Consider the following 144,179-nt stretch of genomic DNA (forward strand, 5'->3'; position numbering starts at 1 on the left):
TTAAATTTGTTGCAACAGATGAGTCTAGGAAACTTATTTCATGGAGGACAAAAAGTACAAAAATTAATAATAAAGAGAAATTAATTATTAATGCAAATATTTATAAAATGAAATGGCCTTGATGTATAAAATGGAATATACTGATGTTAATTAATAATAAATATTATAATCTGCTTTATTTGCTTGTGTCTTATTTATTCTCCATTGTATTTGTAATTTTCTTCACTCTCACATCTGCGTATGTGGTTCTGTTTGTCTGTCTGTCTGGTTGTTTACAGTTTCTCAATTTTGTGTGATGGTAGATAACAAAAACAACTTGAGCTAAATTACATTTTGGTGAAATCTGGTGAAAGTCACACTGAATGTGAAAATCAGTAAAAACATTATATTACCCACAATTTTTTTTTGTTGATCGTCTTCAAACTTCACAATAATATACTCAGTGTTGGGAAAGTTAGTTTTAAAATGTATTCCACTACAGATTACAGAATACATGCCTCAAAATGTATTTTGTAACATGTTACGTTACTCAATGAGAGTAACGTATTCTGAATATTTTGGATTACTTAATATATTATCAGGCTTTTTACAACTACATGAATGTACTATTGCTGTGTGATTTATTACTATTACTGAAGGTTACTCGCCATACCAATAGCAACTAGATTTTAAAATCTGAATATAAAATGAGTGACAGTAGGGTGGACATTATATTCATCCATCTCTCTGTGCCGGGTTGTTGTGTCAGCATGGTATAAAATCTCAGCGATCACTCAGTAGCACTTACACCCACAACAATGAAACGCTTTGAAAGACATGATCACAGAACCTCCGTTGTACCCCGTCACCCCATCACAAACCGTTTCACTGATAACGCTGTATCCACTGCTCTTCGATTAGCCCTGGAAGATGCACAAGTCTGAAAGGTCTTTGTTGACTTTAGCTCAGCCTTCAACACGATAATCCCTCAGCATCTGATCACCAAACTAGGCCGAGTTGGACAGAATCACCCCCCTGGAAAAATGGACACTGGTCTTTCTGACGGATAGCCCTCAATTTGAGCAGAGAGGACATAAGAAATCAAGCACCATTTCATTATGTACAGGCTCTACAAAGGGGATTGTCACGAGTCCCCCCTGCTTTCACCATGATGACCCACCTCTGTGGTGAAAAGTTCAGTAATAACTACATCACAAATTACGTGGATGACACAACAGTGGAGCATCTCATCAAAGCCAGCAATAACAGAGACCACAGGAGGTGAGACTTTTTGCAGAATGGAGCCTGTTTTTTTTGTTTTTTTTAAGATCTGGTGTTCAAAAGCAGCCCATGCATAGCCCGATCTACATAAGTGACATTGCTGTGGAGATAGTCGAGCATGTGACCAACAATCTAACCAGGAGCCTGCACATATCCTCACCAGCGCCTGCATTTTCCCCAGAGGTTAAAAGTAACTCATCTTAACCCATCTGTCATCACCACTTTCTACTGAGGCACCACATAGAGCGTGCAGCACACTGTCTGTGTCTCTGTGGTATGAGAGTAACGGTGTCTCAGACAGAAAGGCAGATTGCTGAGAAGATTGTTGGGGACTTACTGCCACCTGTTGGGGGCTTAGTGCAACAACGCTGCCTGACAAGGCCAAAAAGGATCACGAGGGACATTGCTCATCCCCGTCACAGACTATTCTCCTGCCTTCAGGCAAAAAGTATCACAGCCTGGAAATCAGAGCAATAACAGCTTGACAGTTAAATTCAAATGCACATCATAAATGGATGGACAGTACAATAGCTGATCACACATAAGCCATACAGATTGTTATCGTGCATATATATATATTAGGGGTGCAACGATACTCGTATCAATATTGAACCGTTCGATACAGTGCTTTCGGTTCGGTACGCATATGTATCGAACAATACAACATTTTTTATTTATTTTATCAACTTTTCTTCTGACGATGCTGTCTGTGTTGAGCGCTCAGTGGATCTGCGCTCGACAGTGCAGCCTAGGCGGAGTAGTCGAACACAGATTCACTGAGCACAGGGCAAGCTAGCGAGACAGAAGTTAAGCTCTCCTTGCAACATGGCAAATTGAACCTCCCCCACCCTCATTCAGATCTGGCGTTTGGAACTATTTTGGTTTTCATGTGACGTATGACCCTGAAGGTAAGCACTCATGGACAAAAGTAAAACAGTATGTTGGATGTGCCAGCAATGCTCAATTACATGGGTGGGAACTAGTGCGTTAGCGCAGTTAGCTCGTTAACGTGTTGGCCGTCCAGCCCCACGCATGGGGCGATCCGCGGTAGCTTGTTAATGGAGATTTGCCGTGTTGTGGCGTTAACCTCATTTCAGATTAACGCTGACAGCACTAGTGGGAACACAACGAATATGACTGCACATTTACGCCGACATCATCCTAGTGCAAAGACAAGTGGAAGCAGACAAAAACAACAAGCACGCATGTTACAAACTTTACCCGAGTCATTTAGACAGCCGTTAGCACATGATTCTCCTTATGGGGACCTGATATGTTTAATATGCTGCTGAGAATATACCCCAGAAGAAGCGTATAGTATAGCTTTTATTTTGGAAAGAGCCATTTCTCTGTAATAAACTCTCTTTTCCAAAGATGAGTGATTCCTCAATCAGATACAGGGCTCGCAAAATCGCTAGCCCGACGTCCCGGGGCTAGCGATTTTTCCAGTCGGGCTGCCCTGCCCTGCCTGTCGGCCTATCGTAGGAAGGAAAAATATATGTCAATGCTTTTGCATTCTTTCGGAAATGTAGCTGGGTAATTATGTCATTGGCATCGGTGAGCCACTATCAATATGTGACATATTGAAATCGCGTTTGAATTTGCGCTTGTTTTTTGCTTTCACTTTGCAATCGCGTGAACTGTGTATAGAGAGCAACAGCACTGATTGGTGAGTGATGATAATTTGCGCACCAATTCCTCTGACATCGTCTTATCAATCGTTAGCTTACTATGCAAACATGACAAGTGAAATCTCCTGCAGCTTAAACATGTGAGAGGTTGATTGCGCAGAGAATCGCTGAGCGTTATGTGAGTGCGTGTGTAAAAGCAGCAGGATATATATTTTAGTTCTGCTGAGCCAAATAAGACAGGTCAGGGTGAAGAAGTGACAGCCAAAGAAAAGCTTTCCACAAAACGGAAAAGTTATGACAAATCAGACTATAAGGCAAAAAGAAAGTGCAGCTTTATGGTTTCATGGACAAAAGAATTTCTGTGGCTGCAATATGACGAGCTAAATAACCAGGTCTACACATAAGTGGTCTGCAGGTGCGCATTCGCTGTCAAAATAAAAAACGCGCACAAGATAAGAAGTTGCAACACGTGTTTGCGTACATAAGATTTTCTGGAGGAGGACAGACATTTGTTTAGAACTCTTAAAGATGTCGAAGAAGCTCCTTTAAGCAATTACTGTGATGTTCCTCCACCTCCAAAGAAATGTCAGAAGGAGTTAGAACCACAAAAGAAGCGCGTATTCTCGGAAAAGTGGTTACAGGAGGTGAGCTGGCTTGAAACAAATGATGAACGCACAGAGAGGTGGTGCAAAATGTGCCGTGAAAATGACAAATTAATAAAAAGGCATGAACATTTTTTTTGTATCGAAAAAATATCGAACCGTGACACCAAAGTATCGAACCGAACCGAACCGTGAATTGTGTGTATCGTTGCACCCCTGTGTATATACACACACATTTTTTTTTTAAATTTAATGTTCTTATTCAGTGCTATACCATCTTTTTTTATTACTTTATTTCATTATTCATTGTTTAACAGAAAGTTATACTATAGTCTTTTAATGTGGTTCTATTTTGATAGTGATATTTTTAATGTTTTTGTGTGCTCATAATGACAATAAAGGAATCCAGACCTTTGTCAGCATTGGATTTATAGCCACACCAGTAACTAGAAGGAACAGTACGTAATAGTGGAAGAGGATGCTCTGGAAACTTTTATGAAATGAAGTGATGTTCTCACTGTTTCTCAAGTGTAGGTCACTCTGAGGTAAACTATATCGCCAAAAGTATTCACTGAACCATCCAAATCACTCAGTTCAGGTGTTCACATCACTTCTATGTTTAAAATCAAGCACCTACACATGCCTAGGCATAGCACAAAGTGGCAGGGCATGATGCTCACAGAGGTCGCCAACTTTCTGCAGAGTCAATCACTAAAGACCTTCAAGCTTCACGTGGCCTTCAGATTTGCTCAAGAATAGAGAGCTTCTTGGAATAGGTTTCCATGGAAACAGCTGCATCCAAGCCTTGCATCATCAATCGTGATGCAAAGCGTCGGATGCAGAGGTGTAAAGCACTGCACAACTGGACTGTAGCACAATGGAGATGTATTCTCTGGAGTGATCAATCACATTTCCCCATCCATAAAGACATGGATCAGTGAGTTTGGTGTGGAAGACAAGCCTGCGCAGAGTCCTCACCTTAACTTGAAAGAACACCTTTGAGATGAATTAGAGTGGAAACTGTAAGCCATGCTTTCTCATCCGACATCAGTCTGTGACCTCACAAATGTGCTTCTAGAGGAAAATTTCCCCCCGACACTCCTAAATCTTGCGGAAAGTCTTCCCAAAAGAGTTGAAGCTGTACTAACTGCAAAGGGAGGGCCGACATCATATCAAACCCTATGGATTAAAAAAGGGATGTCACTCAAGTTCAAATGTCTGTAAAGGCGGACAAGTGAATGCTTCTGGCAATAGAATGTATTAAATGTATTAGTAAAACCAAGGAGCTGGTGGTAGACCTCCGCAGGGACAAACATCCTCCACTGCATCCACTAAACATTCAAGGCATGGACATTGAGGCTGTGGACAGCTACAATAAACTGGACTGGACTCATAATTCAAATGCCCTCTACAAGAAAGGGCAGAGCAGGCTGTACCTGATGCGTAGACTCAGCTCTTTTGGAGTGAAGGGCCCACTCCTGAAGACTTTCTATGACTCTGTGGTGGCCTCAGCCATCTTTTACTGTGTGGTCTGCTGGGGCGGCAGCATCTCTGCTCAAGACAGGAAGAGACTGAACAGGCTTATCCGGAGGGCCAACTCTGTTCTAGGATGCCCTCTGGACTCAGTGGAGGTGGTGAGTGACATCACCACCCCATGCAGGAGACTGCACTGAACAGCTGAACAGCACTGAACAGCTCCTTCAGTGGCTGCGGCACCCACGATGTGGGACGGAGAGGTCTTTCCTCCCCACTGCTGTCAGACTCTACAACAAAGACTTCGCAGCTGATCAAACATACACATCCACACGTGTGCAATTACATTAAGTGCAATTCTCTTTTTCTGACAGCATTGTATTTTATTCTGTTGTATATAGTATTTTATTCTATTCTATTGTGTACAGTATCTTATTCTTATTATCTTATCCTATTCCGGTGTTTTTTCCTGATTTCTGCTACTGTGACCTTGCACTGTTCACTTTCTGCTGTAACAAAACAAATTTCTCAAGTGTGGGACTAAGTTAATGTATCTTACCTTATCTTATTATGATTTTGGATTTTGACTGCCAAGAAACAAACAAAAAGTTTCAAAGTAAGAGGGCTTGCTGGCTTTTCTTGCACCACAGTTAAAGTGGAGGGAGGACAAAAACAGCAATACTGTTGTTAATGTGATTTACTTCAACTACTTCAAACAACATTAACTTTGTTCCTGTCATACTGGAGCTTGAAACCCATTTGATACTAAAATCAAAGCTGTACCAGCCAATATCAAGCCTGCACCCATGACTTCAGTGTTACCAGCACTTTAACAACCATCACTATCCAACCTACAGGTGGCTAGATCTACATCTCTATCCACATTTGTTATATTATTGTACTAGTGAATGGATGTCTGATATTCACTCAGGTGGGACTACTTTTGATTTTAGAACATGACACATGGGAGAAATGTGACCTAGATCAAATTGTTTATTTATTTTTGGTAGAATAAGTAGGCCTGATAGATTTCAGATTTGTAGTCTAATCATATCTATGGTTGTAAGGTGTAAATTAGATACAGAATTGTGCACTGGAAACATGGTACCACAGGTATTTGTGCAAACGACATGGAATTCCTATAACAGAGGAGGAGGTAACACACATTTCTTGAATTCTCTCTGAACGTCTGGGCAGAACGTTCTGCCTAGACATGGGGATTCCCATTGTCATTGGGGATTGACCTTGGACCTCGGCATTATCAGCACCACACTCTAACCATCTGAGGTAGCAGGCCAACTGGATCAGGACTTAAACACTTACAAGAAAAACCCCCAAACATTTTTGTGTACTACATTCAGTTTTACTTACCTTGTCTCCTCAACCTGATTTAGTTTAAGTGTGTTTTGTTCCTCAGCTGTGTCTTCAGCCATCAGTGTCTGTGTAGTTAAAGCCTCAGTTTGCCTTAACTCTCTGTTGTGTTGTGCTCCTGATTCTGTTTTCCACTGTTGTTTCCCTGTTTGGATTAATGGGCTTTGTTTTATGGCTGCACTTGGCCTTTTCTGATGCCCCTGAGTAAATGTTTATTTTCTGTTTAATAGCTCTAACACACCAGTCTGGATTTGGGTCCTCATTCACACATCATATGACCTCAATATAAAACCCCTAAGTGAAAACAGCCCTAATGTGGTGTTCATTTGAATGAAAGAGTGGGTTTGTAAGCATTTAGTTTTGCTATAAGAATCCCTTAAAAAATGATACATATATGTTTAGACAGCAGACAATATAACAGCCAAACACACATATAGTTCCTATATACCGTAGTCTCATAGCCCAGTTACACATTAAGTAAATAGGCAAACTTTAACATTATAATGCGCATGAAAGCAGACTTTAAGTGGTCTGATAGAAACATGTATGTGTAAATCACATCTTTTAGCACCAATCCTAGCAGATTCTCATGCATGGAGAGTGAGACAAACAAACTGTTAACAGATAGGCAGTGGCTAATGAAGCTGTCCATCTAAGAATAGGGGCTTACAGTTGTAGTACTGGCATGTATGCCACAACTCCGGGAGTGGTGTGCTAATGACCAGTTGTGGATCTTGGCACCTCTCAAAGGGCCCAACATTGTACTAAACTGGCCATTTGGTACTGGATGTTTATAAACTGTAGTTAAAAGAAGAGGGGATGTTAAAAAGTAGGAAAGTTTGTTGATGAGTTACTGCCATCAAATTCAGAATGACCTTTTTTCATTAAATGCTACGTTTTCTCAGTTTAAACATTTGATATGTTTTCTATTTTCTATTTTAAATTAAAAAAAGATTTATGGGATTTTGAAATCATTGCATTCTGTTCTTTTTACTTCTATTAAACCTTTCAGGAATTGGGATGGGAGTTATCATCAAAACGGACTAAAAGTGTCATCATTTTTTTTATTAAAAAATGCCTTTTGACTGATGAACTGCACTATATGATGATGCTATCGCTCATCTGTATGCGTTATTAAATTGCTGAAGTAGAGTGAAGTAGAGCTTTTTCTACTTACCACTGCAAAATCCCTTCCCAGTCTGATAACGTTGGCCAGTGGTGCTTAAAGCAGACATGATCCCTCCAGTGCATCTCTCAGTGTGAGGTTTTATGAGATGATTAATGACTGAGAGAAAAAAGAAATTCTACAACAAAAAGTACGGGGTAGTTTGATCTGATTAGGCTTCCAACAATGATTTTATTAAAACCATCTAAAAATTAAAAATGACTCTTCAGTGAACTGCTGACAACTTAGATCTGAATGATAACATAAGCATAAAATGGCAATCCTCAAATACTTCAGAACTGCACTTACAGTGTTGTAGCTGATTAAATGTACCTGGCTTCACTCCACCACTGGGAGAGATTCCACTGTCTGAACACGCTTGTGATGCCTCAGCATCCAGCAGGTGGAGCTGCAGAATGTGTCTTAGTGACAATACCTGGCACTTTAAAACATTGTTACCACAGTATCAGCCGATGAATCAAGTTGTATGTGTAGAACATTGTTCAAGTGCAGTTTACAAGAACAGGTATGTAAAATGGTGTGCTCCCTTATTCACACAGGATCACCAGGTGGCTCCACATGTTTGATCTGGACAGTTCTTATGCCAGATGTCCTTCCTGACACAACCCTGAAGGCATTTGTGTCTTTTTTCCCTTGTTAGATGAAGGTGAAAAATAGTACTACATGCAGCCACCCAAGAGAAAAATTATGAAAATTGCTCAAAGTTGTGATTATAATTATTAGTTAAATTTAATGACATGACAACTAACATTGAAATGTAGACAAAACAGAAAAACATGAATGAGTTTAAGTAATATTAATGATAAAATAGAAAATAAGACTTTCTAGTAATAAACCAGCATAAACTCATTGAATACAAACCTGCTCTATGGATTACATTTACAAGCAGTATTAGTATTAGCTTATACTTAATTTGCAAACAAAACAAATGATAAAAACCATCTAATCCATCCCAATATTGCCTTGTGTATTTAGTCCCAGCCATAGAGCTTGGAAAGCTGGTGAGAAAACAGCTAACAGAGCGTTTTACTCATGATTATACAGGAGAAAGGTCAAGAGTCAGATGTAGCCTGATGGGAAAATTAAGGGACTGAATATAAAAAAATACAAAACATATGAGGACTCATAGGAGCTGCCACATTATGGAGCGTAAAAAATTAAACAAAAAAAAAAAAAATTTAATCAGTAAATCAGTGTGTAAATAAATCAATAAACAAAGATCATCACTGCTGGGGTTCTTAATAGAGATGCGAAGCAAAAATCAGGTTAAGCGATGGTTGACAGAATAAGAAATAAGAAATAAGAAAGGGCTTTTCCTGCTTTGTATCCTTTTTGTCCCCCTGAGGGCTCAAAAATGTATTCATAAGAAAATAAAACATTGCGTGGGTTTATAATGTGGCAAGCCAAAAAGGTGTTTTAGGGTATGCTAAATAGTAATTGAGAATATAATTTTATTTATTTATTTTTTAACATGGAACAATTTCTCTCAGTAGGTTTGCTAAAACAAAGATTAGTCAAGCTAACAATATATAATTTAAGTATAAAAATATACATAAATTGTTTTCATGAGCTGCTGTTTTTCTCTTTCTTTTTCATTTTTAATCCTCGTGACTTGAAGGAAATTCTCTGAGAAAATTATTGACACATCAACAACACTGAGTGGGTTTAGGTGAGATAAGTTCAGGCAAGACTGTTACATCTGTAACCATGTTGATAAATGCAAAAAGTAAAAGGTAGTATACTCGTAGATATGTTGATAATGTAATTATGTCTCCCAACACTGAACAAATGCACATCTCTTTGTGCTAGACTTTAACACATCAGGTGACAATTTTAGGTTAATGCATTGGGTGTTTCTTGTATTATGCAATATGTAAATTGCATATATATATATATATATATATATATATATATATATATATATATACAGTGGGGCAAAAAAGTATTTAGTCAGCCACCGATTGTGCAAGTTCCCCCACTTAAAATGATGACAGAGGTCAGTAATTTGCACCAGAGGTACACTTCAACTGTGAGAGACAGAATGTGAAAAAAAAATCCATGAATTCACATGGTAGGATTTGTAAAGAATTTATTCGTAAATCAGGGTGGAAAATAAGTATTTGGTCACCTCAAACAAGGAAAATCCCTGGCTCTCACAGACCTGTAACGTCTTCTGTAAGAAGCTTTTCTGTCCCCCACTTGTTACCTGTATGAATGGCACCTGTTTGACCTCATCATCTGTATAAAAGACACCTGTCCACACCCTCAACCAGTCAGACTCCAAACTCCGCCATGGCCAAGACCAAAGAGCTTTCGAAGGACACCAGGAAAAGAATTGTAGACCTGCACCAGACTGGGAAGAGTGAATCTACAATAGGCAAGCAGCTTGGTGTGAAAAAATCAACTGTGGGAGCAATCATCAGAAAATGGAAGACATACAAGACCACTGATAATCTCCCTCGATCTGGGGCTCCACGCAAGATCTCATCCCGTGGGGTCAAAATGATCATGAGAACGGTGAGCAAAGATCCCAGAACCACACGGGGGGACCTGGTGAATGACCTGCAGAGAGCTGGGACCAAAGTAACAAAGGTCACCATCAGTAACACACTACAACGGCAGGGAATCAAATCCTGCAGTGCCAGACGTGTTCCGCTGCTGAAGCCAGTGCATGTCCAGGCCCGTCTGAAGTTTGCCAGAGAGCACATGGATGATACAGCAGAGGATTGGGAGAATGTCATGTGGTCAGATGAAACCAAAGTAGAACTTTTTGGTATAAACTCAACTCGTCGTGTTTGGAGGAAGAAGAATACTGAGTTGCATCCCAAGAACACCATACCTACTGTGAAGCATGGGGGTGGAAACATCATGCTATGGGGCTGTTTTTCTGCCAAGGGGACAGGACGACTGATCCGTGTTAAGGACAGAATGAATGGGGCCAAGTATCGTGAGATTTTGAGCCAAAACCTCCTTCCATCAGTGAGAACTTTGAAGATGAAACGAGGCTGGGTCTTCCAACATGACAATGATCCAAAACACACCGCCCGGGCAACAAAGGAGTGGCTCCGTAAGAAGCATTTGAAAGTCCTGGAGTGGCCTAGCCAGTCTCCAGACCTCAACCCCATAGAAAATCTGTGGCGGGAGTTGAAAGTCCGTGTTGCTCGGTGACAGCCCCAAAACATCACTGCTCTTGAGAAGATCTGCATGGAGGAATGGGCCAAAATACCAGCTACTGTGTGTGCAAACCTGGTAAAGACCTATAGTAAACGTTTGACCTCTGTTATTGCCAACAAAAGTTATGTTACAAAGTATTGAGTTGTATTTTTGTTATTGACCAAATACTTATTTTCCACCCTGATTTACGAATAAATTCTTTACAAATCCTACCATGTGAATTCATGGATTTTTTTTTCACATTCTGTCTCTCACAGTTGAAGTGTACCTCTGGTGCAAATTACTGACCTCTGTCATCATTTTAAGTGGGGGAACTTGCACAATCGGTGGCTGACTAAATACTTTTTTGCCCCACTGTATATATATATATATCCAGTACCATATATAAAAATCTTGAAGTTTCTGTGACTGTAGGCAAACTGAAAGACTTTAGGGGTCTGTCAGCACAGCAGCAGCTCCTTGAAGTCAAACTTGAAAAAGGGATAAAGTCAGAGGGATCTGAAGCATATCTGGCTCTTTTTAAGCTCAGTCACCATTAGCTGAGCTACACATATGGCAGACAAGTTCTTGTCACTGTGGAGGTGAAAGTAGATCAAAGTATTATGCTATTATTGAAGAAATACCTATAATGACAAGAGTCACCTGTGTACTTTACTTTGAGTGTATTTGAGAAAGAAAAAGAAAGGGCCATTTTCTGTGAATTAACAAAAATAAAACGTTTTACAATTACAATTTTACAATTACATGATCGCAGTGACCTACCAGAACTTTCTATTTAACTTCAAACATTTATTTCTTACAATTCAGTTCAAAGAGTTCTGCTGATAGATTTCTTTCATTTACTAAAGCTACATTTGTTTATCAAGTAGAAAACATGAGACATACTGTTGAATTTGTACTTTTTTTCTTCTTATATTGAGACATTTGAGGAATTAAATGTGTAGTTAAACTTCTTTACACTGACAGAAAGGGGAGTGTCATTCGTCTGGCACTCTTAAGATCAAAGAGGTGCTGTATGTGTCTTATGGAGTCCAGAGTTTTGTAAATGCAGTGTATTTAGAAAAGAAAAATAATCTTGTCCTCAGTTTGCCAACAGTTTGTTGCAGCTAGAGGCATTATGGTAAATTGGAAGGATTCCAAGTGTGGAGGGCCTTGAGTGCCAAAATAAAGAAATTAAAAACATCATTAAATAATTAATTAAATGTGTTAATAAAATAAAATGGAAAATCATTCATTATTCAAAATATAAATAATTATTATGTATTTAGTAGGGCTGGGTATCGTCACTGATTTCTAGAATCAATTCGATTCTGATTCACAAGGTCCCGAATCGATTCGATGCACGATTCGATTTGAATATGGGAAATTCTGACAGTCAGAAATATTATAATTCAGATCAGTAAATTTACATATTTTTGTATCTATAAAAAGGAAGCTGACACACGCAAGACTTTATCACAGGCGTGAGTGTCACAGCAGATGCCTTTGTGTCAAAGTAGCTGAAGATAAAACACAGAAAAACATGAAGGTTTTCCTGGCCTGGGATTTTATAAAAATATTCTGCAGTACATCAAAAACGAAAGAAAACCATTAATGAACATTAATGAAAATTAATGAACGTTACCTCTGACGTTACAGCGGTTTTATTAGAGACACGGCTAAGCGTTTTGCATTTTGCATAATTTTAAAAAGTTTAAATTTGTTCAGTATTGAATGGCAGAAATTACTTTTTCTTTTCAGAAGTATGTACACGGAAAAAAAACAGCGGCCGACAGCGCTGTAACCAACGGTAGACTTGTGCGTAACAAGCAAGCGAATAATGCAGAAAACAGTACAGAGAGAGAGAGGGAGAGAGAGAAAGAGAGAGAGAGAGAGCTGTGCATGAAGTGTGATTTTATGGTGGTGGAAGCAAAACAGTAAAAGTCAGAGGGAATTCATGACGATGTTTATGTGAAGTTTGGATCTTCTTTTGCTGCTGGTTCAGTCAATATTGTTTGGAGAGAGATCAAACTAACAGCTTTAGAATCAGCGCAAAAAAGGCGTAAACACAAAGCGCGGACCCGCCGACAGATCAGAATCAGCGAGCTGTCGGCTTTCAGCCCTGACCATGTCTGTGCCGTCAGGTGAGAAAGGCGACATCTCACTGACTCTGATCTGCGGGTCCCGCTCTGTGTTTACATCTTTGTGCAGAATCCGTGTACCTGCTCTCATTTACTGTCTTAGCTGTTTGGTGGTTGTTGAAATTTTGTGATCTTTCACCTGAGATTCTGGCATTTCGGGCAAAATAAATTTATATTAAAAAATCGATTCAGGATTTGAATGAATTGATTTCACGTTATCCAAGCCAGAATCGATTTTAATCGATAAATCGATTATAAAAACCCACCCCTAGTATTTAGTTCATTTATTTTGGCACTTGGTGCCCCCCCCATACAAACATAAGTGCCAACCTTTGGGCTGAAAAACAAACCCAGAATCTGAAGGTCCTTTTATGGTTTTTATGGCTTTTATGGCTTGAGGTGAATCATGGCCTATAGACCATGTTAACATACCTAACTATTAGGCTAGTTGTGGTTGGTAAGTTATGGTCAATTAACAGGTGACCTTCCAGCTTCACTCAGCTCGATACCAGTTCAAGTCACCTCTCCACATTCTCTCTCTAGATTGGCGACAGTAAACAGAGATCAAACTGACATGGAGGTACCACAGACAAAACAGAAAAATACTGAGATACACCAGTTATTGCTTTCATATTGGTTATTTGAGCTATTTGGAATCGCAGAAGCAAACGGCTGAGCTCATAATCAACTGGACATATGGAGACTTAAGTTTGCAATGATAATTGTTGAGCAAATTCTAGTTTGTGGTTAAATGTAGCTTTTTCATTGAATAATAGCATTATAATCAGGAAGGTATTAGGAAGTTATTCCCTTCCTGAATAATGCTCATTTATAAATGTGATTCTTTATGTGATAGTAAGATTCTATGTTTTACTATAAAAGTAAATTCTGAATGTACTATTTTTGTTTGTAAAGAAAATGTGAGCATCTTTTCTTATGTTGTATTATTACTTTACCTGACCTTTTTGTTTGATTACAATCATGTAGCTTATCAAGTCTCTCGGTGACTGTTTCCACAGCAACAGCACAGTATTTGAAGGAGTTTTTCAGAAGAAGCCATTTATTTTCTCCTTCTTCTTGGTTTTATGGACTCCTGAGTACTCTGTAATAATGACCACTGATTGAAAAGGAGGAATAAAAGGAGCCAGTCCAGACAGAACCACTGTAGTGTCTTGTACTGCGGTGGCCTTGGAGTCCTCCTCTGACACATTTGAAGCAGATGGATGGCAAATCAGACACTCTTCTTTATATAACGACTTTTTGACTTTGGTTCATGTTGACATGACAACATCATGCAGTTGCTGTAGATTTGTTGGCTGATGAGAATCTCCTGTTTCACCACATCCCAAAGCTGGTTTATTGGACTGAGATCTGGTGACTGTGTTTGTCATTTACAGTGAACTCATCTTCATGTTCAAGAAACCAGTTTGAGATGATCTCAGCTTTGTGACATAGTGTGTTAGTCTGCTGGAACACTGTGGTCATAAAGGATGGACATGGTCAGCAAAAATACTTAACTAGGCTGTGGTATTTAAATGATGCTTATTTAGTAATAAAGGGCCCAAAGTGTGCCAAGAATATATCCCCCACACCGTTACACCGTTGGCAGCTTGAACTGTTGATACAAGCAGAATAAATCTGTTTACAGCACATTCTGACTCCACCATCTGAATGTTGAAGCAGAAATTGAGACTCAGGCGACGTTTTTCAAATCTTCTCTAAGTCCCTTAGTTTCCTGTTTAGCCTACAGGAGTGTGGTCTTCTGTGGCATTTGAGATGCTCTTCTGCATACCTTAGTTGTAACGAGCTGCTTATTTGAGTTACTGTTGCATACAGTACCTATTACCTTAAAGAAGTCAGCCCATTCGCCTCTGACCTCTGTCATCAATAAAGCAATTTCTCCCACAAACTTGCTGCTCAATGGTTATTTTCAGGCCATTCTCTGTGGTCTGAAACCCTAGAGATGGCTGTTTATAAAATACAACCATGCCACATTCAAAGTCGCTTAATTGAACTTTCTTCTTCGTTCTGATGCTCAGATTGAGCTTCAGCAGGTCATCTTGACCACATCTACATGCCTAAATGTATTGAGTTGCTGCCATGTGATTGGCTGATTACATATTTGGGTTAAGAGGAGTTAAACAGACGTACCTACAGTGGTACTGAATATGATGCACCTTGCTCACTGCCACACTAACTTAGCTATCCAGGCTGTCATTCAAATGTGTCTGTAAAAACTGGTCAAGCACTGCTTTGAATTTAAAGCCCAAATTCTTATTGAAATATTGATCAGTGAATGGAAGTTTACCAAAATAAAAGAGAGATGGAGCGAGTGAAAAACAAGCTGCAACAACTTAGAACTATTTTTATAAAAGCTCTACAAAACCTACAGCTGCTCACTATGCTTCAGTTAAACAAACATAGTAAATATTCCTCCCAGTTAGATTGTATCGTTATATCACCGCCCTACAGTTCTATGAATCACTCCTGTCTTTATTCTTAGACTTTCTTTTTATAGCAATTCCAACGCTCACACACACACACACACACACACACACACACACACACACACACACACTCAGAGATGCACACACTTTGCTTGATAACATTATCTAAAGGGCTAGGAGTGTGAGTGCTTTGCGCATGCATGTGTGTGTGTGTGTGTGTGTGTGTGTGTGTGTGTGTGTGAGAGAGAATAGGTTATACATTGCAGGCTAGGAAATGTGACCTATCTGTGGTGGTGCAGCTGTCGTTCCCGACCTGCAGGAGTTGGGGGTGAAGCAGTGACAAGGGAGAGAAGGAGACAGATAACACGAACCGACTTGAGAACATTAAAGCCTAAAAAGGATGTAGATTTTAAAAAGCACTTACATTTTTTTTTAATGGTAAAAACACAAGACCGGAAGGCCTGAGTCGTTTGACATTTAGGAAAAAAGGGATCTGTCTCTGTCTCACCCTTCACCAGGGTTCAAGCTGTTGAAAGGGACCATGGCCGTGGCTGCTAATGCTACATGATCTAGGGTGGCCTTACACCTACAGCCCGTGCTCGCTGAGGACACTGAGAGACACGGGCTTTAGCAAATGATTTGAGATGAAACATTTTGCTCCATGGATCTTGTTACCTTAACATGGACTTTGCGGGGATGTCCAAAGGGATTCTTGTCGGCTTTGATGGCAAGAGAGAGGTAAGGTGCATTACTTTCTATTATATAGCCTATTTTAGGCGACTCCTTGGATCAGCATATAAAACATCATACATTAACACATGAAAGAAATACGCCAGCTATTCTTTAATTTTGCTTCTCCACTTGCTGTCATCTGGATTGATCACTACACTTTTTCCTACACCTGCTTATGAAATTCTGCCCTTTAAATGGCAATAAATGTTATTTTATTGTCATAATTGAATAATTGAACGAATTTTTCCCTCATTTGATTAGTATCATTATCATTTAGAAAAAAATTGCTAACATTAACTGCAGGTGGGTGAAGGAAACCAAATCACGACCTTTGGCGTCACAGTCCTTTGACAACTTGTACCACTCTGCAAGCTACAGGTTGTTGTTTAGTCTAAGATGCACTAGTGGCATCCAAAGGGTTTTAAAATTGGTTCTCCCTCCTGGCTACCACAGCTTGACTTCTCTGTGGTTCATCAGTTTTGTGGCACGGGTGCCAAAATGAGAGGACATACAATAATGACATACACATACAGTGACTGCTGAAAGTGTCCCTGCAGTGATTTCTAAGGCAGAATCCTCACTTTTTTTTGGACCTGAAGATCATGAGCATCCAGTATTGATTTTCAGCCTTTGTACAAAGAGATTTTTCCAGCTCTTCTGAATCTTTTGATGATGTTATGTTCTGCAGATGATGAAATATTCACAATCTTTACAGTTTTACCCTGAGAAACATTATTCAGAAATTGTTTCACAATTTGTAGATGGAGTTTTTTTGCCGATGGGTGAACGACTGCCCGTCTTTACTTAACTTACTTACATTAAACTTATTCATGTTACAAACATGTTACTATGGTAATGTGCCTCCAGCAGCTGCTTGTTAGTTCCACTTATTTTTCCAGGCTTTTGTGTTGCTGCTGTCAGCTTCAAAATAAGCTAATATTTTGTATGAAATACTAAAATGTCCCAGTTTAAACATTTCATATGTTTTCTGTTCTCCACCGTGAATAAAATATGTTTTTTTGAGATTTGCAAATCATTGCACTCTGTTTTTATTTACATTTTTCACATCATCCAATTTTTGGGGGGAATTGGGGTTATAAGGAAAGGTCACATTTTGGGTTAAAACACATTAACAAGCTCAGTTTTCCCACTAAAGCCTGTAGTAAACCTGGGCTTCTCACAATTTCATAGGCTCTGCTGCAAAAATATTCAGGTTTGCACTGAAGACCAGCATGCTTTTTTGTCACTTATAATGACTTTACTTTCACTTGGTATATAGAGACATTACAAAGGGTACAATCAGCCTCTTTTAAGCCATTTTAATAACCAGTTTCAAAATAATACATTTTGAAAAAATATCTCTTTTTTGTTTGTTTATTTGGGTTTTTTTGGCATGTTGGGATCAGTAGATAACTTTGATGTCAGTGTGGTAAATATACTCTGGGTTTTTTTTCAGTTCCTGGTGCAACATCCCAGCTCAAACCCCCTCTGCACTCCCAGTGAGCCCAGAGACATCTAAACTAATGGAGTCTTTCAGAGGAGCCATTCAATAAATGCAGTTCATCTTGATAACCCAGTCAATTGCCAGATAAGAAGTACAGTTAATTAAAAAGTCTTTAAGAAGTCAAGATGGCAGAAAGCCACGGTTCAAGTTCCAGTTCCAGTTCCAGTTCGAACATCCCTTCCAAGAGGGCCAAAATCAGCATTGACCACGTTCCAGAAAATGGGGCTAATATCCGAGAACCAGCAGCACCGGTTTTTGTGCGTAAGCTCCGTAAAGCAGCAGTGGGAACAGGTTGTGATATCCGACTGAGGGTGTCAGTGCTGGGGCGTCCAACACCTTTGCTGGCCTGGTACCGCAACGATGAGCTCTTATCTCCATCGGAAGCCCAGGACTCGGGCGGTCTCTGGATACGAGACTGTCGCACAAGTGATGCTGGCTTGTACACCTGCGTGGCAACCAATGAGCTGGGAGAGGCAAGGTGCAGTGCTGTCTTGGCCGTCATGGACCTCGGCGAAGGTAATCACAAGGAGCTTAAACACATTGTTCCTGTCAAAAGAAGCCATCATGATGAGGGATTTTAAAGCTTTAATGATATATAACTGATTCAGTAAGACCAACCGGTGATTTGCACAAATACTACACCAATAATCTTGTTAATCTTTATTGTCTTGAAACCTTATCCTACTTATTAAAAGCGCATTTAGACAAAAAAACTGTCGACCCAAGTTCCAAGAGCTGAGATTGGGTTTTAAGTTTCATATAGTCAGCCCATCGTCTATGTCTGCAGAGCCTCACTGGGAAACACTTAAAATTAGCTTGTTGCATTCTCTCTGCTGCACAGCTGAACATTACAGAAGATATATGCTATACAGTTCTTAACAAATTTATTAGGGCGCCTGGCATGAAAGCATGAAAACACAAATATTTTAGGAATCTGTCAAAAGCCTGTTGAAAACGAAATATTCTTATTTTTTAGGGACGTTGTATATTATTCTTGTATTTTGCACCTGTAACTAAAATCAGAAAACCTCCTGGTAGACTGGGGAACGTATCCTTCAAGACTTTAAGTAGACTGTCTACATGAACTGTCAGCCACTTATTGGTTGTATCACTAGTTTGACAACTTGCTATTTTGGCATATATATATACAACCTGCGCAATGATGATAATAATACAACAAAATTCAAGTAGATGTCAGCTTTACACTTTCAGTCTCTGGTAGTAGACAAGCTCTTGGTGTTATGCTGATTTTATAATGCTGTGCAAATAAGCACAATGATATTAAAGTCACTGCGTGGATTGTTCTGCAGATAAATAAGTGTGTGACGTGGTTTTTGCTTCAATACTGTAAATTCTCACTTTTAGTAGAAATGTATTTCGACTGAAAATAAAGACCTCATAGCTTGTTTACAAGATTTTTAAAATCTTGGTGTCAGTCATTCTGTATGGATTTTTGAATCTGCAGAAATGCTTGGGAAGGTAAATATTTCCAAGCCAATGCTTAACAGCTGATTGAACAGAAGACCGAGGCCGTGACGGCGCTGTAAAAAGTCATTTAGCGGTAAAGATACTGCTGCTTTTGCAGCTCTGTATCACTTCCAAAATTAGAACACTTGGCTGAGACAGTTTTGCTCAGGATGACTGGTCTTGTCAGCATAAATTCACACAGCAAGGCATGCGAGGCATAAGTTATGTATCTGGGAAAAAAAGAAAAAGAAAAGATCAGTCCCATCTGTCACATCTTCAACATCAGTTTTTCCAACACCCACATGCTGACATCTTGTCAGTGCAGTGTAATGCAGCTACTTTAAGTGCAGGCTATGAAGGGAAGTAGTCAGAATGAAAAAGGTAGCAGATACTGCTGCATGAAAGCACATACGATTTAGTATCTTTGTCAATGACATTTCACAATCATGGACTAACAGTCTGCTAAATGTTTTTGTTTCTGTCTATCAGTGTTGGTCAAGTTACTTGAAAAAAGTAATTAGTTACCAATTACTGATTACTTCTCCAGAAAAGTAATCCCATTATTTTACTGATTACTTATTTTCAAAAGTAATTAGTTACTTAGTTAATTAGTTACTTTTTAAAAACATTATACACAACCTAAATACAGTGTTGGGACTAACGCGTTATTAAGTAACGCGTTACTTAATAACTTACTTACTACGTTATTATTGTGGTAACGAGCACGGTAACTAGTTATTATGCCAAAATCGGGAACGCGTTAGTCGTTACTGGGATTTAGATAGATTGCGCCAGAAAGAAACCAGCCTATTTCGCGTTAAACAACAGCAGCACGTTTAAGCGTGATCAGCTGTTGTTAGAATTTATTTAATATTAATTTCTAGTATCAGCGGATGTTTGCTGGAGCCACAGCTGTAAAAGCTGCTGGTCATGATGTTGGTTTGGTTATCTGGTGAGAGGGAAACATGAAGATGAAACCAGGAGATGTCCTTACTGAATCATCAGAGCTGAACAGGTGATGGAGAAACAGGTTTACCTTTTAGGTGACATGAATGAGTTGAAGGGAAGTTATGAACTGTTTCTGAGAGACAAATAACACCAGGATCCTTTTTCTATGTAGCTGACAGCTGGTAACTGTGCAGGTGCGGATCTAGCAAAGTTTAGCCAGGGGGGCAGGTAGGGCATTAACAAGGAGAGGGGGGCACAAAGAAATACTTTTCTTTCCTATTCTCATTTAAAATGTCTAGCTTTTAAAAAATAATTATCTGAATCTTACAACGAACGATTGATAGATTGATACATATATACCATCAGAACAGTGTACATCACTGTCACAACAGCGTTTGTTTTCATTCAAAGGCTTTATGATTTTTCCTATAATGGTGGGCCAGTCTCTAGTCATAATGCCCGGGCCGATTTTTTGTCCCAGTCCAGCCCTGTATGCAGCTCATCTGCAGTCTGGTGTTACCTACATCTTCCTATTCAGAAGGCAGAATTTCTGAGTTCTGAGTACAATCAAAGCACCACGACTGCAGTTTTTGTGTTGGATGTAAAAGGCGCACATGACGCTGTGACGTAGGCTAGAATCATGGCAGCAGTCAACAACGGTCCAGGCGTGGGATTTCTCTCGTGGAAATATGCACATTATCTTTTCCTTTCTATTGGTAGGTGGCACAGTGCACTGTGGCAAGTAAGCAAGCTAGAAGACTGGCAAAGTTGTGGAAGCAACACATTAACAAGAGAATTCTGAGTAAAACCAAAGTTACTTTCCCTAGTAACTAGTTACTTTGAAAGTAACGAGTAACTTGAAGTAACTGAGTTACTTTTGATAGAAGTAACTAGTAATGTAACTAAGTTACTATTTTAAAGTAACTTACCCAACACTGCCTAAATACGTAGCAATAGAAGCAATAGAACTTTCAGCCCAGTTCTATTTTTTATGCATAATCCATCATAAACAATTGAATCAAATGGAAAGCCTCTTTTAAAAAAATGTTTTATTAGTTTTAATCTTTTAATTTTATGCACATTGCATTAAGCAAAAATTATATATGCAACTGTCTTTGAGATGAAGAAATTGTTTAACATTTAAACCTATTTTCTGCATATTCCAGCATATAAAATAAAATAATGATTTGTGTTTACACTCACTCTTTCAAATAGATGCAAGTAAAACACAACAAAAAATAAATAAAATCAAAGATCCAGCAGCACTGAGTCCTGTCGCAGCGGTCATGTCAGCGGGGGGATCTGTGAATTTCACATTCCTGTGGCAGCTTGCTGGGTGCTTGCTTGGATTTGAAACGCTGAGGAAAGAAGTTTTCTTCCCCCGCAGAGTGAACAGCGGACGCTAATGTTTTTGTCACTTTTTACGGAAAGTTAAAGTAATGTCAGTACTTCCAAGCTTTAAACGCTGCATGGTCGTACTCTCTCCCGCACTCCATATTATCCATTGTTGATCTACACACGTCTGTTGCTGCGACGGACATCGCACGCGCTTACGTCAGTGTCATGAGACACTATCAAAAACAGAATCAATAGTAATTTGCAATAGTAATCCCTTACATTACTTGTTACTTGAAAAAAGTAGTCAGAAATACAATAACGCTGCCCATCTCGGCTCCACGGTGCTGTTACCTACTGGAGAAGGAACATACTACCAGATTGTACATTTAAAAAAAGGATTATTCATAATTTAGAGTAAAATACAACAAAAATATGTAAAATCAAAGGTTTATTTATTCAAATATTCAATCATTAAAGAAAACATGCTTGGCATAAAGTGAATGCATATCATGAAATTTACCATTTTATATTGTACTTACATAAAAATTTTTTACATGAAAATCTTACATATTATCAAATTACATCGTTTTCTGTGGGGTTATTAAAGTATTCGGATTCTGACCACTTAAAACCAACATTTTGGGCACAAATGTCACATTAAACTTCACATGAATCCAAGTCTTTCAGCGCCTATAGTAGATAGTCAGAGCACTGGACCTAATTTTCCAAACTTATCTCTGTGATGTTTAGTAGGTTTGAACACTCACAGCCAGTTTGCATCATCACTTTGAGTGCTTTGTGTGGCTTGCAGTGCGATCATTGTATTGCTGGGAACATTTCGTCACAGTCTCGGTGCCCTGTCCTGTCTACAAATTTGACTGCTGAGCTCACATGTCAGCAACTCTCACACTATGAGCTGGCACGTACGGTCCAGCTGGTGTACTGTATCACTCAGCTCCTCTGCACTCTCTGTCTCACTCTTCTGGTTTTGATCTATCACGGCTACCTACCTCTTTATTTATTTCTCCTCTAATATCTTTATCTTATTCTCCCTCTGCTCATTTTGGACTGATTGAAAATGATCCTCAACATTAAGTTTCTCAGTTTGTTTGCTTTAGTTTTTCCTCCTTATGCACAGAGCAATACACTTGACACCTTAAATCAGACTTAAATCACTAAAATAAAGAACTAAGTTGGATGTGACTGTCATGGGACACAACAGTCACGTGGACCTCTCTTGCTTTTTCCTATTTTCTGAAACATACTTCATATACACTGCTGGCATGTTCAGATTATTAAACATGGCCAAATATTCAAATAATAAGCTCATGTGCAAATAATTGCTATGAGCCAAAAGCTCAGGCTGCTCTAAATATTCAGTTTCAGGCTTCTTTTTTTAAACTCTGGTGTAGTGGTTAAAACATTTGCTTGGCAAATGAAAGGTTGCTGGATCAATTCCAGCCAGAGATGGGGTTACATCAGGAAGGGCGTAAAACTCAACCTGCCAAATCGAACCTGTGTAGCTACATGTGGCGACCTCTTGTGGCAAGGGAATCGCTGAAGGTAGCTTTCTGTCTATGTGATAACAAAGACAGCATAAATTCGATTTAGAGGACATAATGATATACTTGAACATGTCATACAGGGGCCTAAATTGGACAAAAGAGGCTTTGTTTCTCTTTTTTTCTTGCTGCTTACGTGAAAACCAGCCATTCACTGTTGCCTCTCTATTTTTATCCATCCTGTAGGTTTTATTTTCTTATCTTCCTGACCACTGCCTCCCTCTTACATCTCCCCTCTTCTCACTCTCCTTGTGGTTATTTATGGCCCGGTATGTGCCGTGCCGGCCAGAGGGCTCGTGCTCTAGTGATGTGTGGATGCCGTCGGCCCCCTTCTCTGATTGCACCAGCAGACATCACAGATAATTATAGCTTCGCCACGGTCAAGACGCAGCACTGTCACACTCAATCACGCTCAGCTTGATGAATAAAGAGAAAAGGAGGGTGTGCTGGGATTGGAGAGGCTTAGTGTATACTTGTCCATGTGGGAACAGTCACTGCGTGTTCTGGCTGCTTTTGAGCATCACTCAGTGAGTCAGACACTCAGGTCTGTCACTTTAAGATATCATCCTGAGTGATCGGACCAACCAGAAACCAGAGCGGTCCAGTGTCACGAGCCCACACTGCTTTATTAACGTCACCTTATGTCGTACGGCATTAATGTGCCATCACACATCATAAGGCTGGATTGATGAAGCAGTTTGATGAAACAGCAGGAAATGGCAAATTGACCATCATTTGGTTTTTTTTATTAAGCTACTTTTACAGTAAATTATTGTAAACACTGTGATACAGCGGTGTGAATGAACATGTCAGACACGACTTGCAGTTACTGATAAGGTAACATTTGAAAAGTTCTTTAGAAAAAGGCACCCAAGCTTAGGTAAGGACATAAAGGACATCCAAAGACATCTAAGGGTTCATAACACAAAACACAGCTACAGCTTTGCTTTAATCTTTGTTTTTTTCCTGCTCTGGCTGCAATATTATTCTCAGACATTCAGTTTACATTTAAGGTGGAACTTGGTAAATCCTGTTGACAATGACTTCCAAGTTTTATTTGCAAAGCTGCCAAATACAAGCCAAAGATGGGAAAAGCAGGAAGTTAAATAATTTCTGCATTGAGGGTAATATTTGCTTTGTTTTTACACAGGTGATGTCTGTTTTATATATATTCTTACTCTTTCAAGAGCTTCATAATTTAATATGTCTCACAGGGAGTTTAAAAAGTTGAGGTATTTGAAAGACGTAATCAATAAATTTATCCACAGAATATTACTGACATCCAGCGACGATGGACGAAAGACTTGCTAACAACACAAAGTGGGTAAATCCCGAGATAGATTTTTTTCTCCACTTTGAGACAAACAGTTGAAGTCATTATCAATAGGGCTGCCACGATTAGTCGGCTAGTCACGATTACGTTGACTATCAAAATCATCAACGACCAATTTAATAGTCGACGCGTCGTTTGAAGCTTTGTAAGATCCCAAAAGACGCAGGAATAAGTAGTAGGATTTAAGAGTGTAATAACAGACTGAAACAGAAGATGGCAGCACTGCATGTACAAGGATGCCAGCTGCCATTAAACCCTGAAGAAGAAGAAGTAGCTCTGTCCCAGAATTTATAGCACGGCCCTGCTTAGTTTCCAACAATGGCGGCAGCTAGTTAGTTAGTAATATTACTCTTATTATTCTTTCTGGGTCACAAAATAAACATTTAACATATTTTCAGGCGAGAATGTAACTATGTAAATCTCAAATATCTGCTCAGTTTATCAAGACACCACATATTTTCAAAAGTGCTCCGACGTTTTCGGAGACGTCTGTTACCCACCAGCTCGATAGCTAGCCGGGGGCAAGGCTAACTAGAGCCGGTGAGAACACTGGACTCCCGGCACATCGTTTTCAAACCCACCGCCGTCTTTCGCTACTCAGGTTAAACATGATATATAAGTCACTTAGATAACTTAAAATGTTATTGTTTGACTCTTTTCAGTGTTTTATTTGTTCCTGAGTAAATCGGTTTGGCTGAGATTAAAGTTATAGTTTTTACACAGCTGAATAAACGTCAAACAAACAACTGATTATCAGAAGTGTGAGATGCTCGAGAATTTACTCCGGTGTCCTGTTATATTTTAGATAGCAAGGAGCAGACGGCTGAGTTTATTAAACTTCACCGAAACAACCTGCAGATTTCATTAAAATTTAATAAACTATCATCTTGTCTTTATTTTTAGTTAGCACATACCTTACACACTTAAAGCTGTAAGCTAATGATAGTTATATAAGAGCAGATGCTGCTGGTGCAATAAGCTGTACGGTTTACGTCCAATGGATGATGATCTGATTAGTTGACTAATCGCAAAAATAATCGGTGACTAGTCGACTATCAAAATAATCGTTTGTGGCAGTCCTAATTATCAATGATGGCTAATGCTACTGTTGGCTGACATACGACCAGCTAGGAATACATTACAAGATTAACTAAAACCTGGAATGTCCTCTAGCAGTGTACACTAACATAAAGAAAAAATGTGTATATTTATATGTATGTGTAAAATAAGTAAATCAGAGGAGCCCAAGATGCCATAGATGATGACCGAACAACAAAGACATGTTGTCTATACAGCCAACCAGGTGAAAAATCATCGGCTCAGTCACACCCCGGTGATTTAAACAATTTCCTTCTGGATGCAGATGATCAGTTAAAATGTTTGAAAGATGTACAAAGTGGAGCTCCAACCAATATAAAAGCCAGTCACGGTGGTATGGAAGGTATAGTCATAGAAGGTTCAGTCCTGCTGTACAAGACTAACAATAACACCGTGATCAGGTTTGTTATTCTTATTCAGGAAACAGCAATGGCACTGAATTCCACAGTCACTCATATACTTGTGTTAATCTTTCCATCCAGCCACAGAGTTCAGTTTAAACTTCATCTTTAAGTGGGACAAGGCTACAGTGTTATAAAAACCTCTAGCATCAAGGTTCATGAGCACATAGCTGTCTGAAATAGGGCCGCCACTCTTCGGCAATCCTTCCCGTAACTGTCTCATTGTCCCATAATGCATGAGGTGTTATACCATATCATTAATGGTGCATTACAACATATCTGCCATGCACTAGAGTTTCAAAACTACCCGTGGTCCAAACAGAGCGACCCACAGAGGACAGGAAAGGTCGTTCTGTGTTGCCGTGTGTTTAATCTCCTGCTATAACCAAGGGTGGGCGAGCGCTGTTAAAGGGGGTGCAGAGGGAAAGTACAACTGTAGGGGGTGAACTATGCAGGACTTGAAATAGACCACTGAAGTTGGCAGTCAACGTTAGGACTTCAGGGGGTACAGGGACAGGGGTATGGGCTGAACATGACAAAGTTTGGAGGTTTAGCAGCTATCTTAAGGTGGTGCATCGTTGCAGGACCACTTCCACATTTCATGCTAGAGAAGAAGCCATTTTGAGGCATCTTTATAAGAAAAAGACGTTTCTGAGAAATGAAGGCCATTTGGAAAAATTTAGGAAGTTCCTATGTTCTCAGCAAGGTTTTAATAGAAAATAGCTTGTGCTGGAAGAAATTATTTTGGGCAGCAGTAGCCATCTGGTTGGGTTTTTAAAGGATTTTACAAGAGAAAAACACGAGCCATGTCCAGGAAGGAGCTACTCGATGCACGAAAAGCTTTGAGGAGCTTTAGGGAAGGTGTGAGTGGGCCGAGAAGCAAGAAACAAAGAGGTGAGTGGGAGATGGCATCAACACAAACGATGTACTACGACCAAAAAAATCTTATTTTTGTGGTGCTGAAGTAAGAGAATGATCATATTATTGCAGGGAGTTATAGTGTGCATACTCAACTAAGTGGAACAGCTGTAATGGAAATGAAAACAAGGCAATACACTTGAGGCCGCTATTGTTCCTGCTTAATTGGATTCAGTGTGTCTCTGTTGTGTCCTCATGGATAATGGTTTGTACTGCAGGCTTTACTTCAAGGTACACCAATCCTGTTTTGTGAAATTATTAATATAGCAGTTGCCTATAAACTGATTTTCTTTGACTTTTAACTGGTTTAGATTTGATGTCAAAAAAGCACAAATTAAAATTGGACACACAGAATGATCACCAGCTAAATCTGAGCATTTCATGTTGGTTTTAAAGGTTTCTGTGCATATACAGTCTTATACAGGATTAACATGAACATGGAAATACCTAAAATGTATGTTTTAAGTCAGCACTTATGGAAATCTTACCTATGTGCTTTTAGTTGTTGTTGATGTTAAGTTTGTGGGCAAACATTAAACCTAATGTCTCCTAACTCAATGCCTCGGTAGCCATATACAGCATGGCATTCGACCCGGACCTCTTGTATGGATTAAACTGCCATACTGGAGCAGAAATAATCTGTCGCTCCTTGATGATTTCACATTCTCTAAACATTTTGTTCAAGTGGATTAAGGATGTGGGACAATTAATTAGGTTCTCTGGTCTCGCGAGGCAGCTGAGGCAATATGTGAGGGTAAAGCTTGCGCTGTTTAGCCTCTGGTCTGGCGAATGCTGTGTTCCAGGCTGCTGGTACTCAGTCATTCACAGTAACCCTCAGGGATTTGGTCAGGATTAGGTGGTAGGATCAGGTTCCACTGTGACTGTCAACGCTGGCCACTGTCATTTGGGATTTCCAAAGTACCTCACAAACCGAACTGAATCATCATGCTGTAGCTCCTGAAGGTTTTTTGTTTGTTTATCTGGCAGCATATAAAGATCTCTTGTGAGAATTCTTCATCATTTTGCAGGCTTCACACATTACTTTCAACATTTACTGTGAGACTTTAAGACTGGTCTGGTGGCAGTTTCATATATCAAATCTTTAAAAAAACAACAACTAGCAAATGTCAACAATCTTGGGCTCGGTGAATAAGACGCCCTTTGGAGAATTTTGAAATGCAATAAGTCTCTTCTTCATATATCATCTGTCCATAGCAAGATTAACCCCCACCCTCAAAAACAAAAAAACAAAAAAACAAAACAGAACTCACATTTTTACTTTAGACTCGTAAAAACCTCTAAATTAAACAATAAATACCTGCCTTGTAACACCGAGCCTGCAAACACGGGTGTTACTGAACCTCGACCAATATAGATGCAACATAAATAAAGCATAACAAATTCTATTTCTGCTGCGGCGGTACCACGCAACCTCTTTGGTGCTATGCTTGGCAACCTTTAAAAAATGATGTAGTTTGCATTTTGTAATAGTATCCAACATTGGAAACTCCAGGATAGAAAGGATGAGTATTAGCACTGTTTGTAACAAGTTTGAGTCAGCATATGGAATAGAAAAATGACCTTGTTTTTTGTTTTCTTTTTTACACATATTTAATGATTGAACAATGGCGTACACTCAAAATTTCATGAGCTTTTTTCTTTTTGCTGATATCAGAAGAGATCAGCAAGTGGTTAATTGTTTGAAAAGCTTGAGAAAAAAAACACTATTTTTGTTGTCTGTTGTCCATTGTTTTTTTCAATCTTACACCATTTTTTAAAGAAAAGTAGATGAACATCTTATGGGATTAGGATAGCTAGACAAAATTTAAAAGTGGGCATGTTATTCTTAACCTTATTGTATCAAGTCCTATGAAAATTAACGTGTCTGCAAGACCCCACAATCCAGTGGCTTGTAGAACCACTTTTAATGGCAATAAGTTGAAGTAATTGTGTACTGTATGACTTTATCAGTCTCTTGCATTTTAATTTGCAGGCATTCATTTATCCATCGCTGTTTTAACGTCTCATCACAGCATTTCAATCAGGTTGAGGTCTGGACTTTGACTTGGCCATCGCAACACCTTAATTTTTCTTTTTTTTTTTTACTAATTCTATTGCAGATTTGATGCTGTGCTTGGGATCATTGTCCTGCTTCATGACCCAATTTCAGCCAAAATTAAGCTGTAGGACAGATGTCCTCACATTTGACTCTAGAATACTTTGTTATACAGAGGAGTGCGTGGTCGGCTCAGTGACTGCAAGGTTCTCAAGTCTTGTGGCTGCAAAACAAGCCCAAATCATCACCCCTCCACCACCATGCTTCATAGTTGGTATGAGGTATTTGTGCTGATCTGCTGGGTTTGGTTTTGTGCATTATGACGATTATAACATCTCTACTTAGGTCTTGTCTGTTCAAAGGACATCGTTCCATAAGTCTGGTGGTTTGTTCCGATGCAACTTTGCAAATTGAGGCTGTACTTAGATGTTATTTGAAGGGAGAAAAGGTTTTCTCCTAGTAAACCTTCCAGACACGACATACCTGTTCAGTGTTTTTCTAATTGTGTTGTCATGAACGTTAACATTTAACATGATAACTGGGGCCTGTACAGTGTGAGACTGGCGCTGTTGCATTTTTTTCTGCAGATTACACTGTTTTACCTGAGGGTGAATTTGTTAGGACATCGAATGAGGTAAAGATTTTGGCATTGTATTAACACACACCTGAAAGCCTAGCAAACTCCCAAAACCTCTCACTTCACACAGTTTGGTAATCAGCTAATCAAGTGCATTTACTTAAATTACCATCTTAATTCCTATGGAGCATTAAGCGTGTACTTAATTATCCACAGGATTGCGTAGAGCTCTGTGAAAACGTTTTTTCCCCCCCACATTCCCATATACAGTTTAAATACAGGATGCTCATACTGAACATGGATGAAGTTTTTAAAAACGAGGTCAGTTACCTTTGCTTTGTGAGGGCCAACCAATCAGGAGCAAGGCTTCTTAAAGGGAGGGGGAAGGCAAGATTCCAAGAAATAAGAAGTCTTTTTCGACTGTGAATTTGAAAAAGATTAAGCTGGAAAAGGCAGAGATTGGTTTATCAATACAATAAATAATCAACAGATCTTTTGCTGTTGGGTCAGCTGAATTTGCTTAACAAACCTGGTTAAAAATGAAGATGCGGTCTGCTGAGGAAAACAGAAATGGTGTGATCACAGTGTAGTCTAACAGCAGCAGAATCTGTTTTCAGTTGCAGGGAGATTATGCCAGCCTTGCTGCTGATAAAGCTGTATGCCTGGAAGGCATCCATCAAGTCTTCTCCACAGAATGCAGCCTCTGTCACAAAATCAATGGGTTTCCGTGAAGTCTGCTTTCTCTCTTGTTGCTTTAAGCTAATTAAACTGTACCATGCTCCAAATTGCACCTGTCCAAAGTCTTTTTAATGCTCATTCATGGTTTGCTATCTCTCCGTGCATGTTGACATTGCAAGAAAACAAATTTTGCACTGAGTTTATTCAGCTGGGACATTTAAATCTGATTTTCAGGAGAAAATATGAGCCCATTTGGTTTTCACAGATGTGTCTGAAACATATCAGAGGTCACTAATAAGGATTCTGTCTATGTATGCTGAAGGTCTGAGCAGTGCATCGAACAGTGATGTTGCCCGAAGCTTCAAAGAAACCAGATAGAAGTAAGATAGATAGCATGCACCAATCATATCTAATTATCCGTTCTTAATGGCTGACAGTGTATGATATCCCAGCCAGAGATTGGTTGCAGCTGCCTCGTTGTGGCTTTTAGTGAGTATAAAAAAAACACCTCATGAGTTTCTTCCTAGCAGCTCTGCCACCGTATCTGGATTTTCATTGGATGATGGTCATGGAAACTTGTGTTTTGATGGGCTTATTGATCTGGGGGGCGTTTGAACTGTTACTTGGGGGTGTATCCCATATCACGCATAAAGCATTGGTATCGATTGCTTCGCTTTCTCTGTTGGACTGAATGCCTCTGGCCACTGGTGATGGATGGAGGAGGAAGCGAGGCGAGCGAGGGTGAATAGAGGGAGGTTTGTTAAAATAACAATGGGAAACTGCAATCCGTTGCATCTGGGCTTGCGTTTTAGTGAAAACCTAGTTTGGGATGTTTTGAGGAGAAGAATATATCTTTCACAGCTGGGTGACAGTCATCGGATAAATGCATCGAGAGGGAAAACGCTAATAACTAGAATTAAAACCCACGTTCAGAGAGCGGCTCAGCTGGAGTCAATCTCACATATTGATTGTGTGTTTGCACGGCCACAAAGAGTAACATACCTAACTTAACAACGCTTAAAAAACATGTTATTTGGCAAAGCACGTCAGCAGGGATAGAAAAGGTGTGCTGATATGTGGATGCTGACTATGGGTGGTTAGAGGGGAAAAAAAGATCTGTGTCTGCCTGTTATTATTTTTAGATCCATGTGATGGAGGAGGGAGTACAGAAACTTCTGAAAGAACTATTAATTTAATCCAGAGAAAGAGGTTTAATGGAGGAGGCGGTTGGACGGTGGGTGCAATAGTCTTGTGACCTTTTCTTAAAAAAAAAAAAAAAGACATCCTGGAGGGGAGTGTTTCATAATATTCTCTTTGTCTGATTTGCAGAAGCCTCTAAGTAGAAAAAGCATTTCATCAATAGTCATTTAGAGTGGTAATAACAAGAGAAATGTTGAAGAAAGAGTACATATTTCAGCTTTAATACATTTAACTGTTCCAAATTTTAAAAGACAATTTGTCACTAAGCAACAGAGTGGTGTGGTGGTTAGCATTGTCACCTCAAAGTAAAACAGGCCAGGGCCTTTCTGTGTGTTTGGTGATTGTAATTTGGCCATAGCAGTAGTAGAGGCCCTAGTTGGATAAGCGAATGGACTAGTACTTACATAACACTTTTGTGTGACTACTTGCCTCATTCATCCAATCACACACACTCACAAAGATACTTTGACACGCAGACTGGAGTAGCTGGGGATTGAACCACTGATTTTACAATGAGTAAGATAAGATAAGATGACCTTTATTAGTCCCACAGGTGGGAAATTTGTTTCGTTACAGCAAAAGTGCAAAGTTATGTAGTGGAAATTAGAAAACACTGGAATGCAATAAAATAAAATGAAATAAAATAAAATACTATATACAATATAATAAAATAGAATAATATATACAATAGAATAAAAGTAGTGCAGCCCCCTACCTCCTGAGCCACGGCTGCTTCAAAGGGGGTTAAAAAAATAGAAGAATCAGTGACTGAAATCTGAAAGATGTCAGCTGTCTTAATGTGAAATGTAAAGTCCTTGGAGAAAATTACCAACAGTTCCACAGTGTTTTGTATATTTATATGTTTTACAGCTTGCAACTCTAATGTCTCATCTCACCACTCTCAACAACTTAATTTCCAGGTGCACAAAGTTGGCTTTTTAACAGAAAAATCTATAATGGACTGACATGATGGCAGACAGATAAAGTTTGTGACCCTAACTCTAGTGGAAAATGCAGAGCACTTAGGAATGAAGCAACAGAAACACATAGACTTCATTTAGGAGGTGATAAAGACCAGTGAACCTAAAAGGAAACCAACAATGTTTTAAATCTCTCTACGACGATATCTGCAAACAACTCTGTCACAAGCGAGCTCCAGCGTAGGATCAAACTCAAAACATATTAAGAAAGATATGCAAATACACACAATAAACATGACTAGTGGCCTGCCAAGAAAAACATCCACATTCCTTATGTTGCTTGAACAATTGAACAATACATGTGAGTTCGGTCATATGCAAAGTGAAAATGTTGTTTTTCCCCAAACCCTCAATAAATCAAAAAGCAACCATTTGGGAGAGCATGGATGGTAACTGTAATGGTGAGTCAGAGACTCTGCACTTGTAGTAAAATGCTGAGATGTGTGGCAAACTAAATAAGTATGTGGCTAAACTGAGGAGATGACGTGCATGTAAAGTAGACCCCCATAATTAAGGTAGACAAGCAGCTTCCACAAGTTTTTTTTCTTGGAGTTAAAAAGTAAAGAAAGATTTAGTCTGAATGTAAAAACCTTGTTACTATCAATGGACTTACAAGTGAGTGTAAAAATCTCCTATTAAACCCTGAAAACTCTGTGGGTGAGCCATGGACAAGACTTGTGGATGTGGAAGTTGTTTGGATTCCATTTGTAGGCTGTTTATAAGGGAATGGGATTTTGTTTCCACGGAGGTAATAATCACAGTAAAGAGTAAAGTGGCACTTGCTATGCAGTAATTTTTGTTTGATTTTTAAATTCAGTTTTTAAAAAGAACATGGAACATGTAAAGTCATGGTACAATAACCCCACAATACTGAAAAAAGAATAGGAATGAGAATAAGAATAAGAACAAGAATGGGGACAAGAACAAAAATAGCAATAAAAATAAGAAAAAGAATAAGAATGGGAATTAGCATACGAATAAGAATAGGAATGAGAATAAGAATGAGAATGGGAACAAAATAATAACTGGAATAAAAAATCAGAACAAGAATAATAATAATAGGATTACAAATAAGAACAAGAATCAGAATGCAAGCTAGCATAAGAACAAGAATGGGAACAAAATTTTAAAAATATGAACAACAATAAGAATAAGAACAGGAATAAGAATAAATATATGTATCAGCAATTAACAATTTTATTTTGTTGCACATTTAATTAGAGTATATATCTCTGGATTTTGGACAACAACCACATCACTATGGGAACTTGCAATCAACGCTCTACAGTGTTTTTTTTTTTAATTTTTAAATTTTGGTTGTTTATTTGACTAAATTATTTATTCAATAATGGGGACACTTTTATCAGACTCAAACTATGGCCGCTGTTTGTTGTGTATTGACCTCTAATGCATTTAGGGTAGTGCATTTGCTCTTCTACTCCTTATTACCCTCAGATGCTTGAGGTCTAGACGCTATCACTGGTTAAAGGTAACCGACATGAAATAGAGATAAATATTTGATGGCTTGTGGGTTTTTCTGAGAGGCTGCGACCTTCCTTGCAGAGGATAACAAAAAGGAGAATAAACTGGGAGATGCTGTAAGGATGGTGGTAAAGATTTGGTTTTCCTCATGAATCTTTTCCCTCATCTGTCCCTCATTCTTCCACCCCCACCCCCGGTTTTCTCTTTATCGTTTTCCCCTCTCGTTCATCTCTAACTGACTCATTTGCGTCAGCCTTGCTCTTTCTCATCTCCAAGTCCTCCGACTCAGAGAAAAGTCAACACGCTTTGCCAAAGCTTCTCATTTTTCCACCACCTCCTCCTGTTATTCTCCACTCTCATCACTGCAATCAAGCCCAGCGCACCCCTTATGCTCAGACTTACAACCCCCACCTCCCCTTGTTCTGAGTGTGCTTTCTCTCTTTCTCTCTCTCTCGATTGAGGGGCAGAGAGTGGGGGGAGTTTGGATAAACCAGCTGAGAATTGCCCCCTCTAAAGGCAGCCTCTACGTCAGACAGGGACGCTGTTCACATCAGCGGATACACACTCAGACACAAAGACACCTGGCTCTGGCTTATTGCATCCTCCAGCTTTCTCTCTCGCTGCCTTTCTCCCCGTCTTGTTGCCAGACTGGAGAGTAAACACGCCCACGCACAAAAAGGCAGCTGAATCCCGCTCTGAATCCTGATTTTTATGTTGTTGTTGATGCCACACCCTGGGCTTTTTTCGGGTGACCGGGATGTTTTCGTGAGCTCATGCCACAGGTAATCTTGAACACTTGAAGATGAAGAAAATCTGGTCCAAGAAGAGATTTCAGGTGAGTTTGCTTCTTTACGGAAGAATGTCCACAGTGGTGCTTTTATGAAGCACTAGTCATGATGCTTTTCTTTTAGATTTGTAGGTTTTTAAACATATTAGGATGACATGCCACACCCTTTACCTGATACGGATGCACATTTGTTGATTTGCCAAAGGCAAACGACTTTAAAATACACATCACGAATTAGGATTAAGATGTTTTTAAGTTAATACAATGAGATCAACTTCAATACTGTAGGGAAAATGCTACAGGAACTAAATTATTAAATGTAATACTTGCTGTTTTCTGCATTTGTGTTTGATATCTGTTGAAAAATTAGGGATGAATCCCGACAATCGAACAGAGAAAGTCAGCCCGGGGAAAATGTAATTTACCTTCCTGAATACATTCAAAATGATTTCTGAAGACGCTCATCCTGAAAATCTAAAAAGGCAACATCCATTTTCACACCCTCAAGTCCAAATGCACTCCCTCTGTTACAGTGTGCACATTGTTTGTCATGAAATATTAATGTTGCTCGGGTGATCGAGACAGATTTGTTATACAATAAGAAATTCGTATGACAGGTTTCACAAATTCGGGGCAGATGAAAAGTGTGTCAGTAGGCTACACTCCATGGAGACATGAGAATCAGGGCAGCTACTCACAGTGGCTACAAAGTGAGCGATGCACAATACGAAGCTGATTTCTGACGGTCCCTTTGCCTCTTTTGAATCCTACATCCACATCAAAAACTCTTGAGACCTGTTCTTTCGCTTGCCACCAGCAGATTTGTCGGAATAATGCTGGAAGGATTTAGATTATACCCACAGAATATGTTTTTGAAGTCTTTGCCAAATCCAAATTTTCCAAAGGACGCCGTTTGTGGCTGGGTTTTGCTGATATGAACGCCTTGGGGGCATAACAATGGAGATCATGACAACGATGGAAGCTTCTAGGGCAATCTGTCAAACAGCGGTTACCACCAGGCAACTGTTAATCAATTTGCCTGACACAAAAACATCAACCAATAGGAAGTGAGCGGGGAATGTGGCGGGCAGGGGTGGGGGGTGGGGGAAAAGTGTGAAATGAGTCACTTCACTTTGCACTTTTCCTATTTCTGCTTTCAAGCCGCTGCAGAGCCGTGAGTCATTCTGAGGAGTGCTCCTCTGTGATGATTGACAGACTGTCCAGGAAGCAGATTCACCAGCTGCTTTAACAGCACTGACACTCAAAATCTGTCACATTCTCATTTTAAGAAGATCTCTTGATTTTACAGTTGTACCTGGATGATGATTATCAGTTTATCAATTTGAAATTTTCACATTTCCTTGTGATAGTGACCTGTTAAGAAGTGACCTTTAAGAAGTTGTAAAGCATGTAGCAAGTCAGATGTAAAGCTTACCTAGCCACTGAAGTGATGATGTAATGAAGAGAGGAAGAATAAAACAAATAAAATGAGCATAATGATCTACCAGGCCTAGTTTGTGTAGAAAATATTTATTTTCAACCATATGCAGATTTTTCCTTTTTTTGACTTTATTCTGTACCTCTATACAGAATTTCAACTTTGAGCTTCATTCCCTTTTTTAATGGCTTTCAATCACCTCTCACCATCTTTATCAGCATATCTGGACAACTGAACTTGAAGAGAACAAGAGGCTAGCAAAACTGACTGACTTATGGCCCCATTCAATAAAAATGTCTGAAATTAATAGTTGAACGTAGTCTTTAAGAAATGTTTTGTTTATTGAGGACCTAAAAATACTATTTGTTATTCACCATTTGCTTGACTTAAGAGATCGCTATGTCTGCCTACTGTAGATCACAATTTTCTCTTAGTCAGGAATTGCCATGTTGTTTACAAGTTGTTTAGCAACAGCTTCTCCTTAAACATGAGTGCAAGACTGGAGAGGGTTGACTATCATTTCAGCTACATAGAAGGCCCTGTGAAATCACTGTATCTAGGCAGGATTCTCACTTACAAGCGTTGATTCTAATAGATTGGGAGTGGGCCATTGTTTTTCCCAGTGGGCCATAAGAAACTGGGACTTTTGTGGAGGGCTGTGCCAATAAACTGAACTCAATTCTGCTCAATAACAATTTTATCTCCCTATAAGCTTTTGGTGTGGCCCTCCACAACAGTCCCAGTTTCTTATGTTTGCCCCCGGAAAGATTAATTGCCCACCCCTACTGCAGGTGACGTTCATGTCCTTTGAGACAATACACATCCCACACATCACTTAATTAATCTAGACTTTGCACAGACATTATTTCAGTAGTGAAGAATCAACTTCACTGCTCAAGAAATGTACCTATAATTTATAATGACAGTTTCTTACAGCGCAGTTATCCCACTGTATTTTTTATAAACTGTGTTTTTCTTCATATTTACAGGCAATGTCATAATGAAGCAAGGGCAAAGAGATCATGTTAAGGAATGCCACAATATCAGATTTTCACCCCACAATTATCATGTCCAAAACATACAGGCACTACATTTACTCTTCTTGGGTGCGAGAGGCTTCAAGTGTTTTTTTCCAGCATAATAGTAGCCACAAAGTGTAGCAACTAGCTAGCTAGTTAGCTACTACCCTAGCTATTGCAGTAGTCAGCTAGCTAGCATGATGTAATTTTCTTTTTTGCTTCCTTTTATAGCAATTAAGGTGCCATACGTCTATAAGTCAGTGATATCACTACTTCATTTTTCAAACATCAAGGTTATCGTAAGTGCTGGTATATTGTGATATTGTCAGCTAGAATATTTTCCACAGCAGATATTTTGGCTCGCCACTGTAGGAAAAGAGTAATGAATAACCTTAGTTCCTGGAACCTGAAGTCCATTAATTTTCAATTAGTCCATGTCAGTCGGGAAGCATGAAAAACACCCGGAAGCCAAGGGGATGCTCAGAAGGATGTGTGTAAATAAAAGGCAGATGTAATTACCGCTATTAGTTACACTTGTGGCAAAAGGTCTGCTGTGGAAAATGCTTATTTATACTACATGCCCCATTTTTGAATGTCTGTGATGAAATTACAATTGGAAAGTGCTAAATACAACTGGAAACATCCACCATGACTAAACTCACTTAATTTGACCACAAAGCTTTCAAAGTATTTTTGTGTCCAGATGATTCCCCAACAAGGACCTGAGAGGAAGATCAATATGCTAAACAAATTAAGTATCCGTAGGGCTTTTTGACTTTTTAGCGAAGTGTAATAGCAGTGAAGTATGAACGCAAATTGGCTTGACAGTACCGGAGATGCACGATAGACACAGGTGAAAACTGTGATCCAATGCCTGAAGTGCATGGTTTTATTAAGGATGAGCGGTTTCATTAAGGACCAAAGTATTTTTCCGTAAATGGGAATCTATGCAATTTGTTTTTCTGTGTTAAATAGAGTGTTTGGCTGCCTTGACTGTTGAATAATGCATTTTACTCTTGTATCTTATTTCAGAGAACTGGGCATTCCACACGGACATTTGGCAGATTTACCCATGGTGTGTTGTCAGTATGAGCTTTACACCAGTTCTATTCTACCGTAGTCTCTTCCGTTATTATATTTAATTCATTTATTTATTATTTTGGTTTTAAAAAATGTAAATTTGAACCATTTTTCTCTTTTTTTGCCTGATCCCATTTCTTTTGTCACCATTTTAGCTTTCAATGGCATGCGCTTCAGTTGGAACAACTCTTTTATACATAAAAGCTGTTTTTTACATATGGTTTTAAAAACACCTGTATTGCTTCTGTGTATGTTCTACTGCTCGACTCCAGCAAGAAAGTGGGGCTCATTCTTGTACATCCACCCCCACAAAGCAATATTGCTGCAGCATAAAAATCCTTGAAAACTGTGTAAATTTGACGGCTTGAGGTATAATATTTGGCAATATTTGTGTAATGTAAGCTGTTCCAGTCACATTACTATTCAGGCTATACACTTCAAAAATATATTTCCTTGTAATTACATCACTGAGTTGATTTAACTCGCCTGGCGTGCGAGCTATTTAACTTCATTTGATACAGCTGGGTGGATCTACATACCCACACCTGTAAAAAAACCCACACATACACACGCTAGCAGTGCAATAGGTTAATTGTGCTTCTTCATGTTACACTGGCTTTCTTATTGTTAGGCAGAGCTTCTGGAATTATCTAATAAGGATGTGACTTGATGTGAGGCGCAATGAGGTGCAACCTATTTTGTGGTTGTCGTCCTCCTCCTTCGCAGGCTCTCTAACCAGTAAACATATCTGTCAGCCACCCAGCAGTTTGGCTGGTGATTTTAGACTCTAATGGGTACGAAGAGGATTGGTCGTGTGGGTGAGAGAGATGCTGGTTTCCATAGTAACGGTGCTCTCCCGTCTGCCCTCTCTTGCTGCCACTATGGAAGCGAAGTTTTCCGCTCCTGCCGAAAGCAAAGCTATGGTAAACCCGCCTGTCATCCTCTCTCCTTTGTTTTTATTTATTTGATCTGTTTCTGTCGCTGACCTCATCTGATGTAATGTGATCTCAGCAACGGAGATGTGGTTTCAGGCTCCTTACTTTGACCCTGAGTGTCTGTGTGTGTGTGTCTGTTTGCCTCTGTGCTGCATCTTTTGTCTTCAACATTTAGGCCGAGCTTTGTCAATCAGCGATCTGCACTCTGTTTGCATCGTGTTTATCGTCGTCACACCCTGTTGTTTTTGTGTCCTTTCCATTTTTGAATGTTCCCCATAAAACCGAGAACCAAGTCAGATGTTTATCCCACGTCTTCTTTTTGTAAATTATGCACTCAGAGTTCAGCTTTCACTTTATTATTTTTTTGCAAACCATATTTATTTACTGATTGTAGTTGTCCTCTTTTGTGAAAACAGTCAAAATGCATGAGTTCAAGTCAAATAACAGCGTTGAGTAAAATTTAAGATTTTGCTCTTCTTCCTTATATATAGATTCCTCTTGAGCTTCAAGCTGACTCAAAGCTGAGTGAAGAGCATCTTTACATACCCCTCCCCTGCATGCATTTTTATAAGCCACAGCTGGCTTCATGTCACGCTCCAGTTTCAACCCATTTATTTCACTCTGGGGGGGCGAGGAAGGGGAGGGGGGGCTCTCCGCAGCTCTTTTCAGTGACCCATCAAAACGTCTGCTGCTAAGCAAATGTGAAAAGTCATTTTCTACCTGCGCTCTCTTGTTGTTTCCAGCCTCCTCTTCCCGCCCTCCACCTCAGCTCCTCTTTGCTGGATTTCCACCTTCTCCCGTCTCATCTCAAAGTGTTTTCCTTCTCTCTGTTTCAGACTCTGAGACCACAGAGGATGAGACCACAGAACCTCAGATGGAAACCAAAGAAGGGCCCGGGAGGCACCATGACAAGGCTGGCCGGAAAGGACCTTCAGGTATTTTATTTAAACTCCTTTTTTTTTTTTTCATTTTTTAAAGCTTATGTAAGTTTGTGGTTTCAAGGCTTCGTTTTTCTTTTTTGAACTCATATTTTCTAGCTGCAAGCTTGCACTACTTAAAGAAAATATTCTGCAGCTCTTTGTCCAAAATGATATTTAGCCCGATTTACAGCTCCACCACCAACATCTTTGCCAAAAACACACTTGTATAAAATTATGATAGACAGATTTAATGGAGGCTGTTATCATGCCGGCCCAAGACGTGCGCTGGATGAAATCCGATATGGCAGAAGGCATTAATCCCTCATGGTGTGATGCAACAGTGTGACACACTGCCCTAGTTTCAAGCAGGGAACCTGTCTCAGGTCTGGAGCTCTCTGTGTGGCTCCACAGAGGAACGTGCTGTCCAACAAAAATGGGACTATTTCTGCTGGATAAATGAGGCTGAAACGAATGCATCGAGTACACATGCTGTGCCAATTAAAATGTAAATGTACATCGTTAAGTTTAAATAGAGGTGCGTTAATGAACAGAGATCAGGTGGAACGGTCCAGTGGGTTGGTGAATGTTATGGTATACTCACCTAAAAATGAGGTGCTGCATGAGATTTCTTTCTTTCACAGTTTACCGTGCTGGTGTAGAGCTTCAACAGCTCAAATAATCAGTGAATTTACTGGCTGGTTAATCATCTTCCAGCTTCTCCAGTGGGAGGATTTGCTTTGCTTTTCTCTCCAAATTGAGGATTTTTGCAGTTTGGACTGCTGTTTGCACAGGAAAAGACACGGGAAGCCATTTCTTGGATAACACAGATTTGGGAAATCATAAATTATTGATAGTCTAAGACCTACTATTGTTTATATTTTTCAAATGAATGTATCATATCTATTATAATGCCACCCAGAAGTTTGTGGTTTGTGAGCTCTCCCTTCTAGTATTATGGCCATTACTGTTTTGGTCTTTTGGAGGAGAAATGAACACATTTGGACAAGAACCAAAAGCTGCACAAGTGCATGACACAGATACAGATACATGGTATTTAGATCAGATATTACACAAACACACTAAGACTACTGCACAGACTTCTTAGAGGAGCTGTTAGTGGACATAACTTTACAGCAAGTCAAAGCATAACCTTAAACTTTGATAAAATTTAAATGGTGGAGTTATCCAAAGATGTGTGGCCGTTATAGAAGGGGAAATTAGTCATAGATACTGAAGCTGGCATTTTAACATGCAGGGGGAGCCAGCCTCAAGTGGCTTTTTGAGTAGCTGTGCACTGTGCAAAAGATTTGAGGCAACCCACACTGATGGTACTTTCCTGTGCTCATAATTCCATCGACTTTGACAAAACCTCCAACACCACTGGCTTAACGAAACCCCCAATAATGACAGAGCGTCCACCGTGCTTTACACATGGCTGCAGACACCTACGCATTCAACGATTTGGACCAAAAACTTCAGATTTAGATTTGTCACTCCTGTTGCCAATGTACACTCTGGTTCTTCCCTTGAGCTAGGTACCATTTTGTGCTTTAATAATTCATGGGTCAAGTGTGCCAACAAACAAAAAGCATTAATCTGAAAATGGTCAGGTACAAGGACTGGACTGAAAATGAGTGAAAAAGCAGATTAAAACTTTGAAAGACCTTCAGAAAGCCTGGAGAACTATTGCTCGAAACCGCTAAAAAAAAAAAAGGCAAGAAAGTCTGGCTCCTTGGAAGCAAAATATAAAGAAACGAGTTGTGGCTCAAGACTTTTGCACAGCAATCCATATTGGCTTCATTCTTCATCCACAGAAGTGTCTTTTCGTCATCTTTAATTCAAACTCTCAGGATCTCAATAATTTGACTTTAATATAAGTTTGACTTTAACAGAGGTCTCCGTTCCCAAGTTCTGTATCTCACGGTCGTGGGTTTGGGATTCTTTTTGGATTTCAGAAGAATGTTATTTAGTCCAAGAGCTTCTTGGTTTTGTTATTTATGCTTTCTATGCTTGTCTCCTGTGTAAAGTCAACCTTTTCTCCATGTTTGTTTACATTTTGTGTTTGTGTCAGATTTGAATGTTTGACTCTTGGTGTGTCAGCGTTCACTAGTTCCTGTTTTATTTTGATAGTTTCTTATTTTATGTGCTTTGTATTGAGTTTTGCTTTCCTGCTCTCATTATTCCGGATTTGTTGGTATTTCCTTGTGTCTCGTCTTATCCATGTCCTTTCTCAATGCTGTGTGCTCCCTTATTCTGTGTTTTCCCTTTGACTCAAGCCCTTCCTTGTTTTTGTTTTTAGAAAAGGCTTCAGCAATAAAGCTGCTCTTTAATTTTGAGTCTTGTCTCCCAAGTCCTACATTCTAGTTCAAATGTTAAACTCCTCAAAGCCCCCAGCATTTGATTTCCTCTTTTCTGTAATAACAGCCCAATTTAAAGCTACTGTAAAGAAAATCTTCCAAGATTTTACAGTTTGGAAATCGCTCTTATTCAACTAAAGCAATGAACTAAGATATATATTTCATCCCTGCTGAAGATTTTTTTTGTTGCTAAAATAAAATTGCATATTGACTAATAGGTACTGTGTGAGGCAGTTTACTTGATCTAAAGCAAATCAGATTAAGCCTAAAGAGCATTAAATTTGATACAGGAGGAAAAAGAAATTCAAATCCTCTGGATCTTAATGCAAATGTCTAAAATTTAAAGGGGGGGAAAAAGCATTTTGTCTAGCGGCAAGGTTACGCTTGAACCTGTTAGTGTTGCGTTGACGAGAACAATTCCTGAAAGAGTCTTTACTAATTTGCTAAAGTGGTGCTGGTGCATTGGAGTCGTAGAACCTTTACGTCCTCGCCATCCACTCCTAACCAAGCAACATGATGTCTGAATATAGACCTGAAATATTGACACCCTTCTCCTCTACCACAAAGAAATGTTACAGTATATTCTTTCCTCGCTCATACTCGGTGTTTGCACTTTCTAAGCTTTTGTGTTGGTGGGCTGACTACGCCCTCATCACGTCCCTCCAGAGACAAGCCACAGAAAAATAGAAAGAGAATATCAAATGAGGGAGGGATGAGGTGATACATCATTTGTTTTCTTCATGGAACAGAGTGGTTGCCTCTGCTGAATACTAAATAATGACTACAATACCTTGTAATACACAAACAAGACACATTTTCTCCTTAGGCAATGTATTCCAGAAAATATTTCCGGCCCTAAAGCCAGACACGGATGAGATATGTTTCAAAGCACGGCGTGTTCAAATAAAAATGAAAGCTGCTGCCCGGCCTCAGAGAGAAGTGAAAATTTTGAAGCTGTATATATCAAGGGCTAAAAGTGTGGCTGCTGTGAGAAGATTTCTCATTTTGTTCCATCAGTTTTTTTGAGAAACTGATATTGCACAGCTTCTGATGGTGACGCTGAGTCAGTATCATTCAATCAGTCAAGCGCTAAGATGGTTTTTTTTTTTTATCCCCGACCGTATCGTTGCTTCAAGGTTTCCTTCGTTAACAGAAGATGCTGACCGCTCTTTTTTTATGCTGCTAAAGCATTCTTGTCTCCGTTGCTCATCGCTGGGCGAAGGATCACTTTAAGTGGTACACGTTTCAAACGTGGCCCCTTCACTTTCCGTTTCATTTCCTGTTTTCAAGCAATCAATAGGCTGTTTATCCATCATGCTTAACAACGCTGTCTTCATTAGACGTCATTTCCCCCCCACCACGGGTTTTTTGCTTGCTTCTTACTCCATTAACTTCCAGTTAAGACATTAAAAAATATTTTAGATATAGGAATGCTTTATTAGAGAGTAAAGCAAAATCAGAGTCTTGGTGATACATCTTTTCTTATTAGATTTCTGCTAAAATGTTTTTAAGAGGAGCACGGTATTAGGAAATTACCATGCTTCCATTAAAATGGTTTAATTCACACGGCCCTCAAACTGTCTCTTCAATCTGATGAAGTTTGACTTGCAGGAACTTCTATAACTTCTATAACACCAAAACCAAAAAAATAAGTATATACCTGTGTATATACCATACAATAAAAACAGTCATGCAATATGCAATATGATATGAAATGACGTGATATGATGATCCAATGATGGTTGGTATGATATGAAATGATAATACAATACAAAGTGGTACAAACAATGTGAAATGATACAATACAACATGAAATAAACAGATCCAGACAATACAATTTAGTACAATATGACATTTTATGTTATGATATGATACAATAGACACAATATAAAAAGATACGTGTCATACAATAGACACAGTACAATATAATATAATACAATGTGATATCCAGCCTATTCATTTATGTCCACTGTAATGAACATTTGTTTTTGCTCTCTATCATCATCACATCATATTTATATCAAGTCCTGATGTGCTCAACAGAGGAAATCATGGCCTTTCCAATGGTATCTCATGTGTTTGGCCTCTTTTCGCTCTGAAGAGGAAGAAATATTAAATATTTTCTTCATCCCATATTTGGAAAATGCCTTTAGCCTAGTAACTATTTACTTACTGCAAACAAATGGCTGCTTATTTAGCCATGCCTGTATATAATATTCTGTTATACAAGAAAGCTATATTGTTATTGTTAAAAACAAGTAACCACAGTCTCACCAATGAATTAGAAGGCTCCACAGTTCAAGATCATTTTCAACACAGACACAGTTTAGTCTCTCTATTGATCGCCCACAACAACCAATATATTGTTGTTGTTGTTTTTTTAATGCTAAAAGTCAGATATAAAATTATACAATTGTAATTTTTAAATTCAAACAGTCTCTCTCCCTTTCTCTCTTTCTCTGCACAGGTGAGGGAGGAAGGGTGATGGACTACAATCCCGATGCTTCAGATCGCAGGGCCACCCTCCCCGGCACCTATGACCCTGTAGTGGAGCGAGAGCTCCGCACTCTGGGTTCCCGACCTCCAGGGCCCCATTTGGATCCCACAAACCCAGCAAGGCAAGGCCTCGGTGGGGGTCCTACCGAGGGGGCCCCCCCTGTCCGTCACCTGGGTGTGGAACCACTCATCCGAGCGTCTCACGCTAACCTTGCCCGGCCCATTCAGGGGTCAGAGGAAAGTGTTTCCGTAGGCAGCGACTACTATGGGAGCATGTTCAGCCTGTACAGAGGGAGAACATTTTCTATGCCGTTATAGCACATGGCTTTTTAATTCCCAGGATTTCCCCCAAAAAGCAAAAAGACTGTCCAGAAACCCAAATTGCAATGAAAACTGACTCATACGGCAAGACATTATATCCTCCATAGACCCAACTCGCAAAAACTTTATTCCATTTGCTATACAATTTGTTATTCATTTTTTACTCTTCTTTATATATTCCCATTTTTCCATATAGTGTACTTTTTTATTTTGATGTCACACTTTCCTTCGACTCTGCGTGCCATCAGTGTGGATTGATTTGAATCTAACAATGATTACAAGCCAACAAAATAACAATGTTAATATTAATATTTCATATAGCCATTAGACAGGATGCACTTGTACAATCTTCTAATATAATATATTATTCAGCACTTCTGAAAACTGTGATTTTTACCCACTGCATGTTTTCTACAGCCGCCCCTCACTTTTGGATTAACACCATATGTTTATAGGTTTGCAGTGGCATGCATGGGTTGCTTTGATCCGAGCTGATATTAGCATGAGTGTTCTCACCGAGTAATTATCATGTGATTCACAGGTTATTTTTAGGCATGGTGTTATTGTGTTAGAAGTTTAAGCAGGGGTGCTTTTTTTGATTTTCGTAGGAGTTTATGTTCTTATTTTGTAATATTGTTGGTGTAACATGCCAACAACAGCGGTTATTGCAGTTTTAGGGTTAAGGTCTTAAGAAGTCTTAATCTCAAAATTTCATTACATTTGTTTCTCTGCCATTTGATTTCACACTGTCTGATGTGTTGCTCATTACCTGATACAACACAGAAAGCACATGGAAAACACAAAGAACTCAAACATGATGAGACAAAATGACACAAACGGACATTTATCTGCATCTTATTACTCCTCCAAAGTCTTCGCCACTGCACCAGAGCTCTAACTTCACCCCTCCATTATTTCCCCTCAATCCTTACCCCTCTAGGCTTCAAACTGCTGATGAATCACAGGGCCTGTCCTCCTATGTCCCCCTGTCTTCCCCCCAGCCACCTCTTACCACGCACAAAAACAGCATCAGCACACAAAAACAAGACTCGGGCAAAGTCAAACCTTCAGATCCTCAAACTTCTAATACGGGCCAGTCATCTGGCACCAACAGTGCAGTTATGACGCCCAAACTGGCTCGTGCAGGACCCAAGATCTTTGACAAGGTCCTTGCCTTTGAGGAGCGATGGGCGAGTGTGGATCTGCCACGAGGGGCAGCTTCCTTTGACTCAGATGAGAGTGGAAAGAAGACAGGAGGCCCGAGCAAAGATGAGAGTCGAATACTGCAGGGCGCAGCCCAGAAGAGAGCGGTATTCAAGCAGAGGGCCTCTTCATTAGAGGACAAGACAAACTACTCCCAGAGGATCCAGAATTACCAGAGCAAGTTCACAGAAGAGCTCCAGCGGATCAAGAAGCTTGTGGGGAAACCAAGCTTGAAGAAGGCATATTCCACTGAGCAGCTGTCACAGAAAGACAGGCTGCACACGGGGAAAGTAGAACCCATTCCTGCCCAAGTGGTTAAAAAGTTAGAGGCGAGGGAGCGAGCCCTGGAGGAAGGAAAAGTTGGGGAGAGGGAGGGGGGCAGCATATGGAAGAATTCTCCGCAGGCCCAAGGCAAAGACCCGGGGAATCAGAGCAGCAGCCCCGAAAAGGAAAAGATGACACAGTCAGATTTGCACGGGAAACCAGTAGATAGCGCAAGGAAAATCTCTGTTACCACGGCAACGCCACCAGTTCACCAGTTACCAGGACAACCATCGCCAATAGCTACAAAGACGAGCCTAATCAGGTTTGAAGAAGATTATCTTTACTTATGAAATTTTCTCTTAAAAAAAGATTCCAATATGATCACATTTGTGTATTTTTCTTTGAGGGATTTGAAATTTCTTTTAAAAAACAACAACTAAGCACTTAATGGAAATTAAGAGTTTTAGACATGTAATATATTTTTTTTCCCTCACTTGTTATATTACATAACAGCTTTCTCATCTTTTGCGTGCAGGGAAACCCTACAAAGCTCTCTGGCAGCTGACAAAGACACACTTGTTAACACATCCCACAAATCTTCATCCTCCTCCAGAGTTGATTCAAAGAGAGACACCAACATGAACAACAAGGCGGACCACCGATCACCAGGCCCAACAGGGAAGAGAGCATCCCCAGTAACTGTAAGGGAACCAGGACCCCAGTTCCCACCCAAGCCTCCTCGGCTCACCCCATCACCCAATCCTTCCATCAGCCCGCTCCTAAAACGAAGGAAGGCGGAGGTGGGGCGGACATCTCCGGCCATGAAAGTGAACATCCCCACCATCCTGGTGGAGGATGAACCCATGGAGACAGAAAGTGTTCCACACAGGAGCAACGAGGGAAGCAAGAGGGAGGGCAGAGTACACAAGAGCAAAAAAGGCCGTTCTGCTCAACGGAAGTCTGCAGACGAAGGTAGGTGAGCTTTACGAGTGTTCTAGATAAACGTGTTTGTAAAATATCCAAGCAGCATCCATCACAGATGAGAGTCTAGAACTGGATGAACACTTTAATGATTTTGGGAGCCATTAGGTTCCTGCCTGTGGCTTGACTGACCCAACTGTTGTCCAGTTTGTTTCTTTACACAAATAACAAAACAAATACAACCACCTTTTGTTGTCCCTTTAGAAGTCTTTGAGGCTTTATCTATGGATTTCTGCTCAACTACCAAGTCTACCAAGTTGCCAGGCTTACAGTACTATTTTCATAAATGTTCCCATTTGGCAGGTCAAATAAAATAAAATATCTAGACAAAGTGGTAGAAGGGAGCATAATGACAACCATAACCCTAACAAAAGAGCACTAGGAAGCTGGTGGATCTTAAGAGATTAAATAACTCCCTTAGCCCTAAGCTAAAAAGTTTTGCTATCATATCTGATTAAAGGTTTTTGTTCTGTTTCCCCTTTGACCACCACTGAGTGAGATTATTAAAAAAACAAAAAAAACAATTTAAACTGTAAAAAGATTTCACCGACTTTTGTCGACTACCAGGGGTCAGAGAACTAGACTTTTTTGGGTTGTGACTTCACTCTTAAAGAACGTAAAGTAATACTGGGTGTTTGTTTGCTTCCCATTTTAACAACTTTTGCTTTTTTGTGCCTCATTTGTGACTTTAAGATCTGAAACACAAAAAGATCTTATTGGAGATTTATTACCTTTGCTAGGCTGTAAGTCCCCGAATAAGAAAAACATGCACATAGAAATAAAAAATACAGATTACAAACTAACAAGGAATGATCAAAAAGGTTGAACTTATATATATTATGTTGTCCACCATGGAAAATTAATCAAACCCAGAATTGCTGCCGGGCCCAGACTCACTAATGAAACTCTTTTCATCATGGGGATCCGTAAAAGGAAACTAGCCCAATGGCTTAATTTGGAGTCTGACCCAGTTTTCTAAAGCAGGTAATAGAGCACCGGCAGCTGCACAGAAAACACTCTGACCGTCCCTCTAATTCACAGGCGGTTCTTCCGATGACTCTTACCTGTCTGCTGATGATGAGCCAGCTGAGGCCCCGAGGTTTGAGAAGCCTCTTGAGGACACCACCGCACCCAGTGCCTCTGAGGTCACACTGCAATGCATCATCACTGGCAGCCCAACCCCTACTGGTACAGCTGAAGACAAGTCACCATTTTAACATCCCCATTTTCTATAATTTTCTTTTTTTGAATTTAGTAAGGAGACTGTTTTCTGTTAAGTGCTGTATAAAGCGATTTCTTGCACACATAATCTTATGAAATCTGGTCAATTTTAAGTGAAACTCTCATAAACCAAATCAATGAGCCTTTTCATTTCACATGTTTGCAAGCTGACTTCTTCCATATCAGTTTTTCAGTGTTTGTGTTTTCTCTCTCTTTCACCTTTTCAGTGACATGGAGGAAGAATAATATGGAGATCCGGTGTGACGCGCTCCATGTGGTTAAAGCTGAGGGCGAGAAGCATAGTCTGGTGATAAAGGAGATGAGGCTGAGCAATGCGGGGTCATATTGCGTCACGGCTGTCAACGCAGCGGGCAGAGCGTCATGCAGTGCGACGCTCTACATTCAGTCAGGTGAGGCTGGGCCAGAGCCTGCTTTCAAGCCCTGTGCGATACTTTAAATATTGGTATCAATTCGATTACCAAGTAAATATACAGCCTGTATTGCCAGTTCCAATACAGATACCGATAATTTTAACCTATAAATGCAGCTTTTATGGGGGTGAGCAGTGTGTCATGATTTATGAGATGAGTCATCTTCCAAAAATATTACATTTATTTAACACTTTTCAGTAGATGCTGAACTTAGAAGGACAGAAACAAAGTATCCATCCTATCGCACTAGTATCTATCCAGTACCAATACCAGCGTATCGATGGTTGCATGTATCCGCCCGCCTCTACTGCTTTCTTGTTTTGCAGTTAGACATGGTGACACATTTTACCAGCACAAATTTTAAATGAGGAGAGCGACACCGGGGGGAACATAAAAACGATGCTGTTCTCAAACATGTTGACTCACACTTTAATCCGCTGCCAGCCCTCCTCCGCCTGACATTCTGTCTTAATGACTACAAAGGCCCGCTGGAGCTCAGCATCCCGACCGGGGCTTCTTGCAGCGATAGTTGCCATGGCAACCCATTAATTCTTGAAGGCACCGAGCTCCCCCTCGGCATGAATTCAAAACGCAGACCTGCCCCCGTCACACAAAGGTCTCCTGAGCCTCAAAGGCAGCCGTGGCATTCAAAATCAGGCAAAAAAAGGGAAAAAAAAGCGCCTGCAGTGGACGGGTGTTTATACTACACTGTGCATGAGAGAAGCTCCCAGCAGTGCCGGTTCGGCCTCATGCAAATGCAACTTTCCCCTCTTCACAGTTTTGTCAACAAATGCGAGCGCTCACCCTGGTGCTTTTCCGACAGCAGCACGCGGGCCTCTGTTGCCATATTAGGCCAGCGGAGTCTAACTTTGCAGGAGTATTTTTAGAAGGCCTCTTGTTCTCTCGGGTAATTGCCGTCTGTTTTATGTCCCCGCTCGAGATTACAGCTGTAATCGTGGAGTTTTTCATCACTTCAGATTTCACGCTACAGGGCTTGGGGATGGAGCTGCCAGAAAGTGGCGGGAGATTATGTGAGTCATTTTAGCCGAGAAGTGTGTAGATTGTTGCCACGACAAGCCAAAATAGTGGGTGAGATTGATTTACTGGCTTCAAAGAAATATGCGCGAGCATAACACAGGCCTATTGTCATTTTTGCATTAAAAAAAATCAAAGAAGTTGAAGAGCCACAGCTTTGTGACTCAGTGGAGTCTTTAAAAAATGACCTAAGCTTTAATGAACTTTTAAAATATTCACCTTTTTCATCAGCCCAGGATGTCAGGACTGTAAGAGAATAAAGGCGTAACAGTGATGGGAAGCAGGACAGGGTGGAGGAAAGTTGGTCAGCTCACACTGTTTGGGAGTTGTGTAAGAGTTGGCAGGTTTACATAAATACTCTGGGGAGTTATCCCCTGGTGCACAGACGCCGCTCAGAGATGTGACTCTAGGTAGGTTATTTTGTTGTTTTTATCCCCCCCCCTCACCCCTTTTTTTAATGCTATAAGCGCAACAGAATATCCACCTACGTCGCTTAATAATTTGGCATAAACAGTGTTTTTTTATCGTGTTTCATTGCTATTAGTCAGCTTTTCCATATATGGCTTTCGGTGCATTTCTTTCCATCTGTACATGCGACCAAGCCTGCCTTTCACTTGCAGATGATGACCTACTTTCCCTTTATTTTGCACAGTTGAATGTCATGCAAAATACCTATCAGTCCACTGTTCTGCCATCTGAAAGGGGGGGACATGTCTTTATTCTACTTGGGTAATTGATTTTATTCATTTTCACTCGCAACGTTATCTAGTCATACCAGATATGTGAGGTCTTGGGCTTTGCAGAGATTGTGAAACGCTGACACGAAAACGAAGGCAACAAAAGAAGAAAGAGAGACAGAAAGAGAGAGGCAGCTCTTTATATTTCTGTGAGTTGAGTCTGACTGCAGTCCAGACTGCCAAGGGTCCAGACACAGTGTCTGATCTAGAACTCGTGGGAATGAGTGAATGATTGGGTCAGGGATTAAGGGATTAATTCGTTATCTGTTCGCTTATGGTCACTTCAGATGGTCCCTGTGCTCAGTGTGTGCAGGTGCATGTGGCCCACTTGTGTCTAACCCACTGCTTTGTGTTGCCAAGTGCTCATTTTGGCAAAGATCAACACCAGCAAAGCAAAAAAAAGACCATAAACATAACGAGCTACGCTGGTGCCATGTTAACCATATTTCAAAAGGCTTTGCACTCAATTACTTAAATTAAGACGTGTGTAAATCAGAATTGACTTTTTTGTGAACTCAAATAAAAATGCATTAGACACGGCGGTAGTATGCTTGTAATTCTATTATATTTGTGTCCGATATCTTGTTCTTCCAGAGCCGACCCACACGCAATGTGGGAAATCTGCTGTATCTCTGGAAATCAGCAGTCCAATCCAGTCAGATGAGGAGTACCTGAGTCCTCAGGAGGAGGTGATGGAGGTCGGAGGCTCACTTCCTCACCATTTAAAAGAGCGTCCCTCATTTCAGGTAAAAGTATAAAAGCTCCTTATGATTTTTCTTTAAATAACAAGCGCAGCGTCATAGTCGATGTCTCTGATATCCCCATTTCGGTGTCTTTCCCGAATCATCATAATTAATGTTGGTCCAGGTTCGACACTGCAAGTGACCAATCACATTGTTGTGATGTATTGCCAAAAGTATTCGCTTGCATATGAATCTGAATGACATCCTGTTCTTAATCCTTAGGGTTTATTTTGATAATTTGATAAACTCTTTGCAGCTCTAACAGCTTCAATTCTTCTGGGAAGGTTTTCCACAACCTTTAGGAGTGTTTATGGGAATTCTTCCAGAAGCACATTTGTGAGGTCAGACACTGATGTTGGACCAGAAGGCCTGGCTCGCAGTCTCCACTTTAATTAATCTCAAAGGTGCTCTATCAGGTTGATGTCAGGAGTCTGTGAAGGCCAGTCAGGTTCTTCTACACCAAACTCGCTTATTGGCGTCTTTATGGACCTTGCTTTGTGCAGGAAGGAAGGATCCAGCTGCAAACTGTTCCCACAAAGTTAGGAGGATAAAATTGTCAAAAATGTCTCGTTATGTTGAACAATTAAGAGTTCCTTTCACGGGAACTAACCCTGCTGGCCCAACTCCTGAAAAACAATCCCAAACCCTAATCCCGCCTCCAACAAACTTTTCACTTGGCACAGTGCCATCAGACAAGTACTGTTCCTATGGCAACCCCCAAATTCAGAGCCATCAATTGGATTTTACTGCATTTAACTTAAAAAAAAGAAAGAAAAAGAAGAAACAATTGTCTGTTGTCATTAATGGCTACTCTCTTCCGTGTGAGGTGTTGCTGCACACTCTGTCTTGTTTTCCAGGTACGCAGGTATTGGGGCCACAGGCAGGTCCCAAAACAATCGGACATAAATATGAGTTACTGCACATGGAAATATGAATCTTCTTTTGATTGTTCTCCGACCTTAAGATCACACTGTCCTGCAATATTCATTTTCCTAGTAGCAAAATGGCAATCTCCATGGACATATCCTTTTGCATTTCATACCATGACTCCACTTGCTTCATTGCAGCATTACTTGATAGCTGCAATCATTCTGGGCACGGTCAGATTTTACTTCCAATCTGATAAAACTGGAGCAAAGCTTAGAGATTAACCTTAAAAGCCTTTATATGTAATCATGTTTACATTCTTTAATAGGTGGCACCATGTGACCAGGCAGTAACCGAGGGTCAAGATGTTGTCATGTCAGTGAAAGCCAGAGGCCAGCCCAAACCCATGGTTTACTGGTAAGACATCTTTTTTTCCCTCAAGGTTTTATTGCAGCTAGACATCTCAGGAGAAACCTGAAGCTTTTATTACAATCAAGGTCACTAACTGTCTCACACAAACACCCCTCCATTACGCGCCTGAGCATAAATGATTCTGACAGCCGCTTTATACTGACCCAGGCTGAAGGACAGAGTCTCGGTGAAGACAGCAGGGCGCTTCACTGTGCAAGAGATGGAAGATGGCACCAGTGAAATGAGGATTGGCTCGGCTCAGAGGTCAGATGCAGGGCTGTATGCTTGCAGGATCATCAACGAGTATGGAAGCAAACAGGCAGAGTGCAGACTGGAGGTCAGAGGTAGGTGATGAGAAACTGAACTGAATGTTTAGTCATGCCCTATCTTATAGTTCTTCCTTATATATGCTCTATTTGTGCTGTTTTCTTTTTCTTTTAATCAACCGCTGCAGCACAAACGGCGTTGACGATCACCAGGGAGGTAAAAGACGCAGCAGTGAGGGCTGGAGAATCAGCCGTGTTTGAGTGTCACATCACGGGACCTCCAGATGTGGACGTGGACTGGCTGTCCAGGGGGAAGCTGATCCAGCCTGCACTGCTCAACTGTAAGATGCACTTTGACGGAAAGAGGTAGGTCCACCTCATGTTGCTGTCACTGCAGCACATTTTATTATCTGACAGATTTTTGGTGTCATTAAAAGAAAATTAATTCATTTATTTTTCTTTATGCTATAGGTGCCGTCTCATGCTAAATTCAGTACATGAAGACGACAGTGGGACATATACTTGCAAGCTGAGCACTGCCAAAGGTGAATCATAAGCAGTGTTGTCCCTGTTGCTGAACAGAAGATGAGGTGTGATCAAAAATTTTCAGTCTGACTAAAAACCTGTGCAAATTTCCCCTTCAAAGCCATCTTCTGATGCCGCTGCTCTTTTTAAATCACCTGTACAAATCTGGGATTTTAACCTCAATGATTGTTTTCCCCAGATATTTTTAGACAGGCACAGTACAGAGTTCTTCTGTCACACTGGCCTCGTTTCGCAAATGTGGCTTGTGCCTTCTTCCTCTTCCCTAAAACGATATAATTCGGGGGTGTCAAACATAAAGCCCCAGGACTACAACTGGGCCTACAAAGACTCATGGGACATCTTACATTTTAGCTTACATTTTGGAATTTTAACTGTATTTTCATAAATTGTACTTTTTTTTCTCCTGATAAAGCCCACTCATAATACAGGAATAAAGTAATAGATAAATCATCACATCATAGATCATCACCCACTACAGAATTTTTTAACAATTTATGCACAGGGGTTTTAAATAGGTGCACCTACGGTTTCAATTTGAAAATCCGAAATCCGGAATATTCTCGAGTTACTGCATTCACAACATTTTCAGAAAACTCTCAAGTTCTAAGCTCAGAAAACTCTGAACCGCTGGTATGAATTTAAAAATTCTAGGTGACTTCCTTCCTGAGTTATCTCATTTACAAACTTAGGCGTCCATGCAGCCCGTCTACTTATCCGACTGGCCGATGGGGTGACGATAATATGTAAGGCATCAGCCTTTTGCGGTTGAGGGGTAAAGACTAAGACATACTGTTGACATTGCACTTATACTTCTTGTACTAAGATATTTCAGAGATTAAATGTGCAGTTAAATATCTTTACAGTGACAGAAAGGGAAGATGTGTGTGGCCCATAATCTATGGCCTGATCTAACTGGTTGGCTCCTTTTCTTCCCAATGAGTCTAACCTGAAGGTGGAAACATGGCAAATTTAAATCACATAAGGTTTTTTTTTATGATCACACCTTTAATTTATGCTGGGTTTTCCATTTCGTGTTTTTGTCTCCACTAGAGGGGTTTTGGTTCGTTGCTCTCCAACTTCTTTAGATGTGATTGAACATATTTCAGTGATACACTTACTAACAGGGCGCATGTGCATCTACAGAGGAGCTGACCTCGAGTGCAAAACTGATCGTCACGCCGTCCAAGGAGCCTCTGTTCACACGAAAGTTGGACATCCTGGAGGTCATCGAAGGACGCACGGCACGGTTTGACTGTAAGGTGAGCGGATCGCCTGCTCCAAGAGTCACATGGATGCATTTTGGTAAGAATCTCAAAGCGGCGGTGCGGTGTTCCTACATTTTGTTGTTTTTTTAGGCTTGTCCAAAGAAATGTTTTTTTTAATTTGTCTTTTATAACGTTCTTTCAGAGTCACAAGTGGAGGAGAGTGATAACATTCACATCCTTCAAGAGGGGGGTCGTCACTTGCTTGTCATCACCCACGTTGGCAGTGACACAGAAGGATTTTACACAGCAGTTGCTCAAAACATTCACGGAAAGTCTGAATGCACTGCTGAGCTGTACGTGCAAGAACCCCGAGCTGCCATCTCCTCTCACATGTAAGAGAAGCAGTTTGTTTCTATTTGCATCTCATCCCTAATTGTGTAATTGTTCATTCTTTGAAGGCTTTGAGAAGAAAACAAACTATTTTTAAAAAAAGATCAAAGGTTCCAGGTTTTGCTTTCTAGGGCAAAGAAAAATAGCTCAGATGGAGCGAATGCGTGTGATAAAATCAAGTCGACCTGTTCTTTTCTTCCTCCAGGTCCAAGTTGGAGAAGATGCCATCCATCCCAGAGGAACCTGAAGTGTTCGACAACGAGGTGGAGAAGAGGACCATGCCGGACTTTGTGCAGCCTCTGGCTGATGTGGAAGTGATTGAAGGGAAGGAGGCGGTGCTGAAATGCAAGGTGGCGGGCCTGCCATACCCAACTATTGCCTGGTATCACAACAGCAGGCGCATTGAGAACAGCGAGGAGCGCAAAATGACTCAGTGTAAGCAGATAAACACACAAAAATAAGCTGTTCAAAGTGGGGGAAAGATGGCGAATAAGAAACCTGTGTGTCTGTTCTCCAGACAGGGATGTCCACAGTCTGATCATTCGGAGCGCTTGTCATGCTCACGGAGGTGTTTACAAGGCTGTCATCTCCAACAAAGTGGGCAAAGCAGCCTGCTATGCTCATCTGTATGTTACAGGTAATCATAGATACACACTGTTTAATGGTGTACATTATGGATACACAATTTCCCTAATATTATTGTGAAATATATAAATATATATGTATGTTTTTGGAAACAGATATTGTTCCTGATCCTCCTGATGGGCCCCCGGTGATTGAGGCCATTACAGGAAAAACTATAACCCTCAGCTGGAAGACACCAAAGAGACTCGACCCTTCACTTGGTAGGTTCATAACACACCTGCAGGCTGGTGCAACACAGGTGTGTTGGAAAAATCATGTTTAAAGAGCTCGAACAAAGAAAGTGCTTAGGTCTCCCACTGACTTATATAAAACATTTGGAGATGATCCAATTGAAGCTAAAATTTTGTCCTAATTCGTGTGACTCTAACCTTTGACCTATGACCTTAAGGTACATTTCGAAATCCATATGATTGAAGCAGAACTGGTTCAAAGCCTTGGCTTCTAGAAGCTTTAAAAGATTTTAAAATATAGTCATGCAGTGTGTCATTTTGCACGATTGTATGGCATCACTGTGACGCTGTAGCGTGTCAAATTGGAAAAAATGAAAAGTGTGTTGTACAGCTCTCTCCATGCATTTTCACGTGAAATATTACTTGATATGGTGTCCTGAAAAGGTCAGTTTTGACCTTGGGCGCTAACAATCAAGGTCTAGGTCAAATATGTAGCCAGCCTTGGTTCCAGTGTGACCTCAGGCCTAGTATATTATTGTGAAGTTTGAAGATGATGCATAAAAAACTGTGGGTTTTTACTAATTTTAAAATCGACCTTAATCTCGACCCAATTTTCCCCAAAATGAAATCAGCTTGAGCTGTTATTGATATCTCCCATCACACACAATTTAAAAACGATGTCTTGAAAACTGTGGATGATAGACTGCTAACAAACAAACAAACTGAACTGATTACATACTCTCTCCCGTCGAGGGGAGAAAAAATACAGCATTTTTAGCACCTTAATCGTGTCTTTGCCACCAAGTAATTAAGGAGCATGTGTGTTTACAGATGCTGGCTCCTTGGTGTATGTGGTCCAGCAGCAGCCTCTGGGCTCCATCCAGTGGTCTGTTGTGGCATCAAACCTGAGGGAGACAAACTACACCGTCACCTCGCTGTCAAAGGGAGTCCGCTATGCTTTCAGAGTCCTAGCATCCACTGGGAAGATGCTTAGCAAGCCATCGCCTGCCACTGATCTAGTCCAGCTGCTGGACAGAGGTATCAAGTGTGTTTAAGAGGCTTATGCTACCACTAATCTGATAATCAACCTTAAAGGACATCATATCTACTTTTAGGACCAGTTTTGCTTTGTTTTCTTGTAACATACCTTTGACTTCTCTAGGACCGTACTTGAGGAAAGCGCCGATAATTATGGACAAGCCAGAAGTTGTGTACGTGGTTGAGAACCAGTCTGCCAACATCACCATCACGCTGAACCATGTGCATGCAGCTGTCACCTGGAAAAAGTTAGTTTATTAACCTTCCAGTGATGTCCTTGTGATGTCATTAAAATTTTTCATCTGATTTCTTCATAGCATTCATCAGGGTCTGTTTCATAAACTGGATCATATTAACCCCAAGCTTCTTGGGGTTTATTTGGCAGCCCTTATACTAAAGACTAAAACTTAAATATACAGTTCAAAAGCTTTCATGATGGCTTTAGGGGACTATTAGTGTACTTAATGCTGATCGAGACATACAGCTTGTCAGAGTAAGCCTTTCTTAGTTAAGAAAGACTATGTCGACACACATTCTGCATGTTTTACAAGTCTGGGTGCTAAACTGGCCAGCCTGCAGTCCAGACTCATCACCCACTGCCAACATTTGTAGCACAGAAAATTAAATAATGCAAAGCCCACAACGCTGTGCAACAATCAAAACAAAAAAATTGGCTTTCAAAACTACAACAGTTGGTCTCCTCTTACTGGGTTAAAGAAGACTCAGTGCAGCACACTGGTAAATATGGCCTTCTCCCAACTTTTCTGAAACCCGCTTACCTCAGGAGGGGCGTGGTGCTGGTCAGTAAGCCGGGGATGTGCGAGATGAGCATGCCGGACGATGATCAACACACCCTGAAGCTGCAGAGGGTCAGGAGCACGGACATCGGTCAGCTGGTGGTCACGGCCAGCAACCAGTTTGGCAGCGACCTGTGCACACTTCAGCTGGCCATGGCAGGTCAGTCCAGACAGGCGCACCACGTGACAAATTTAGCATTTTAGTGAGAATCCAAACAACTTTCTACTTATGTCAGCAAGACAAAGTGTGTCTTTAATATTTGATCTGTTGCTTAAAAACATCAGCTTTTATATTCATTTAGTGCCCAAAGGAAGATTGAACAACAGCGAGACCTGTTTGTCACGGCCTTTTAAGTTCCCCCAAAAAAACCATACTCCAAAAAAAAGCCATGGGGGGCAACAGGGGGTTTGTTTCAGAAAGCACCTCCGACTTTTCCAAAAGTACAATTAATTACAGATTTAAATAGCAAAACTAGCTTAAGCATATTTTTACTGTTTTAAAGAAAAAACAATAATGGATACAAATTATGATTCATAAGAATTCAACAAAAATGGCCACAACACCATAAAATGTACTCTGTATGTGCGGTCCATAGTGCTTCTCCAGCTTAGAGATGAGCTTCTTCTTTCCTCCTAATTTTCCTGCAGTGCCTCCCAAATTTGAGACCATAATGGAGGACGTAGATGTGCAAGTCGGGGAAACATGTCATCTGGCTGTTGTGGTCGAAGGAAAGCCAGATCCGGATATTCTGTGGTTTAAGGTAGTACATCCAACATTAGACTATAACTCAACTCAACTCAACTGAATACTCGGATGATTTTTTTTAGGTGAATGCTAATAGCTGATTGATCTGCTGCAGGATGATGCGCTCCTCTCGGAGAGCAGCCACTTCACATTTGTTTACGACGACCCAGAGTATTCACTTGTCGTCCTGAACGCTCAGCCCGATCACTCCGGCGTGTACACCTGCACTGCCAAGAACCTGGCCGGGTCCAACTCCTGCAAGGCCGAGCTCACAGTTCATACAGGTCTGCAGTCCAGCGATATTCTTACAGTGGTTGAAAAGATTAGGAATGTGTAAAGTTGATAAGTTTCATATTCAAAAGTATTGTGCTAACAGATTTTTCCCCCATTTGCTGATGATATTTACTGCTTAGAATCGCTAATAAAGGCTAGCTGTTGTTGAAAATTGCTCTTCTGAATCCGCACCATATTGGCGGGACCACAAGGTGTTTTGAAATTACAATGTGAAGCCATCTGTCTCTGAGCTGGCACATAAATACACCCACATATCAGTGTGTGCACCCCCCCACACACACACTCACACACACATCCATACACACAAAGCCAATAAAGATGCCTATGTTGATGCTTTTCTCCAGAGCGAAAAGAAGCAGAAGAGCCAATGGAGGATGAGGGAACCATTCTGAGGAAGATGAGGCGTTTGACAGATTACTATGACATCCACAAAGAGATAGGGAGGTGAGTGTGCGCACTCTTCCTGCCTCACATCCCGACGAGGACGAGGACACTGACGTTAATAGTTACTTGAGCGCTCAGGGTCGGCCTGGAGGGCGGGAGGTAGGGGTAGGAGCTGGTGCGGAGGGGTTGTGTGTCTGTGTGTGATGGGAGGGTGGCGGTGGGGTTAGTTGCACCTGCTTAACAACAGCAGACAGAAACGACAGATGAGTCACCAGCCACGAGAGTGGAGTGAACGCATTAGCCAATGACAGATGATTTGTTTTGGTCTAGAGACAGGCATTTACTGTGAATTGCACAGCCACTGGGATGGTAAAACAGGCAGATGAAGAAATCTGTTTTCCACCCAGTGAACAGCACGAGTACCCCAGTAATGGAGTTCAGATTATGAGTCCTCCCAAATATCACAGAAGAGTGCCTAAGGAGAATGAAAGTTAATTATACAAGGACTATTGCCCCTCCATGTCTTTCCATTGTTCTCACAAAGAAGAATTTATTAATAAAGTGGAGGGAAAGGAAGTTAGTCATTAAAGGGATTAAAGGGACCTATTATCAAGGCATATATATATATATATATATATATATATATATATATATATGGACAGAGAGACAGAGAGAGAGAGTCCTGTGAAAATCAGTTATATAGTACAATTACAAAAAGACTGACCACAACGTGGGTTGTTGGAATGGCCTGCATGGGTGAAAAGGTTCTCTCTGAAAAGAACGTGGTAGCAAAGCTTAGGTTTGCAAAGTTGCATCTGAACAAACCACCAGATTTCTGGAACAATGTGCTTTGGATAGATGGGACTAAAGTGGAAATATTTGGTCACAATGCACTGAATTTTGGAGAAAACCAAATGCAGCATAGCACCTCATACCAACTGTCAGCACATTGGTGGAGGGGTGATGATTTGGGCTTGTTTTGCAGCCACAGGACTTGGACACCTTGCAGTCATTGAGCCGACCATGAACTCCTCTTTATGCCTAGAGTCTAGAGATGTGAGGACATCAATCCAAACCTCAAACTCAGCAGCAAATCTATAACAGCAAGTCTGCCAAACAGAAGGAAGAAGTCCAGCCCTCAGGCTTAAAACAACACCTCAATGAACTGAAGCAATACTGGCAGGCATACTCGCATCTATCTATAGATGTCGCTCCATGACCCAGACGTATCGGTAATAAGTGTGGTTACATGTGTAAACTGATAATGGTCTAAAACGAATTTCCACCATACTCAGCCCAACTTTACTAACGTATTGCACCAGAACAAACTGGGTTTGTGTAAGAAATGTACAATTGGTATTTACAAAGAGAGCGCAATGACAGGATCGCATGGTAGAGGTGGCAACTGGGAAGTTTTGCAACTGACCCATAGTTCACTAGCACATAGTACAGGGAGGAGAATATTTAAGTGTACAAAGTGACCAAAGGATTGTGCTCAGTGCAATTTTGCCCTGCTTAGTAAATCTGGCCCTTAATTACTGTCATAATAATAATAATAATAATAATAATAATATTTATATTTATATTTATAACTTGTAATTTCTTAAAATCAGTCTTGAAAACAAATGGATAAAAAAACCCAACACGGCTGGCATGTACAAAACCATTAATGTCATCACTTTGTGTTTGTGGGTGCAGGGGGGCCTACTCCTATGTGAAGAGAGTAACTCGCAAGAACGGAAAGACCGAGTTTGCTGCCAAATTCATTTCTGCTCGTGGAAAGAGGAAAGCCTTGGCTCTCAGAGAGATGGAGCTTCTGTCTGAGCTGGATAACGAGAGGATTCTCTACTTCCATGACGCCTTTGAGAAGAAGAACGTGGTGGTGCTTATCACAGATTTGTATCCTTTCACTAGAACATACAGTGAAATCTGTAATCTACGGTTTACAGAAAAATGTTTTTTCCTCCTGCATCTCCGATTCACATTTTATCTTCTACATTGTCGAACAAAAGTGCACTTAAATGCATCTCAAGTACAAGATGCACAGCATTAATCCTAACGTCCCCCTGTACCCCCTGGAGGCATGAATGAAGCAGCCGAGCTTTTTCTCTCTGACTCATCGCTGCTGAGAGGAATTAGCAAGAGATAGAGTGTGGGGGAGTTTTGCTCATTTATAATTCATTTCTCATGCACCTACCAGTCGGACTATGCAATCAAGTAGCTGCTGCAGCAGCAGCTTTGTTTTTCTTTTTTCTTAACTCTTGTACAAAGATGTCACGAGGAGTTGCTGGAAAGAATGGCCAAGAAAACAACAGTCATGGAACTGCAGGTTTGTGTCTTTCTGCTGACTGCACTGCGCTTTCATTATGTAACGCGCCTTTTAGGATTCACTCCTGTTGTGTTTCATGCTACAGATCCGCAGCAGTGTTCAGCAGGTTTTGGAGGGTCTTCGCTATCTCCACCAAAAAAATATAGCTCACCTCGACATAAAGGTATGTCGCTATATAAATCCAATCCATTATTATTATTATTATTATTATTATTATTATTATCTGTCCCACCACAAGCACTGTATCAGATTTGATTGACCTTTTATGAATTCCTAATGTTGTTGTTTTTGTACACATCCCCTCTAGCCAGAAAATATTTTGATGGCAAGTCCAGGGAGTGATCAGATCCGCATTTGCGACTTCGGGAATGCCATTAAATTGGAGACTTCAGAGGAGCACTACTGCAAATACGGCACGCCAGAATATGTCGCTCCAGAGATTGTTAACCAAACTCCAGTTTCCACAGCAACAGACATATGGTCAGCCACCTGTTCTCTGGCATGGAGAAGTGACTAGGCACAGCAGGCACTATATACACTCACAGTTATCTGCAAGTCCATCAAATTTCTGTGTTTATCTGTGCTTTTATGTTGCTCTTCAAATTCCAAGTCACGTATCTGTCCTGCTCTCCCACAGGCCTGTTGGTGTCATCACTTACCTCTGGTACGCTTTCTTCTTCTTCACAGCATGTGTGTATTTAAACCCAATCAGTCAATCTGACATCTTGCTAAATAAAACACCTGTTCTTTTTTTGCTTTAGCCTGACCGGCGTGTCACCTTTTGCGGGCGAGAATGACAAAGCCACTGCTTTAAACATCAGGAACTACAATGTGGCGTTTGAGGAGAGCATGTTTTCTGACCTCTGCAAAGAAGCAAAAGGATTTGTCATCAAGCTTTTGGTGGTGGACAGACTGTAAGCATTTTGATGCCTCTTAGTTTTGTACCATAAAAATACTGCATATGAACCAACTGTGCTACAGTTCACAGATTAAACATGTCTGAACTGTAACTGTGTCCCAAACCTAGGAGGGCAAGTGCCATCGAGTGCCTTCGTCATCCTTGGTTCAAGGTAAGCTATCACTGGAACATCTACCATCCTGCTGACTGTGTCACTGATTCATGAGATGTAGTTATGTCTCTGTTAATGGTGCCCCCACCTATTGTTTTGTCTTGCAGTCACCAACAAACAAAAGCATCAGCACAGCTATGCTAAAACAAGTTTTGGCTCGAAGGCGATGGCAGGTAACAGACGACAAAACGTTCATTTAGCATTTGGAAATCAGGGTGAAATGCATAAAGACACCACGGGCTGATTCCTGCTGAGGGATTGAGGCTTGTTTTTGAATAGATTTATCATGTTTCTCCAAACATGATGCTTTATGGACAAACATCTCCACTTTGGTCTTGTCTGTCCAAATGACATTGTTCCAGAAGTCTTGGGGTTTGTTCAGATGCAGCTTTACAAACCTAAACCATGCTGTCATGTTCTTTTGAGAGACAAGAGGTTTTCTCCTAGCAGCCCTTCCAAAAAGGCGATACTTGTTCATTTTTTTCTAATTGTACTCTCATGAACTTTGACATTTAACATGCAACCTGAGGCTTTTAGATTCTTCGGTCGCTCTTCGGTTTACAGTTAAATAAGTGGTTAAAATGATTTGCACTCTGCTTTTATTCACACTTTATACAGAGTTTTGGAAACAGGGGCGTACTTGGATTAGAGACTAATCCCACAAAATCCTCTGCTAACTATTTCAGCGTTCCCTCATCAGTTATAAATCCAAAATGGTGATGCGGTCCATCCCTGAGCTCCTAGATGACTCAAGCAGCCATGTCTCCATTGCTGTGGCCCGGCATTTAAAAGAAGGCTCCCCGCTACCCTCCTCTTCGTCTGATTCAGATGCAGATGTGGATGAGCTTCCCTTTATTCCTATGCCACTGTCCATGGTTTTCTCGGGTTCCAGGGTCTCCCTCAATGAGATCCCGGGGGATGTAGATGTTACGGGACAGCACGGTTTCATTGCAGATGGGACAAGGAAAAAGGAAAGCATAGGTGCAAATAATAGAGGAGGGACTACTAAATGCATAAAAGATGAAGACATAACCCCAAATGAGGCGCAAACAGAAAATATAAAACGAGCTCTCTTGAAAAAAGGATCAAGTGTGGAGTCAGACGAATGCCAGACAAAAGCCAGGCGGTCTACAATGAGGAGGGGGAGTTCTGCCGATTCAGCGCTGCTTCTCCACATTGACCCAGAAGAAGAAAGTGCAGAAAAGGAATTAGAAGAAAGAAACAAGAGTTTGAAAAAGGCTGTTTCCATGGAACTACCCAATCGCAGTCCAAGCCCTGGGGCTACAAATTTAAGCCAGGAGGATTACGCCCTAAAACTGGAACTGATGAGACAACGGCTGCTCAGAGGAGGAAACGTGGACAAAAATATGAGTGGCCTTCGAGGGCCCCTTTTTGAAACACTCGGCATTGAAGATGAGAGGCAAACAGGATCCCTTGATCGGAATTTGAGGAGATCAAGAACTGGGCCGTCAACCCTCGTCAGAGCAGCTTCCTCTGAGAGTCCAGGAGAAGACACGCCAAAGACCAAAGTTTTTCGCAAAAGTACCTCTTTCACTCAGGGGGATTCTGAGCCCATGCCCCTGCACCGAAGGTTTGGAGCCCCCTTAGAGATACCATCTGTGGGTAGTTCTAGCATAGTAGGGAAGAAGCTCCAGGAGGCAACTTCGATGTCTGCACTAACAGAAGACACAAAAGCAGAGTCTGCCTCAACCACAGCACAGGGAAGACCAGACCAGTCCCAAATAGAAGGGGCAGACAAAGAAGAATGTGATTTTGCATATCCTTCTGTTATTACTCCTATAATAATAATAGAGGAGGAGGAGGATGAAGAGGAGAGGAAAGAAAACCAGGCATTACATATCAGCAAGCAGAAAGTGAAAGACAAGGAAATGTCACAGAGTAGTGCAGAAGCATCATTTGCAGGGCAGTCTCAAACATCTGACAAACCCCAATCCAAGGATCCTTCTACTATAGCCAAAACAAAGTCTGCAGATGCATCTTCATCCCCGGAACATCCAGCAGTATTTGCCAAAGTAGCAACACCTGAGCGATCTCCAGGTTCTGTCTCTTCTTCATCAAACCCAGACCTTCCTTCCATCCCTCGCCAGCTTATTCTCAGAACAGACATCAAAGACATTGACTCAGAGGAGCTCTTTGAAGCGAGGTTTAAAAAGCGAGAATCATCTTTGACCCGTGGCCTCAAAAAACTCACCAGAAACAAATCGGAGGAGAAATCGCCTGTATTAAGTAGAAAAGCAAATGAGGGGGCTGAAGAGATTTATAGGCCTGCACCAAGAGGGGCGCCTCTAGAAATGGTATCGTCAGGACTTAAGGAGAAATCGAAATCTGTTCAAGATTTAAGAAGAGATGACCAAGAAACAGGCCTTGGTTTAATTGGAAGGTTTTCCTTGCGGGCCAAGAGGTCACCATCCACTGAGAAGAAGGTTCAGAAATCACAAGAAGATAAGCAACCCAATGTGCAGGAAACGGCTAAAAACAAGAGAGTGTCTTGGGCTGTTGGTCGCAGTAAGTCTTTGGATACAAAGGAACTGAATGGTGGAGGGACACAGAAGAATGTGGATGACAGGGAGCGAGGAAAAGCTGAGGAGTCGTCTGTATCTGCCATGAGGCGTAAGTTTGAGTCCAAAGTGGCAGGAATCTCTGCCAAACTAAGGACTCAGTCAGAGGAGAGGAACAATAAAGACACAGAGAAGGAGCTGGCTCAAGGGGATTTAAACAAGGTCACAGACTCTCCTGTCCTGGCAATGAAACAGAGGTTTGAGAACAAAGTGGCAGGAATATCTGCAAAAATACGCAGTCAGTCTGAAGAGAGAAAAGGAGATTCAGAGGGAAAGCGCACACCCCTGTTTACCCGCCACCGTCACTCTCAGTCTGAGGGCCGCGGACTCAAAGGAATGGGTATCCCTGAGAATCAGCTAGCAAAACAAACTGGCGCATCAGGGTCTAAGGAATCAGTTGAATCCACTTCTAGTATCCATTCTGAGAGTGAGAGAAGGTCACGGTGGGACAGGTGGGGTTTGACAAGGGGCAAGAAAGACAAAACGCCGTCCCAATCTGATTTGCCCTCAAGCGTCCCCATAGAAGAGACAAAAAGCCAACAGTTTGTCCGCTCTGCTTCAGATTTTGCTCCAGTGTTTCACATCAAATTGAAAGACCACGTCCTGCTGGAGGGGGAACCTGTCACTCTTAGCTGCCTTCCAGCTGGTAGCCCACAACCACAAATTACATGGATGAAAGGTAGCTTTATCAATTATCAAAATAATGTAAATAGTGCAGATAATTCGTTAATGCTTTTGTGTATTCTAGATCGGAAACCACTGGAGGTGGATGACAGAGTCAACCTAATCTCCCACCCAGATGGAAGACAGCTTGTAATGATCAGAAAGACCACCTATAAGGACGCCGGGGTTTACGAATGTGTAGCATCCAACCCCATAGCTACTATTACTACCTCCTGTGCTCTTTCCATAGCTTGTAAGTCGCTTGTCTGTTCCATAACTATTTAAGTTTTAGTTAAATTTTTGTTTTATAGAATGGAAAAAATACCTATATATTTCTACACCCTCTCCTGCAATTGTCATGAGTGGGGACGTTAGCAATAAAGACTAAAAATGTTTTTTGTACCAGTCTGTTAAATATATTGATTAGAAGTTGCAGAAGTTGTAAAGGTGAACATTTTTAGATGGTAGTGTATGGGGATCTTACTTTTGGAGCAGTGTCTCAAGTGGTCATTTGAGGAACTGCAGTTTTCCAGTACACCATTTCCAGCCCCATACATTGAAGCAGCAACAGAACATGAACTTAGCACTCTTCACAGAGGAAGAGCTGCTCATTTTCCTGTCAGACATACAGTAATTTTCATAATGTGATGCATTTTACATTATTGAATTTTAATTGCACTGAGAATGGTATGAATAATAACACTAAAATGAACATCATTGCCAATGGATTCATTTTACAGTAGATTAACTTAATGGATTTTTGGGATTTTCTCATAATTATCACCTATTAAAAGTAAATGATACCGTATTCCCTGCAGTTTTGTACATGATGATCAAAACCAACTGGGGCAGGGCATACTCTAAACTTCAATCATGCCTTTGCACAAAGAGGCTATATTAAGAGCAGCAGTCTGCTTACAAATGCAACAGAAAAAATGAGACTTTTGGGGCTTTGGTGGAATATTTCTTAGATGTCAGGTGAAGTCGATTGCTTTTGAATGTTTTCCTACAGATTTGGCCGTGTAGTATTACTTGAGACAGCTTATCTCCCTTCCATTGTCTTGCTAGTGGGCCATCGTAAAAGGAAATGTTTTGTGGAAATAGAGCACTAAATTATCCTGTCATGTTTGGTTTCATTTAATTGCAACTCAATTAAATGAAACCAAACAATTGAACTGTTTTATATTTTCATATAAGTCAGTGATCAGATCTGTTACATAAATCTAATATAAACTAAACAACAACCATGATGAAGATTAAACATGGCAGAGGAAATCTGCAGTTTATAGAAAAAGAAAGTAACAATAATCGAACATGAAAACATTTTAGCATTGAATATCAAACACAAAAGGCAGTAAAGTGCAATGAAAAAAAACATCCACCCGTGAGCGATGATTAATAATCGAATAGCAATAATACCAAGAATTAGCACTGTTAGCACCAGGTAGCGCCTTTTACCAAGGTTTGAACACAGCTGAAAATTGCTCACATATATTTATTCAGACAAATAAGACTAATCTCACAAACCTGTAAAATCACAAACAACTAAAAGAGCCTACTGGGATCAGACCTGTGAAATCATGTGTCTTGCTATATGGAATTAAAATGATCAGTAGTAGCTATGGTAGTTAAAAATATTTTTCCCACATACAGCAAGTGATGATAGTCCTATAGTTTGGCCACCAAAAAGGCTTCTGTAGAGACAATGTGACATACTCCAAAATCCAAGTCCACTGGAAGTCATGCAATATGCAATATGCATTTAGCTAAAACCATCAATTTTTCAATATCACGTTAGGATTTTAGCACTCTATGTATATTTAGCTATTAAAAGCTAATGGTAGCTATTTATTTGCAAGCTACTATAGTTAGGCAACAAAACGATAACAGTTTAGGTACTAAAATGATATATCTATAGAAATATGGTAGTTTAAAACTGATATTTGGTAAGTAAGTAAGAATATTTACTGTAAAGGCCCCAGAATATTATTCTTGCTTATGCTTCCCATGTAGCTTCAACATTGCCCACTTTGAGTGCTTGAAAGGCTCATTTCTTTAGTTCAGTTCATCTCAGTTCATTAGTCTGTTGGTGCTGCCTGCTGATATACGATTTGTAAGACTGATACCGATATTTGGTGATTTAAAAATCCAGTATATTGGTCACTATTTTTTTCTTCTTCTTTTAAACACAAATAGATTTCCTGCGATTTCTTATGTGTAGGTATTTGTGAATCCTTACTAAGATAATTGGCAGTCCTTACAGTGTATACTTACATTACTTCTTGTTTTCCTCTTTCCTTAAATTCCAACTCTTTTTTATCTTCATCCAATGAAGGTGTCCCCAAACGACCAGGGACCCCTGAAGTTCCTCAGACTTATAACAACACAGCCCTGGTGCTGTGGAAGCCATCTGAGACAAAATCTCCATGCAGCTACATTCTGGAAAGAAAAACAGAGGGTGAGTTATTATTCTATAAGTTTTTCTCCTTAGAAATACTTCTGATTAGAGGAGATCATTGTTCACTTTGTTCACATTGTTTGTTTAAAAAAAAAATTCCCTTTGTGTACTGTGTCATTATGGCCTTTCACATCAGGATAAAATAATTTAACTAAAGTTTTAAGTTCCTAAGAGGTAACTTTTGTAAGGTTTTTAACCCAGTGAGGAGAATTCTCCAGAGATGATAGTTTGCAAATCTACAGACACCATTTAGATGGAGAAAGTGACTCAGTCCATGAGGGATTAGTGAGTGTACCAGAGCTGCTGTCAGAATTTTTTTTTTATTATGGCCAATGAATCATCATTTGGCAGATGAAGAAGGGAGTAGATTCTGAATTTATAACTGATCATTGATCAAAAAAGAAAGTAATCTTTGGCAGGCAGAATTAATGTACGTTCTCACAAAACACTGTGCCACTACCTAATTTACATTTTAATTCAGGTCTGATTCGCCGTGCTTTTACAGAAAATGAGATGTAATGACAGATTATTTTTCTGGGCGATCGTGGCTCAAGAGTTGGGAGTTCGCCTTGTAATCGGAAGATTGCCGGTTCGAGCCTCGGCCTGGACAGTCTCGGTCGTTGTGTCCTTGGGCAAGACACTTCACCCGTTGCCTACTGGTGGTGGTCAGAGGGCCCGGTGGCGCCAGTGTCTGGCAGTCTCGCCTCTGTCAATGCGCCCCAGGATGGCTGTGGCTACAATGTAGCTTGCCATCACCAGTGTATGAATGGGTAGATGACTGGTTGTGTAAAGCGCTTTGGGGTCCTTAGGGATGAGTAAAGCGCTATACAAAATACAGGCCATTTACCATTTTACCATTTCAGGAGGCAAACTGAACACAGGCTTCTTATTCACAAAATCACTACTTTATGTGTTGATCAATGCTGCCATCTGTTGTTATATTAATTAAACTACTTCTTTTTTCTTTGGTTGTTTTTCTGTTCAAAGAGGACAAAATAGAAAAATGTTGCATTAATGTATTCACCTTTGTTTTCTAATAATAAACCAAGCATTTTTATACCTAGAATCATTCGTACAATATGTAAAATTAAATAAATACCAATCAAAATTCAGTATTTAGTTTCATATCACCTTATAGCAACTTCTTATACTCTTTATTTCCTTTCCGTCCTGCAGGTGATTCGAACTGGTTAACTGTAGCCACCGGAATTGCCGACTGCTACTACAATGTCACAGACCTGCCACCAGGTGGCACCTTCAAGTTCCGCGTGGCCTGTGTGAACAAGGCCGGACAGGGGCCGTACAGCAACTGTTGTAGCCCAGTTAGCATGGCGCCCACAGGTATAATACTGCCAGCCAAAGAGTGAACATACATGGACAAAAAGCTGCACAGAGCCAGAAAAACAAAACTGTTCTAAAAGCATCACACCAAAGCACAAGCCTATGGATTAAATCCCATCGTGTGTCACAATATTAGCAAGCCCAAGTGAACTGCATTCCCTCCAATAGCCAGCAAAGGGAAACTCCTTCTCTTTTTAGTGACCATATTAATGAGCATACTTTATGTATGACTCTTTGTTAATGGGTTAATGGACTTAATTGCCACGTAGCTGTCCCTGAGTCTGTTTGTGCTGGAAGTTTCTACCTCTTAAAAGGGAGTTTTTCCTTTCCACCATCACCAAGTACTTGCTCAAAGGTACACGGCAAATCCAGCATGTCCAAATTAACGCTGTCAGATTTGATTTCAACACTATTAAAGTGTCTATATGGGTCCACACCAGAGAGTGTTAATTTAACTCTTTTTGGAGAGTTGGTACGTTAGCTCTTATTTAGTGTTAAACACCAAATCTGTCTGGAGTTGATAATTTAACACTTACTAATGCTAACTAGGTGTTAAGAGTTTATATATTAACTCTCAAAGAGTATTTTAGTTTAACTACGTAAGAGTTATCTTCTAATTAATTCTAAAAAGCGGGAATTATACTCTTCTGAACTTCTAGAAATTTATTTTGGAAATAAACATTTACTAAAAAGACGCAATGGTTTTTTAAAAACATTTATTCTGAACTGTGCACCACAATTTCAAAACATTTTCTGAAAGATGTAACAGTGTACATGTTCTCACTTTCATTAGAATTTTGTTTATCAAAAGGTCTGACATAGGTGAGCTGGTAAATGCAAATAACAGCATTCTCATCACTTATTTCTTCAATAAAATATGCATGTCCTTCATTCATCACTTTGTGGAACTTCAACACACTTCTGCTCTCCCCCATATTCCATCTTCACAAGCATATCCTATGTGGAGATTGAATAAAAATTAGCTGACACTAATTAATGGCACAAATCAATTGCAGCACGGTAAAAAAAAGGAATCCTTTTTGAGCCATTACTTGTGTAAGGTATTTTCCCAAAAGACAAGGACACAGGCAACAGGTAATACTGAACTAAATGTAAAACCTCAACCTTTTTCATTTTTACCTAAACCGTGTGCACAAAACTCTGGAGGGATCTAAATGCTAACGTAGAACCCAGTCAGGACGTCTGCTACTGCTGTTTGCTAGTTGTTGTTTTTTTAAGGGAGATCATTTTCAGGCTTGAAGTAGCACCATTATACCAACATTTCACATTCTAGACATTGTTTTAGGTGTATTTGACCAAAAATTTGACTGAAAATTCACATGCAAGCTTTTTTTCAAGGCTGTGGTATTTGCCCGCAAACAATACCTTTCAGCTAGCTAAAACAGAATATTATGCTATCACCGAGCAACATGGCTAATGCCTTTCACACAGCTTTGTCTCAACGCCAAAGAGCCACAGAAGTAAAAGCTAATAATAATAATTGAAACAACCTTTGAAGAAATGACTTACCAAGCATGGCAAACAACTCAAATATGTAGAGCAAAATGTTCTGAAACGGCTTCACTTCAGCTTCAATTGGAGCCGTGCTGGGGGCGGACAGTGTTGCCAACTCCTCAGTAAGGAAAATCGCTATTGGTTGTCCTAAAAGTCGCTAGAAGTCGCTAAATGACGTCATCACCTAATTTGCATAATTGGTCATGCTAATGTAATTGTAACCTACGCTGCTGAAGAGAGAAATAACATCGTGGACGAGACATAAAGTGAGCAAAAAACGTCCTAAATGCATTTAGAATTTATTTAGAACTACAAATTAAATTTCTTTTAGCAATTATTGTTTTTTGTAATGTCTTTCACGTCTTTTTTTAGCGACTTTTTTTAGAAAAAAAGTCGCTAGGGGGTCTGAAAACTCGCTAAATATAGCGACAAAGTCGCTAAGTTGGCAACACTGGGGGCGGAGTCTGTGAATTTACTCTATTGGTGTCATAGCCCCTGTAGGAGTTCAGAGTTAAGAGGTCAAGAGTTAATGTTTCCATTGTGATACCTACAGATTTGACATAGAAACACTCATTTTTAACACTCGATTTTAACTACTATCATTTTACACCTCAGAGTTACATTAAAAGAATGTGACTCTACTTAGAGTAAAATTAACTCTACTTTTGCAAGAAGACTACTAACACCAAAACATTTAACACTTTTGAATTTGCTGTGTAGTTGTCTGATTTTGGGGGTTCTTCTGGGGTGTCTTTATCTTGATTTTAGACCTGGTAAGTCTGTCATTGACAAGATGCTACCCTAGGATCAGTATCCGATGCTTTTCAGTCAGATCCAGTCTTTTCTATAATATCTGGTTTAAAACTAAGCAAGACTTTGAGAGTCAAAATGCTAACTTGTGGCAGCTCCTTCCATTTTTTATATACAGTCTATAACAAAATCATGAAAATCCTGTATTTTCATTAACTGGTAGTGCCACAGCATAGTATGAAATGCATCCAGACCACATACATTGTCTCAAACCAAACACAAACAAATGTAAGAAAGCTACGCAACAAACAACATGTTTAAAAAATGTAGTTTGGTAAAAGCTGCTAATATACTGAGTAAATAATTCATGTATTTAATCTGTCACTCTATTTTCACAGTTGGAGGAGCTTCACCTACCGTTGCTGTTGTAAAGACAGCCCCAACCCCACCTACGCCTGTGATTACCTCCTCAGTGACATTCCCTTCACACAAACCAGTCCAAAATAGCGTTCCCAGATCAACGGTCTCCACCATCACCTCCACTTCCTCTACTCCAAAACATGAAGCCCTCACTGATGCATCCTCTCTTCAATCTGCTTCTCCATCATCTAAAATTGTGGTGACGCCTACCCCTCTAACCTCCTTGCCTTCCGGCCCTTCAACAAACCCTTTGTTGCCATCTGCAGGTGCAACAGTGGATGACACACAAAAAATAAGCCCCACTCTCCCTTCATCAGCCACCTCCAAAGCAACCTCTCCCTTTGTCCTCCCCAAACCTCAGAGTCCAGTAAATGTGGTGACTCCTATGACACAGACTGCAGCTGTATTACCCCCACCTTCTCTTGTAAACCCACCTTCAACCCCCACAAAACCAACCGTGTCCTCAGTACCCACATATGTCCCCACGATCACTGCTACTGCTCGTGTGGCCCCGACTCCGGTGTCCTTTACACCACAAGTACTACAGACCTCCAGCTTGAGTCCCATCGGTGATGGAGCCAGTACCCCCGCCAGAGGCACCCCATCGGGACGCGCTACACCCTCTACTGCTCTACGACAGGGAGTTCCACAGAAACCGTACACTTTCCTAGATGAGAAAGCGAGGTGAGATATATATATTGTCCTTTTGGGGAAAAAAGACAAATCTTGCAAAAAAACATCAGAGTTAGAATAACAAGAAATTCAGAAGCTGGTGAATCAAAGAGATGTTGAGTCTGCTGTTGAATTTATATTTGTTTGACGTTACTCTGAAAGTTATAACTTGAGAAAAAATCTATGCACATGGTCAAGCTTTTATTTGCGTTGTGCAAAGTAATCAGGACTTATCATTGGCAGGGGTCGGTTTGGAGTCGTCCGAGAGTGCAGAGAGAATGCGACGGGTAAAATCTACATGGCAAAGATCATTCCCTACATTCAAGAGAACAAGCAGGAGATCCTGAAGGAGTATGAAATCCTGAAATCTCTTCACAATGAAAAAGTCATGGGTCTCCACGAAGCCTACATCACACCACGCTACCTGGTGCTGGTGGCAGAGTACTGCACTGGCAAAGAGCTGCTATACAGCCTTATAGACAGGTAGGATGGTGGATATGTTGACTCACACTGACGCACAAACTCAGACAAACCTGCATAGCAGGAGTCTGGAAAGAAGATTCTTACTTGGAGTCATTAAGGTTGAAAAGGAGGTTGTTATTTGATTCTGCTTTAAGTTGTATTTTACAACAAGGCTGTATTCGGGAGCAGCAGAGATAAGCTAGGAGTGGAGTGGGTTGCAAAGTGGCTTGAAGATATAAAATAAATATGCCCTAAATGAGATTGATTGCATAAAAGCATATCAGCTGAGCTCTCAGGTGATGTAGGCTGGCAATGAATCAGTCTTTCATCAATCTCTCAACACTTTAAATTTAAATTAGCATTAATTTATTCAGGATATGCTGCTTGAACTCTCCCTGTCTGTGTCCTATAATCGCATGTGAACCTCCTCTTTCACTGACAAAAAGGTTTCGTTACTCTGAAGACGATGTGGTGGGATACCTGGTCCAGATTGTCCAGGGGGTCGAGTACCTCCACAACCGCCGCATCCTCCATCTGGACCTCAAGCCTGACAACATCATGGTGACCAACCTCAACGCCATCAAGATTGTGGACTTGGGGAGCGCGCAGACCTTCAACCCCCTCAGCCTCAAGCAGCAGGAATCAGGACCAGGAACGCTGGAGTACATGGGTAAGGATTAAGAGATGCAGGCTCTACATACTTAATATTTTCGATGGAAGGATTTTCTATTAAATCTGAAAAAAAATCTTTTCTAAATTTTCATCCTCTGATAAATTTGATCCAAGCTCCTGAGATGGTGAAAGGCGAAGTGGTTGGTCCTCCTGCAGATATTTGGACTGTTGGCATTGTCACCTACATTATGTAAGTTTTGTGTTTACTTCGTGCCACTAATGACCTTTACCCTTAACGCCAGAGTGAATAGGATGACTTGTATTTAAATTCAGTCAAACCAATACGGTGGCACGGTGGTTAGCACTGTTGCCGCACAGCAAGAAGGTCCTGAGTTCAATTCCAACATCAGGCCGGGGTCTTTCTGTGTGGAGTTTGCATGTTCTCCCCGTGTTTGCGTGGGTTCCCTCCGGGCACCCCGGCTTCCTCCCACCGTCCAAAGACATGCAGCTTGTGGGGATAGGTTAATTGGAAAATCCAAATTGTCACTAGCTGTGAATGTGCGAATGAATGTGAGTGCGAATGGTTGTCTGTCCCTGTGTGTTGGCCCTGCGACAGACTGGCGACCTGTCCAGGGTGTACCCCGCCTCTCGCCCTATGACAGCTGGGATAGGCTCCAGCGCCCCCCGCGACCCTGAAAAGGATAAGCGGAAGCGAATGGATGGACCAATACGATGTTTTGTATATTTACATTTTGGAATAAGCAACCTGACTGTTTATTTTTTCCATGTCTCTTCAACCAGGCTTAGTGGTCACCTCCCCTTTGAAGATAAGGACCCTCAGCATGTTGAATCCAAAATCCTGATGGCCAAGTTTGACCCAACGAAACTGTACCCAAATGTGTCTCAAAGTGCCTCTGCATTTCTCAAGAAGATGTTGAGCAGTTACCCATGGTGATTATCATTTAAAAAAAGTTGATTCTAAGTTTTTTTTTAAACAAGAACAATATCAAATGCTACCTAATATGTTTTTTAGGGCCCGCCCGACTACAAAAGATTGCTTCACACTTGCCTGGCTGCAGGACTCCTACCTGATGAAGCTCAGGAGACAGACTCTCACCTTCACCTCCAGCCGACTTAAAGAGTTCCTGGTGGAACAACAAAGCCGTCGCACAGAGGAAGCCACCAAGCACAAAGTGCTGTTGCGGACCTACCAGAGCTCCCCTCAGTCCCGGGCATCTGGGACTTCTCCGCATGTTCCCAGCCCAAAGTGAGGTGACAGTAAAGAAGCCACACTGAAATAAAAAATCGGAGCTCGTTGCATCTTAATACGTCCTCCGTGAACCACCGCTGTAACCGAAGCAGACAGCCTCAATTCAACAACAGCGGGATTCTTACGTCAAAGAAAATCCCAGTGAAGGAGAAGCCGACCGCTGTGATGTGAATCCACGACGTGCAAACTGCTAATTCACAAGAAGGACACGAGATTTCTTTTCTTTGATTGCACAGTTTCTCAGTCACATTGTGGTTTCCGAAATTGCACATCAATATTCAGTTTAGCCTCGGTCTCCACTCTGCACGATCAGTCTGGAACATGTGTACCATGAATACTTTTACCTTGTTTATGCCACTAAGTTTAGTAGTAGTAAACAACTCATGTGAATGTACCATGATTTAAGCTGCTATCTTATGTATTTTTTGCATTTAGCCACACATTTTAAAACCCAACCAAAAAGATGTTTGGGGTTTGCTTTTCTTTTCTTTTCTTTTTCTTTTTTGTCATTTGGAAATTGTTTACTTTTTTCCATGTTAATTTATTTGCATGTGCGTATGTGTGAGTGTGTGCGCGCCTGTGTGAGTGTGTGCATGACCATTTTTGACTCACTTTTTTTGAAACTAGCATCATGGCGACAAAAAAAAGGAAAAAAGAAAAACTAAAAATAAGGGGTGTCTTTGTGGTTTGTGTCATACAGTAAACATGAATTGATTTAGGGTGAGTTAGGAATATCTAGTAAAATTTCTTGTTCTGTGGTTAAAACTTAACTTTTAACTGTAATACAGCGATGGAAAAGGTCCTTAATGTAGATAACATTTTATTCTGAGAAGTCACACACTGGTAAATTACTGTGGTGTCAGTATTACCCAACGGCTGATCAGGTTACCTCATTCCTAATCAGCCTGTCACCAGTGCCTAAATCAGGTTGACATCCAAAATGTTTAACTTGTATATGTGTCTCCACTGGTTTTAATCCACATTTGATCAAAGTAAATATTTGATCACAATATCTGGACTTTATAGCCAAACGCACATGCACAGAGATTCTTACATGCCGAGGTTTATACATGCATACATACACACAGTACATGCCGTCCTTGTAATAATAGACCGTCTTGTGTATTGCTCTATCACAGTGTTCCTTTTTTGTATGAATTTGGATGGTTGAAGATTTGTAAATGTACCAATTTGCGGTGTTTATATGTGGAAAAAGTTGAAAATGTTTTTATGAGATGGTATGTAATAAACTATTGATACAATCGGGAATATCAACTTTTTTCTTGTATGTGTAGGATGCTGTTTTCGGTTCACACTTACACTTTGTTTTTGTTTCTTTTTGTTTGTTTTTTTTTTAAATTTATACAGATAATGGGCATGTAAAACTATGCAAACGATTCACTTCTTGTTGATGATCCCCTGGGGAGTGCAGTTGAGCACAACAAATATGACTGAAGCCATGAGTTCAAACTTTTAAGTGTTCATTTCCTTAACTTGTTTTCCTGCAATTGAAAGAACAATGCCAGTTTTACATGGGTGGCAAGAAACAAGGAAGTCTTAGTGGCTATTTTATTATGCCATCATTGGAAAAAAAGACAACATATGCATTCCTAAAATGATTTTTTTTTTTATGCTAACAGAAAAGTATCACTCTGCAGAGCTACGTCGTTTTTATGTTATTTTTTAAATACAATAGGAATATTTCACTGCAAGATTAAAAATGCACAAAATATGTATTGAAATACAAACATAACAATTTAAACTAATTTAAAGTTTAAAGTGTTTATGTGGGTCTTGAAATACAATGGGTTTTTGACATCCCTTGCCCAAGTATATGGCGTTATTTTTGTGCTACTATTCTGAGCGCACGTAAAAAAAAGTGTTGCATTTTGAGGAGAAATTTATTTTGAGCAAAGAAAAGCTGAATTTGAGTGAACAGAATTCATTGCTGCGTGCAGAAAATGTATTTCAGTGTTTGCTATTATTCACACACACGCACAATAGCAGCCCCTCTCGCTCAGTTTTTGCATTTGCACTTGCTCGCAATGTGTTGCTCGCGCTCTCAACATTTCTGCCGGTGCGTGCTCAACTCTTTCTCTACACCGTTATATTTGTGCCACAAAACCAGCCAATCACAGACTTGGATGCAAAAAACATCTGATTGGCTGTTTTGGTCTCCAATCAGCTCGAAATGACGAAATGCAATATCCCAGAATCCATTTCGTCCAAAACTCAAACGAGGCAGTTGCGGAGAAACACGGTGTGGAGGAGTTTGAAATATTACTCTGTCTGGGTCACAAAATAAACTTTTAAGATATTTTCATGCCAGAATGTTTCTGTGTAAACTTCAAATATCTGCTCGATTTATCAAGACATCACATATTTGCACAAGTGCTCTAATGTTTTCGGAGATGCCTGTTACCCACCAGCTGACCGCATAGCTGGACTGGCCAGTGGGCATACCGGGCATTTGCCCGGTGGGCCGATGGTGATTTTTCATGTTTATGTTTGTTTGTTTTTGTAATGGTATAAACAATGAAAGGTGGTGGATTAGCCAATTGGTCATGATCAACTCTCGGCTGGAACAATTACAATACATCCGTATTGAGGGGAAAAGGAACGCGATTCGTCCCGAACTTCAGCAACGATGAAAAAAAAAACACAAAGCTGAAGTTATTCTGTCTTTACGTTGCACAGCTGCCTCTTCTCCCCTCATTCTCCCTCCCTCTCTCTCCTGTTGCTACTTCAATCATGAAACTGATCAATGATCAGCTGATCGTCTCTCTTGTTTGTTTATCGCCCACTTTATGCCAGAAAGAGGAAACCAGCGGATGCGCTAAACAACAGCAGCTTGATCAGCTGTTTTTTAATATTACTTTCTAGTATCAGCTGATGTTTGCTGGAGCCACAGCTGTAAATGCTGCTCATGATATCGGTTTTGATAGGTGGTGAGAGGAAAACATTAAGGTGATACAAATCATACATATATACCAACAAGACAGTGTACGTCACTGTCACAACAGTGTTTGTTTTAGTTCAAAGGCTTTATGGTTTTCCTATAATACCTTGAAGTGTAGTCGGTGATTTTTTTGTCAGTTCAGCCTTATATATTATGTTTAACCCGAGTGCCCACCCGGTCAGCTGGTGGGTAACAGGCATCTCCGAAAACATTAGAGCACTTGTGCAAATATGTGATGTCTTGATAAATCGAGCAGATATTTGAAGTTTACACAGAAACATTCTGGCATGAAAATATCTTAAAAGTTTATTTTGTGACCCAGACAGAGTAATATTTCAAACTCCTCCACACCGTGTTTCTCCGCAACTGCCTCGTTTGAGTTTTGGACGAAATGGATTCTGGGATATTGCATTTCGTCATTTCGAGCTGATTGGAGACCAAAACAGCCAATCGGATTTTTTTTGCATCCAAGTCTGTGATTGGCTGGTTTTGTGGCACAAATATAACGGTGTAGAGAAAGAGTTGAGTGCGCACCGGCAGAAATGTTGAGAGCACAAGCAACACATTGCGAGCAAGTGCAAATGCAAAAACTGAGCGAGAGGGGCTGCTATTGTGCGTGTGTGAATAATAGCAAACACTGAAATACGTTTTCTGCACGCAGCAATGAATTCTGTTCACTCAAATTCAGTTTTTCTTCGCTCAAAATAAATTTCTCCTCAAAATACAACACTTGCACCTGCAAACTTTTTTTTACGTGCGCTCAGAATAGTGGCACAAAAATAACGCCATACAAGTATGTGTTTTAAAGGTAGAGTGTGTAAAATCTCACCACTAGATGTCAGTAGACTGCAGTCAACTGAATTCTGTTGTCTTTCCACTACCAATTCACGTACATAATCCAAGCTGTGGTGGTCACTGTAGGACAAACATGTTTTAGTCAGCCGAGAGAGATCAGACAACGTTAAATCCAGACGGTACCCCAGAACAGCCATGGGTGGCTGGTGTGTTTCTACTGTTTGTGTAAAAAAAAATTGTACACACTATATTTTAACATTGAATAACATCAACATTTAGTAATAAAGATAATAAAAAATATACGCCAATTAAATATTTTGCAGTATGTTATGTTTTATCTCCAAGTCACCTCAGAAACCCTAACTCGGGGGTGTCCAACTCCCCGCTCATCTAGCAAAGTGACTAATGCCAAAGTCACCCTAGAGTTTCTTGCTGTCAGCCGGTTGTTTAGCATAGTTTAGCATAGCTATTAAGCGCAGTTGCCCTACAATCAGTTGATTTCAGTTTGTGTGTGAGAAGGGGAAAATGCTTGAGTGGTCTATAACTTTTTAGGAGTGGAGCTATGAATATTACTTTTATTTTTATTGCACAAAAGGACAAGAGTCATTATATAAGGTACATATGGTAAGGTAAGAAAATTAACAAGTAATTTATCCTCCTGAGAACCAGCCTATTCGTTTATGTTCTCTGTAATCGACATTTGTTTTTGGTCTCTATGTTTTGACTTATTTAAGCTACTACACTTAGCCCTGATGTACTAAATGGAGGACATCCTGGGCTTACCATTGATATCTCCTGTTTAGGTGGCCTCTATTACCTTCAAAGAGGGAGGGAATCACAAAATACAGTTCAATGGGAAGATTATTTTCCTTGGTTCTCATGATGGTATAACATGTTACTTTCAGTAATGACCTCAACACTGTTTATGAGTACAATATTCTCTTTTTTTTTTTTTTTTTTTTTTTTTTTTAACCAGACTCAAAATATGACTGACTATTACTTTAAGTTTATTTCTACTGGTTTAAAAAAAATTCTCAAAATGGAAATTGGTCAAACATAATAGTTTTATTTTATTATTTTAATTTTGCAAGACCAAACTGTATATATGTGGTCAGACATACTTCTCTTCGCGGAATCGGAGAAAACGGAGACGACACTTGCGCGACACTCCCTGTCTATAGGCAGTTTCAAGGGGACCCAAACTGGGCGTTTCTTCTGTTGTTGCTGCTTCCAAAAAGTTTTTTTAAAAAAAAGAAAAGAAAAGGGGAAAAAATGTTTTGCTCTTGATTGTGCAAGTTTTTTTTTTTTTTTTTTACAAACAGCGGTCATTACATGACGAAGGTACACCCACACAGCATACACGCAAATCTGCCAGCGGCTAGTGCGGCATTTAAGGTGTTACAAAGTATCTGAAGACACTTTGGTAAAAGTTTGAGTCAAATCTGCAGGCTTTAATTATTTAATGTGGGTTTTTTTTTTTAATCTTTTAATGTTATAGCCGAATTTTAAAGTGATTTGTAGGCGACATGTTTAAGGTCGGTAGCCGTGCAAAGGGAGCAGGGGCACTGTCTAATAATAGTGTTTGTCTAAAGTAAGTCCGTAGTAGCTAGCGGCTAGCTTAGCTAACTCCTGAGTAACTTTGTTTCGGGCCACTCTAAGGGACCGTCGTCAAAGGGGCAGAGGCCGACAGGGGAGCGCTGCACAGAGCCGTGCCCTTACTGCGCCACTTTAAGTGAAATGGGAAGCCTTGAAACCTCCATGTTTGTATCTTGAAATTGCAAGCGGAGTTGAGCACCATATTGAATCAAAGTTGCCAACTCCTAGACAAACCTCTTAAAACTTCCACACGTCAAACTTGAGCGCGTATCCGAGCGGACACACAGATCCGAAGAGTAATGGGCGCACTGTAGGTGACTTGTTGCGATGTTTCCCGGGGCGTTTCAGCGTTGTTTTCGCTCTCGTTAAGTTGGGTTAATGCAGCACCGAGTCGGCGGACTATCTCTAACTTTAAAGTGTGAAGTTGGCACTCTGGACCAGACCTGGATGTGATGGACAATCCGTCCTCTGTAATCACCCAAGTGAGCCGGGATGAAGACGGAAATAAAGCCGCGGGAGAGAGGGGTAAGTTGCTTATTTATTTATTATATATATATATATATATATATATTTTTAAATACCCCTGTGCAGTCATGTCAGGGGAAAAAGGAAAAGAAAAGTTCTGCAACTCCTGAACTCCGAGCCTACGCAGTAAGCTGCTTATGAGTAGCAGCACAGATAAAGCCAGTGTTAGGAAAGTGGACAGAAAACAAGTCGGAGCAAGAAGACCGCGCTGTTGTGTGTACATTATGGCTGCGGCCCTTTGGCCTCTGATGAAAAGTAAAGGAAATGACGTACAGCTGGTTGAGACATCTGTAATAGTAGTCAGGTTAAAAGCCTTTCCAGGTCCACCTTAAATCCCGGTTTCCTTGGAGTGATATCATGTCAGATAAATAACTTTTCCTTTTTTTGTTTTGGCAACACCACAAATGGCCGCTTCCTGCAGCTTTACCAGTTCGGTGTTCACTCACATGAAAGAGTGCCTCTGCCACCGTGCGCGCACACACAGGTCACCGCTGTAAACTCAAGCTTAGTAAATAATCAGGTGACCTGTCAGTCATCAGCCAAACAATGCTGAGTGGAAGCTAAGACATTATTCAAACAGGATGCGGACGGACAGACGCACATAGGCAGTAGTGCCTATTTTGGTTTTAAAAGTGGAAGATCACATCTTGTAGTCTGGTGTGTTACACAACCTTTTCCCTCCATACATGGTGCTTACTCGATGTGAAGCGCAGCTGCTATATGAGACAGCGTGTTTGCTCGAATCTACCTAAAGAGATTCCCTCAAAACCTCTATAGTTTGCAAAGCCACATCAAATCATATTGAAACTTTTAGTTTCTCTTTCATTATAAGATCAGGTTTATGCAGTCTTTGCACTTGTGTTTTCTGGTTCTCGCTGAATTAAGGGACATCATTTCACTGATCTTAGCACAGCAGCGACTGAAAATATGGGCTGAGTGATTGTAAAGATCCTCCATCAGCCTTCTGTCTTGCAGTAAGTCAGCCTTTCTCAACTTTGTGGAGTCAGGTCTGCCCCAGATGTTAATCAGTATGCTGACAGAGTAAATGGAGTTCATAAGACTCATATATGGAAGCATCTTTTTAAAACATTACATGCTAACCAGCGCATTGGGTATTTATGGCCAAAAAATAGGATCAGAAGTCAAGAGCTGGTGGTAATACGACTACTATTACTATAACCAGCACAATGTGAGAGCCCCATGTTAGTGTTGTTCCTACGTCATAATAGGAACTTTGGTCCAGGATCAACATTGCAGCTGACTAGTGACATTCTCCAAGCAGTTCAGTTAGCATTAACCAGGATGTTGGCTAATGTTCTTTAAACCACGGGTGTCAAACAGGCCGCAGCCCAGAATTGCCCCAACAAAGACTCCAGTCTGACCCACTGGACAGGGTTTAGAAAATTTTAGACATAAATTTTAGACTCAGCTTACTACTGATAAAGACATTCACACCACACCAATATCAAATAATGGAAAACTCCTGTTTTGTCATTTTATTTTGATTTTTCAAAAGCAAAATCAAATCTATTGTGGAAATTATTTCATATTTTTTAACACTGAGATGAAATTTTGAAATGACACCTCCCCCACTCATATTAAAATATATATGCAGTTAACCTTCTTTATGCTGACAGAAAAGATTTTACTGGTCTGACCCACGTAAGATTTAAGTATTTTGTACATGGGAACATCAAACTCATTTTACTTCATGGTCTATTTTAAACTGTCTCCAGCAAAGCGGGGACTTTGACGGTTAAACTTATGCACTAAATCCAAACAAGGTCTGACATTGGGGGGCCAGAAATGAAACAGGATAAACGTACAATTAGAATTGGTGCTTTAAAAAAAAAAAAAAAGGGGGGGGGGGGGGGGGGGGGAACGATAGCACACATGATTAAAATTCAATAGGTGATGATAGAAGTACAATTAAAGACTGCAGCTGGTGATGGTAGTCGTTGTTGTGCCAGTTCTCCTGTTGCGGCCTGTAGGCGTACAGGCCCTCCAGCTCACCCTTAACCTGCAAGCAGAAGAGCTGCCTTCACCAGTTGTAGTTCAGGATGGTGGAACTGGGTCTGAAGTTTTTGACTGATCACATGTAACACGGTCCTCTCAGGCGTCTAAAATAAAGAGCTAGCTGCTAAGGTGTGGCAGTGGCCCACCTGAGTAAAGTATGGCAGAGAAATGGACTTCTGAGAGTGTTTAGAGAAACTAGTGTCACCATCTGAGGGACATGCATGAAGTAGAAGAGAAATAATAGGTTCAGTTTCTACTCCACCAGTTCAATAATGACCTCTAATTACGACAGTATTGCTTCTATGAATAGTTCTCAGAAGGCTCACTCGCTTACCCCCCCCCAAACTGCAGGGTTTGGCTTCTTTCATCTGTCCTCTGGCTTTAATATTGTGTGTTTTTTAACTTGAAGTTTACATTGTTTAGTCTGCCTTTGTGAACCCACAGAGCCATTTTAATTTGTCTCTCTTTTTATTGGAGACTTTTATAGTCGCATCAAAGTGTGGCAGCTGTTTCAAAGGCTTTTGCACTTTCTTCTGCATTGAGACGAATCCCTGTAAATGGCTTGTTATCACTCAAGCCTAATTTGAGATGTATTGTCAGCTCAGTGAATTCCATTATCAAGCACACGGGTCAAGCCCTTGTGCCTTATCAAAACTGTAATGTTAAAGATATTTGGAGGGAGTAAGCCAATCAGGAAAGCCTGGTTACTTACTCCTCAATGTACGTTGTCTGACTAAAGTCCGTTTTTAGCTAAACGGTCAATAACAGAGGTGGAAGTGTCTGCAGGAAATCTTTGAAACGCCAAGCTTAAAATAGATTCAGATAAAGGTCAGATAAGGTGGAGCATCTTATCGTAAGTCTGTGGATTGAGGATTAATTCACTGAAAGTCATGTCATGATGGGAGCTATTTTATTTTTGGTAAGGTGTGGCACACGGTGTAACGTGTTTAGTGGCCTAATTCACAGTGCTAAGTGTAATCTTACATTTTTCACAGTCTGATAAGCTGGAACTCAGTTTTGTTTTAGTTTTACTTACCTCAGCAGTGTGACGGTAAACGGATGAGCCATGATTACCTGATGTTTGGAGATGATAGGCTGGTAAAGCAATAATTAGAGTAAATTTTGCTTTTTGCGTTCCTCATAACTTGTTTGTTTATATTGTTTTCTGCATTATTAAAGTGTTTATATTAGAAGTAGCTCTGAATGTGTTTAGCCCCAAGCTAATGTTTAATGCTGTTTTTTGCAGTGCTGTACTCAGATGGTTCTTTTGTGTTTGAAGTTGCGTTGTTAACACTGTGCTGAAAACCACAACTTAAACACTGTTTAAAATGTTTAAAATGAAACTTCTGACAGTGTCGGTTGTTCAGCTAGAAGCAAGTTGATTAAACTTGTCTTAATCTTAGATCAACCCAATATCACACCGTTATGTTGTAATGGTAAAAGAGTCCGACTGGATACTAATACTTTACGATTTAAAACTCTGATATCGACCAACATTTTTTTTCTTTCTTTGCGCATAAGGAACATAGACAGATTTCCCTAATATTTATGTGTAACTATAAGCCCTTATTAAGATGCAACAGTGCATTTTAAAAATACACTTGGTTTATTGTCACAACAATGCTCAAATTGCTCATTTACGCGCTGCTTGTCATTTGTGGCATTCGGAACGCGTGTGCTCCCAACAGGGAAGAAGCAGAGCGGGCTCCGGTAGACGACTATGCAGCATCAACAATCATAACATGGCGACGGCATCCCATCTCTTCACTTTTTAAAATTCTCCTTTAGCTGTTATAAATGTGGATACCAACCTATTGGCAAAAAGTAAATATCAGCCTGGCTGATATATTAGTTGGTCTCTAAATGGCATATGATAAATACTAAAAAGTAAAAATGTAAATATCCAGTACAGACATGGTGAACAGTTTACAAAGTGACCACTGGATAAAGTTGTAGATAATTATTTGTATTGAAGTACCCTGCGGGAGGCATGTGATCCCAAAATTCATTCACACCCGAAGGATATACCAAGCAAGAAGTTATCCTACGCAATAAGAACAAAGAGTCCCTCAGCAGATGCTATATCCCCTACTGAGCTCTTATTGCTGGATTACTAAGTTAGAAGAATGATATGAAGAGAGGGAAAATACTTGCTACCAAGTGTGTTGAAAAATAATAATAAAGCTATTATACGTGTTAACTTTTAGTGCTTAAAGCTGTTGTCCTTACTGCAGGCATTCAGCTGCAGTATGTTCAGCTCCACACTGTAAATTGTCTCCTTTATAATGGGCTCATCTTCATAATGCTTTTCTTTATCAATTAAAACATCCAGGTGTTTGGTTTACAAATACTGAAGAGAGTCAAGACTCCAGGAAGCAAATAAGGACTTGAGACTTGATGCTAGGAATTACGAGGACCTGAGGGAGTGAATGAAGGAATGAGGGGAGGAGTGATGAGTTTTCATTAAAGAATACCAGTGACAGTAATAATTCAGATGAAATCAGCTCAGTGTACATAAACACTGGTATCAGCTTACCCAAGCTATGCTACAAACACGATGGCAAGCAGCTTCCTCCACTGATACCCGTCTGTTTCCTCTTCCTGTTTTGGCCTGAGCACAGCAGAGGCCAGCGGAGGGTCAGACGGGGTTTGAATCCACAAATTGAGTTGGAGGGTATTGCAGAGGAGTAATAAAAGAGGCGTGAGAGATGGACAACAGAGGTTTGTGTGTTGGTAACACAGTCACGTCTGGACAGAGAGAGAAAGGGAGTATGGTGCATAAAGGGACAGAAACCAAGCCTAATGTGAGACAGAAGAGTGAGGAGCAGAGCTAATCAGAGGTTTACAAGACCGGGAGAAACCCGCACTGGGAGTCTGGGCTTGACGAGCATTCATGAGAGCAGAAATAATTTCAGTAACTCGAATAAAGTTTTGTGGTTGGCGAGCAACTTTTCTTTTCTTTTTTCCCCCTGTTGGATTGATGTTAAACTTGGTGTGCAGATCTTTTGGCACAAAGACTGATCCCAAACACTGTTGTGGGTTTATGACATATGTTTTGCATATCGACGACCGGCTCACTAATTGGCTTCAGAAACTGCAGCTAAACCACTCTCCATAAATGTAATGCCTCCAATAAAATAAACCAAACACCCCAGGAAACATTATTTCACATTTATTCACCCAGTCTGTTAGCAGGTAATGAAAGTAAAGCAAATGAATGGAAAAATAAGTGAAATGGATTATTATTATTATTATTATTATTATTGGTATTTGGGCATATGGGTATTATTGAAAATATGAGGTCAGGTTGTAGTATATGTGGGTTTTTTTGTTTTGTTTTTGTTTTTTGTGCCACACAGAAGCTGAATATGCGACATACACTGTAGAACTTTATACAGTTGTATTGAATAAATAACATGGGTAACATAAGTCATCTTACAGAAGACTGTCTGAAGACTATCATTTCTTTGGTAAAAAGTTCTGCTGCACAAATGTATAGGAAAATTTTAAAAAATAAAATAAATAAATATTCTGTATATATCCTGAAATAAAAGAACACAACCACAGCTGACACATTAACTTAGTTATGGCCCATCTATGCTTCAAGGGAGGGACAAAGGCACACAAAGAGCAGTGAGTCTTCTCTATGTGTCAGATGTGGGACTTCACCACAAATCCCATGTGGTAGTAAAGTATGACACAGCTGTTCAGCTGTCTCACAACACTTCGTGTGAAGCTGGTAAAGTGCTGTGTAAGACTATGAGCTGCATGCTCTGATCTCAGATAATGAGGTCAGAGCATAAACCTCGTAATCACAGAAGTTCGTTGTCACAAACCCCGCCCACCTCCTGTTTTAAACCTTTTGTTTGTTAGTTGCAGCCAATCAGAAGACACTTTGCTTAAATTGGTAAGACCCTTTAGTATTTAGTAATTATCTGCTTTTCAAAGTTTTTTTTTAATATCATTTTTTAAATTACTTTTCAACTAAATGATCACAGCAGTGCTTTAGCTAGAAATTATTTTCATAATTGAAATTACCACAATTAGTGTTTTTTCAAAGTTTCTCATGAGTCTTCCACACATGCTATTTGGAAGGCTAAAACAAACTGCTTCACATGTGTTAGATATTTTATATTTAAATGTAAAAATTAAAAATGTCATTTAAAAACCATAAAACATTTTCAGTATGATCAGAGGGGCACCTCAGTGTCAACCACATATTTAATTTGTGAGATATTTATAATCAGAGCTATTTTGTAACTTTGTAATATGTTTGTTACTGTTCTTTCTGTCTTGGAGCAACTGTGACCACATTTACTCTGGGATTAATGAGGATTGTGATTTACTTATAATTTATTTGAAGCCGGTGCTGGTACCTGTAAATGAAATCTAAACGGCCGCACAGCAAACCCATTACAGGAATGAGTTTTGAATACCTGTTGAGCTTCCAGGTACAAAGTGTTCTTTTGCTACACGATGATTGACAATAAGGCTGCCAGCTTTGGTTAATAATCAGTTTCTTGGGAACATCTGGAGGGTTTGTTTTGTGAACAGAAAAACTCAAACACTGCTTAAAGTCCTGCTTTTTGTGCTTATTTTGCAAAGTAGTAGTTAGAAAAGTGATTTTTATGTAGCTTCCATTTGGGTTTAGAGTTTATAAAAATGCTTGTCGCTTGATGTACGTGATTAATGAACCTGAAGTTCAGGTCTTTCATTGCCTGAGTGGTTAGTTTGCATTTTATACATACCAAGCAAACAAAAAGTTTTGAATTGCGTCATTTTTGGTATTGAGTAAATATTGTTTACAGATTGCCTGCGGTGGTTGTTTGTATCATTAATGGATCTAACCGATGGTATTTTATTTGGTCCAAGTTTCCACATGTAAGACATTTTGCCTGCAAAGAGAGAAATACTGAACCACTTGTGTTTTTCAAATTCTTCAGATCTTATCTTTTGTGTCGTTATTATTTACTTAATAATAGTTACTGTATTATTTATGGATGTTTTATCTATTTGAAAGGAATTTTTTTTTTAAAAAAAAAAGGAAGTTGTATTTGAGTCACGTGACGTCTGCCTTGTTCTGGTTGCCGCACATCACTCAATAATTAACCTGATGTGCTTAAAAAAACATTAAAAAATGTCTCTTTGGCACCATCGCTTCACGTGGTGTTAAAGTGGTGAATTTTCATTGGTGGGGCTCGAGTCTGTTTTTCTGCTGACATCAGAGAAGCAGTTACGCAAGAGGTCCGGTCAGGCACGTGTGTCTCCAGGACGGCCTGTGCACATGACAGTATGAGGAAAGTTGCTGGGTGTCCTTTGTGCTGTTTTTATACGATCACTGACTAGATGGGGGTCATGAGTTAGGAAGTGCTGTATGCAAGTAGAGTATTTCAGGTATTTCAACACAGGAAGTGTGTCAAATTAAATTTACATTTTTAAAAAAAAGTGTTTTGGTCATTTACGAGGCAAATGGGGTAGCTACGAGTTGAAATGAACAAACACAGCTATTTTACTAAAAATAATATGGGACTGGGATCATTTACCAGCTTAGATGGTGTGGTAAAGTTTTCAGTGTGTGTGTGATTATGGAAAACTGTGGTCTTGGAGATACTTAAGCCATTTCCACACACGCACTGCAGCCCTGAAGTTTTCCAGACATTACCCAATGGACGTGTATGCAAGTACACATGTCTGACACAGTTAGATATTAAACCTTCTTTAACCTTCCAGACCGCTGGTGCAAAAATCATGTGATGTCAGATTGTGTTGATTTGCACCAATGTGAGAATAAAGCAGGTAATGACAGGCTGAGGAAATTTATAGCCAGTCCTGAACTTCGTGCATGCTTGATTGAGGCAGCACCCTCGACTAACTGTATTGTGAACACGTCTGATGCAAATCATCTCCCGCTGTGTGCTAAATTTGGGAAAGGGCATTTTCATACGTGAAAACTGCGACACTTTTCCATGAAAGACCGCTGTGTACTTTGGCAAGGCTTTGCATATTTGTGGGTACATTTTGTCAACAGTAGTAATAGTGAAAGATGGTCTTGAAAACTTCACAAGTGTTTAGTGTAATTGAAGGTTTGAAGGCAGTTGTGGTCAGAGTAATTACCAAATTATTACATTAGTATTACACTAACCATTGAGGTTGCAGCTGTTGCGATCAGAGTGTGAGATGGCTTTTTCTGCAGCCCTGTTTTTCAAAAATCATACTGGTCAAGAGGTAAAAATGAAATAATTATACATTTTACTTTTGTTTTTGTTTTGGCATTCACATTTTTACTATGTCATGGAAGAAACGTAAAATGCTATATAGTTGATCTTTATATTTATGTATAGTGACAATGTGCAAATGTCTTTAAATTGTGAGGTTTTACGCATCAGGCCATAATAAAAATAATCTGGTACTTGCTGTGTCTTTAAAATGAGGTAAACACAACAACTGTTACACTGTGCGACTATTTTAGTTACAAAATGATGCCAAAATGCTGAAGCAGCATGTTTAAAAACTAAGAACAGCCCTACTGCTTCCATACGAAGATAACTAGCAACCAGGTGCTGCTAATCAATGCACTTTAATAAGTGATCATCAGTAGATGTGAGCATCAGGGGGTGGCTGTAGCTCAGGAGGTAGAGCAGGTCACCTACTGATCGGAAGGTTGGTGGTTCGATCCTTGGCTCCTCCAGTCTGCATGTCAAGTATCCTTGGGCAAGATACTAACCCCAAGTTGCTCTCCGATGCGTCCATCGGAGTATGAATGTGTGTGAATGTAATTAGATAGCACTAAGTATAGATAAAGTGCTTGTGAGAATGTGTGTGATTGGGTGAATGTGGCATGTTGTATAGAGCGCTTTGAGTGCTCCGAGAGAGTAGAAAAGCGCTATATAAGAATCAGTCCATTTACCATTTACCATTTACCATCTCTACAAAAAGACATTGCTGGTCTGGAGCATTCAGGTGTGTTAACTAAATGCCAAGTAGGAAAGACAACATGAGTGATCTTAGAGAAGCAGAGGTGCTCCCCATCAATGTGGGAAGGGTTATACGTTTGAAGCCTATTATTCTACAGTGAGAAAGATTATTTACAAGTGGAAAAACATTCCAGATCCCTGCCAATCTTCACAGGAGTGGACAACCCAGAAAATTCACCCTGTTTGTCAGATGTTGCAACGCACAGAGATATTGCAAAAAACCGAAGAGCTACATCTCAGACTCATTAGACCTCAATTAGCATGTTAAAGTTCATGGCTTGTTTGAAAGCGCTGCAGGAGAGCGCTTATTCTGTTTTAGGAGACTGTGGCAGCACGTGTTAGGGTTTGCAAAGTTGTAACTGAGCAAACCACAAGACTTTTAGAACAGTGTGTTTTGGACAGACTAGACCAAAATCTTTTGCTGTAATGCACAGCATCATGTTTGGAGAAAACCAAACGCAGCATATCTGCACAAACACTCCAACTGTGAAGCACGGTGGTGGAGTGATGATTTGTGCTTGCTTTGCAGCCACAGGACCTGAACACCTCAGTTATTGGTGAACAGAGGAGTTCATGGTCGATTCAAAGTATTCTAGAGACAGATGTGATACATCTGACAGCTAAAGCTTTGATCAACAGGCATGCAACAGGACAGTGATCCAATCACATCTGAAAATCTGCAACAGAATGGCTGACTCAACCTGATGTAAGGCCTCACCACAGCAGGATTTCAGAGAGCCATGCATAAATAAATGCCCACAAATTTCAATGAATAGAAGCAACATTGTAAAGAAGAGTAGGCCAACATTCCTACATGACCACGCAAGACACAGCTGAAGTCATACAGAAACCCATTAGTGCTGAAAGTGGTTCTACAAACTACTGAATCATGGGGTGTGCTTGTTTTTTTTTGTTTTTTTTTCTTTTACACACTGCTTCTGCATTTTGGCTTAGGTTTTACCATGTAGTAAAGACTAAGTACCGGTAGTTATGTCTTAGTGTATTACTTTGTTCGATTGTTTGATCAGACTTGAAGACTTTAAGTAAATGTCTGTTTTGTGCCCGTGTGTTCAAAGCATACTGATAATGATGATAAAGATATTCCCATGCACCTCTTAATATTAAGAGTTCTTCCTAAAAGCCAAGCTGTTAAAGATCCTGTATGTTGTAATTACTGTAAGCTCGACAATTTCTTGATCTATCATCTTCTTCTGCAGGTTCCTCTCCCTCTCTGTCTTCCAAGAAACCCAGGAGTGGAGGCCTCTTCTCCAGCCTTTTCTGCTGCCTGTGCCGGGACCAGCCTGAGCCGCCACCAGTCAACAACAACGCCCCTCTCTTGGTAGAAGAGAATGGAACAGTGTCCAAGGTGTGTTTTCTGTTGCCCTGGCTTGATTTTTATTTGTTTGTGTACTTTTGCAGTCAGCTCATTATTTTGTGGTTTCTCTTTTTGAAGATCCAGGCGAAACCACTGCTGCCTCCAGTGAAGTCAAAAGACTCCGGAAAGATCTGTGTGGTTATAGATCTGGATGAGACCTTAGTTCACAGCTCTTTTAAGGTAAGGCGGGGGAATGATAACACACTGTAGACTGAGTTATACAAGCAATTATGTTCAACTTCAACATTTGCAAGCGTGTTCTTTAATTTCCTGCTGCAGGAACTAAAGGATGTGTGTGTTCAGAGAGGCTTTACAGCACTTAGCTGTCCCCTGCGATCACATTACATCATTATTTAGTTACGTTTAGAACACAACAGTCCAAGATCTGCACTTTTCCCTCCATCTGGTTGCTGTTGGCTCTGGCAGTGACATTTTTGTCGTGGCTGGCAAATGCATAACCCAAATAAACAGTCGCTCCCGCATCTGCACACACACTGTGACTGTCTCAACCTGTGTCTGTCTAGCATCAACACTAAGTCAGTTCATGTTTTAGCATGTAAAAGGCAAAGTCCAGTGTCTGTATGTGTTTGTGGGGTTTTTTTGTTTAATAAGTATCCCCCCCCTTTTTATTATTTTTATTTTGTGATTAGCCTGTGAACAACGCAGATTTCATCATTCCTGTGGAAATCGACGGAACAATACACCAGGTAATGCTAGCATCATCAGAAATATTCATATTGTCATGCGCTGTGCTCATGCCTCATTGTCATTTTGTCATTTCGGTTGTGTGACGGCACTTCTCTTGAGCGCAATTTGCTGAGTAAAGAAGGTGATGTCAGCGTTTAAGGGATTTGAGGACGGCTGCTTGGAGTCCGATGACACACGATGGGTCTGGGCCTGATTCAAGTAATCCAGGATAGGTTTGTTCAGACAAGCACAGCCTATTCCGGATGACTTGGTTCAGGAACGCTGCCCTGAGCTGCCAACACAGCAGCAAGGAGGAAAAAAAAAAGATGGAGGAAGAGCTTTAAGGAGCCCAGTGTTTGTCTTTCTGTGAGCTACAACTGCATCTTTCTCATTTAGCTTCAGTTTGGCTTGAATGTCTGCTACTAACTCCTTGGAAGTAAATAAGGTGTTCTGCAAAAATGTAACATCTGTCCATTAGAAGAAATCTCCAGTCATGAGCTGCATGTTGAGTTTCCTTTTTTTTTTTCCTTTTTTTCTTTTTTTCTTAAATAACATTCACTTGAAACGTCCTCGGGCATTTGCAATTTGTAGAAACATGTTACATTTTGAGTGTATGGCGTGTGTGCATGATGCTGATTTAAAGATTCCTGCATCTTCCAGGTGTATGTCCTGAAGCGGCCCCATGTTGACGAGTTTCTGAAGAGGATGGGGGAGCTGTTCGAATGTGTCCTCTTCACTGCCAGTTTAGCTAAGGTGAGAAACCACCTCATCGCAGCCAGCTGTGCTGATTATTAATGTATGGTTGGCTGATTCCCTGCAGTTGACAGCAATAAACTCGGAGGGAGCAGAGAAAAGCTGGATGTATTCAGGGAAGTTGGCTGTGAACAGTTTAATATTTTGGATCCTTTAAAATAGACTTGGGGCGTTATGAGAGAGTGAAATGAGAAGAGGTCATTTGAGCTGCTTCCCTATCTCCCGAGGGGTTGCCACAGCAGAGGGAACCGCGTGTTTGATTTGGCACAGATTTCATACCGGATGCTCTTCCCGATGCAGCCTTCCCATTTTTCCATGCTCTGGGACTTGCACTAGGAGCACACTACCTTGTGACCCCCCTGAGGCTGGGTTTGTCTCGCTAGTCTCAACCAGGGTCTTCATGTGTGAGACCCATCAGTGAAAAACCTTATTCTGATTGCGTTGGTTGCTAGCAGATTGCCGCAGTTGTCCATAGTTTGCATGGAACACGGCAACTTGGCTGCGAACGCTCTTGTTAATCATCAAGGTAGTATAACTTGGAAGTGCAGCCCAAACGGAAAAGATTTGTCTTCAAAGTAAAACCTGATAAGCCAAAACTTGTAATTTCAAGGTCTCTGTTTATAGTTGCTATACAAACTATGGGCGACTGGCAATCTGCTGATAACCCAAGCAATTATAAGGTTTTCAGTGGAGGACTCTGATTGGCAGTTGCTGTGATTAATTTCACAGCAACCATTTTATTTATTTATTTATTTTATTTTTTTTTTTTTTTCCCCTAGTAACCAGTGGTTATCAGGCAGTCTCATAACAATCTCTAGGTCTGTGTGAATGTGTTAACCACGACACTGTGAATCCCCATTTCAGGGTGATGGTGACAGTAAAAACTAATACTATAAACTGATACTAAAAACGGAAATCTCAGCTGTATCTACATAAAGATTTTGCTTTAAATTGAGCGTGCTTCTGCATCAGTATGCAGACCCAGTCTCCGATCTCCTGGACAAGTGGGGTGCTTTCCGCTGCCGCCTTTTCCGGGAGTCTTGCGTCTTTCATCGAGGGAATTATGTCAAGGATCTGAGTCGCCTGGGTCGTGACCTCAACAAAGTGATTATTGTGGACAACTCCCCTGCCTCCTACATCTTCCATCCCGACAATGCAGTAAGTCTTCTGGACAGCACTTAGGATCGTTCACCTGCTTAAGCAAGTTGCTTAAGCAAATTCATAGTGTTACCCTCAAAGTTGTGTTTTTTTTTTTGTTTTTTTTTTTTTTTGTGGGGGGGGGGGATACAATTTCCCAATTTTGTAACTGTATTAAAACAAGTATTGCACTTTTATTGAAAGATGTAGTTTAGGGGACACTAAGCCCAATTTCAGCGTCCCACTCTTACTTTATTTATTGTTTAAATAAAAAAGGCATCAAAGTAAATAAGATGAATAAGAAAATTGATCTATAACTGTATTTGTTGAATCTCCACAATGATATCGATGCTTATGTTTTTGTTCAGGTGCCTGTGGCCTCTTGGTTCGATGACATGTCCGACACAGAGCTGCTGGACCTCATCCCGTTCTTCGAGAGGCTGAGCAAAGTGGATAACGTCTACACGGTCCTCAAGCAACAAGGGACCTCAAGCTAACGTCGTTTGACTTTTTCATCTCAGCTCTGAACAAACCGGCGTACAAAAAAGCAAAAAAGCAAAAAAAAAAATAAAAATCCCCCAGAAACGCCACACCAGCCAGGCTCCAGCACCAGCTCCAGCTATCATTGCCCACCAGAACACAGACTGCTTCACAGCCGCCAGAGCCATCAAAGCAACCGTCCCACACACCAAACAAAGATCACCATGGGGGAGCCTTTGGTGACTTTTTGACGGCGTCGACACTGCCACCTCCTGGTCAGATAGCAAACTGTCTGCAAGTTGCCTTCCAAGAACCAGCTGACGTGAGTGAATGGACGAGAGGATGAATGAATGTTTAATGGCCTTTCTGCAGCCCCACTGGACTTTCAGTAGAGTAGCAGAGGGCTGTAGCCACGATTACTCTGGACCCGGGTACTGGACTTAGACTTCTCATGGACGTGATTTGGCAGCCTGATTGCACAAGACTTGCAGGAAGTTTCAGAAAGGTTTACGCTTCTTGATCTGTTGGATTGTTGAAAGGGCAGGTCGGAGGTATACGTACTGTAGATGTCTTTTAAGCATTTTGGTCAAGCGTTATGTTCTTCACAGCCTAATTTTATCACACTATCTGTCTCCAGTCAAAGGCCTCAGTTGTCATATTTTTAGAGCTTTTAGAGTGACGTGGTCAGGTTTTTAATAGTCATGAGTTATCAGTGTTATGAATGAATCTGATTTTTAAAAGGTTTCTTTTTTAAACTCAGCTGGCATTGCAAGCTCAGACACTATTACAAGTTAAATGAATGAATAAAAAGTGATCGGACCACTTTAAAAGTAATCTAATCCCTTTTACCGCAGATTAAATTTATATGCTAAGCTCATCTTAAAAGATGAACACGTGGACACGAGTCTAAGTATTTTTACTGTCTGTGCAGCAGGAAATAGTCGGATTCAGAGCACTGACTCGGGTCGTGACTGCATTGTTTTATCAGAAACCTCACACTAATCTTTAAGTATCCATCCATCTGCACTCGAAAGTGACAGAGCAGCTGTTAATGGATCTGGTAGATGTTTGCCACTTTAAAGCCACACACAAACCTGAATTTGTCTTCTGTGTATTTACAGACTGTAATTGGATGGTTAAAAGAAAGTTTTGTGATGTTAAAAAGAAAAGACACCAGTGGATTTGTCATGATCTTCAAAGTACTTTTTCTCTCTTTTTTTTTTTTTCTTTTTTTCTTTTAAATTGTCTTTTAAGCGGTACACAGAGGCTGGAAACTATTTCTAAATTTGTGTCATGAAATAGGTTTTGAGGAGGGGGGGGCTGCCGTGAGTATCCCAGTATATGGGAGGGCACATCTTTGAAAACAAAGTGTTTAATATAGCGCAGGTTTTAAAGGAGCTATCCACCCCAAAACAACTTAAACACTACAATAAACTGCAGTTAGTGATGCCTCATACTGGATGTTTCCTTATGTTTTAAACCTGGCAGAGATCTGATAGTGTGCAGATTTTTGTGATGTTTTTGGAAACGTTGAAAAGCCAGTGCAGCTACAGCAGATCTAAAGCTAAGTCTTTAAATGTCTGTTTTATTTTATTTTTTCCCCTGTTTTCTTTTACACAAAACTGCAGAAATTTGTATTTCTGCCCGCAGGTAAAAACCTAGCAGGGTGCCACAGCTTGATGCTAGTCCGCTCATCAAAGTTACTAAGTGCATGCTGCGAATTGCAGGAGTCACTGATTTTTGCAGTTTACCAGCAGTAACAAAGAGTGGAAAGTGTGAGATGATTTTGGGGTGGAGTCTTCCTTTTTTCTTGTGCACATCTGTGTTGTGTATCTGTATTGTATTCTGCCCGCTCAGTTTTAAGGAGCAACGCGGTTGCTAACGGGCCTTGCAGATTGGTGCGATCGCCCTAGTTTGCGTTGACAATGTGTTGACACTGATGAATGAATGTGGTGGATTTGACTTGGCAGCCTGATGGCAGGCTTGTGACGTGACTTTGCCTAGATGAGGAAGGGGTGATTAAATCCACCACCTTAAGAGCTATTATTACTTTTTAAAAAATGTTTAACAAATTATTGTCAATCAAGATTAGCCTGTTTCATTTCTAAATAATTAACTGATTTTTACTGCTGCCTTTTATTATTTTTATTTTTATTTTTTTTCCCAAGAGTCATCCTCTTTTAGAATATTTACAGTAGGTTTTCCAAAACGGGAAGACATTGTTCTTGCTGTTTTCTTACAGGACCTGGTCGGTTACCTCGCGTACGAGGAGGGAGAGAGGATTCAGAAACACCAGCAAATAACTAAAGAGATAGTATCTTACCGTTGTAGGCACGTAACAGGTTTAAAACGGTGTGTTTTCATGAAAGCCATCATCAAATTACTGATGCCGCGTGTGTTTTGGAATTCATTGGCAAAGACGAGTATTTATAGGAACGCTGAGTCATCTTGTTAATGGATTACATGTAAAACCGGTTGTGTCACTATGGGGGCCCATTCACTGATACTGTACTTCATACACATTCAGTAGATATGTATATGTTGTTTTTGCACAGTAATAAAGCAAATGAATTTCATTAATATATGGAATATTCATGTTACTGTACTCATGATTCAATAGCTGTAACTTTTTTCCTTTTTTTTTTTTTTTTTTTTTTTTTGTGACCTTTGTTTTATCATACCAAATTCTGTATGGACTGTATGTAATAATGCCCCTCATAAATGCTTAAGGAAACACGGTCTAAGGTGCTGTTCTGTTTTTGGGGAAAAAAACAACACAAGCGGTACATTTTCAAGCCTGAGAAGGTGGGTTTGTTACATTTAGTAAAACAAACAAAAAAAAGCCAGATGTTAAGAGAGGGGGGAGGGGGCAACAAAGACCTGACACAGGACCTGAGTGATGCATCTGAACCTTCAGCTGGTCATCTACTGTTCCCTGAAGCCTCATCAGAAATCTCAGTGGAAGGGTGGCTGTCAAGCCTTTTTTATTTCATTTTATTTTTTTAAGGAAGGAAAACTCAGAAAAGGCTGTGCAGGGCTGCAGTCGACCTTGATAAACAAAAAGATGGCTCAACATTTATTTAAAAAAAACATCCACATAGCCAGCGGTTGCCATCTAGAACTGTGTTCTGACCAAGTAAAACCTTTTTTTCCTTATTAAAAGCATTTTCATTCTGGTGCTTCCAAGAGTTTTTCAAATACACAAGTATTTTCCACCCAAAATAATCTCCACACATTATTTAGCTTCTCTGAAGTTATGAGAAGGCTTTAAAGTCCAACAGATGTTTCCATGGAGCAGTTTTTAAATGGGTTTTATTTGGGAGCTTTTTATTGAAATGAAAAGTTACTGTGATGTAAACGGAAAAATAAATATGATCTACAATGTAAAAAAAAAAAAAAAAGTTTAGTCTAATTTAAGCTAAAGTTACGTTATAAGGTTTTCAGTGGAGGACTCTGATTGGCAGTTGCTGTGATTAATTTCACAGCAACCATTTTATTTATTTATTTATTTATTATGTTACGTTGAGCGTGGCGCTGCTCTTCGCCTTTCCCATGGTAAACTTCACCGTGCCGCTCATGTCCACGCTGGTGCTCTTCAGGATGAGTTTGTGGACTGTCCCGTGGTTTTCCAGGCGGACAGAGGGCCCCGGTTTAAGGTTCTCTCCATTCAAAGTCCAAACCGGAGGCTTATTTATGGCGACTGATAACTCACACTGGAAAGTCGCCGGCTCTCCCTCCATCACTTCCACGTCCTCTAGCTCTTTCACCATCACAAGAGCCTGGGCTGGAGCAACACAGAACAAATCAGTTTGACAAAAATGTATTTAGGGTGTTCCGCTTTAGCTTTCCGCCCCAACTTACCTTCCACCATCAGTTTGGCTTTGGAGGTGTGCTCTCCGACCTCAATGCTGTAGGTGCCCTCATCCTCCACAGACACCTGCTGAATCACCAGTTTGTGGGAGCAGCCATCAGCCAGGATTTCCAGTCGGTCTGAGGAAACCAGTTCCTCCCTGCCTTTGTACCAGGTAGCGCTGCAGTGAGGCGAGGAGACAGTGCATTCAAGGATCACACGATGTTTCTCCAGAGCTGTTCTGTCTCGCAAGGGCTTTACAATAGAAACTGGAAGTTCTGAAACAAGAGGAAATTCAACATATAGATGATTTTAAGTCACTGCTATGGCCAAGAAAAAGGCCAGTAAAGTATTCTGAAGATAAAGAATTAACTTACCCTCTACCTCAAGGTAGGCAGTAGATTCAACATCCCTGGCTACAAAGCGGATTTCTCCAGCATCTTCAGCTTTAACGTTACACATCAGCAGGAAGTGTTTGGTCCCTGGAAGAGAGCAACAATTTTCAGACTTGCCAACAGTGTACAAGTGGTCTTTTGCTCTTTCTGCTCTTTCCAAGTTCGTGCCACCACCAGAGGTACCTCTAAAACTACAAATAGAGAAATTTAAATCCTTCTCCTCTCCAAACGAGGTTTGAGGGTTTTTCCACAGATGGTGATGCCATTTTCTGGAGAACTGATTGGTCAGTAGGCAGTGATTTCATACCTATTGATCTCTAATCTGAAACATAACCTGCTCTGGAGCAGATTAAGGCATTTTACTCTTGTATTATTTATGATTTTATGATTGGTTTCTAAGTCTCATAAAAATGTCTGCCTTCTCTGACCTTCAGTGCGGATCTTGATGGAGCTGGTTGGTCGGATCCTGTGGCCGTCTTTGTACCACTCCCCTGTCACGTCCTCCAGAGAAACCTCACACATGAAGACGGCATTCTGGTCCTCCTGGATGTAAAGATCCTCCAAATCCTGCACTATCTCCAGCTCATGCTCTGCAAGTTAGTTAAAGACGGCAAAAAGATCAGATGGCAAAAGAAGAAAAAAGTTCTTTTCCTTAAAACCACTAGATGGAGGTATTGTATAAGCTTTACTCCAGCTACTCACTGCCTCCAGTTGGTTCAAAATGAGTTGTGTTAAGCCAGTATCTGATCAGAGGCTTACCATAAACCTCCAGCGAACAGGACGTTTTGATTTCCCCTGTGTCGCATGTGTAGGTGCCAGAATCTGCCCGGGAGCACTGCAGGATTTGACAGAACCTCTTACGACCCATTGAGTAGATCCGACAGTTTTTCCCCGGCTTTAGCTCCGAACCGTCCTGAGTCATAGAAAAAAAAAAGTCAAAGGCATTCTTTATTCATTATATCGCTCTTAAAACTGTCACCTTGCTGGTATAATAAGACAAAATAAGGGCAAGATTACTGAGAGTATTTACTGGTTGATTTTACCTTAAACCATCTGACTTCAACATTTTGTCGGGAGAATTCACACTCCAGGGTGACAGGAAATTCCTCCTCCACACGGGCATCAGCCAGTGGTTTCAAGATGGACACTGGTGTTTCTGTCAGTTTAGTCAGTCCAGTCAATCAGTCAGTGAACTACTTGATGAGCCATGATTTAGAATAAAAGGTGTAAAAAGTGAAACCAGTGAGCTTCACGGGCTTGTATTTACCTTTGACTGTGAGCCTCGCTGTGGTGCGCGCTCCTTCAGCTGAGAAGACGATGGTGCCTGTGTCCTCCAGAGTAAGGTTGGACAAGGTGAGGCCGTGAACTTGTCCATTGGTGCTCACCCTACACTGGTTGTTTGGCTTGACCCGAATGCCGTCCTTTTGCCAGCTGCCCTCCACATCTGTGTGCGACAGCTCCACCACAAAGGAGGCAGTCTCTCGTTCAAAGGTTTCTTGGTCAGTCAGACCTTTGCGGATGGCGATTTTACGGGCTGCACAAGAGTAGATTAGTGAAAGCGGTGAGAGGACTGTCATTATACCAACCATAATTATCAAATTATAAATCAAATAAATATCTATTAAATCATTGAAAAAATTATTTTAAAAAACAGAGAATTCTTTTTTTTGCAAACTGTATTTTGCTGATATGCATTTGAAAGCCAAGATTGTGTTTCAAGGACAACTGAAGGTTGTGCAAATATAGACAGAGCTCAGTTTATCATGTTACAAAAACACTAGCAGGAGCAGTCCACTGTCACTGTGTCACTCTTGTACACGGCTGAATAACAGCATGGCTGTGTTTCAAAAGCCTTTTCACACTTACAGGTCTGGCTCGGCTATTCATAGTACTTTTTTACACTCTGACATGCTGTGAAAAACACCTTCAGTGTGTACTGTTCTTTAGGCCCGAGCTCATCTGTGTCAGAAGAGATACCAATCACAAAGTCACAAGGTACACTGGCTTCTGAAATGTCTTGTTTTATAGTCTTCAGAGCCGAGTAAGTACTGATAGTATCTGGCTAGTGTTCTTTCTGCCTCCTTTGATCTTATTTATTCACACTGCGGTTAGCTTTGAACAGTTAAATCCAGACACAATAAGCAATTTTAGGAAAAGTTCATTTCTTCACTCGCTATTTATAGAATAAATAAAAAGGCTTGTTGCATTTCAAATCAACATGAGCTTTCTCCAAAATGCTTTTTATCGTCTTAAGTTGTTTGGACATATATTATATGATTGCTGCATATTTTTGGCTTTATGTACTTTTCTATATGTGCTTTTCTGAAAAGTGGTAAGGTGTTTTTTTCTTTTTGCATGTTTTAAAATCCTGAAAACTTCACTGGTGTCTCTTTCCATAAAAATGAATTAGGATCTGTAATTTGAGACAGATACGAGATAAGAGTGTCAGCCCGTTAAAATATGAAAAAACAAATTAAATCAAATTAACACACACTAATAAAAAAACACTTCGCAGAAAAAACAACAGTTTCTAGGTGTATATAGTTATAGCATTAAAAAAAAATACAAATTAAACATTTCGAATATTTTTTAACACGAAAATTTGATCACAAAATTTAAGAAAATGCTTTTTTCATTCAATATTTTTACTCGTGCTTTGAGCAAATATGATGAGTTCAACTAAAAAAATCAAAATATCAGAAAATGGTGCAGAAAAATCTGAAGTTTCCAAATCTAATCTAACCATTTTGAAGCCCAGTCTAGCTATGATTTTGAGACCTAATGCCCTGGATGAGTCTGATAAAATATATCTCAGATTAAAGTATACTAAAAGGGATTGAAACCTGAGATCAATAGTTCGGTAGAAACCCTAACCCTAATGACACAACTGCATTGGCAGTTCGTCTTGTAACCGGAAGGTTGCCGGTTCGAGCCCCGGCTCGGACAGCCTCGCTTCTGTCAGTCTGCCCCAGTGCAGCTGTGGCTACAACTGTAGCTGCCTCCACCAGTGTGTGAATGTGAGAGTGAATGAATAGTGGAATTGTACAGTGCTTTGAGAGCCCCGAAAAGCGCTAAATAAATGCAATCCATTATTATCATTATTATTATGTCTGGATAAAAGTGTTATTCATACCCTGCTGCAGTTCACTTACGTTCTACGTTGAGTTTGACCTGCGTCCGGTCATGCAGAGTCTCGCACCGGTAAGTCCCCCTGTCCGACAGAGTCAGGTTGTGGATGGTGAGACTGCGTTTGCAGCCGTTCTGGGCCAGCGTGTGTCGGGGACCAGACTGGATAACCACCCCCTGCCTCATCCACTGGACCTCACCGGCCTCCAGGCTAATCTCTGCCTCCAAGGTGGCATCACCAAACTCCTCTGCCATAACAGCTTCCATTTTCTTAGTAAACATGACCTGAGCCTCTTAACATTACAAGAGGCAGAAAAAAATGATCAACTGCTGGTACTTTTAGAACACAGATAGAAGATAGATGGATGGATTTTAATGTCTCTTTTAACCTTGACGATTGGTCTTACCCTGAACTTTGAGGCTGGCTTTGCTCATTTGTCCTTCAGCTTCTGCTGTAATTTTTGAGCAGTCCAGCATCTGGCACTTTTTAATCACCAAGGTGTGGCACAGACCATTGTGGGTTGCCTGGAAACGATCACCCAGAGTGATAGGCTCATTGTCCATGAGCCAGACCAGCTGGACATCCTCTGGGGAAACCACACACTTAAAGGTGGCATCTTCTCCTTCCAGCACTGTAGTGTTGTGGAGTTCAGTGAGGAACTCAATGACTCGGGGCACTGAAAAGACAAAAGTTATGAAGCTGCTACCTCATTGAAAAGAGGAGAGGAACTCTATTTCAATGCATACTTACTTTCTACCCTCAGTTTTGCAACAGTCCGGTCATCTCTGGACTCACAGGTATACTCGCCAGCATCCTCTCGAGATAGACGATGAATGGTCAAGCTTCTTTCGACTCCATCTGCCCTAATGGAGAATCTCCTGTTTGGGACCACTTCTACTCCATTCCTTAACCACTGGACGTCTGCTTTTGGCTTGCACACCTCACACCGAAGAGTCACCATACCATCAGCGTGGGCCACAGTGTCTCTGAGTGGCTTTGTGAACTTAATTCTCATTTCTGTAATACAGAAAATCAAAGTTGATATGAGAAGATAGGCCAGACTGAGGCGTTCTACAAAGCTGTTCAAAATGCAAAACAAAATTTTAACCTTTCACCAGCAGGCTGAAGTGCATCTGGTCTGTGTTGATGTCACAGGTGTACTCGCCGGCATCAGAGCGTCTCAAAGGCTCGATAGTAAAAGTGCGTTTATGGCCCTCCATGAGTGCTCGGTAACGATCACCTTCAGCGGGCGACCAGTCTTTCATCCAGCGCACTAGAGCGCTTTCCTTGGAAACATAGCTTGTCAAGGTCACGCTCTCTGCTTCGTAACCCGTCACAACAATGTCATCCTCCTTGTTCACAAATGTAACTGGAGTCTCTTTGATAGAAAAGAAAATTTAAAAGAATGTTACATGACCTTTTTTCTCTTCTTTAAAGCTGTGAAGGTTTACTTTGTGGATTCGTACCTTGAATGCGTATAACGCTGACCATCTTGTCATCCACAGCGTCACACACATACTTTCCAGAATCGGAAGGCTGAACACAGGAAATGATGATTTTCCTCAGTGTCCCATAGCTTTCAATATAGGTCCGGTCATCACTGGTGAGAAGCCTGTCATTACAATACCACTGGACAGGGGCATTAGCACGAGATACCTCACAGGCCAGGATCAGGTCATCGCCTGCCATCATCTCCTGGTATTCAAGGTCATTTGAGTTTCCAACAATGGTCACTGGAGGCTCTGAGGGAAGAAGATGGATTTATTCATGCAAAGTTTTGCCAGAAATATCCTTTTGAAAAAAATGTACATACCGAGATAGCTCTTTTGTGATAATATCATGCCAGTGGAAGGCAAAATTATAACTACTTGATCCTGCCAGATACTAGCTGCCGTTTTGAAATGTTTTCAAAAATGTTTTCAAAAAGTCCAAGGCATGATGCTTAGCCTTATCCCTTTCAAAAAATAAGTTTAGCCTTTTATTTAAATAAATATTTAAAAAGTACTTGAAAAACAGCTAACTGCTTATCTTCATTGGAATGGTATGTATAAAACTTAACAGTTCAGAATTCCTCACAGAAACAGCATGACATGAAGGTTATGAATAACCTTGTCATGGCCTCTGACAGAACGGAGTCTCTCAGAGACATTCTGTTCATGTAGATCGGACTTCCAGTTGTGCTAGGACGAATTCTATTTACATTATAAATGCTCCTCTTAAGCAGTAACATTAGAAACCATAGCATACAATTGCATTGCTATGCAGATGATATCCAGCTCTATGTGTCTGTCAAGAGATATATTCTAAAGACACTTCTTCAGCATGAGAGTCAGAGAGTAGAAACACACACGCTGGAGTTTTTACTTGCAAGGGCAGTCACAGAGTGCTCGCACCCGAGAGTGTGGCTCAAGGACTCGCACTCTGCCACTGCCCTGGTCTTTATTTATATACAACAGTAGGTGCATTTGTTTATTACATTGGAATGTGCATGTGTGTGTGTGTGCGTGTGTGTGTGAGCGCGTGTGTGTGTTTGCCAGGAGAGGCTTCTCTACCTGGCACAAAGTGAAACTGCTCGTTAAGCTCTTATCTAGCACTAATAGGTACTGCTCCTTCCCTGCATGATAATGGGTCGCAGTGAACTAAAAACAGTCTGAGTTATAAAGAGGTCATCATGCAGTATTCTATCATATGCAAACCTTTTTTATTAAAAGTCTATACTGACTACTAAGTACAATTTTCTATTGACAGTGTCAATAAAGCTAGATGAAACACCTATTAGTTAAACTGCAGGCATAAAGATATAAAGGCCCATATAACCTCTAAATTGAAATAAAAATTAGACTATTTTACTTTGCTTAAAAATCTTAGTAACATGGTGTCTAACCAGATACAGTCCCAATCATAAGTTTAAGACCCCTTGAAAAATGGCAAAAACTCATATTTGCATGGTGGGATCTTAAAAAGTCAAAAAAGTTCCCGTTTTGAACATTGTCGGGTTGTTAAACTGCACAAGCAGGGTCTCTCACAGAGTGCCATCACTGCTGAGGTGGGACGCAGTAAGACAGTCATTTGGAATTTCTTAAATGAACCTGAGGGTTATGATGGAAGACCCAAAAACATTTCACCAGCACTGAGCCAGAGGATCCAAAAGTTTTATTTTCTGATGAGAAAAAATCCTGATGGTTTCCAGTGTTACTGGCATGACAAGCAGATCCCACCTGTGATGTTTTTTATGCACCATAGTAGGTGCTTTTTCCTGTAAAACAGCCTGTTTCAGTTTAAGTGTTGTTTTCAATAAATTGCATGCTCCAAAAAATATGATATTTTGCCATTTCCAAGTGGTCTTAAACTTTTGATCGGGACTGTATTTACCATGGATGGCATTGTTTTCGCCTGCAGTAACCATGTGAGGAAACTTGGAGTCCTTTTTGACCAGGATATGTATTTCAATGTGCATATTAAACAAATATGCATGACTGCTTTCTGAGAAAAAATTAAAAATGAAGAAAAATACATTCAGCCAGATTAACCTTACCTTCTACTGTAACTTGGAAGCTGATACTGTCATCTCCGACATCCAAAAAATATTCTCCTGAATCTTTGAGTTCAGCATTGAGGATGACAAGCGAGCGGAAAGGACCTTCTTCCTCTTCACAGAACCTTTCATCACCTTGAACACGACAGCCATCCTTGTACCATTTGGCGACAGCATTGGCTCTGGAGAGCTCACACTCCAGCACAATGTCATCAGAAATCAAAAACTTTAGGTTGTTCTTGATCTCTGACTTTCTTAAAATCTTTACTGGTGGCTCTGAGGACACAGAATTGAACATTTATCTTTAATTTTCACAATGGGTCAGAAAACTCATACCAGGCAGGCAATTGCTGCATCTTACCTGAAACTTGGACCTGGAAATCAATTTTATCATCCATAGCGTCACAAGTGTATTTGCCAGAATCCTCAGGAGTGGGAGAGTGAATTGTCAAACGACGAATGAGCCCATCTTCTGTGATGGTGACATTGCTGCTTTGCTGGATTTCTTCACCATTTATCAGCCACTTGACTTCTGCATTTGGTCGGGACACCTCAATCTCTAGAATCACTGGTTTGCCAGCAAGACTCTCCAGTTTGTCAGCTATGTCTTTGGGGCAAGTTAGCGTTACTGGTGGCTCTAAGTGAAGCAATGAGAAATAAAGTATGTAAAATGTAATGTAATGTGATGATTCGTTTAAATAATTAGCCTGCATGTATGCCTGTTTACCTGTAATAGTTACTAGGAAAGCCAAAGAGTCATCTTCTGTGTCACATACATACTCCCCCGTGTCGTGCACAGTGGTTATGGGTATAATGAGCCTCCGTTGGGCCCCGTCCACCTCCAGGATCAAGTTGTGCCCTGCCTCTACTTCTAGACCGTCTTTGAACCAGCGCACAGGAGCATCCGCCTTTGAGATCTCACAGCTGAGCTCCAGCCTCTCTGATGCCAAGTGAGTCAGTTCCAGCTCTGATTCACTGGGATAAATGATTCTTACTGGTGGATCTAGTACAAGTGAAAGATATTAAAAGATAAGCATTTAAACTTATTTTATAGATTCTCTATGTTTCAATTTGATATCTGTTAGAAGAGGTGAGCACTAAAGTTTTACCTTTAACACCAAGTTGGAAGAAGATGGAGTCTCCATCTGTTTCACAGACATACTCTCCAGCATCCTCCTCTGAGCTGCAGAGAATTGTCAGCCTCCTGTAAGGGCCTTCTGATATCAGCTGGATGTTTTCACTCTCTGCCACCTGCAGGCCATCCTTGAACCATCGCACCTTCCCCCTGGAGCGAGACAGCTCGCACTGCAGGTGGATCTCCTCTGAGATGTAGCTCTCCATCACCACATCATCTTTAGGTTCCACTATCATCACTGGAGGCTCTGTGTTTTTTGTATGAGTAATAAGAGCGAGGTCAAATGATGCTCATAATGAATTAATAATCTATTTGTTCCACAATGCCACCTTTAATCTTTTTATTCTCATTTTAAAACTTCAGGGCCAAAACACAGCCAAAATATGTTGTTAAATGCCTTTTGTTTTTACCAACAGGAGTTGGAGGAGAAAGGTCAGTGTACCTCGGACATTGACTGTGAACTCCATGCTGCTGTTTCCTGCCTGGCAAGTATAACTTCCAGCATCTGAGGTTTCTGCAGAGCGGATAATTAACCTCCTCATGGTTCCTTCTGCCTGCAGAGTTATGTTGTCACTGGGCTTGATCTCACAGCCGTCTTTATACCTGGGACACAGACACAGATAACTGTAAAGAGTCTCAAAGAGTTTGTTTTAGTTACATTAATAAAAAACCTGTGTCCTACTAAGAGGTTGATTGTGCAGTAAACAAAATGATGCAGGGAGTATTTGAACAGTTAGACACTGGAAACACAGAAGATCTACAGATCTGTCTTTATTTGCAAACCGGAATTCTTCAGTCATTGTCTTACCACACAACTTCAGCATCATCTCTGGAGACATGGCAGACCAGCACCACAGGGTCCAACTCCATGCTGCTCTTATGAAGTTCATCCTCAGCGACCGGACTGAAATCCACCGGAGGACCTTAAAACAGGGTAGAAGGAAGACTGCACGTCAATGGCTGGAGCTCAAGGTATTACATGAACTAGCCCTCTAAAAATTGGTGTGATTCTTGGTATGGTTTAATAATAAGCCCAGATGTGGTCCACATGTGTTAGCACAGGTTTTAAACAAGGTTTTGGTTTCTTACAAGACATAAAAATCAGTCAGAGACACAGTTGTTTATATTCAGTGTCACTTAATAATCCAAGAAACATCAGTATTTTCATGATATGAAATCCAGATAGTATATTAAGTATGAATTTTTCTGTATAAGAAAATGAACATGGGATTCTTTAAGTAAATATAACAAAATGGTCAATTAATATCCATGTTGATGTTAAAGAGGCTCATCAGCATGTCATCTGTTCATAAACCAATTACCTGCAACATCCACATTGAATGTGATGACATCCCCTGAAGTTTCACATGAGTAAACTCCAGAGTGAGATTCCTCAGCTGACTGGATCACGATCCTCCTCATATTCCCATCCGCCTGGATGTTTAGACCATCTGAGACCTGAAGCTCCTTGCCATCTTTGAACCAGGATACTTTTGCAAACGGGTGGGAGACTTCACAGTAGAGTACAATGGCATCCCCTATGTCCACCTTTTTCTTGCTGTCTAACTCTGACAGAGGACTGAATTTCATCACGGCAGCTGATGAAAAAAAAAAAAGAACACAGAATTAAGCAAACTTAAAAAAAATGCATCAATCACAGGTTTTTCAGAGGTTTTTACACCTACGTTTAACGTTGAGCACAGCGGAATCCCTGACTCCATTAGCTATGAAGGTGACCTCTGCTTCATCCTCTGTCATGCGACTTTCATGGATCACCACTGAGTGCTTTGTTTGATTGTGTTGTATTGAATATCGTCCACCGTGCTGCAGTTGAGCACTATTGAGAAACCAGGTTCCAACCATTGGGGCAGACAATTCAATGGAGAAGCGAGCATCTTGTCCTTCTACAACCTCAGAGCTTTGGAGGCGGCTGAGGATCTTGGGTCCAGGAACTAGGAAGTACAGAAGAAGTACAGTACAGGTATTAGTCAATTAAGCCTGACAGATATGTTGGCCTTAATGATGTTAGCTATTTGCACATATATTGGCATCAGAATTTACAACAGAATTAAAAAGTAAAGAAGAGACAGGAAAAATGTGTTTCTACTATGTTATGTGTTGATTTTGCACAGCTTGCATAGTCCGCCACCAGATGGCGCTCTGCAACTTCCCTGTTGCTTCCCTGGCAACAATGTCTGAACTGCCACAAAATATCAACCAGCTGATCCAAGCAGATCTGGCAGTGCATAAATGACTAATACACGACTTGTTGGGACATTAAAACAAGATTATTTTTAAACTCATTGTCATTTTATCATTGGTGTCTGAAAGAAAAAAATATTGGTCCATATTTTTAAATTGCTCAATTTAGTCCTATAAACATATCCTATGTCGTACACTATTAGTCAACAAATAATGCGTAGTTTACTCTAGAAAATTACAGGAAAGTGCTGGAAGTTAAATTTACCAGAAGGAAATTGTCATTTTACGGTACTGTCAGCTGTTTGGTTGTCATCATATTAGTTCTCTTACTCCAGTCTACATAATATCTACGTTTATTACTGATAAATATAACTACATTGTCCTTGTTCGCTTAAACCTTAACACTTTTCTTTGCCACACTGGAGACCACATCAAACACCCACAACAAATTTAAGTACAATATAGCTGAAATAACCATGATTAAAAGAAGAAAAATGATTAACATTTATATGCCCATGGTTACTCAGCAAGTTAAAAAACAAACGCTCTACCTAAAAATGTATACAGTTTTGTGTTTCATATTTTTTACCCTTAAAGTAAACTGTAGTGTTTTTGAATAAAATTATATTCACCTCAAAGAACAGTTTCAAGTAAAACTTTAAAAAAAATGATCAAAACATTTAATATATCTGTATGTAAAATCTGTCGTCGTTGTGTCCTCACCCAGATGGACAACTTTGGGAAACTCCACATGGCCGCTTCGTCCATATTTGTTAATGCAGCAAACTCTGAAACGGTAGTTGCCCTCGCATGGTACAATGTCACCGGTGACCTCAGCTGAGGTGGCGGTCTCTGAGGTGAAACACTTCTGCCATTCCTGAGAACCCACTTCTTGCATCTCCAGCACAAACACAGAGCGGGTGGAGGTCTGACTACTGGGGGCGGGATCCCAGTTAAGCAGCGCACTGTTGGGTCTGTCTACATCCATTTTGACTCCCACCGGACAGATAGGTGGGCAGTGTCGTGTGGCTGAAAGACAAAGAAGAATAAAGAATGTAATAAGGGTGGATTGATAAAAGGCTGATTGTCAGAAGGCATCATTACATCCACTGAAACTAGTTAGTTAATTAGTATAGAAGCAGAAGCAATAATTGTAATGTATTATTAGAAAAATATAAAAAATAATTAAATAAAAATACATTTTAATGTCTTAAAATTAATACATTTAGACAAGTGAGCCTACATTTTTGCATATGACTCCTTATAAAAATACACTTGCCATGAGAGTTCCCACTCCCACCCCCAGCAAAAACACTGAATGTAACAAAAGACTCTTAAAAACTCTTAAATCACAAATGATCCTGCAACAAATAAACCTGAAATAAATGTTTATTTAAATCTCAAACACAACCTTCAAAGCTTCTTCAAATCAAGGCAAAAAAACCTTAACAAACATTTACACAAAGTGTTTGCTAAATTACCTTTGACTTTGAGGCGTGATGAAGTCTTGGATCGTCCTGCGACAAATGTCACAACTCCCGAGTCGTGATAGGCCACGTTGACAAAGACCAGAATGTGAGTTTTGCCAAAAGACTTGAGGATTGTTTGGTGTGTTTCATGTAGCTTCAACCCGTCTTTGAACCAGTGGACCTCCATGTCGTCGTTCTCCACCTCCACGCAGAAGGCTGCGTTCTCACCCTCCAGGACCTCCAGCTTTCGTGGAAGCTTGCGGACAATAGTACCTGTACGGATAAAGATTAATGCATACTTAAATTTCTTAAGCAAATAGTTTTTCGAAATAAGCTTAAAAGCTGCATCAGGTAGTTTCCCCTTTTGACCACACACTGTGCTAGCAGGTGTTTATACAGAGATCATTTAGCTTGAAATGATGACATGAATGGATATCATTAAGTTAATGCGATAAAGCAAGTGTGCATTGAAATTTTGTCTTCCTGAAGTACTAGTCCTAGAAATACTATCCCTTTTTACAGTAATTTGATGCACCGTAGCCTATTTTTCACAGTGTACCTTTAACTGAGAGCTCTGCAATGCTCTTTGCTCCATCAGGCATCTCACAGAGGTAGACTCCATCATCATCTGTTCCCACATCGTGAATAGTGAGTCTTCGTTTGGTTCCTTTCTGCTCCATCCCATATTTATTGCTCGGCATCAGCCTCTGGTCTTCCAGGTACCAGGCAGCTGGGAGTGACTCATCAGGTACCTCACACTCAAGCACAGCAATGTCCCGCTCTTTCACCTCCACGTCTTTTAACGGGCGCCTGAACCGCACGGCAGGGCCTGAAGAATAAGGACAATGTTATCTTTGGTCCAAAGTGGATGAATCGTACATATATATGGGTACATGTGTGCAAGGATTGATGGAGATGCCAAACAAGAAGCTGTTTCGCAGTGCTAGCGTAGATTTAGGGGACAGCTCAAATTTACTGCATTGGCAGCAGGCCTAGAAAAATTCAAACTCAAAATAATAATTAAAATGTAATGTGTGGAAATGAAAAATTTTAGTGCAAACACTTAATTTTTGATTCTCTTTTGCTACCATATAATAGTTTTCAAGCAGTGATTAGCAGTGGTAATGTTCCTTCATGTTATCTGTATGTTAATGACTGGCATGTTGAGCCCATTAACCAAACTGACTCTTATGGTAGAGGCAGCTCACAGATGCAGAATGAATCACATATGAATGGGGTAGCATTTTAACTATGCACAGCCCTCACAATTGCAGCTAATGGTATAATGTTTTATTAGTATGGTTTAAGATATGCCCTCATTTATTGTAACTGGACATATACATATTTATTTCAGTTGTCCATTTTCAGTGACTAATGTCTTGAAAAGAAAGACGTTTCTTTTGTGTTATTCAAAAGGTTCCAACAGCATGAAAGCAATTTAATCCGCTTTAAGGGATAATATTTGGTACAATGAAGTGTTTTCTACACTCAAAAAAAAGAAATTGGGTGGTTGTTACATGTAAAAGATTCAAACTTGTAATTTCAACTAAATAATTTCATGTTTCTATGGTGAACATAATTAAATCGTGTAGCATCTTCATGAAATTCAGCAACTTAATTTGTTCCTGTTGAGATGACATGATACAATCTAGTAAGAGTGGTTAGTTGCCTGTACTCACGAAATTCACAAGATCATATTAGATGTCAAACTGCAGGAAAATTGCTGGAGTTTTAAGAAGCAGACAGCTACACCCACACCTAAATATGCTATTGCTATTTATTGTGGTTTAACCTGTCAAGGACAAAAACGTACAGAAAATTCTGCATCAAGCCTTGTAATCATAGCTTTCCTAGTTTTGTTAAGCCTGGATTGACAGCTTGGTGGTGTGATGGTTAGTGCTGTTGCCTCACAACAAGAAGGGCCTGGGTTCAAATCCACAATCTGGCTAGTTTGCATTGTGTAATTAGAGTTAGGTTAGGTTAACTGGTGATTATAAATTACCCATGAATGTAAGTGCAAATGGTTGTTTGTCTGTATGAAATCATCAACCTGCATATTGGTTCATTAAGCAAGACTAGCAGTAATTGCCTTGATTAACAAAGTAGGTGTTCAAACAACAAGATTTCATTGCGTTTTCTGAAGTTTTTAACTTGTGTAGAATGAATTAAAACAAATTTCACTCTACATACTTAAATAAATCCTTTCAAGTCAATGTAAGTATACTATGTTGATCCATCGTAATCTGATTACATCCATCCATCCATCCGCTTCTCCTTTTCAGGGTCGCGGGGGGCGCTGGAGCCTATCCCAGCTGTCATAGGGCGAGAGGCGGGGTACACTCTGGACAGGTCGCCAGTCTGTCGCAGGGCCAACACACAGGGACAGACAACCATTCACACTCACATTCACTCCTAGTGACAATTTGGATTATCCAATTAACCTATCCCCACAAGCTGCATGTCTTTGGACGGTGGGGGGAAGCCGGAGTACCCAGAGGGGAACCCACGCAAACACGGGGAGAACATGCAAACTCCACACAGAAAGACCCCGGCCTGATGGTGGAATTGAACTCAGGACCTTCTTGCTGTGCGGCAACAGTGCTAACCACCAATTGGTTAAATCACATGGAAAAAGGTGCCATGATTAAATTGTGTTCATCCAACAACAGATTTTTTTGAGTGTAGGTGGTTATTTTCAGAGGTTTTATAATAATGTTTCAATGTTAATCACCTTCTGTGGTTTTCTTTTACTCTTTTAATCACTTTTTCCATTTACTTGTAGCAACACAGAGGACTAACATTATTTGGGTTAAATATTGTTCAAGAAGAATATCACATGTCATGTTCTTCCATGAAGGTTGCAGAAAAAAGAACAGGTTGCCATACCTTTGACGGACAGGTGAACGGCACTTAGGGTGTTTCCCAGCGCATTTGATGCTGCACACACATACAACCCTGTGTCCTGCACTTTACAGTACAGCACCTTCAGGGTGTAGTAGCCCTCTCTGTCCTCAAATATCAGATGACGTCTGTCAGGCTCTAAGGGAACTCCATCTTTCTTCCAGATGATCTCAGGTTTTGGCTTCCCTGTTACAAAGCAGCGAAACTTGGCGTGTTTCCCCTCCGCTACTGCAAATTTCTTCACTTTTGACGCATCGACAGGTGGCTCTGCTGTGATCCTTGACAAACTGGGCCTCCCACCCCTGTGCTTTGGTGACCACTGGCTGTTAGTGTGACCGGTCGAGGATGTTTTGCTGTCCCCTCGCTCTGGTACAGGTTCGACAAGAAGGACGGCCCCAGCCAGGGCCTCACCATGGCAGTTAACGGCCTTGCAGGTGTAGACGCCTTTGTCTGGCATACGCGTCCGATATATCTTGAGTTGGAACCAGCCACCATCTTCATTTCTCATGCTGAAGTGAGAACTCTCAAAGATGTCATTGAGTTTCTTCCCATCCTTTTCCCAAATCACCTCTGGCAGAGGGGTCCCCCAGATTTTACAGGAGAAGGCAGCATCTTCGCCCCGATCCACACGCAGAGACAGGGGCTTGATGAGGAATCGCGGTCTGTCATCAGATGTTAGATCAACCTCTGCTTGGTTTTTGCTTAGCCTGCTGTTCCATTCTCCATTCAGTTCCCCTCCATTTGCCTTGCAGTGTTCACCATTTTGCATTGCATTGTAGCCATTTATGTGTCCCACAAATTCTCCATTTTCTTGCATAGATTGCGCCCCACCATTGACCACTAACTGTCTTGCGTCCTCATCTTGTTGCTGGGCCTCTCCTTCAACTTTAAGTGAGGCTGCTGCATAGGTTTCTCCTATGCTATTTCTAGCCTTGCAGATGTACTGGCCAGCATCCTGCTGGGTCACTCTGGTGATGGTCAGCAAGTAAACCTTTCCCTCCTCCGAGATCTTGTAGCGTCCTTCAGACAGGATCTGGACATTTTTGCGTTCCCAGATCACATCTGGGCGTGGGTCTCCACCGATTTGGCACTTCAGTGTTGCATCTGTTCCACACTGGGCCACTACAGGACGTGGATAGCCTAAAACACGAGGTGCACCACCAAAAATATCCATGGTGATGTCACCTTTTGTTTGGGTCGAATGAAGAAATTTCTTCTCAAAATGATCTTCTTCTGTTTTGTAAAGAGCTGAAAGAGAAAGAAGATTATTAGTTTAGCAGATGATTAAAATCTTCCATGAGTGCAGCTTTTGAGTTCAAACCCCAAAGCACCATCTAAACAGTAACTGTGTGGTTATTGTGTCCCAGATGGGTTCATCAGTAATCTGACTCAAACTGAAAGCAGAATGAAGAGTTTTATAAAATACAATAAAATTATTAATCTCCATTTATTCCACGGTGTATCTTTTTCCTGCCTTCCTCCTCCCATTGCCAACCTTTCATGGCCGTCCCTCCCTGAGTTTGGTTCTGCTGAAGGTTCCTTCCTGTTAAAAGGGAGTTTTTCCTTTCCACTCTCGCCAAATTCTTGGTCTTCTGATTGTGGGGGTTTCTCTCCATTATTCTAGGGTTTTTACCTTACAATATAAAGTGCGTTGAAGTGACAGTTGTTGTTATTTGGCACCATTTAAATAAAACTGAATTAAATCAAATTTTTAAAAAAAATTCAGAATACTCAATATAGTTCCCAAAGCTGAAGTAAAGAAGTTTAGTGGTTTTGCGAGGAGGGTATTGAGCAAACACTTTTGGTTGTCTCACAGCTGGTGCTGTAGCTCAGTGAAGAGTGTATTTATAAAACAGTCTGTCCAAAAAAAGATGCTGGAGCCTCTGTGTCACATAGCACACACAAACACACCTGCAGTCACTAACTAGGACCAACTAATCTCTTATATACATTCATGTGTACAGAATGTTGTTTGCAGTCTTACTGTTGGCTTCTCTTTGTCAGCTCATTGTAACATTCTGGCAAAAACTTAAACAATTCAGTATATAAAGCAAGGGTGTCAAACATAAAGTCTGGGGGCAAGGACTCCAATCGAGCCCACTCGACAGCTGAAGGAAGTAATAGATTTTGACTTATAACTGTATTTTCAAAGGTTTTACAGCCTTTATGACTGATACAAATCTGCCCCATTACCATTCACACTAAGCCAAAGTAATTTAGTAATAGATAAACACAATGTCAAATGAGTTTGACATCCCTGATCTAAAGCTTTAGCCTCCATTTGTAATGCAGCTGCCTCTTGTCTCTTTTCATGGCTCATTTGTTTCCTCTGTGTTGTCACCACCTTTCTTTTTGCTTTGAGAATGGCAGCCATTTGTTCTCTGTGACACATCACGCTTGGAAATCATCTAAAGAGCATAAAGTCATACAACTTTATGACAAGTAGAGGCACATCCCAAGCTCAGTCAGTCTTAGAATGTTTTGTTGGCACATGTAAAGAAAAGATCCTCCTCAGGCATTTTCAGGAGAGAGTTACACAGTGACACAAAAAAAGTTCAGAGGATAGACTTACCGCTTTAAGAAATGCTGTCTTTATAGCATTTGTCTCTCTTGTGATGCCTTAAAATGTTATTCTTAAAAATACAAGCTGGCATCAGTTTACTTGGATGATCTTTGGTTAGGTTAGCATTCAAGAAGCACGTTTAGAGTCTTCAGCTCATGTTCCTTGTTTTCCTGGTTTGTCTTGTTTGGAGCACCTGCTGGTCACTGAACACCAAAGCAGCTGAGAAAAATGGTATCTTCCATTCACATTTGGTGGTCCAGAGTCATAGTAATATCTTAGTTGTGTCCCCTCAGTCTGGTGTTGGGTTGCAGGTGGCAAGGAGTAAAATGACCACAGCCTTTCAGCTGAGTGTCTGGTTTATGCGTCAGCTCTGATACTGTCATTGTCCAATAGCTAAAGAGTGTGGTGTGAGAGAGAGTGAGCTGGAATTGGTGGTGGGGGGCAGTAAATGCTTTTGCAGCTGCTGCCACTGCAAGCCACCCCCTAAAAATACCAGCAGCTTCAATGACACTGGGCCAGATAAAGTTAGGCTCCCCATTGACAGGCTATGGTTCGCTGAAGATAGAAGGGGGCCGAGCTCTGCGATGGATCACTCAGCTTAAAAGATATCCTGAGTTAAACCTTTAGAAGAGAAAGGACGCCCTGCCTGCTGGAGCTCCTTGCCTCATGAGTCACGCTGACCCATAAATAGGGTCAAATTAGTGTCACACATTAGAAAATGGTTTATACTGAGGGATGATCAACAGATGGAAGTGAAACAAAGAGTTTGGTGTCATGATAATGCAATTCACGCTAAAAAGATAAAAGACTATGTCATGGCATTTCAGATACACAGCCATATATATATTATCTTAGTACTGCATCATCAGTTAATGTTACACAATTGTAACATAGTAACTACCATCATTTTTGTAACCAAGCATTGTTAACAACTCATATTAATACGCTCCACGTCCTGCACTTCATCTCTCTTTTTGTGTGTCAAAAATGTTTGTATGTTTGTATTTCAGCACATATTAATAATTGAAAAATCTGTTCTCAGTGATAAATGAGTTATATGTAGACCGATATAACACTGTGATTTGAAGAGAATTAATACAAAAATTTCACAAGGTGATAACACTTATTTTAATTCAGGTTCAAGTCTGGACAGGTAGGTGATTCAGAAGATTATAAATTGTGGGAAAAACTTAAAACATGAAACAAGATGCGTAACATACAACTGGCGTCAGATTTCAAACTACGTGATCAAAAACTACTCACCTCTCCAGTTGTGTCTAAAAGATACACAGTATAGGTGAGAAGTACATGAACACTAAACCCATGTCGTCATCTTAGTATTTTTATTTCCCCCTGCGAGCACGGGTGCTTGTTCACTTATCAATTGTCTCCTTCCGTGGCAGATTTGAATTTGGTGTTGACACATATTGCCTGCATTCTCAGACAACAGCTCTCTGCCCTATCTCTTCAAGTGGAGCGTTTCGGACAGCTGAAGCCACTGATACACACTGCATGCAACCTGTCGTCACGGATATTTGACCTTGAATACAGGTCACATAACTTTGACCCCTTTGTGACGGCGCTGAATTAACACACTGGGAATATTATGTCAAGCACAGGCTAAACTTCCCTAAAGTGCGAGTATAATGATGAGAAATTCATATTTTATATATGGGTTTATAGGGTTTTAAATAAAATATGCAATGTGATCTATCAAGCATGTATCACTGAACAGATGAATTAATACCACAGTCATTTGAAGGAGTCACACCACACTGCTCGCCCCATTTAAGGCTACTTATACCTCTGACATTACTATCCATGCGGTCATCCCCGCAGCTGTTAGGTGTACCAGGAATTAAAAGCACAGTTCTGCTCTTTGTCCTGAGATTGGGTTTCAATATCAAAAGCTGAAGAGGATTGACTGAGACCATGGGGTCTTTAACAATATGCCAATCACCCTCGCTTCAAACCAAGGAAACTATTCTTCTGTGCTGTGTTAAAGTAATAAAAATATTCATATAGAGAGAATGCTTAGATTTCAGAAGGTTAAAAGCCTTTTGTACAACACTAAGCCATACACAGAAATACTGTTTTTCAGTACTGTCCATTAGATGTGTTAAGTTCTTATTTGTAGAGCATGAAATCAAAATAGAATAATCATTCTGGAAATGTGTGGCCTTCTCTGGACAAAAGAGAGTTCAGTTCTGATCACTGCTAAACTGTCTGTCATTGCAGTCTTATTAAGCTGGTTGATTTTACTGGGAATCTACAAAAAACATTATGGTCCCAGGATGAAGTATTTATGTCCCCAGAGACTAGAGGAGGCACGCACACGTAGACAGACAGGACCCCGTCCTTCTCAAACTTCATTACTGCTGTAAAAGACAAGAGTGAAGGTGTACGGAAAATGAAAAGGATCCTGAACTGGCAGATGATATAGACACAGATATCAACAACAACAGAGTCAAGTGATCACTCACATTTTGGCTCTTCCGCCTTTTCCATGCAACCAGCAAGCCTGCTAGGGAAAAAAAAAACTTCTGTGTATATGTGTGAGACAAATCTATATTTTATTGCCTTTATAATGTCATAAAAACTACTTACTCAATGTCTCAAAAAGTTGGGCAGCAAAAGGCTAGAAAAGCAAGTAGGACTGAAAAGAAATAGCTGGACAAACTTATTACATTGCTTGGGATCAGGTCAGTAACATGACTGACTAGGAAAAGAGCTTCTTAGAGAGGCAGAGTTTCTCAGAAGTAAAGATGAGCAGAGGTTCGCCTTTCTGTAAAAAACAGTGTCTATAAAATTGACTACAGTACATAATATTATCAAAAGATTCAGAGAATCTGGAGAAATCTCTGTGCGTACTCGTAGAAATCTGTCTGCGAGCACAGTTTGCTGTACCATCTGTACCAAAATTTCAGTTCATATCATCACCATTATCACAATAGAGAAAAGTGCTTGTATGAATGGGTGTGAATGGGTGAATGAGGCATGTTGTATAAATCGCTTTGAGTGCTCCAGAAGAGTAGAAAAGCGCTATTTAAGAATTAGTCCATTTACCATTTACCTGTGACCTTGGAGGTCATTCTTCCACTCTCTTTCAGGGAAATGAAGGCAGCTTTAGTCTGAATGCGAGTAATATTTCCTTTATAGGAAAAGCTTTCTCAACAAACACTGCCACACTGTCCCAAAGTCCTGACTCATGTGACCTGAACCCCGCGTGACAGGGCTGACTCATTCGTAATTTGCAAGTCTTTACTTCCATTGACCCGCTTAATTTTTAGTGGGGATCTTGAGCAATAGTTCTCCAGGTTTTTGAAGGTATTTCAAAGTTATTCTATGCACATTGTCTGCTTTTTTTTCCCTTTCTCCCTGTTTTCAGTCCAGTACTCAGACCTATTTTCAGATGAATGTTTTTGTTTTTTAAGACAGCCAACACTGGCCTGTGAATCATTCAAGCATGCAAAGGCACCTCACTCAAAGGATGAACTGGTGTTGTGTCATAACAGCTTAGTCATGGATTGGCCTCCCCGGAGCCCGTACCCAATAGTATTGATGCAGTGTGGGATCATCTGGAAAGAGAACAGAACAAAATGAGCTTTAGATGTCCTTCAAGAAGCCTGGAGAACTATTTCTAAAGAAATTACAGAAAAGCTGCCGACAAGAGATCAGGCTGTGTTGAAGAATAAAGGGGGTCATGCCAAATATTGACTTTCAAGCTTGTTATAGTTGTGAATTGCCTTACTTACTGTTATTATATACTGAAAGTTTGCACACATTTCACTAAATCACCTCGTTTTTTAGCAAAACAAAGAAGTGAAGCATGGTTCATGACTTTTGCACAGCCCTATATAATCTAAGCCCCACAAGTCAGAAAATACATCAATTTGATTTGGGGGAAAATCATATCTGTAGCTTTACAAGGCCCAGGTAGTCTTGAGTGAAAACTCAAAACAGCCAGCACCTAAACCTGTCCATGAGCCGAACACATTTTGCTTTTGCAAGAACAGCTACAAAGAATCTCTATAGGCTCCTCTTGTTCATGTGAATCTTTTATCCATTGATTTTTTTTCTTTCTTTTTGTGTTATTTCATATATTACATTATATGTGGAGTAGTATGACAATGTCATACTATGCCATAAGCCACACATCTCGGCAACATCCACACGCCCATCCCTGCAGGAGAAGGAGAGAGGCTGCAGATGGGGTGCCCATGCAAAGAGTACCAGAGGCAACAGGCAACTAGAGGAAGGCCACCCAGGTACGAGTTGAGAGCAGGTTCCCAGGGCCCCTGGCACCCAGGATCCACATGGCACCCGGCATCCGTCAGCACCTCCCCTGACAAGGGGAAGGTCCAGGCTAAGGGAGGGGCAGAAGCGTCCACTGGAAAGGGGCGACCATATCCCACCGGGGGATATATACACACACACACACACACACACACACACACACACACACACACACACACACACAAACACCACTTGTTCACTCACTCTCACCCACCCACTAGTGACACACAGAAAAACAAAGATATATGTGCACTCATAGACACGCCCCCCCCCCCCCCCCCCCCCCCCCAACTAAAAATACTCCAAACTTAAAAATATAAACACATTGTGTTTATATTTTTAAGTTTGGAGTATTTTTAGAGGCAGTTGTTCTGTAAGCATAACATCAACATCAGTAGTGAATATACCCTGACTTCAGCTCAAATAAGACCTCTCTGGTTCCTAAAGTCTTTTGGTAAAGAAGTTTTTTTCTTGTTTTTTTTTTTCACAAAAAATGTAAAAAAAAAAAAATACATAAATCATAAATCATAGTGTTATGTTGGCTAGTAAATAACAGGGGTGCAGGCAAATGTTTGGATCTAGATCTTTTGTGTGTTTTTTCCTCCCTATATTGTCCCTGATCATTTGTTGTTGTGGACAATATTGTGAGAAAAATACAATTTCAGACAAAGCAAATACATAACACATTTATTTGAGGAAAGTTTGTTGTGCTCCGCATGTTTTTTGTTTTGTTTTGTTTTTGGCATCTTGCTACCTTAGGATTTTTATACTTCTAGTTGTTGAAATAAATGTTGTTTTTGCCAAGTAAACTGACGGGATTTCATTGATTAAAAAAATAACTGCATGAAAATGTACATTCTGATATGGGCAACAGAAACTATATTATTATTATTATTATTATTATTATTATTATTATTGTTGTTGTTGTTGTTGTTGTTATTATTATTGTCTTTGTCTTCTGTATGATATCATATCTCTGTACCATGCTGCTTACTTCCGATATCCAATTTTGAAATATAATTCCTAATATAATTGAGTGCTTTGTTAATAGCAGTTATTACAAAACATATGATTTGATGTAAAACCACAAAATTATGTCAGATTGTATGAATTAAAAAAACAGTATCCCTCTCAAACATGGCAGAAAACATTCATGGCATTTAGTAATGTGACATCCTGACACCTACTGGCACATAAATAACAAAACTGAGGCTAATGTAGATGAAAAAGATATAAATTAATGGAAATTTGAAAAGCTTTAAAAAATAAAATCAGTATGAATAAGTGCCAGCAAGTAAGAGCTGTAATCTTACTTACTCTGGATGAGTAGAAAAGTTAGTACAAGAAAAACTTACAAACACTTGAAGACAAATTTGACTGTCACCCTCGCTGCAGGAATGTTGATGAGAAGTCTCCAAAATCTTTGATCTTAAATCGGCTGTAGATGTCCTGTATGATGAAAGATTAATTACTTACATTACTTTTTTAGCAGTCATGTAGTAGTAGTGATAGCTGTGAATGGTGTAACAATAATTGTTAGGTTTATATGGTTGGATTGTCATTTATGGTTAGAAATATATACTCATATATTCTTAGAGCTATATAATCGATTGCATAGTGATAGGATGCAATCCTATCGATCCTTTTCTCCATGTTTCCTCTGCTTGGCTCTCTCTTTCCAACCTCACATTGCATAATCCAGTGATTACATATAGTCATGGCTTTGTGACATATCCAACTATTTCCAGCTGCCCAGTGAGCCAGCTGTCAAGGACAAACCTTCCTTCCTGATTAGGAAGATCACGTGTTGATTGCATAGGGGACATCAGGGTCACAAGTATGGTTGCACCATAGATCTTTGATGACACTGTGGCTCAGAAATACTTGTATAATACATTTGATTCACAAGAACACGTGCACTAACTGATATTTAGTTTTGTTTCAGAAAATTTGATAAGAAATTCCCTTTTCAAGACAGGTGGCTGAAATAGATGAAGGGAGGAGTTTGATGACACCAAAGAATAAGAATAATGTTTGGCTTTGAAGTTGGGGACGGGATGCTTTCGGGATCTCCTGGATCCCAATAACACAGCAGTCCCCAACCCCTGGGCCATGGACCGGTACTGGTCTGTGAGTCATTTGGTAACGGGCCGCGAGAGTTGAGGCTCGAGGGTGAAATTTATGGTTTTCAGGTTTTGTTTTGTTTTTTATCAGTTTTTATTGTTATTATTTTCTTTATCGTTTACTCTGTTTCCCTGTGTCTTCTCCCATGTGTTTTGAATAAATCTAACTTTTTTTGGTACAGGTACTGGTTTTATTTGTTATATTATCTGCGACACCTTAAACCTCTGTGAAAATACTGTCGGACATAAACTGGTCCGTGGCGCAAAAAAGGTTGGGGACCGCTGCACTAACACAGCTTCCACAGAGGAAGCAGTTTTTGGGAACAAGGAGTACCTGAAGCCCGTCGCTCTGGCTGAGATTATGTGAGGTTAAAAAGCTCCTTCAGCTTTCTTCATCACCTTAAAATATTCTGTATGCCAGGTTGCATCTTCTGCATAACATTTAGGCCACCAGTGTGGACCTTCCTCCACTCTTACTTTCACCCTATGTTAGTCTTCTTGAAATTCCATTTCATTCTTTTCCCATTTCCCTTTTTGCATTCCTCTCCTTTACATCATACCCACCTATCACCTCCTCATCACCCCTGTTCCATTTACCTACATATCCACTGAAGTCCGGGGGTAGGCAAATCCAGGCCTCGAGTGCCGGTGTCCTGGAGGTTTTAGATGTGTCCATGATCCATCACAGCTGATTTAAAGGGCTAAATGACTCCTCAGCATTTCTTGAAGTTCTCCAGACGCCTGGTAATGAACTAATCATTTAATTCAGGTGTGTTAACCCAGGGTGCGATCTAAAACCTGCAGGACACCGGCAGTCGAGGCCTGGAGTTGCCTACCCCTGCCCTACTCTATTTCTCTTCCAATCTACACGATCGCAGAGCAGTTTGAATCTAATGCTTCTGGCCTTGCTTCCCTTTCAACTGGTTTCTTACACGGACATTAAAACTACCTTCATTTTCTTCATATCAGCCAGCTCTCTCTTTACCAGTCATCATCCCTCCATTTAAAGTACCTACTTCCTTCTCTGCTTCCCAACACGCCTTCACCTCCTCCTCCTCTGTCTACCGCCAAACAATTTCCACCTTCTGGTCAACAAAACTATAGGCAGTCGTTGTTAATCCAGACCTGGACCAATTTTGAATGGAGGTCTCATTCTGATCATCTCATGATGATCCATATGTCTGATTTGGCAATTAGATGCCCTTGCTGATGGAAACCTCCCCATGTATCCAGGCTTGTGACTGGCACTACTTGGCCAACCCAGCCATGGGTTTGGACTATCTTCCATACTAATCTTCCATGTGTGATTTTTTTTTTTGGTTTTAAATATGCTGTTGAATTGAATTGTTGCTGGAATGTGGTCAGCGTCTACGATCTCAGCAAGGTTTCTAATCTCTGTAACATCTTCCACATACAGATGTGTTAATTTTTAAGAAATTTCCAGAATCACAAGAGAAAGGAATTAATGCTGCAGTTATGTATGCATTTTTATACAGTCAAATAGTCTGTCATCTAGGTCCAGTGAGTTAATAATAATAATGATAATAATAATACATTTTATTTAAGAAAGCACCTTTCAAAACACTCTTGGACACTGTACACAAGCAATAACAACAAAACGTAATGGCAAAATGTGTATGTTAAACAGCAATAGTCTCATATGTGCAACCCTTTCACTGGCCTTTATACACTTCTTTAATAATATTACTGGAGATTCTCCATATTTCACCCCCCCCCCCCCCCCCCACCCCCCTTACCCTTCTGTTTTACTATTTAAGTATTTGTTAACATTTTTACACCTTTCCTCATCTTGCAAAATCCAGTGATTGCATACAGTCATGAATTTACAACAAACATATCCAACAACTCACAGTGGCACAGCCAGCTATCAAGGACAGTCATTTCTTCCTAAGCAGGAAGGGTTGGTTTCATAAGGGTCATCAGGGTTACAAATTTCCTTTGGTTGCACCATCGATCTGTGATGAAATTCTGGCTGAACCAGCAAGTCTTTTTGTATTTTGTATTTGTAGAAGAATACAGAAATTTGAAATGTCTCTAGTCAGATCATGCATTTTATTACTAGATGAGACCTGATAAGATCATCTATCCTTCAATCCCTCCATCCATCCACTTTCACAGTGGGGCTGGAGCCTATCCACTCTACTCATGAAGTGAAAATCAAACAACATTCAGGCTTGATGTGCTGAAATGTATAGTGAGGATGCATTCTGAGAGAGAAGGAGGGATACTGAGTCTTAATGGTCTATATTTTGCTCCTCTCTTCCTGAGACTGCAGTGGTGGGACCCCTCAGACAAAATAGTGGATACTAGAGGTGAACAAAGCCATCAAGTGGAAGACCTACCTAGTACCTGACAAGCATGAGTGACAGTGGCTGAACCAAAAACTCAGGTGTGGGAGGAGTTCATTGAGATCATGGAAGATTGCCTCCCTATACCACTGACCTCCCCAACTGTGCTCATCCCTTGTCCTCTAACCACCGTTCCCCTAAGCTCCTCCTATCCAGGTATAAAGGTAGGCTAAAATGAGTAACCAATAGTCTCTGCTCTGGGCAGACTGAAGGAAGAGACTGCACTGTGACCATGGGATCGAAAGTAAGTGTTGTCACATGTTTTAACCTGGAGTTTAGACTTCTCTTCTTTTTTTACTTTTTTTTTTTTTTTAGCTTTAAATTCATTTCAGTTTTTGGTTATGGGTTTTCAGTTAAGCTTTTATATTTTCATTGGACCTTAATATCACATTCTCATGTCAAAACCTTCCAGCTTTAAAAACTATCTGAAACCATATTTTAAAATTATGTATGCAAATTTGAATTCACTGTTCTAATAATTAACAGCATGCCAATCAACAATATATTATCTATTAATTATTACCAATAATTACAAATAATAATTAATTAAGGTGGTTTTCTGCAGCTTTCTGAATAAATAGAAGAAGAAGCTTCAGGGAAATCTTCTCACATGTTTTGAATGTTATTTAGAACTTAATTTTGTCCCACTTTGTTCATTCCAGCGAATGAATGATGACTACAAACTGGCGAACACCTCAGACAATGATGAAAAAACAACCAAGAAGGGTCAAAAATCCAAGGATACGGAGGACCTGAAAAAAGAAGTTGATCTGGTGAGTACTCCTCTTTTGTGCAGCCACTCTGTGATTATCTGTCAGGTAAGACTCAAGCACACAAACACAACTTCTGCAAACGCTATAAAGAGTTTGTAACGTGCAAATATTCATCTTAATTAAGAAAGAAAGAGGCATTGAATGGAATGACTTTCATGAAATGGACTTAAGGACAGCGTATTTCAGTCCATGTTACAGCTAGAGCATGAGCTCTGACTGCCCAAGCTGTACTTCATAAACATTGTTGTGTACCATCCCATGTTAAGTTGTTAAGATGTTGGCAGTTATAAATGAACTTTTAAGTTATGCTATCTAAGGAAGGTTTAAATGCTGAGTGAAGGAGCTGGTTGTATTTATATATTATTTTGTATTTGATTAAATGATATCTAATCTTGTATCCACATACAGTAAACCTATATCATTCAACTGTCCATATTTATAAAATCACTTTAATAAAGTTTTAGGTGGGTTTGAATTCACATGTAGATATATCTGACAACCAGCAGAACAGCTAGTTCTCACCTCTGTCAGCCTTTTCTTGCTCTGAACCGGTGTCTTGGTTGCTTCTCAAGGTCACTGATGAAATTGTATCACTGGGGAAGCATCACAAGGCAAACAAAGGGATGACAAATTATTTCATAACAATAACATGGTGCCTGCAGGGTTTTGAGGGATAGTGACCTTGGCCATGTCAGTTCGTAACCAAATAGAAAGCAAATAGAGGATTAAAATATTTTGCTGGTGATTCGCTTCTAAAAGAACTTTAGAAAAGATGCTATTTTGACAGAAGATGATATTCTGTCAAATAATTTTGAGAATAATTTTAAGCTCGTCCATCAGAAGGCCCGGTGAGCTCAGTCCATGGGAAGCTCTCTGCCATCCATCTGTTCTGTTCACGAGAATAATATTCCTCCTCCAGTATTAGTCAGAACTGACTTAAACTTACACACAGTAATATAGTGGTTCTTAACCCAGATAATTCTCAAGGTTAAGATTGTATGACCTTGACATTGACAAGCTTGACAAGGACTGTGATGAATTATTGGTGTACATACATGATTGATGTTCTAGTTTCTTGAATCCAGCCAATGACCCTCCTGCACAATGACACCCAACAGATTGTTGTTAGGTGATTAAAGCCACGTCTTGGTTGCATATTAATGATCGCCGTCCTATATCTTAACTTGAGCTCAAAGATGTGCTACAGGACATTTCAGTTCCATATAAAAATGATGAAAATGTGGGTTTTTTTGGACCTTTATTGTAATTTTACAAGCATACCAAAATTACATTTATACTAATGTTACATAGAAGGACATAAGTACTGGACCAACTTCCTTAAACAACAGTGCAAGTGCATCGACAATATTATCTTAATCTCCTTTAGAAATATAGAGAAAAGTTGCTTTACCCACGACTGCTGAGGTGTAGTCATCACAATAAAGGTGCCTTGTGATGGTGACCACCTGGCATCTGAAGTTCGAGACAAGATGTTGCTCACATACCATGATGTCAGATTGTGAACATCCTGCCTGTATGTGTTTTCGTTGCTTACAGTTAAAAGTCAGATGGCCGTCATGTCATCCGCAGTTGTAACAATAGTGTTGGAGGTATGGATGGTTTCAAAGTTGTGTACACAGCATGTAGCAAAGGGTCACCATACAGCCTTGAGGCACAGATATATATGTATATATATATATATATATATATATATATATATATATATATATATATATATATATGTATATATGTTTTTATATATAAGATATGACATGCTGCATTAAGTCAAAATGCAGATAGAGAATATTGTTCCTGTTGTGTCTTGTATTCTGTATTAAGACTACAATAAGTTGTTCTTTATGAAATTGCTGAAATAATTTTTTGGGGTTAATTACAAATGTGCATGATCAGCGTCATGAAATCAATGTTAATTTCTTTCATTAGAATTTATATTGATTAAAGTTCAGCTACAGGTTTGTCAGGATGGACGCCCCTGCTGGGAAATTCAACTGCAATGTCAAAAAAATGAGCAAAACTCTTGGGAGGAAACATCAGTCAGATATTAAAAGAGTGGTTATTAGCAGCAACATTGTTTCCATTCACAGACAGATTCTAGTCTTACTTGACTGTTTGCTTTAGCCAATCTTAAATTTCCTCCATGGACCAAAATGTAGCCATAATGCCCAGTTTTTAGTCTTTTTTATGCTCTCTATGTTCCTCTGGAGGACACGGAGAAGTTTACAAAAGATTTTTCTCAAAGGAGATTATAGCTGCAGCTTCACAATCACTGGGATTTTTGACTTGTTTTTAAAAATGCATCTCTCTGTCTCTTTCTGTCTTTGTTTCACCTTAGGATGACCACAAATTAAGCTTTGATGAACTTCACAGAAAATATGGAACTAACCTGACAAGGGTGAGCACTCCAAATGTGCTTTGTCAACTTACCAGGCTATTTGTGAAATAATGCCATTTTTGGAGGTGTATTATCTAAGAAACACTGCGAAATGATTGCGAAAAAGTCAAGTCTGACTTCTTTTTCTGACATTAGATGGACATGACAAAAAATAAATAAAATAAAAACACTCCTCAACAACCCACAAAACACACAATTAAAAGGGTCATAGGACCTGTATGCTATAATATTACTGTGGTAGGAAAGAACTGTAGTGTACTCCACTTGTACAGACAAGTCTTTTGAGCTTGGAGTAACCCAGACACTGTTTTTAGGGTCTTTCTTCATCCAAAGCAAAAGAGATCCTGGCCCGAGATGGTCCCAACGCCCTCACACCTCCTCCCACAACACCCGAGTGGGTCAAGTTCTGCAAACAGGTGAGAGTCAAACCACAAATCTGTGTTTGAATTCAGATATTAGAAATGCAAAAAAGTGAGTACAACAAGCAAAGCCTGAATGTTGTTTCCTCTGGTTTCCAGCTGTTTGGTGGTTTCTGCATGCTGCTGTGGATTGGTGCATTCCTCTGCTTCTTGGCTTACGCTATCCAGGTTGCCTCAGAAGAGAACCCTGGAAATGATAATGTAAGCAAGTCTTTATCTGAATTGTTATCTACTAAATAATGTGTATCCCAAAAAGTTGATTCTGTTCATCTGGATGTAACCTTTTCAGTTGAAAAGAATCAACTTTTTGGGACTACCTTCACTGGATGATTGAGCATGCATGAAGATAAACAATCTGTACCACTGTTTGCTGTACCACCTAACTCTCTCTTTTATCTTTATGTAGTTGTACCTAGGGGTCGTGCTTTCTGCTGTTGTCATGATCACGGCTTGCTTCTCCTACTACCAAGAGGCCAAGAGCTCCAGGATTATGGATTCCTTTAAGAACATGGTCCCACAGGTGAGACACTGAAAGGAAAACTAATGTAAATTCAACATATTTACAGCTTATATGAATTAAGAAACTGCAGTATTTTTTGCACAGTCTTAAGGGAAAAGTTCTGCACTGATGATACATTTTATCATCTGAAACTTTGCTGCTGGGATTAAATTCAAACCGAGTTAATCAAAAATTCCTAAAATCTTTGATTTCATAGCAAGCCCTGGTTATCCGTGAGGGAGAGAAGAAAAGCATCAACACCGAGGAGGTGGTGCTTGGAGATTTAGTGGAGGTGAAAGGCGGAGACAGGATCCCTGCTGATCTGAGAATCATCTCTGCTCACGGCTGCAAGGTCTGTGCCTCAAATACTCTTAATGCCAGCAAACATTTTTGTAGAACATGTGTTTGATATCTACTATTATTTATTTAAATGAGAAGAAGACATGCTGTGATGTTTAGTTAGTTTTAGACATAGTTTAGTTATGGCCGGCGACAGAGTCGAGCTCAGCCCTCAGTCCATTTACGTTAGCTAATCTTGTGCATGCAAGCTGACTGTTCAACTGTTCAACATTTTTATGTATGGATGTTAAATTGCTAAGTATATTGATGCATGTGGTGGTCTTCATTCTGAGTAGGATTTTTGTGATTCATTCAAACATCATACCAGTTCCCATTTATTCCTTCAGTCAAATTCATATTTATTAAATAGCATTCATGTGTTTGTTTTACCTGTATTACTTTCTTTTTAATCTCTCAGGTGGACAACTCCTCCCTGACTGGTGAATCAGAGCCTCAGACTCGTTCTCCAGATTTCTCCCATGAAAACCCACTGGAAACCAGGAACATTGCTTTCTTCTCCACCAACTGTGTTGAAGGTAGAGTATGAACAGCTTGTGGTTGATAGAGAAATTTAGGTATAATATTTATTATATTGCTCACAAGCATGTTCCATTGATCAATGGATTTCAATCATCTGTTCAGGCACAGCCAGAGGAATCGTCATCAACACTGGAGATAATACTATCATGGGCCGCATCGCCACCCTTACTTCCAGTCTTGAAGCTGGAAAAACTCCCATTGCCATTGAGATCGAGCATTTTATCCACATCATCACTGGAGTGGCTGTCTTCCTGGGTCTTACTTTCTTTATCCTCTCCGTCATCCTCGGATACAGCTGGCTAGATGGTGTTATCTTCCTCATTGGTATCATTGTTGCCAACGTGCCAGAAGGTCTCTTGGCTACTGTCACTGTGAGTTTTGGTGTCTAATGATACTCTCTATACCTTTCAATTTATTGTTGCCATAGTTTACAGTTTTGAAAACAGAAGTTTTGTCTGTAGGTGTGTCTGACTCTGACTGCTAAGCGTATGGCCAAGAAGAACTGCCTGGTGAAGAACCTAGAGGCTGTCGAGACGCTGGGCTCCACCTCCACCATTTGCTCTGACAAGACTGGCACCCTGACCCAGAACAGAATGACCGTGGCTCACATGTGGTTTGACAACCAGATCCATGAGGCTGACACCACTGAGAACCAGAGCGGTGTCGCTTTTCAAAAGAGCTCCCCCACCTGGACTGCTCTGTCTAGAGTTGCCGGACTCTGCAACCGTGCCGTCTTCTTGGCTGGCCAAAACGATGTTCCCATTCTGAAGGTGAGAAACTTTCATCTTTAAAACTCCTCTAATTATCAAATTCTAATGCATAAATTATACATCTGCAGTAAATCTTTGCAGAATCTATAGCATAGCATATGCAACTGGCAGATGTTACTGACAGCATTCATGCTGGTGCATTGACAGCGGTATGAGTGTAGTTACATTTTCATGTCAGATTCGTGTCAGTTTACACAGCAAGGCTCCAATAGGGTTTGCGATGATGGGGTAACAATGGCATAGATTGAACACAGAAGTATAAGCTCATCATAAATGTGTTGCTCTAGTTCATTGATTCTGATCATCAGAAAATACTTAAATTCAACACTGGAGAAAAATATTAGTAACTTTTGCTTTTTAGTGGAACAAGTCCTCATAGGCTTGGACAGAGCTTATTACCTGGTGTATTGATCTTCTTTTTGGAGATGTTTTAAATATACAGCTTGAGCCATAGCAAGAGGTGGCCAGCGAGATTGTTGGATCTACCATATATGACATACGTATTTCTTGCACTGAAAGTCCACTAAATGTGACAGGGTGGGTAATTTATTGCAAATAGTATTTGTTTAATATGTGTGGTTACAGGTTTCTTCTTGTCAATGTTGTAAATTTATTTGTTTATTCACCAACAAATAATCGAGCTATTATATTGTTATTTATTGCTCATTCATTTTCAATATATTGTTATTAAAAAAGGGACTTGATCCATGATTGATAAAATCCGTTTCTGGTTTTGCTAAAACCCACAGAGAAATATCGCTGGTGATGCCTCAGAAGCTGCTTTGCTGAAGTGTATCGAGCTGTGCTGTGGATCTGTTAGTGAAATGAGAGAAAAATACCCCAAAATTGCTGAGATTCCCTTTAATTCCACAAACAAATACCAGGTAAACAATCCACACAGTGTATTAAAACTTAAAATGATATTGTATATAAAGATTGTATGTTAGTTTATATGTGTGACTCCACCTAAGAGTCCACCTGAGACCTGGACGCTGTGCCCATCTTTGATAAACAGTTATGGGCACAAGAGTGTAGAACAACATAGTCTTTTTACATTACATAAACCACTGATAGTATAGATAAGACCTGCATTTAAATCCAATCTTTCTGTTGTCCCACAGCTCTCTATTCATAAGAACACAACCCCCGGAGAAACCAAGCATCTGCTGGTGATGAAAGGAGCTCCAGAGAGGATTTTGGACCGCTGCTCCACCATCATGCTTGAGGGCAAAGAGCAGCCTCTGGATGACGAACTAAAAGATGCCTTCAATAGCGCCTATCTTGAGTTGGGAGGTCTTGGAGAGAGAGTTTTGGGTACAGTTTATTTTCATTTCAACCACGTTGAGTACAGTACAGAGAGAAATGAGGCAGCTTTCCTCCCAGACCATAACGGATACAGATTCTGATTGATTCTTAACAGACAATTGAATCTCAATCACATTTTATTTGTGCCTTATAGGTTTCTGCCACTATCACTTGCCTGATGACCAGTTCCCAGTAGGCTTTGCTTTTGACACTGATGATGTGAACTTCCCCACTGAGAACCTGTGCTTTACTGGCCTCATGTCCATGATTGACCCTCCTCGTGCTGCTGTGCCCGATGCTGTTGGTAAATGCAGAAGTGCAGGAATCAAGGTATGATAACTGTTTCAAATAACATCTCAAATTTTGATTTTTTTGGATATAGTTTATAAAAAAAATTCTGCACATAAACATTTTATCTCCTCAATCCTTGCAGGTCATCATGATCACAGGTGACCATCCAATTACAGCCAAGGCTATTGCTAGAGGTGTGGGTATCATCTCAGAAGGCAATGAGACTGTTGAAGACATTGCTGACCGCCTGAATGTTCCAGTTTCAGAGGTCAACCCTCGGTTAGTTTTCTTATCAAGATTTATTTAGCTAACTTTGAGGATACGTAGCCGCTGTTCATAAACAGAGGTCATGTAATCTATAAAGCAAAAATGCCTTTTATGTGAAAATACTGTATTTTCTCTGACACTTTAATTCTTTGTAATACAAGTGTAATAACACTTCTGTTGTGTGGGGGAAAATGTGATTCATTATGTACAGCAGGAATCCAACATTTTCTTAAGTCGAATATTTTCTAATGTTGCTTTTTGCTTAACATACCATCTTTTTTTTTTCTTTTTTGCCAGGGTTGATTCACTCTTTGTTCTATACCAATGTTTTCATCTTGTCTTCATCATGCCCTGTGCTCAGACACAGGACGTTGGATAACAACTGCTGTTATACTTACACTGTTGTAATCTAATCTACAGGGATGCTAAGGCCTGTGTCATCCACGGTGGGGAGCTTAAAGACATGACCCCAGAGGAGATTGACGATGTGCTGAGGAACCACACTGAAATTGTATTTGCCAGGACCTCCCCTCAACAGAAACTGATCATTGTGGAAGGATGCCAGAGACAGGTGAACATCGCTGGGGATTCTCACAGACACAGTTTCACAAGTGTTTTATTTGTGACTTGTAAAAAACACTTTATTCCTTGTCCAGGGAGCCATTGTGGCCGTGACAGGTGATGGTGTGAACGACTCTCCAGCTCTGAAGAAAGCTGACATTGGTGTCGCCATGGGCATCGCTGGATCTGATGTCTCCAAACAGGCTGCTGACATGATCCTGCTGGACGATAACTTTGCCTCCATTTTAACTGGAGTGGAAGAAGGTAAGACCTTGAGAAAAATGTCGAATTATATAAAATACAAAGCATCACTGAATCTGTTAAATTACTTTGCTCAGGCCGTCTGATCTTTGACAACTTGAAGAAGTCCATCGCCTACACTCTGACCAGTAAAATCCCTGAGATGTCACCCTTCCTCCTCTTTGTGATCGCCAACATCCCTCTGCCCCTGGGAACCGTCACCATCCTCTGTATTGATCTGGGAACTGATTTGGTGAGCTGTTTGGCTCTTCATCCTGTTCTATGTAGAGGTTCAAATGGTAGATAATGCAGTTATGGGTTGATTTTGTTTACTTATGGTGTCACAGGTCCCTGCAATTTCTTTGGCTTATGAACAAGCTGAGAGTGACATCATGAAGAGACAGCCCAGAAATGCATCAGACAGGCTGGTGAACGAGAGACTCATCAGTATGGCTTATGGACAGATTGGTAACACATTATTTATACTTTTAGACCTTTAATTATTCTGTTCATATTTGCTATATTATGTCTTGATGCATGCTCCATCATACAGGTAAAGAAATCCCCAAAAGTTGATTCTGTTAATCTGGACATCCCATTTTCAGTAGGAGAAATGTTTCATCACTCATCCAAGTGACTTCTTCCATCTCAACTGACTGAGGCGGAAAAAATGTCCCCAACGTTATAAAACAGTACATTTGCATAATGTATGAAACTAGCAACATTAAATGAAAACTGGGCAGTGAGGTCAGTTTCATGATCATTAATATGCAAAATTGTTATTATTATTGATTATTGATCAACAACCACTGATCAATGGCCATGAGTACCATTCACAGAGAGTTGGGTAATGGCTGCAATCACAGCATTGTAAGATGGCGAAAGATGTACCCTTAGGCCCCCTCCTCGTTACAGAGATGGTCTTTCCCTTTTTCACATAAATGGCCTCCTTGACTCCGCGCTCAAACCAGCGTTCCTCCCTGTCCAGGATGTTACATCCTCATCATTGAAAGAGTGTCCACTGGCTTGTAGGTGTGAATAAACTGCGGCCTAACAAGGTAGCTCTTCACTCTTGTGCCATCCGCTTCATCAGAGGTGGTTTGGTTTCCCCGATGTGTAAATCCTGGCTATCCTCTTGGCACTTAACAGCGTACACTATGTTACTCTGTTTGTGTCAGAGGACCTGATCCTTGAGGTGGACCCATTTTTGGCGCAGCGTTTTTTGGGGTTTAAAAGCCGCAAAGACACAGTGTTTAGAAAAAAATGCTTCTCAACTGTTCCGATACTCCTGACACGTATGGGATCAGTACGGGTTTTGGCTTCGACTGCGGTTGTCCTTCTCTCCTGGATCAGCTGGAGCTTTCTTTTGGTGCCTTCCCAGCTATGACAAATATTCAGTTGGGATAACCACATTTACTCAGGGCCTTCTTGTGTGTGCATTCTTGTACCATTCTCTGGTCACAATTGTCGCAAAAGTAACAATACAAAGTTTGTAAAATGTTTCTCATTTGAAAAATGTTCAAAAAGGAAGATGTTTAAGAATGAAGATTGAAGAAACTTAATAGGTCTAAATTCAATTAACAATAATTGTTTTTTTTTAAAAAAGTAACATTTTGTTATCAATTTCAATATCACATTTGTAAAGTATTCCCAAATATTTCCTGCTGTGGTTTGGTTCTGTGTCATAATCTTTGAATTCTTTGTCCGTTATATCTATTCACCTTGGCTTTGCAGAGAATGACATTGACGTGTCATATTTGTTCATGTTTATTTATGAAGAAACTGCCACAGTTGTAAAAGAAAAAGTTCAAACTTTCTCTGATAAGAATCCATTGACGTTTTCTGTTGTTTTCTTCGTGTTAGGCATGATACAGGCCTCAGCTGGCTTCTTCACATATTTTGTCGTCCTGGCTGAAAATGGTTTTTTGCCCTTGGATCTCATGGGACTCAGAATCTTCTGGGATAACAGATTTCTAAATGACCTAGAAGACAGCTATGGGCAGCAGTGGGTCAGTCTGAGTTGTGTTACTAGCTGTACTTTGGACTGTGAAAATGATCAAACTTTACGGTACAGTTCACTGAAGTTTCAGTGCTCAAAATCAAAAACATTCCAATCTTTTCATCTCTTTTTTTATACACCAGACATATGAGCGCAGAAAGATCTTGGAGTTCACCTGCCACACAGCCTTCTTCTCCAGTATTGTGATTGTCCAGGTGGCCGATCTGCTCATCTGTAAAACAAGGAGGAACTCTATTTTGCAGCAAGGAATGAAGTACGTATACGTAAAGATCCGAAAGAGCTCCAATGGGTGTGATAGAACTTTTCAATTGAATTGTATTAAGTGCCAAATCACAAAAACATTTGCCTCGAGGCGCTTTATATCATAAGGTAAAGACCCTACAATAAAACAAAGAAAAACACCCAAATCATATGCCCCCCTACGAGCAAGCACTAACAGGAAGAAACCTCCAGTAGAACTAGGCTCAGGGGGGAAATACCAGTTAGGTTGAGGGGAGAAAGCAAGGACAAAGACATGCAGTGGAAGAGAGCCAAAGATGAAAAATAACAAATAAGTAAATAGAGAGGTCTAAAAAAAGGTGACTGAAGAAGAAAAATTAGATGCATCATGGGTAGCTTAGCCCTATTTCATGAGCTGGTTCCAAGGAAGAGGGGTCTGAAAGCGTCAGGTTTGAGGTAATGAGAAGACCCAAATGCAGAACTCCTCCAAGAAAAGACAGTGAGTTTATTTACAGGGTTAAAAAATGCGCAAGTCCCAGCACTGTGGTTCCCATGGCGATTTCTCCCAAATCCCAAACAGTGCTCGTGTCCATGGTGGGAATCGTGAAACAGCAACTCCAATTCCAAAACACTGGCTCCACTCCCATGAAAACAACTCAGCTCCAGATTCATAGTGAAGACAAAACATACTGGTGATGGCCAGGCAATCCACCAGCAAACAAGGTTTTCATTAAGCAATCCACTGCCATACTGTCGAGTTCAATACACTGTTAAGTAGGGATGCTGCCGATGACGGTAATCAGCTGCAGCTGGCAGCAACAGATGAGCAGCATGTGTGGCTGACTCCAGTGAGTGAACACTTCAGCGCTGAACAATACTCAGCGCCAAAACCTCCAGGGATGCAAAAGTCCCACACAAAAGCACACACAACAGGGAGAGAGATGTGAGGGGACTAGCAGCAAAAACACACACTCAGACACAACGGGCAGGTCGAGCGATGAGGGCTGCTGGACCATGACAGAAAGCTGAAGGCTCTGTCTCCCGTTCTACTTTTAAATACTCTAGGAACCACAAGTATGCACGCAGCCTGAGAGCAAAGAGTTTTAATGGAGTGATATGGTAGTGTAAGGTCATTAGGATAAGATGGGCACTGATTGATCAAGACCTTGTATTTGAAGAGAAGGTTTTAACATTTGATTCTGGATTTAACAGGGAGCCAATGAAGACAAAAAATATGTAAGAAATATGCTCTGTCTTTCTAGTCTCTGTTAGTACTCTTCTGCTGCATTTTGGATCAACTGAAGGTTTCAGACATCCTGATAATAATGAATTACCGTAGTCCAGCCTGGAAGTAGTAAATCCACAAACTAGTTTTTCAGCATCACTCTGAGACAAGAGTCATTCTATTTTAAACGTGTTTTCATCTCTGTTCACAAGTTTCTGGATTTCTTTTTTTATAAGACTGAACTTCTATATTCACATTCTGTTTAACTTGTTGCTTTTTTGAAGAAGTGGTGCAGACTAATGAAGCCGTCTACTGACAAAAGTTACAAATGGTTGTTTAAAATGAAAGCAGTTTAAAACTAATTACTGAATGATTCATTGTGAATTAGTTTATTATCTAAATAAAGGCTCAGCTAGTTTAGATGTTTAGATGGGGCGTGAAAATATTTCTTCCTGCCATGTGGGGAATTATTTCAAAAGTATGAGACCCGCTGACCTAAGGGAAGCACAGCATATTTAATGCCTACATCACGCTCTAATTGCTGTAATAAAATGTTATGGTCAACAGGATTAAACTCTCTTGTCTAGCAGGACAAGCACAGAGATAAGTCCACTGTCAGGGGCCATAAGAAGATCACTTGTAACCTTCACCCAGTGTTTGTGTTTCAAGTTTAAGTAATATTCTTTGATTTAGTGTTATTCATGGTTTTGGGTGTCAGTGTTTATTATAGCTTGTGTATAGTCTCTGTGCCTGTGTTTACTCTGCGCCTTCCCTGTGTTCTTCGTTTCATGTCAGGTCACCATTGTCTCTATGTTTGTGCATCTCCTGTGTCTCCTCAGTCAGTCATGTCTCCCTGTCTCAGGGTCAAGTCCGCTTCTTTGTGAATGTCTCATGTTTCCTGTTTTATTTTGAAAGTCCCTCTTCTAGTGCTCATTGTGTTCAGTTTTGGTCTATGGAGCTTGGAAAGAAAAGCATCTGGACTTCTTTAAGTTGCTTGAAGACATTTCACCTCTCATCCGAGAAGCTTCATCAGTTCTAGGCTCAAATGGTGACGAGTCCTAGATTTAAGCTCTGTAGGAGTAACCCACCGAGAGGGGCATGGACCCCCTAATGATCCTCTACCTAATCACAGGAGCCAAGGTGTGAAAACGGGTGTGGGTCACAATCAGCCAAGGGTGAGCCCGCTGTGAAACCTAGTCCCACCTTATCATGCGATTTCCTGTGGTCAAAAGGCCCAGGATGTGAGTGGACGTTAAGGCATCTGGGATCTCATAACTGGATTACAGATGGCAGACAGTTGGTGTAAACCACTGCCTCTGTTCAAAGATGGTCATTCACAGCAGACATAGATGGTTTCGTTCACTCCTCTTTCAAACTATCTGTCTTCTCTGTCTAAAATATGACATTGGCATCCTCTAAAGAGTGACCTTTGTCCTTTAGATGCTGATGGACAGCCGAGTCTTGTCCTGTGGAGGTGGCTCTTCTATGTTGTGCGCTTGCGAAGTGGCTGTTTCGTCTCTCCAGTGTAGACGTCTGAGCATTCCTCGCTACACTGTTCGGCATACACTATGTCGCTAAGTTTGTGTTAAGGAGTTTTGTCTTTGGGATGAACCAGTTTCTGTCTGAGTGTGTTGCTGGGTCTGAAGTAAACTGGGATGTCGTGCTTGGAGAAAACTCTCCTGAGTTTCTCTGATACACCGGCTACATAGGGGATGACAATGTTGTTACGTCTGTCTTTCTGAGCCTCCCTAGCTGGTGTCTGACCTTCTTTTCTGTGCATCTTTGCTGACTTGATGAAAGCCCCATTAGGATTACCACATGTTTCAGAACTTCCTCTTGCGCTCCCTCTTTTTTCATGTTTTCATCTCTGTTCACAAGTTTCTGGATTTCTTTTTTTATAAGACTGAACTCCCACCTCTTTTTTCCTTCAGGCTTAGAGGGAACATTTTCTGCCTGGTGGTGTAGGGTCCTGATTACTCCAAGTTTGTGTTCCAGAGGGTGGTGGGAGTCAAATAGGATGCTCTGGTCTGTGTGTGTGGGCTTTCAGTAAACGTATGTTTTCCATTCCCTTCAATGCACGTGGCACAGTCCTGGAATGGCAAACAGTCATCCCTTGAGTCTTCCCTGGTGAACGTTAAAAAGAACAGTGAAGGATTCCACTTCTTGATTTTGACCCAGGTGTCGTCCACATATCTGTACCAGTGGCTGGGTACTCTCCCTTTAAAAGAGCCAAGAGCCTTTCTTTCCACTTCCTCCATGTAAAGGTTGACCACAATAGTTTTGCTTCCTCCCTGTCTTGTGTGTATTTGATTACTCCCAGCTCTGTTTCCTTCCTGTGTCTCATTCCCTCATTATTCCTCTGTGTATTTTAGCCCTGTTTTTTTCTCTGCCTGTTGTCGTGCCAGCCCTCGTTCTGTTTATTGTATTCCTAGCTCCCTAGTTTTGGCTTTCCTGAAATTCATGAAGTCATTGCTGCCTAATGTTAAAAGAATGGTTGGTTCAACAGAGCTCTGTGTTTTTGTCAGCCTGGCTACAGTGCTGAAGGGAAAACTATGGTTGTTCTTATTTTCTTCAGTCAGTGATGATTATTAAGATGTTCTAGCTTCACGGTGGGCTTTTTAAAAATAAAGCAGCAGATTGCTTTTCCAGGCTAAATCATGATCTTCCATCTTCACATCTACTGTGACAAAATCTACTCCCTACCGCTGTGTAATCCATTATTCTAAATTTGAATATTATTAGGAAATGATCAGGCAAGAGAGGGTTTTCAGGACACACTGTTAAATGTTCAGTTTCTGTGCGCTATGTCAGAACAAAATCTACAGTGTGATTGAAGTGGTGGGTGCGTTCTTTTACATTTTGAAATAAGTCAGTTGAGTCTAACAGATTAAACGCCATGATGAGGCATTTCTAGCATCTACATGGATGTTAAAATCACCCACAATAATGATTTTATCTGAGCTGAGCACTAAATCGGATAAAAAGTCGGAGAAATCAGACAGAAACTCTGAATAAGGCCCAGGTGGACGATATATGATAACAAATAAGACTGTTTTTCTTTTTTCAGCTGGGGTGGACACGATTAAGAATCAGGCTTTCAAATGATTAAAAATCTGTCTGGTTCTTTGGTTGATTAATGAGCCGGAAATTGCTGCGACACTTTCCCCTTGGCCTGTGTAGACCGCAACTTTGCTTCCTGGTCCCAACTCTGGATAGTCACGTTTATGATGTTTAATAAATTTGGCCAGATTTTAAGAAATGAGACCTGGTCCATCCAAAGTGGGATGGATGCCGTCTCTCTTAACAAGACCAAGTTTCTTTCAGAAAGTTTCCCAGTTATCTATAAAGCCCACATTGTTTTTTTTGGACACCACTCAGACAGTCAGCAATTTAAGAACATTCAGCTAAACGTGTGACTCCTGGTCCGATTCAGGAGGGGACCAGAGAAAACTGCCAACGTTGTTTTAACGTGGTTGCACATCAACTTCATACTAATTTTAGTGACCTCTGATTGACATAACTGGGTGTCATTACTGCCGACGTGAATTATAATTTTATAGAATTTAAGTTAGCCAGCAGATTTAAATTTCCCTCAATGCCGCCTGCTCTGGGCCCTGGAAGACAAGTGACTATGGTTGCCAGTGTTTCCAGCTTCATATGTCTTAGAACAGAATTGTCCATTTCCAGAGCTTGTTCCTTGGCCGGTGTGTCACTGAATGGACATATGAATGGGTTGGTGTGGTACCAGGGGCTTCTGTTTAGCATTTCTGACTGACATCAGCATCCATACAGCCTAGAACAAGTATAAAACATGAACCATTTGAAGAACGAGCTCCGCAAACAGTTTCAAATGTTATTATTCCACAAATCAGGCTAAATGCTTTCCTAAAAGCTGAAATAGATATACATGAAACTTAATATTTTATTTATTTAAGAAAATGAGCCAATGTTAAATATATATGTAGTACAACAAAGGATATACCAAGTTCCAGAACAGAAAAAGAGCATTCAAATAAAATATTAAAAAAAATAGTTTCAGTTTTATTGATATTGACTGACATTTTTCTTTTGTACAGGAACAATGTCCTTATCTTTGGGATGTTTGAGGAGCTGGCTCTTGCTGTGTTCCTGTCATACTGCCCAGGCATGGACATTGCCCTGAAAATGTACCCTATGAAGTGAGTAAAACAGATAAGCTAATACTATGATTTTCCATTAGGCAATAGTGTGAACACTTAGACATATCCTTTCTAGGCATTTTTTTTTTAAATGTAGCAATTATAATGACTAATTCCTAATGCACAATTGTCCTTTTCTCTGTGGTGTTTGTGGCTGTTTCCTTTGCCATCTTCATTTATGTACGGGCATTCACATTCCCAAGCCAATTCCTGTCGTTTTCAACATTCACCATAACATCGACAGGATCAGTTGAGTCTGTTATCTGCTGCCCCTGCATCGCATCATAGAGTATGGCTCTGGCCAACACAGACTCATAAATCATCCTGCGCATCTTCTGTCAGATGTTTTCTCTGAAAAAGGAGATAGCTTTCCCCTCCCAATAGAAGGCTTTTGTGTTTTTAAGTCTAGATTTTGTCAAGGTGAAGACCAAGGTATTTGTAATCCTCCACACAGACCCCACGGGTGTAAGTAGGGGTCGCTGATGTTCATGTCCTCCTCCTATCATCAACCAGTTCCTTAGTCTTTGCCACATTAAACTGCAGATGGTTTTGCCAAGTACAAAAGTTGTCCACCACAGTCCTGTACTCTCACCACCTTCTCTGATACCTCCCACTACTGCAGTCATCAGAAAATGTCTAAAGGTGACAGACATCTGTGCAGTTCTGTGACCTGTTAGTCAGACCTGTTAGATTTAGTTCATTGACCAACTCCACGCTACATTTGACTTCACTGCTCTTTGTTTACCTTAAACCATTGATGGCATTCATGCCAGTCCAGACCTCCCCCATAATCTTCTGGCACTCAAGTTTCCCTTTGTCCTTGGACTCCGCACCTGATGTCCTCAGTCACTTCAGCAGAGTCAAAGAAATAATGTCAGTGTTGTACTTGTAATTCAGTCTCTGTCTGTCCATCCAAACCTTAGGCCATTATGGTGGTTCTGTGGATTACCGCACGGCTTCCTTCTCTTCTTTTATGATGAAATCAGAAAATATATCCTCAGACACCACCCAGGAGGTAAGAGTTTTATTTAGGAATGACCAAACACTTTACGAGGCACATAGGACACATGTTTGTCCATATTTTTTTCTCTACATGAAAGCCCTTTCTTTTTTCACCCATTTTTTAAAAAATTACTTGCACATAAATTATTTGGAATTTAGGTTAATAAGTTATTAAGTTCCATTTGGCCCCATCTATTTAAGCAAGAGCATCTCATATATATAAAAATCCATTAGCTTTTTTTTTTATATGAATCCTGTTTTCAATGCCATTATTATTAATAATTTTAATTAATAATTAGTTTAAAACTAAAAACTAAAAATCATGATCAAATATGCTCCTTTTAGCCCTTCCACCAAATGTATTTACATTAGTTAACATTTAAACTAACCTTGAGACTACAAAGAAAAAGGTACTAAAAGTCCAAAAGTTTTAAATGGTTGAATATCTTAAGAAACCAAAGTAAACTCTCTCCACTAGTTGAAGTCAGTCACGATGCTTGAATCTAAGCAGAACCTGTATGCAGGGCTGGCTCTGATACAGCTGTGTGAAACTGTCCATATTAAAGCCTTTTACATATTTAATTACAAATGCATAATCAACAGAGTTATATCAAAAATCTTTGTCATTTGGACAGCATAAAGAATTTAAAAAAAATGTGAGGTGAAATTTCACAAAAATGATGTCCCTAATCGTGTCTCCTTTGGTTTTTAGGCTGGTTGGAGAAGGAGACATACTACTGAGCCAACATGAGACAGACATGAAGGCAGTGTGTGTTTCATCACTACTTAATGTTATCTTAAGTGTTTGTTAGAGATGCTATAGCTCTAAAAACACCACAAAGCATGGATAGATTAAGAATATCTTTATGAATGTGTGTACCGAAATAAAGTATTTCTAATCTAAAATCAAGGCTGTCTGCATTTTTATTCAGTTTTCTTGTAAGTTTCTTTGTTATGTTAAAAGTGAAAAAAAAAACTGTCTCAGGGTTTTTTTCCCCCAAGGTTCAGTATCTTGCCTGTGAATACTGTCCAAAGTTTTTAACTTTCTGAGAAGTTAGAGATGATTTGTTTAGGGGCACCTGCTACTTTATGGACACTAAGTTGTGTAATCCTCACATTCATTTCTGAGATTTTAAATGTTTTCCTTGTCCTCCTAGTATTTTACAAAATCCCTCCCCTTGTACTTTAACAACCTCATCTCCACCTCACCCTGCACCATGCATAGCCAAGTGGCTACAAAGAGTCATAAACGTCACATCCAACAACCTGCATTGGCCAGCCATTAAGACAACCTTTCCTGCTCACTGCACATTCCAGTACACAGAAAATGCACATATTTGTTTAGTGCGGGACATCAGAGTCAAAAGTGTTCTTTGGCTCCAGGCCAGTCATTTATGAAGTTTACTTTTGTTTCTAATAATCTGATGAGCAGTTAGAGATAACAAGGTCATTTCAGGTGCATTGAGTTTCCTGATCATTCATTAAATCTTAAATATCTCAGCTAAACTTTATAACTTTGCTTTAAATTTCTGCTAACCACAGGAACGCTGAGGTGGGGTTTCCAGTCATAGCTGCAAACCTTTTGGTTCCCAGTAACATATCAACGAAACCAATTAAATTTATATTTCTATTTAACTTTGTCCATGTTTGGAAGAGAAACCTACATCTTCTCCTCAGAAAAAACCTCAACTCTTTTGTTTTTGTTTTTAAACACTAGCACTGCTGCTTTTGGTATTTCCTGAAGTAACATAACTTCAAAATCAGTTGCAAGATCATTTCTTATATATTTAAAGACATTTGAAGAAACAAATGTTGCCTTTGCTGTGAGTATTATTTTAATTATGAATGTATATATGATTAAAAACTAGATGAATGCATCACACAAGTTGTCTGTATACAGTATTACAATGTAACATGTAATACTTTACGTAAATTATAACAAAAAGGTGAATAGATATCAGTTTTCTGGAGTTTATTTTAACTGAACCATGTATGGGTAATGAGCATGAAGTTAGTAGTTGTATTGTCATGTGACTGGATGTTCTTTGCCTTCTTTGATAAAAAAAAAAAAGAATACTAATAACTTTTTATTAGTATTAATAATAATGATAATAATTTAGGCAAACAGGTCATAGACTTTTGCTAAAGTACTGCCAATGAGGACAAACTGTTTAAATCTTTGGACATAAGCTGTAAAAAAGAAATGCATAAAAGAAGATAGATATAATAAACAAATTTCAAAGAAACACACGGAAAATGAAAAATAAATACCACCTATGTTATGGAGTTTAATGGATCACCAATCAGTGCTATGTCCAGTTGTGTTGTATTAAACACCCTCCATCATGATGCACTATCCAGGTTCTGACCATTGTCACAGACAACTCAGTGGAGCATCTTCTCCTTAGACAATCTCGCCTCTTTCGAGGCAGCTGTGAATCTTCAACCTGG

At 40.3% G+C, this 144,179-nt stretch overlaps 5 protein-coding genes across 10 annotated transcripts in view; 4 read left to right on the top strand and 1 right to left on the bottom strand.

Annotated features, from left to right (window-relative positions):
• LOC102778417 (neuronal acetylcholine receptor subunit alpha-2-like) overlaps positions 1–171 on the top strand; it is a 19,443-nt gene extending 19,272 nt beyond the window's left edge. The window contains exon 9 of the mRNA XM_087836906.1: positions 1–171. This exon is cut by the window's left edge and continues 191 nt beyond it. The gene's annotated coding sequence lies outside the window, so the exon portion shown is untranslated.
• Positions 172–15,553: 15,382 nt separating this feature from the next.
• On the top strand, positions 15,554–76,668 carry LOC102780512 (striated muscle preferentially expressed protein kinase-like). 6 transcript variants are annotated; one of them, XM_087836442.1, is made up of 43 exons: positions 34,044–34,373; positions 37,815–37,857; positions 38,756–38,785; positions 39,634–39,732; positions 44,542–44,692; positions 45,832–46,680; positions 46,894–47,330; positions 48,381–48,527; positions 48,788–48,970; positions 51,358–51,509; positions 52,702–52,790; positions 52,953–53,128; positions 53,239–53,416; positions 53,522–53,595; positions 54,740–54,898; positions 55,004–55,193; positions 55,397–55,626; positions 55,709–55,828; positions 55,932–56,036; positions 56,838–57,044; positions 57,169–57,292; positions 57,829–58,001; positions 58,490–58,602; positions 58,702–58,870; positions 59,225–59,324; positions 60,963–61,163; positions 61,536–61,593; positions 61,679–61,756; positions 61,901–62,073; positions 62,231–62,257; positions 62,355–62,507; positions 62,621–62,663; positions 62,771–62,836; positions 63,350–65,921; positions 65,991–66,158; positions 68,241–68,363; positions 69,540–69,704; positions 72,368–73,073; positions 73,305–73,544; positions 73,970–74,193; positions 74,310–74,385; positions 74,937–75,086; positions 75,169–76,668. In XM_087836442.1, exons 1-43 carry the CDS (start codon positions 34,341–34,343, stop codon positions 75,404–75,406), a joined length of 9,792 nt encoding a protein of 3,263 aa, XP_087692568.1. In that variant the 5' UTR covers positions 34,044–34,340; the 3' UTR covers positions 75,407–76,668. The 6 variants fall into 6 exon arrangements, with proteins under 6 accessions (XP_087692566.1, XP_087692567.1, XP_087692569.1 ...); XM_087836440.1 differs by lacking the exons at positions 34,044–34,373; positions 37,815–37,857; positions 38,756–38,785 and adding exons at positions 15,554–16,002; positions 17,453–18,016; XM_087836441.1 differs by lacking the exons at positions 34,044–34,373; positions 37,815–37,857; positions 38,756–38,785 and adding exons at positions 15,554–16,002; positions 17,453–18,016 and having other exon boundaries at positions 46,972–47,330.
• Positions 76,669–80,867: 4,199 nt separating this feature from the next.
• Positions 80,868–97,278, top strand: ctdsp1 (CTD (carboxy-terminal domain, RNA polymerase II, polypeptide A) small phosphatase 1). The gene is made up of 7 exons (XM_006792817.3): positions 80,868–81,280; positions 91,488–91,636; positions 91,724–91,825; positions 92,296–92,352; positions 92,993–93,085; positions 94,058–94,243; positions 94,591–97,278. The coding sequence occupies exons 1-7, from the start codon at positions 81,208–81,210 to the stop codon at positions 94,717–94,719; spliced, it is 789 nt and encodes a 262-aa protein (XP_006792880.1). The 5' UTR covers positions 80,868–81,207; the 3' UTR covers positions 94,720–97,278.
• Positions 97,279–97,365: 87 nt separating this feature from the next.
• obsl1a (obscurin like cytoskeletal adaptor 1a) lies at positions 97,366–116,337 on the bottom strand. The gene is made up of 25 exons (XM_006792818.3): positions 115,889–116,337; positions 113,302–114,564; positions 110,975–111,244; positions 110,428–110,688; positions 109,670–109,975; positions 108,430–108,696; positions 108,067–108,342; positions 107,553–107,667; positions 107,187–107,347; positions 106,719–106,991; positions 106,337–106,612; positions 105,971–106,246; positions 105,610–105,885; positions 103,541–103,816; positions 103,183–103,452; positions 102,825–103,091; positions 102,481–102,750; positions 102,100–102,366; positions 100,215–100,481; positions 99,991–100,103; positions 99,707–99,860; positions 99,376–99,537; positions 98,930–99,034; positions 98,564–98,830; positions 97,366–98,486 (listed from the first exon to the last, which is right to left on the bottom strand). Exons 2-25 carry the CDS (start codon positions 114,488–114,490, stop codon positions 98,215–98,217), a joined length of 6,636 nt encoding a protein of 2,211 aa, XP_006792881.2. The 5' UTR covers positions 114,491–114,564; positions 115,889–116,337; the 3' UTR covers positions 97,366–98,214.
• An 8,466-nt stretch (positions 116,338–124,803) lies between these two features.
• LOC102777077 (sodium/potassium-transporting ATPase subunit alpha-1-like) lies at positions 124,804–142,607 on the top strand. The gene is made up of 23 exons (XM_087835901.1): positions 124,804–124,911; positions 125,330–125,440; positions 127,794–127,853; positions 128,168–128,269; positions 128,372–128,473; positions 128,679–128,792; positions 128,989–129,123; positions 129,529–129,646; positions 129,753–130,021; positions 130,112–130,420; positions 131,170–131,304; positions 131,542–131,734; positions 131,880–132,055; positions 132,159–132,295; positions 132,704–132,854; positions 132,940–133,108; positions 133,183–133,337; positions 133,432–133,552; positions 134,948–135,093; positions 135,227–135,357; positions 140,625–140,726; positions 141,650–141,741; positions 142,441–142,607. Exons 1-23 carry the CDS (start codon positions 124,900–124,902, stop codon positions 142,467–142,469), a joined length of 3,069 nt encoding a protein of 1,022 aa, XP_087692027.1. The 5' UTR covers positions 124,804–124,899; the 3' UTR covers positions 142,470–142,607.
• The last annotated feature ends 1,572 nt before the right edge of the window (positions 142,608–144,179 follow it).

The sequence above is a fragment of the Neolamprologus brichardi genome, chromosome 23 (genome assembly GCF_056152115.1).
Source record: "Neolamprologus brichardi isolate AB-2024 chromosome 23, ASM5615211v1, whole genome shotgun sequence".
Classification (NCBI taxonomy): Eukaryota; Metazoa; Chordata; class Actinopteri; order Cichliformes; family Cichlidae; genus Neolamprologus; species Neolamprologus brichardi.

Coding starts and splice junctions, on each gene's coding strand:
- LOC102780512 (XM_087836440.1), top strand. CDS start 17,626: ATGGCAGAAAGCCACGGTTCAAGTTCCAGTTCCAGTTCCAGTTCGAAC. Junction 58,871..59,224: donor CGAGCTCACAGTTCATACAG/GTCTGCAGTCCA, acceptor GCTTTTCTCCAG/AGCGAAAAGAAGCAGAAGAG. Junction 59,325..60,962: donor ATCCACAAAGAGATAGGGAG/GTGAGTGTGCGC, acceptor TTGTGGGTGCAG/GGGGGCCTACTCCTATGTGA.
- ctdsp1 (XM_006792817.3), top strand. CDS start 81,208: ATGGACAATCCGTCCTCTGTAATCACCCAAGTGAGCCGGGATGAAGAC. Junction 91,637..91,723: donor AGAATGGAACAGTGTCCAAG/GTGTGTTTTCTG, acceptor CTCTTTTTGAAG/ATCCAGGCGAAACCACTGCT. Junction 93,086..94,057: donor TCACTGCCAGTTTAGCTAAG/GTGAGAAACCAC, acceptor CTTCTGCATCAG/TATGCAGACCCAGTCTCCGA.
- obsl1a (XM_006792818.3), bottom strand. CDS start 114,490: ATGGATATTTTTGGTGGTGCACCTCGTGTTTTAGGCTATCCACGTCCT. Junction 110,689..110,974: donor TGCAGAGCTCTCAGTTAAAG/GTACACTGTGAA, acceptor TTATCCGTACAG/GTACTATTGTCCGCAAGCTT. Junction 99,035..99,375: donor CATCAAGATCCGCACTGAAG/GTCAGAGAAGGC, acceptor GCTCTCTTCCAG/GGACCAAACACTTCCTGCTG.
- LOC102777077 (XM_087835901.1), top strand. Junction 132,296..132,703: donor GTTTCAGAGGTCAACCCTCG/GTTAGTTTTCTT, acceptor TCTAATCTACAG/GGATGCTAAGGCCTGTGTCA. Junction 133,109..133,182: donor TTTAACTGGAGTGGAAGAAG/GTAAGACCTTGA, acceptor TACTTTGCTCAG/GCCGTCTGATCTTTGACAAC.